Source organism: Thermobia domestica, chromosome 7 (assembly GCF_964235325.1).
Source record: "Thermobia domestica chromosome 7, izTheDome1.hap1.1, whole genome shotgun sequence".
NCBI lineage: Eukaryota > Metazoa > Arthropoda > Insecta > Zygentoma > Lepismatidae > Thermobia > Thermobia domestica.
Genome location: NC_137460.1, coordinates 13,881,299 through 14,003,194, shown reverse-complemented (window position 1 = coordinate 14,003,194; position 121,896 = coordinate 13,881,299). Strand labels below are relative to the sequence as shown.

Genomic DNA, 121,896 nt, shown 5'->3' with positions numbered 1-121,896 from the left:
AATATAAAGGCTAATGTAGCATATACCTGCATAAAGAATATAAAGGCTAATGTAGCATATACCTGTATAAAGAATATAAAGGCTAATGTAACATATACCTACATAAAGAATATAAAGGCTAATGTAGCATATACCTGCATAAAGAATATAAAGGCTAATGTAGCATATACCTGCATAAAGAATATAAAGGCTAATGTAACATATACCTACATAAAGAATATAACGGCTAATGTAGCATATACCTGCATAAAGAATATAAAGGCTAATGTACCATATACCTGCATAAAGAATATAAAGGCTAATGTAGCATATACCTCCATAAAGAATATAAAGGCTAATGTAACATATACCTGCACAAAGAATATAAAGGCTAATGTAGCATATACCTGCATAAAGAATATAAAGGCTAATGTAGCATATACCTGCATAAAGAATATAAAGGCTAATGTAACATATACCTACATAAAGAATATAAAGGCTAATGTAGCATATACCTGCATAAAGAATATAAAGGCTAATGTAGCATATACCTGCATAAAGAATATAAAGGCTAATGTAACATATACCTGCATAAAGAATATAAAGGCTAATGTAGCATATACGTGCATAAAGAATATAAAGGCTAATGTAGCATATACCTGCATAAAGAATTAGTACATAGGAGCGGGTGCTTATAAGTTCTTAGCTTTACTAAGAAAAATAAGACAAAATTAAATATCTTTTGATGGATTTATTCAACATATTCTCCCTTCAATTTGATGCATTTTTTGCTTCGGGCCTGCAATTTATTTAGAAATGGTGGCGAATTTTTGTCTCTTCAAGTGTTTCTTTAAATTTGGGAATAGGTGGTAGTCTGATGGGGCCAGGTCAGGTGAATATGGTGGGTGGTGCAAGTTTTCAAACCCTAAGCTGGCCAATTTTTGCATCGCAGCATTGCTCTTGTGAGAAGATGCGTTGTCTTGAAGGTAGACAACTTTTCGGGACAACTTTCCACGGCGTTTTTGCTTCAGCTCTCTGAGTAAAGCCTTTCCAGTAATGATGCATAGTAATCTCCGGTTATGGTGTTACCTTGTTCTAGATAATCAACAAAAAACACTGGCAAGAACCTTTGAACTTGATTTTTGCACACGAAGCTTTTTTGGCCTCGGTGAACCACTGTGACGCCACTCTTTTGATTGTTCCTTTGTCTCTGGATCATATAAATAGATCCATGTTTCATCCTCCGTGATCAAACGTTTCAAAAATTAGTCCCTTCCTGCTCAAAACGGCTCAAAACCTCTTTGGAAGCAAGCACTCTTGCATGCTTTTGATCGGCTTGCAAACATTTCGGCACCCATTTGGCAGAAAGTTTGTTCATGTGCAAATGATCGCGAATAATGACACCAACACGTTTACGGGATATACTTTTAGCAGAAATTCGTTTGTCTGTGAGAATCATTTCATGAACCTGTTCAATGATTTCTGCCACAATCACTATGGCTGGTCTCCAAGGGCGGGGGTCACCTTCAGTGCCAAGATGGCCTGTCTTAAATTTCACAACCCAGTTTTTCACTGTGGCATAACAAGGTGCATGGCCCCAACAATGTTTGTTGCATCTCAACATGGATTTCCCCTGGAGGAAGAGGAACTTCATCACCGCTCGACTCTCAACATTGTTGAACTTGTTGGGCTGCCCTGCCATCTCAACACTCACCTAAAATATAACTTTCCTTAGTACCAATGTTTTAATATTTCGTGACAAACATATAGACACATTTAGCTTTCAAATAAAAACAAACATTATAAATATCGGAAGGGGGCAAAGCTAAGGACTTCCCAGCATTCCCTCGTATGTAAGCTGAAACGATAACAGTTTATTTCTTTACCGAAGTGACTTTCCTCAAGAACCGCCTCTGTTTCAGATTCGCAGTAGTATTGTCGGTAAGACATCTACTTATCAATCAGAGGCCCGAGCTCGAAGAAATTTACTTCTTATTTCATCCTCGTACTAATAAGGCTCAGAGGTCAATCGAGCCTTTGTAAAATGGATGTTTGGAGAAACAAGGTGAAAAAGTGACCAAAGCATGACCCTGAATCAAGGCAATAATTTCCTTCTCCAGGGCAGATAATTCCCTCTCAGGTTTGGGCATCGTAATGAACAGAATAATAGTGTACCAATGAAAAACCAAACATCTACCAGTTGAGAGAAGATAGGGATGTAAAGCACAATATTTAAAAAAATAGTTTAATATGTAGCAAACCCAAACAAAGAATAAATAAACTTACATCTTGGAACTACTTTTCTACATAGTCATCAGGTTTATCAGCGTGGTACCAGTTTTAAGGTGCCTTGTTCGTAGAAGTCCGTTTGGTTTCGTTGGAACGAATCTGCGGACTGTTGATTTCACTCCCGCATCTGTCACAAACTGTTGGAAGGTCAGGAATTTCTTCATGGGACCAAAGAAATGAAATCCCGACGGTGCCAGTTCCGGCTTGTACGCAGGATGCTCGAGCACCTCCCGCCCAGATTCGTTGAGTTTCTCACGGACAGGAGCAGTAACGTGTGAACGGGCATTGCCATGAAGGAGTTTGGCACCGTCAGCATTAATGTTGCGGCGTTTGTCACGAAGGGCACGATGCGACTTAACCAAAATTTTTAATGCATGCTGCAGCATTTACAGTTGTCCCGTGTTGAGCAAAGTCCACCATTAACACACCAAACATGTCCCAGAACACTGTCACAAGCACCTTTCTCGCAGATTGAGTCACCTTATTTATTTATTTATTTATTTATTCGTACTGAGAAACCAGCATAGAGGCCTGCTTGGTTTCGGGTGTGTAGAGGTACGCCCACGACTCATCATCTGTGACGGGGTTCTTTCAAAAAGTCATGCCCTTCTGTGGCGTAACGAGTTAGACGATTCAAGTTTGTCATCATTCGCTGGCCTTTGTGGTTGCCTGTCAGTTTCTTAGGCACCCAGCAGGCACTAACTTTACGGAGTTGTAATGTGTCATGACCAGTGTCGTACACTACATAGCAAACGTTGAACTTCTGCGATAAGGTTCGCAGGTGCACACGCAGGTTGTTCGAAATTGCTACCTTGATGGCGCGGATATTCTGCAGTGTTGAAGCTATTACCGGCCGCCCGGAGAGTGGCACATCTCTAAGATTCTTACGTCCTTCTTTAAAGAATGCAAACCATCTGGAGACATTGCTATGGTCCATACAATCATCTCCATACACACCACGCATGTCCCTGTGAATTTCACTCGGGGTATGCCCTTTGGCCCACAAAAATTTAACTACACCTCGCTGCTCTTCACACGTGGATGACAGTAACATGGGCGCCATGTTTTTTTCGTAGTTCAGGCTTCTCTCGCAAGAGCTGCACAGACAATAAAATACCCTCTATAGCGCTAACTTCAAACTCTCTCGCCGTGCAGTTTCACCATTCCAGCTACAATACCTGAGGAGAAAAGAAATATTGTACGTTACTTGTCCTCGTACATACATTGTGGGGTGGTTTTGTCCCCCAAGTAAAACTTCAAGTGACGCTGCTGTCCTGATAATATCATCTGCCGAACATCACTATCTATAGATGGAGCATTACCTCCACACAGGGCCGCACATAGTGTTCATGGTGTCTCAGACAAACTCCATGGGTCCCACTGGTGCCAAGTCCGTTTTTATGATTATGCTAAATAATAATCCAAAGGCAACTTAAATTATCTAAAATGGTTTTTCTTTTCACTAAATGTTGATTAAAACCTCGCTAAATCCGTACTTTTAAAAGTATCGTCTTCACCATAGGTTTCTGCCAGTATTGGCAGGTCACTTTCCGCAACTGAGAAGCTTCCATGCTCCACGGTCTTCTGCCGACCTCTTCATCTTCACAAACGACTTTTCTGTTTTAATATCGTCCATTAATTGTAGTTTCCTTCTCTCCTCCCTCTCGTTCTGCCACCATACCCCCTAGCACGTCCCTCATAATACGACAGTCCCTTCTTGCCCGATGTTCCAATCAGTTCTTAATAACGTCTAAAATTGTTCTTTCCTTTCCCAGCAATTCTAAGATCCTATCATTCATTTTCAATACGACCCAGCTAATTTTCTGCATTCTTCTCCATATGTCGAAACCTTACAGTCACTTCTCATCTTTTTTGCATAATGTCCTTGTTTGTGTCCCATATAAAACAATACTCTACACCAAGCATGCATATATATATTCTATATATATATATATATATATATATATATATATATATATATATATATATATATATATATATATATATATATATATATATATATATATACAGATTTTAATCTTTCCACGGAAATATCTCAAAAACGGTTGAACATAAATGAACCAAAGAAAAGCTCCAAATAGGAAATGCAAAGGGGCACACCGAATGGTGTGGTCGCGGTGCCTCCCAGGGCCATTCTTCAAGCGGGCCCAGGGCCCAACCTTAAAATTTTAAATGGAAAAATGTGGAGAGTGATACATCGTTCGATAGCTCTTTAAAAAATAAAAAAAAAGCGTTATGGCAAAAGATTCTTCATTTCATCATATTCAAGATGGCCGCCAAAACATGGTGTCTGTATCAGATACAAACACAGTCCAGTACCACAAATATGAAAATGGTTGGAGATAAATGAACAGTGAAAAAGTGAAACATTAAAATGTCATGGGGAGCGTCGAATAATGTTTTCATTGTACCTCCAGGGCCGAGTTTCATAGGGGCCAAGGGGCCAACATAAGAAATTTTACACGGAAATATGGGTCAAGTGACACTTCGTTTTATAGATCTTCAAACACTAAACAGCGTTGTGGCAAAAGATTTTTTATATGGGTCACCATTTTCAAAGTTGCCGCCAAGACATGGTTCCTATATCAGATAAAACGGTAACACTAATATGAGGAAAGTTTGACATAAATGAACAGAATAAAACTCGTATGGAAAATCACAGAGGGTATTTATTTATCATTCCCAAGATCGAGAATAATGCAACGATGAAAAAGATTATTAAAGTATAATTGGCATAATGCAAAATAGGAAATGTAATTCTTACAAAATTATCTTTCCGATCTCCTTCCGTAAGTGCATGAAGCAGGAATGAATGGTAAAATCTTAAACGAGAACCCCACTTTTACTTGCAATAGGTATGGTTTGCCTGAAACACTTGTGTATAAGTGACTGCTACTGTAATGAATAAAAATAAGGTAAATAAGGTGATGTTCAAGATTAACATCCATTTATATTGCAAAGTGTGATTGGATGGAGAAAAAAAAGCAACTGAAATGAGAAGCAAAGATTTTAATAACACATTTTTGGTAGGGATGCGCTCGAGTCGAGTCGAGTCGAGATTTAAGCCTGTCTCGACTCGTCTCGAGAAAATGTTGTCTCGACTCGTGTCTCGATTCGAAAATATGTTGCTGTCTCGACTCGACAGTCTCTGTCTCGACTCGACTCGAATTCGAGTCGAGACGTCTCGAAATTCGAGTCGAGACAAAATATACGAGTTAAAATATACACACACATCAGCCAGACCGTTATTACTACAGACTTAATTGTTAGTATGTCCACCTTTTGACACGAATAACAACGACAACGCGTCTTGGTATGGTCGCAGTGTTCCTCGGTGGGTCGCTGGAAAGAGTTGGCACCACATATGCACACACAGGTCATCTAATTCCCGTAAATTCCGGGGAGGGGGTGATGCGCCCTCAGGTCACGTTCAATCACATTGTTCGGAAGGCTCGCGGGAGCAGAGTTGTATTCTGACGCCGCTTTCGACGGGCTGTTAACAAGAGATAACGATCGTCTCTGGTTTTGGTTGTTAGTGGACGGCCCTGTCCTTGTCTTCTTCGAACACTTTCAGTTGTTTGAAATCGATTCCACAATCGGCAAATCACACTTTGTGCCACTCCTATGGCATGTGCCACCTTCCGCCATGATTGACCAACTTCCAACCTGCCGACAGCTTGCCATGCCAACGATTCTGGCAAATCACGTTGTTGCGCAATTTCACTACGTAGATTTGTGACGCACTAAACACAATGAGAACAAAGGTATCCTGGAGCTGGAATGTGTTGGCAGCGCCACACTACAAAATGATATCTGGTAGCGCCACGTCACTGATCACGTGCACAGATGTTCCAAATGGTTCGTTCGCACGTTGGGCCTTCATGATTTTAATCTGAACTGGACAAGATACAGTGTTCTCACATTATTCGGAAGAAATTTTACGTGTTTTCATCTGATTCCATAATTGTTTGATCAGTATATATATATATATATATATATATATATATATATATATATATATATATATATATATATATATATATATAGATAGATAGATAGATAGATAGATAGATAGATAGATAGATATAGATATTAGCTAAATATACCCATTCTTCGCATGGAAGTCAAGGCCTGTGGAAGTATTCCCCTCATTTCCGCGACCACGAAAACTATGGATCTAAGACTAAATCGATCATTTTGGATTACTTTTAGATGTCTCGGTATCCTCCCCCCCTTCCCGCTGACTCTTGGCCCGCATACAATGGTAGCTGAATTTGCAAGTGATCGCTAATGGAAGTGTCACCATTCATCTCAGCGACTTCAAAATTATGGATTTGACACTAATATCGGTCATTTTGTATTACTTTTACAAGTTTCGGTATCCCCCCACCCCCCGACTTCCGGCCCACATACATTGTAGCTGAATTTGCAAATCATCGCTAATGGAAGTGCCACTATTGATCTCAACGACCGCGAAAACTATGGATTTGACACTAATATCGGTAATTGTGGATTGCTTTTATATGTCTCGATATCTCAACTCCCGGTGCTGCATAGCATGAATTTGGAAGTTAATGCGATCGGAGTTTCACCATTGATTTCAGTGACCGCGAAAACTATTAATTCAACACTAATATCGGTTATTTTCTACTACTTTTACATGCCCCAGTAAACGACCCCTGAGACCCCCCTGGTTCGAATTTTGACAAAATCGTTTAACTCTGGTCTCGAGCCTGGACCAAGGTATTCGTGACTAAAATTAGGTAACTCTCGGTCAATTTGTCTGGATCCCAAGCCGGTTCCGGTAAACGCCCCCCTGAGACTCCATTGGTTCGAAATTTGAAAACAACTTTTCGTCTTGATTGGGGCCTAGGCCAAGGTACCCCTGACCAAAATTTGGTAACTCTTGGTCCACTCGTCTGGTCCCCGGGCCGCACACAGACAGACAAACACACAAACAAACTCTTTTATTTTATTTATATTAGACAGCTGAATATACCCATTCTTCGCATGGGAGCAGTATTTGGAAGACAACGCCTGTTGAAGTATTACCATTCATTTCTGCGACCGCAAAAACTATGAATCTGACACTAATATCGAACATTTTGGATTACTTTTACATGTCTCGGAATCCAACCAGGGGGTCTCAGGGGGCGTTTACAGGGACATGTAAAAGTGGTAGGAAATGGCCGATATTACTGTCGAATTCATAGTTTTCATGGTCGCTGAAATCAATGGTGAAACCCTCATCGCATTAACTTCCAAATTCACCCTATTCGGGCCGGGGGTCACCGGGAGGCGGATACCGTCCCCCAGAGACCCCGTTAACTCTCGGCCCGCATACAATTGTAGCTGAATTTGCAAGTCCTTGCTAATGAAAGTGTCATCAGGACCCCTTTTTCAAAAAAAAAAAAATGCTGGGGAAACACTTGTAGAAACTTCAGGTTTCGTGCCGGACGATTACCGAGATCTGGTAAACAAAACAAAAAAAAACTAGTGATCAAATTAAAAAAAAATAGTTCTCCTCAGGTTAGTATTCACTGAGAATGTTGTTATAAAATTTAAATTTGATGGGTAAATCAGTAGACTGAATACATCCACATCGTATCCACTGAGTTGCGAAATTGTGTGCCTCCAGACATGGGCGGCCGAAAAAAATTTTCTAGGGGGGCATCTTCAATGTTTGCTATATTCTGGCATTTAATGTGCATGGTTTGTTATATTACGTATATATTTTCGTGAGCCAGGGAGGTTCATTCTTATCAAACACGGAGATTATGAAGGAGCAGATCTACTGTACAAAATATAATAAAAACAACTCTTTTGGATTTCTATCATCCCGCAGTCCAACCCCGAGACGGAAACATAAGAGATAGGCTTTTTGTTTTTAAACAAGATAACGTGTCTACCGAATGCTTTACGTTGTGAAGATTATATTAGTGAAAATTAAACGAATATAATTTAACAAGTCAATATACATATCACTAAATGTTGAGCTTGCCGTTGCTATGTGGTTAGCGTATGCGCCTTTCTCGAACGAGGTTTGGTTCATGGTAGGAGCTCATGTGTTTCAAATCCGACGTTAAACTGTACGTTCACGTCTTGTAGAGCTTTGCTCCTGAAAACGACGCTAAACTATAATCTAATTTAATATTACTAAATATTAGAAAATAATGACTACCAAGGTGACGTCAATTTGGCAGTCATCAAATCCATTCTATACTTTCACTTAATCCAGTGGATATTAATATAACAATTACAAGACACACGCGCATATAAATACTCAGAAACAAGCACATACACACGTACACATACACAAATATGAACACTTCAAATCTATTTACATGTGGTGGACTGCGCTGCATCAAGCATTGTTATTTTCGTCATCATCTTCTCATGTATCTGCATTATTTGATTCATCCACAGATTTGTTATTTTTGTACGCATCATTCATTTTTGCATTTTCGGGAGCGTTCAGGGTTCTTTCTTCATTTAAAGAGTCGGTTCTCTGTATTGGAAAGAGAATCAGGGGAGGAAGGGGGAATTTATACTTTATGAATGGATAACATTTTAAGAAATATATACAAAAGATGCCGCGCTTCCGACGCAGCACTGGAGCATTTCTTTTAACGGTCATACCCCCTCCCCTCTCAAGTTGTAAAGTGAGAAGGGACAGAAACATCCCAGACACTCAGGGTTCAGTTGACAATAATAAAACAATGGGTAAGTAAACATCTTGTACAGAGTCACGTTTTGGTTATTTTTGAACATTTCTGTGAATTCAACAATACAACAGCGGAAATAAATAACTACTCCAACCATCGCTTCAACTAAGGGATAATTCCCAACGGTCAGTAGGCCGTTCTAAATTTTCGTTCTTTTCCTGTTTTCCAGAGGAAAGAATGAGATTTTGCCAAGATGCTAAACTCGTAGGGTATGATGCTTTACTTTTTCAAAAATTTCATTACTTCTAGTGAAATGAAATCTTTAGTTTTACGTTTCACGGTTATGCCGGTTAGGCTAAAGGAGACGGTGATGATGAGAAATGAATGAAATGGTGGAATCAAAACAGTGGGAGGGAACGGGAGAACCCCGAGAAAACCCACGAGCATGGTGTTTGTCCACCACAAAGTCCACACGGCGCGATCTGGGATCGAACCAGGGACCCCAAGCACCGGAGGTGAACGCCCTACCACTGAGTCACCGCGCCCCCACAGTACTTGTTGTGTACCCCAATAAATGTAATAAAGAACTAATGGTCATTTTTTAAAATAAAAATATTCAATTAGAACTGGACAATTTACATAAAATTTGGAATCGACAAATGAAAACGGCACGTTTCTAGCACTTGTCGTTTCGAGATCTCATTGTTGAAAGGGTTGGAGACAAACATATAAACTTTTCTATGAGGAGAAACATTTACGCGTAAATCTAGTATTTTAATATGTAGATAATAATTGGAATAGTTTTATTTTCGAGTGCTATTGTTTAATATTCGCAATATTGAAATTTTTGAACTTACATTTTTCGCGTGTTTGAAAAAAAAGATATATCATTACTAGTAAAATTAACCTAATACAAACATATTTATTTTTTTCAACTTTTCCGGAAAATCGAAAAAAACTTGTTTTTAAAAAAAAACAGGTTGAAAATTTCCGGAAATTTGACAACACTAGTTCAGACACATTGTACTTTGCCCAGCATTAAACTCTGATCTTGTTCCGACGCAGTTCGACGCCTGTTCTGTTTTACCAGTCTGCCCAGCCTACGACGTTCGACATCTGTAGTGAGGTGGGGGCACCCAACCCCTCGACATTAGGACGTCTTTTCCCCTTGGTTTCGCTATTTGCTGAAGACAATCACCACAGCACTCCTCGAACACCTGACAAGTCCTGCAGTTTCCGAAATTCTCGTGCCGAGTGTTTCTGAGTGAGCACTTTCTTCAAAATAATATTAAAAATTATAGAAAAATTTTCGAGACATTCGAGTCGAGTCGAGATTTTTACCAGCTGTCTCGACTCGACTCGAGTCTCGACTCGAAAATTCGAGTCGAGAAATACGTTTGTCTCGACTCGTCTCGAATTTTACAAAGTGTGTCTCGACTCGAGTCGAGTCGAGATTCGAGACATGTCTCGACTCGTGCGCATCCCTAATTTTTGGAACTTGCAAACATTTTGTCTGTCCCTTCGCCCCTGAGAATTTATCACTTTGGGAGGCATCTGCATCAGTATGTATCATTTCGTTATTGAGGATCAGAACTGAAGTTACCACTGAAAGTTATTCGGAATTTAACTGTGAACAACGTTTTAGTGAAGTTCGTATTCTATCACATGCAAGAAGACTCAGAAGGAAAAAAAATCGAACCTAATATCGTGCAGACGACTGTTGAACAAAACCAACGTTTGTACACATTGTTCAAAATTGGATTGTTGGACAAATTTGTTTCGGATTTTAGTTGATTCATTTTTGCATCAAATCATTGCCTGCAATCAAAATAGAAGGTACCATTTAACAAGAATTTTACACACTTTATTCCATTACAGAGACATCTATCTCTTTTAAAAACACATTTAAGATAACTTTGTTTTGTAGATACAATTTACAAAGACTAAGGTTCTTATTTGCAATTTCACCCTTTCTTCCCGCTTCATCCACTTACGGAGGGAGGTTGGAGCGAACATTTTCTAGAAATTAGATTTTCTCCTTTGCATTATGGCACTTTCACTCTAATCATCGTTTCCTCTATTGCAACCCCAATTCTCGAGTCGTGGAATGATAGATACCCTCTGTGATTTCCTATTCGATTTTCTCTTCTGGTCATCAATCTTTAACCTTTTTCATATTAATGGTACTGGGCGTTTTATCTGATACAGGTATCATGTCTTGGTGGTCATTTTGAAAACGGTGAGCCATATGAAAAATCTTTTGCAACAGTGATCCTTAGGTTTTAAAGATATGTCGAACGAGGTATCACTCACCTTACGTTTCAATTTAAAATTTTGAAGTTTCGTCCTGAGCCTCCATGAACTGTGGCCCTGGGAGCCACCGCGACAATACCAATCGATGTGTCCCATGACATTTCCTATTTGAGCTTTTGTTTGGTTCATTTATGTTCAACCGTTTTCATATTAGCGTACTGGACGTTTTGTCTGATACAGGCAATATATTTTGGCCAATACGGTGACAGATATGAAAAATCTTTTGCCACAACACCTTTTAGTTTTTAAAGATCTATTGAACGATGTATGACTCGCCCCGTCTTCCCATTTAAAATTTTAAAGTTGGGCCCCGGGCCTCCATGAAGGGCGGCCCTGGGTGGCTGATAGATTGAAGAATATGTAAGCTTTCTTCCCATCAAATGCTCGAAAGCGTAACAACAGAATTTTATGTATGGCATCTTATCACTTATGTTTGACAAATCTGGTCATGAGTTTGACTTCTCAAATTTTCCATGTCATACTCAGGAAGTTGAAATACCTTTATGTGTCAAACTTATCTCAGAGTCTGCAGGAAAAGTGTGCGGACGAGAAAACAGAGATGGCTACATTAAAGCAACTTTCCTCTCAAGACTCACAATGCCAAAATTTGATTTTAAAAAATCTCAATTTAAGACAATGTGCTTGATTAAATAACATAATTTAGCATACTCTAATTGGTAGGATAGCTGGGTAGAGCGTGGGTGGAACTCTAATTGATGGGCCATATCATGAAAAAAAAAATCGTTGAGAAATGTGCGAAGTGCTGCAAAATCATTATGAAAATAAAATGTATAAAATCCCTCACGTTAACGAATTATTAACAAACATGACCTCACACAATTAAAATAAAGTACTTAGACACTATAGAAATAAGAAAAAGTAATCTATATATTTCTTGCGTAAAGGTAGATTTTGGTGCTTTTTTTATATTTTTTTCAAACTTTAGGCCGTTTGGGCGAACTGGAGATCCAAAGTGCGATTTTTCTCGTTACGTTACCATTGATTAACACGCGAACACGCAACTTTTGAGCTCTATTAGAACTCGATGCTCAAAAATCTGATTTTTTCGCGTACATATACATAACGGCGGATCCAAGGGTGGGCTATAGCCCCCCTTCTTGACCCTCAATTATACACTGGATAAAACGGACTTCAATCATGTTTTACAGAGGATAAAGCTTCAAACTATGGTTTAGCCCCTCCCTTGTGTGTGTGTGTGAGCGAAAGGAACTTCAATATATATATAGGCCGGGACCCAACACACTTTTTCAGCCCTGCCCTATATATATGGGTATCCCTTTTTTATGGTGCTCGTAAATCTGCTTTGCCTGTGCAAGAAGAGGGGAGGGAGTACCCTTGCCTGCAGTATAAGTCGTTCAAATATTTTTCATGTGTATAATCTCTATGCACAGTTTCCGGTGTAGCCATACATTTTATATTTGTGCAGTATCATGAAATAATTGCAAAAAATGTTTGAATTAAGAGACAGCGAATTCCAGTCTAGATTACCAGGAATTCTAGTACCGTTAGTGAAAGAAATTCCCATTTTATGCCTTCGAGAATAGTGTGAAACTTTCGACAGAGAAAGAATATCATTAATCTGAAGTTATTCTAGCCTCAGCATATTTAATAAGTCCAAAGCTCATTGGTATCATTTAAGAAGATTTATCCATCAGCCCATCCTTGAATTCGTCAATGTTTGGGACTTTATGCCCGGCCCAAGTATTTCACAATTCAACATACCTTTAAAAGAGAAACATCATGACTTACATTTACGGAGTTATAACCTGCATGTTATAGTTTGCACTCAAACAAAACCATTTTTTCTTGTTGAAGATGTTGGAGCTACACACACATCCACAGATGGAACGACAAACGCAGATCGCAGCCTCCTCTATATACGTTCACAAGCCGATATTCGCTGGGATCTATGATGTTTATGCGGCCTGAATTGTGATTCATCTTTGTACAGTATTGTTTCTCAAGTCTTGATGTCCATTATGCATGGTGTCCATGAAAGAGGTGGGGTGAAAGATGTCTTGGTGTCCACCTCTTTCACCCCAGTCTGTGATTGGAAAGAAGGGGATACATAATGATGACTTTCTTGCAGAGTCATGCTCCATTCATAAACCAATTTGTATGAAAGTACAAGTAGAATTGTTTAGAGGTCCTGAGTGATCTGGATTGCACTCATGTCTCTATGCCACGGGCCATTAATGTTAAATAACAGTCAACAACGTGCATTGAGCTCTCTTGCACTAATAATCTCGCTACTATTCCTCTCTCTTGCAACATGTAACTGCTGCCACATCCCGGATACCATTTTTTGATACACATTAAACTACCTTGTCACTTTAGCTTATGACTGTCCTGATTCCATTTGACAGATTACCCATCAACATCAAGACGCCGGCTATGAACCATCATGGAATTTCACGACAGATATTCACCGAAGGCAGCAGTCAAATGACACAACAGCCGCAATTTGTGGATTTTTCATTCATGGCGTTGCTGGCGCACAAGTTTCTTCATGGGTAGTAGCGTTATTTCAGATTTTGTTTTGTGCGAAGGAGGAGGCAGGGTTGCCACACTTTGTACAATTGAACCAAATTCAGCCCTTTTTGTCATTCATCAGCCCGTTGGTACCACGCTGACATTTGCAGCCCCTTTTGTGAAAAATTTGGTACAATTCTACCCAATTAGCACCATTTAACAAATACTTGTCACATTTGCATAGTGTCAGTAAGACGTTTTCAATATCTCTTTCTTGTGATGTCTTTCAGGGAAGGTTCTAGACCCTGGACAAATTTTACATTTTTTTTACGAATGTCAGTTTACTTACCTTATATTCTTCTTACAGTCTATTATCCTCCTTCGGTCGTGAAATAAGCGAGAATAGGGTGTAATAATTTATATTTTAACATGTTATTATAACGTATTGTTTACACACGAACTCAGAGAGAATTGGTTTGTTCTTCCTTATATATGTATATTTATTAATCATGATAGTTTTCGTTTATTGATCATTTCGAAATAGAGGTGCGTTTGATTTCCTTACACAGAAGATAATTGTTTTCCCTTTTAATTTGCGGCTTTTGTCATACTTCCTACGTGTGAGAAAAGTTTCACCTACTTCCACGGTTGTTCGGCATTCTCCTATTTGGATGTTTTTAGAATGTAATTTTTAAAAAAGAGCACTTTCTCGATTTGGTTCTTGGAAGAGGGTGAGGAAGTGTTCTAGAATTTTACCTCTTTTAGTTTCGTGTTATAAAGCCATGTATTGCACTGGTATAAAATAATGAATTCAACCCTGTTTGTTTTAATTGTACTATTGCTTAGAATGCTTATATACTTATTTCAAAGTTATTGGCAATTGCCCCTCTTAAACCTCCTTAATGAGTCGCCTACTTGTAATGCCACGTACTATCATCACTCGAGGTGTTTATATAGGCTTGGTGTTTCTTATGGCATTTATTCCGAAGTTGGGCGTCCGATACTTTTGGAGCAAAATCTTCATAAAAGCTACTAAAATTCATAATTTTTCAATTCCCACGTTCTTAACTGACTTTAGATTTCCTTTCTTACATCGTGAGGTAGGGGAGAGGTTAGTTTAGGTTAGGTTTGCATATACAACAGAGGCGAACAGGTGCCCTTGGACGTCGGAACAAAATTTATTATTTAATTCACACAATATTGCTGAGCGAGCGTTAGCGAGTGAAGGCGGGTTAGAGCCCAGCAGGGCACGTTGCTTTCAGTCCTCATTAAACTCTAATTAATAGTTTTTTTTAACACTTACCTTAGTACTTCGGTTCGTACTGAAAACAATAACTTCCACCACCTTTCTTCGCTGTCACCTCCTTTCCACACTTCCCACGATTTGTTCTTAGGTTCATTAATTCATGCTCTTACATAGTTTTAGAAGATTTTGCTCGTTATGAACGTATTGCTTCACGAAATTTAACACAGTCAGTTGACATCCTGTGCATCGTTTCGGTATATTTGCCGCCATGTTAATAATATAAATGCTCGTTAGTTTCTCACAATGCTACTATTCTGTTACCTTTGGCCATGTAGTTCCCTTCGCTTGCCAAATAGTTCCATGTTTGTAACCGTTTATATATAACAAAGATATTTTTCGAGATGCTTTTGCAATATCAAGCACACAAACGATCAAATTATCGATGTCTTCCCTGTAAATTAAAAAAAAATCCTGGAATCGGACGCCCAAGTTTGGAACTTAACCCTTACTTATTGTGTATCTCCAAAATCACAAATGAGTTCATTATATCCCATTCATATTCTTTGTATTCAAGACTTCAATTTTGGAAAAGTATGTAGTTGAATTTTGAATATTGACTTTTGTAAAAACTTCTCAAGTATTGCTCGTTCATTACTGTTGCTTGTGTATTACAAAACACATTTATGGATACAGTATAAAGTAGAGGGAAAGATGTCAGGACTTAAGTCAATGTAATATTTTACCACAAATGTCATATATTTTTAAAAATATTTTCAGAAACAATTAAAGAAAATACAATTTATACACTTTTATTAAAATTAGTACACAAGTTTCACGTGACGCTTTGTTCTTTTACAAAAATAAAAAGTAATACTAATTCTTAGTGTCAGTTAATGCGATATTTTCTTTTTAAAAGTATGGTAATACAATTTATACACTAATTAAAATAAGTACAAAAGTTTCATGTGACGCTATGTTCTTTTACAAAAATAAAAAGTAATACTAATTCTTAGTGTCAGTTAATGCGATATTTTCTGTTTAAAAGTATGGTATCAGCAAGTTAGTAAATTGTTCAAATATTTTCAGGAGTAGTATCCTATCCCTTAATGTACGAGGGTCATTTAACAATGTAACTACCGCTAGTACTTTCGTACTAGATCTAGTACCTTTTATATTTTAGTGCTCTAGTACGTTCAGCAACAAATCTAGTACTTTTTCTCCTCTTCTTTTCTCATAAATACATTTGGGAGAGCAAAACGAATATCATGAAAATTTATCGATTTTGTGCTGTTATTTATAGTTCATTCTATTGAGGAAAATAGAAAGTACAAAATTGTCAAAGAACGAAAGGTTAAGACTAATAAATGATCATGGTAAACAATATTACATATTTCGTGATCCCTTTCAACAGTAAGTGATTAAGGAATTAAAACTAGATTTTCTCAATAAGCCCATGTTATGATATTTCTTGTTTTTCCCCGACATCCTCTATATTTATCATACTTGTGTTCCTTTAGTGGTTTTACAGTTAGTTTTAATAGAACAGTTAAGCTGGGGCTTCCCAGGATTTCCTGTTTGGGACGGTAAAGTCAAAATTGGGAAGGTGTAAGTGGTTTGCACAATTTGTATCGAATTTTGACAGCGAAAATTTAAAGTTGGTGTTCTTTGAAGAATGTTGGGGTCTCTGATCCATCCACAGGAAACTGGGAACTGCCAGAAACCTACTAATAACATATTAATATTGTAAAATGTCATAAATAGGATGAAACGGAAGCAGATAAAATTTTAGTACTTTTTTCCTGCATAGGTTAATACGAAATATTTTTGCTTAGTGATCACACTGCATTTAATTCGAAGTGGCAACATAGTTCTGAAATGAAATTTGATTAATCACTCATCTCAAGAAGTTTACAGTCCTTCGATGTAGACTCCGCCAGCCTGTTGAACCCTTCGCCAGATGTCTGGTAACCGTTGAATACCTGTCAAAGCCTCCTTATGTGAGATGGTGTTGACAGTGCGTCCTAAGGCACGAACAATGCTTAGAATGTCTCTGAAACGTTTGTCCCTGAGAAGTTCTTCCATTTCTGAGAAAAGATTAATATCGCAGGGGCTCATGTCTGGGAAGTATGGCGGGTGCTCCAGTACCTCCCAATCTCCATCATCGTAACAAAGTCTGTACTGAGTTGGCTGTATGGCATCTACCATTGTCGTGTAGGCAATGCTGGTCGCAAATGGTGACTGAGATATGAAGCATAGTATGCAGAATCGACGGTAACGCCCGGTAGAACTTGATGTGACAGGATAATGACTTTATGGTTGTATGACATTATCATAATCACCTTCACGTTTTCTGGCTCCTGCCTAAGCTTTTTCGGTCGTGGAGATTCTGGGTGACGCCATTCACTCGACTGACATTTCAGTTCAGTCTCGTAGGATCTTCCCTATGTTTCGTCACTTGCAATAATGCGGTACAAGATTCTTCCTCATTGTAATGTTAAAGGTGTAGGCGCGCACATTGCCACCTATGCCACTTTTGAACCTTGATCAGAGCATGGGAAACCCATCTGGCTGCAATTTTCCGCATGCCAAGATCTTGTGTTACCATGCAAAACACTGATCAGGAAGAAATGTTCAGGTCCTGTGCCAATTCACTACAAATCCAGCCGATCACCGTCAAGCAGTGTCCGTAGTCTTGCAAGATGAATTTCGTCCGTAACCGTTCACATATGCTCTCAACCGTGCATTTTGTCTGCTGACTGTCTTCACGCCTGAAATGCTGCAACCCATCTTGCCATTGTCCGATACGGTAGAGTACCTTCACCACAGGCCTTTACTAATCCTTTGTGAATCGTTCGCATTTCGCCCTCGTATTACTTGGAATTAATTAACCACACGCTGTTCTGCACGCGTGAACATCGCTTTAGGGTGGTATTTCACCCAACAATCACTTTAAACGAGCAGTTCGAGTTAAAAACAAGTTTGGTGCAATAGAAAGAGTAACAAAAAATAAGAGACCCGTATTTTTTATATCTTGATAGGCCGTCTCGTTCAGCTTCTACAGACATTTGTTTTTGATGAATCGTAAATGCTGACGTCACGGATGGGATAAGCGAGAAACTCAATGTGAGTCAGCAACCACTCTCTTGTACGCAGCTAATAAACCTTTAATAGTGCATTGGATTTTATAGATTGTGTTTTGGATTTGTTAGCAGTCTTGCTTTGTGTTGAATTCTTGAGGGACGTTTTTGTTAGTTGTTTTTCCTACAGCATTAGTTTAAAAAAGAGTATAGAGAGAGAGAGAGAGAGAGAGAGAGAGAGCAGTAATTACGTTTGTTGTGCGAAACAGTGTTTCTTCCAGACCTGTTCTTATGGTGGCACTGTCTCCCGGAACTCTGAGAGATTCCCACGGAGGAGACCAAAATAATACGTTTATAATATAATAAATATAATATAAGAAGTCAAGTTTACTGAAAGAAAAGTAAATGCCAGTGGCGGACCTAGGCTGTGGCCGGGGGCCCCCCGCTTTTTGAGTGACAAAATTGATTTAAGCTATTATTTAGATATTTTTGAAAGTATAGTAAACATGATATACCGGTACCTATCATAGTCTGGGTTCTGACTCCCCTCCTTGAAATTTTACCGTGTAGATCCACTTCTGGCTAATGCCAGGAGAATTATTTAACGCAAACTGAGAAAAAATGCTGTTCTAAGTATATTATTGAAAGGTTTAAAATCCGAGCCATTGAACAAGCACCGATCTATGTCCAGTTACCAAGGTACGAATTTCGTACAAGACGCAATTGACGGTTATAGTCAAGACGAGGCATTAGAGGGTAATACAGACGATGTCACTCATGATTCTGAAGATACTGCTTTAGAAATAAGTTATACAATGTGTATTAGGGAGTGAAATATCCGGCTTGTAGAAGGAATCTGTGATGATGACTGTTCCTCAAGACATTGATTCATCGTTTAATTTCTCTGTATCAGTTCACAATGATGATGAAACGAATAATGAGAGTTGTTTCGCGGACTGCTATGCAAATAAAAGAAATTTAACCGGTGAAGTTTTTTTTTCGTATTCTGGCAAACTTTACAGATGTTATTTCATTTTTTCCTCATATGTTGCGCTCCCGTATATACCTTGGAGCACAAAATTATAGAGTCAGCGTTAAAAATTGCAACAAAACGTGAAAATGAACATACTTATGTTTGGGAATCGGAAGAATGATTAAAGAAAATGTACTTAGGTGTTGCAGCAATCTCGTCCGCCATCTATCTACATATTGGTTTCGATTTTTTCTTTTTGAAACGCTGAACTCATGCTTTATAGGATACGTTTTATAATATTATAAAAACGTTTGTACAGCCCACCATCAGATATCATTTTCTACATGCAGATGATATTTGTAAGTCTTTGCAATTAGTTCTGGAAAAGGAAACTGTACTTAGAACGTGTCACCGGACCTCTCATAAACGAAAAGCTTGGCACTGTGCAGTATGTAAGCCTGTTCTCGCTCCTTGAACACCTATGATGTCATCAGAAGATCTTTCTTCCTCTGTTACTCGCTAACGACTGAACGTACCGCGATCAAACGAACACCATTCCTTTTAGAATTTTCAACTCTACAAATGGAAATAAATTGTAAAAAATGCATTTCTACGTCGAACTGCTCCTTTAACAGTGTCTACTAGCCCCACACACCGTAATATGGGACCGCAGCAGCGTTGAACTAACTCGTACACATCCACGGAACATACTACGTCAGTCATTTCTCTCCTGCCCACACGACACTCCAATCGTAGCTAGTGTTAGCAGTTCGAGTTAAATGATCCTGGTATGTATAAAGAGGGAGAGGTTCTAATATGGAGACTTAGAATGCTGTTAGATATATCTTTTGTTTAGAATTCATAAGATAGCACAAAACATATCATATAATAAAGAACAATTGCAGTTACTATTTTATAGGTTAACCCTGGAAACAAACACATTGAAAGAAGCACTTTCAACTTCTAATAGAGTAGCCCCTGTTATTTGGTTTCTGCTTCCCTTCTTCCTTGTCAGTGATGAACTCTGTTACGCTTACTAAAATTTGTATGGATGATGGCTTTGTGATGGACAAACACCGTCTGCATAGGTTTACTCGGGATTCTCTCGTTTCCTCGCTCTTTATTCATCCCACCATTTCACCGTCAGCATTAGCCAACACAGCAAAAACGTGGGACGTAAGACTCAAATATTTCAGTTCTTTTTTAATTCAATTATGGCGTTTCAATAAAAAAAACAATTACAAAAAGATGGCAATACCGTAAATTTTCATAAGGTATCCCGGACTTTTAGCCTGACAATTTCGGTTCTGCAGCATCCAAACCATTCAAATCAATTATCAGGGTGTCTATCGGTTACGAAAGTCATGAAAAAGTCACGAAATCAGAAAACGGTCATGAAAGTCAAGAAAAAGTCACGAAATTTAGCTTTTGCGTCACGATTTTTTTTTTTTTTTTTTTTTTTATCTGTTCAAATATAAGCACAGACTTGAAAATTTTGTTCTATAAAACGTCAAAATAGAGCACCAAAAATGTTTATGATCAGCTTTACACGCTACCAAGTCACAAGCAAAGCATGCTTCGATCGCATGCGTGAAAATTCGGAATATTTCGCAACCAAATTCACTCTTAAGAATGGTACAAAATGTTTTGTTTTAGTAAACAAAAGGTACGAAATTTCATTTTGGGACTTTAGTAGACACCCTGATTATGTCAGACAGTTTTCCACACCATCTCCAAATGAGTAACACAGTATATATAATGTACAACATGTAACTGCTTTTAGGAAATTTCTTAGTTTTAATTACTTTTAACGCAATCTGTTAGTTGCCTTAATGAGAAAAATAATTTTGTTTGGTACCCTATTTAAGCTCATTTTTTGTGTTTCGAAGCTGTGTAGTTTCGTGAACCTAGATCTAAATAAACATACCTCAATAACCAAACGAGGGACCACCATATTTTGGCAATATTAATTTTTATGTATGTAATTTGGCCTCCTAAACATTGTTATAACGGATCCGCGGTAGCATGTTGCAGTTATTTGTTTCTGTCCTAAATTTATGGCAAAATATTTGCGGTATAATGTGATAGAAGATCATCAACTGGTTTTAACTTTAAAGTGATATTTTTGTAGAACACAGTCGAGGATTTGTAAATTTCTATTACTTACTTGCTAATAATTGGTTGACTTGTTGTGTGATTTTTTTCTATCATAGTTGATTTTATGTATTTTTGTAATATAATTTGTCTGTGGATCGAAAGCCGAATGCGTACTGTAAGCATAAAATATATAACACAATAATCATGCCTGTTGTCCCGCATTGTTGCGAAGCAGGCCCGTATCCATGAAGGGGTCTAGGGGGCCGCCCCCCTAAATTTTTGCTGTCCCCCCCAAAATGTTCACGGTAGGCTTGCAAATGAACTATAATATGGTGATGAACTATCATGTGGTTGGATCCGGCTCCCCCTAACTTCAGCCGCCCCCTCTACGGCTGGCTACGGGGCTGGTGAGAACCATGGTCGCTTATTTTGAGGGAAGAATGTAGACTGAAAGGGGTAAAAGGATCAGACAAGATCCTGAGCAGGGTAAAAGTGGATCTGAAAAGATAGGGAACGGTAGGTAGCGGCATGAGATCATGCTGTCCCCCTGCCTATCTCTGCCCATTGTAATTTTTTTAGGAACTGGGAGGACGCCGTACATATTTTTTGGAGGTGGGGTACTGCGTCCACTGGCGTTCCTCCGCTTTTAAGCGTGATTCTGAGACAAATAGTCAGACCCAAGAGGAACGGGAATGACGAATGGCGGAAACTTCATAACGAGCAACTACATAATTTATACGGTTTACCAAATATTGTTAGGGTCAACAAATCTAGGAGGCTCAGGTGGACAGGTTATCTAGTCAGAATGGAAGGAAGTATGAACAATTTCAAAGTTTTAAGAGTAAGTTTAATCGGAAAATGACCATTAGGATGGGCTAGGCGCAGATGAGAGGATAATATTAAAAGTATCTAGCAGAAATAGGAAAACAAAGTAGTGACTGGATCTAGTTGGCTAAGGACAGAAGTCAATGGAGAGCTTTTGTGAAAGTGGTATTAAACCTCCGGTTACCATAGGCCATAGAATTAGTTATAGTGCTTCCAAAATGTCTTGAGCCGTGGCAAAAATGTGAACTAAAGCTCACTCCCTCTACACACCCATGCGTTGAGCCAATAAGGGTTCAGCTGTTGCTAAGCGAGAGAACTTTGGCGAAAGGGAGTGAAATTCCTTCAGCCGATAGCAGCGCCTGGAACGGAAGACTACGTGTCAAGTCAATGTGGTATATCTCTAGTTAACATGTATTGTTTCACTGTTTAAATAATAAGAGTTTGGATCCTAATTTGACTAATGTGGTTACATCGTCCGTACTAAATTGTTGTAATCAAGGATTGATAAATTCCTACTAGTAATGTAAGGACCTGTACTAAGGTCTAACTAATGTAAAATTACAGTACAACAACCTGCATTTTGTTAAGTTGTGACAATTACACATTCCTACCAGCGGATGACTCAAGAGACATAACAAATTTCTTCGGGGAACACGTCGAAGGAATGCGTTTAAGGGGGCCCCGACCAGCGAGTTATTTTGAACAATTACAATTGAAACTTGAAGCATGATAAAGAGATTTAGGAATTAGGTTTCTGTGCTTTCTACGACCATGTTAGCTTACCACATATGGGCAATGACGTCCCTTGGCTATCCGGATGCTATCCGAGGAAAGACAAGGAAAACTTTTGGGGAAGAAAGGAACTGGCCTGGGGCATATATGTTAGATACCATATCCAGGGCCAGATTTAGGGGGCACCGGTGCACGTACACCCCGCCGCCTTATAAATCTACACTATCTAAAATGAGAATCTATCACTGAAAACAACAACACTTTCCAAACCTTTCTACCATTATGTTTCCGTTTGGGGTTTAAAAGAAAGCAGGGCTTAGGAAAAGCATTATTTTATGTCAATTTTCTGAAAGTTGAAGGAAAAGGATTCACCAAGCAAAACAATATAACATTTCTCAAGTAGGAAAAAAAAACGAAGCCAGGAGGAGAAAAGAATATTTCTTTCCTCCATACCAATTGCGACTCTCTTTAAAACACTCCCCTGCGTTGTACGCATTAGCGTTGTTAGGGGTAAAGAATATTGTCACATTTTACTTTAAAGAGTTCAGTTGAGCTGGTATTGAGTTTAACATCCTTTTCAGTCAGCGAGGATACATAAGACGGGACCTACGCTACGGAATCCGAACCACATGCGCTTCCGCCGGGAATTGAACTCGGGTCTCCCACACCAAAGGCGCGTAAGCTAACCGCTTAGCCACGAAACAGAGCTTTTTTCACTTTAAAGAGTTTCAGTGTGATTGGTTACTTTTGTAGTTAGTCGTATTGGTGCACCCCCGTCAGAAAATCCTGTATCCGGCCCTGACCATACCGACATTTCCCTAGTATGAATGAGAAAACCCCAAGAAAACCTCATTCAGGATGGCTGGCCTTAAAAGCTTTTACACTTTTTTTGACAGTGTCCTCACCGGGAATCGAACCCCGAACCGCTCGCAAGAAAACGACAGCATTAGCAACTACGCTGCGAGGGGCCACTTGAAGCATGATAGAAACATCATATATTTGGAATTAGTAGTGGGAGTCAAAACTATTTGGTACTAATCTCAAGTTTCATAATGTACGGGAACCATTTCGTTGGGGTTCTCCGGTGCTTTCCATCCTTGCACTGACGGTTGTTACTGTCTTGGAGGACTCTAAATATACTTGGAATGAAACTACTGTACTGTGAAAATACTATTAATTAATGCCGAGCATGAAAGGAAATATCCCTTTGGGGTGAATGTCAGGCTTTGTGAGGTTTATATTCCCCCAGTTTGTACATATTTATACTTATGGCCGGTACAATTGCCACAATGTCCCATGATGCGGGAATGCGGTATTCTTGTAAACACACATTTTCTGCTTCTTTAGTAGTGTTTCTGGCACAAAAGATGCACTAAGGTTGTCATTTATGTTGATTTGGAATTCCTTTGTTGGTACTGTTAACCAAGAATTCGATTCCAGCATAAAACTGAAGACGCCATTGTATGTAGAATAATGTTCTAGTTTTTTTTTTTTTTTTTTTTTGGTATTTTGTTGTTGTTAGTACACAAATGTTAAGGACAGCGTGACCTGGTACCAACTCCAAGTTCCGCCTGCATCACCTAGGGTAAAAGGTGATTATAGGAAGTGGCATGTAAGAATGACAGAAAAATACCAGTATCAATGTCCGATCCGTAGTTATCGGGATTGCCAAGATTAATATTGACACTCACGACGCTCTTTAAGTTCAAATCCCTTCCTCGCCGCCATCAGGGCGAAAGGGTGGTATAGAAAAAGTATCCCATCTTAAAATAATTGAAAGCCCCACCTGTTAGTGTAAAACACATAGTTTTCGTAGCCACTGAAGTGAATGGTGACACAACCCCATGTCATTTAAGTCAACTTCAGCACCCATCAATATCAGAGTGAGAAAAGGTGAAATGCAGGATGTTAAAATGGTTCGACGTTATCCAATGGTTTCTATAAATCTATTCTCCAATCGATATTCCAGCGTGTAATTGTGTTCCTTTTTTCCTTATTTTTAATATAAAATATAATTTTCTTCCAGATGTAATACGAATTGCAACATAGAAGAACTGGTGTCTCTGGAAATTTCATACTGAAAGTAAGACCAACGTTTGGGACTTTTCAACATATGCAGTCCTGGCAACTCATTTCGTACCTGGATTTCATTTTGTTTAATCTGTTGCTTCGACCCAGACCAAATGTTGAGGCAACTAGGCCAGGTAAGTAGATTATTATTATTATTATTATTATTATTATTATTATTATTATTATTATTATTATTATTATTATTATTATTATTATTATTATTATTATTATTATTACTTTGAGTTTAGTGTCTCACGTTTTGTTCTCCGAAGATATGGTGAGGTTAATAATGGACACCATAGTGACATTGACAAGCTTGGAAGGGAACGAAAGAACCAAGTGAAAACGACAAACACGGTGTTTTACTTAGCACCGGTGTGAGCTGAGATCATAACTAGATCAAGAATGTTGTTATTGTATGCAGAGGTAGCTTCATTTATATTCAACTCAATTTCAATGTGCCACGTACCTAGGAAATACCGTGTTTCTGCCACCAGTTGTGTTCGATCCCCTACTATCTCTACTGACTATTGCCCGGCATTTCAGTTTTCATTTTTAGGAGGCTGTGTTGCAACTGGACCATGGGCATTACACCCCACTACTCTTTACAGGCTTTCCACAGGCCGGTGACGGGGCCGACTCGACGATGAGACAGGCGCCACTTGAGAAGTCCGAAAGCACAATGGTATCTAGGACTAGCATCTGGAATTCTTGACAGTGGCCCCGCGTAACGTAGTCGCTAACGCTCTCGCCCTTGGGGGCACTCGGTCGAAAAAGTGTGAAACGCTTTTTCAGGCCAGCCACCCTGAATGAGGTTTTCCTGGGTTTTCCTCATTCACACCAGGCAAATTCCGGGGTGGTACCTCGCTTATAGGTCCCAGGCCACTGCCTTCCTTCCCCAATCTTTTCTTCCTTCCCTTTCCCCGGATAGTATGCTCTCCGAAGGACATAATCCCTCACACGTGACGGGCTAAATGGCCTTGCATGCCGAAAGCCCAGAAATCTAAATCCCAAATCCTAAATCCTGGAATTTTAGACAGGAATATCAAAGGAGGGAATTACCGCAATTTCAGTTTCTTGTTCCATACCACAATTTAATTCCAGCTATGTTTTCGATGTGTGACTGCATATCTTGTCTTGGTGCAATTCAACCTAGCTCATGACTTGTCCAAAGAATGATGGAATTTCATGCTGCTACACTCATGTCCAAAATAATTATCGCATATCTATAACTGTCTTCTTGTAAGAATATAATAAGAGAATTCTTTTGCAGGGTACTTTTAATACTGATACTATGTGTATAGTGTGGAAATGTATATTTCTGGTAAATTTCATAGGAAAAGAATTATAAATACGAAAATTAGAATAAGTAATACAAAATGTTGCTAAATGAAGAAGAAAGTTTTATTTTCGTTTTGTTGTTATTATTTACTGCTCTTTTCACATGAAACTTTCCACATACATGTCTTTGCCGATTATGCACATACTAACATTATAAGAAATACCGGACGAATTCGTTATCAAATTATATTCCTACAACCACATGTTTATAGACATGCGACAGTAATTTTGGACATGAGTGTACATTTCAGTCAGCATATATTGTAAGTCTGCTAGTACGCAGCATAGCTTTTGACGTTTCGCTCCATCTTTTAGAGACGTAGTTCATCCCTGTATGAGAAACCGCCGACATTCATGAACCCCTTCGGAAAACTGGGAAGAGCGTCCTTCGGTTCTTGGTGTCAAAAGATCTACATGTAATGGAACGAAATTTACCACATTCTGTGAGGTAAATTTACGCCTCATCAGGGGTAACAACAAACTTTCACCGATCAACTACGAGACTCCTGCAGTTCCTTTTTTAGCTCAAGCACATGACACCGTTTTAGGGTGTACAAAACTGCTCTTGCAAATGACATAAATTCTTATGAAGGGCACGGTTGAGTTTTTCCTGCGATGTACATAATTTGTTTCCCTGTGGTGGGCCCAGGACTTTGTGGTGCATATTTCCATAAGGGTCGGTGGTGTGATATTATTGCTATAAATGTACCGGTACATGCCCAACAGAAGATAAGGATGACGATATAAAAGGTGTATTTTACAAAGTGAAACGGATATTTGACCTAATCCCGCGATGGCATATGAAAATTATATTAGGGGGTTTCAATGCGAAGGTAGGACGACGGGATATTTTCAAACTGATTATAGGGAATGAAAGTCTGCATAAATAAAGTAATGATAACGGTGCGCAACATCTAGAAACCTTATCATGAAAAGTACAAAATTCCCACATCGTGACGTTCATAAATATACTTGGAACTCACAAAACGGAAAAACACATAATCAAATTGATCACTTTTTAGTAGATAGAAGAAGGCAATCTAGCATAATTGATGTCCGGTCGTTTAGAGGGGCTGATTGTGACACTGATCACTACCCAGTAGCACCGATAATAAGAGAGAAATTATCGTTGAATAAAGGAAATATTTAATGCCTGATAACGGAGAGATTTAATTTAAAGAAGTTAGAAGAGAGCCAGGTAAGAAAGGAATACCAGATTAAAGTTTGGAATAGATTCTCCTCTTTAGAAGATTCGGAATGCATTAGTGTTGAGGATACTTGGATTGAAATTAGAGATAGGATTAAAATTTTAGCAAAAGAAAATTTGGGATACGCGGAAATACGTAGGAACAAACCATGGTTCTACCAGGAACGCATTAAACTAACAGAGAAGAGAAAATAAGTAAAATTACGTTAGCTAAAAAATCCGAATGAAATAACTACACAAAATATATTAGATATCAGGCGGGAAACTTCCAAAACATTTATTACAAGAAACGCGATTTTTCGAAAGCTAAAATTAAGGAACTTGATGATAATAGTAAAAATAAAACATTCGGGACAAGTATAAGGGGATCAACGAATTTAACAAAGGCTATCTTCCCGTGCTCATATATTACAGAAAGCTGACGGAACAGTTCTCACTGATACGGATAGCATTGTAAATAGTTGGAAAGGGTTTTTTTGGCAGGGAAAGTTTGTTAACGCGCAACCAAACACTAATGTGTGCGTAGAAAGGGAGATACACACCGCAAAACGATACATTCCAGAACCTAACCGAATAGAAGTAGAAATCGCTGTAACGAAATTAAATAAACATAAATCTCCGGGTGTAAACGAAATTACAGCTTAGTTAATTTTACCTGGAGGGGAAGAATTGTGAAACAAAATACACAAACTCATTCTCTTTATCTAGAACAAGGAAGATTTGTCACAAGAGTGGAAAGAATCAATCATTGTTCCAATTGACAAGAAAGGCGACAAAACTGACTGTAATAGTTATCGAGGCATTTCTCTTCTCTCACATCCTATAAAATCCCTTCAAACATTCTGTTAGCAAAATTGAACCCATACGCAGATGAAATTATTTGAGATTATCAGTGCGGATTTAGACGAAATCGATGAACTATCGACCAAATATTTACCATTTGCCAAATACTCGAAAAGAAGCGAGAAAAAAATGCCCCGGTACAACAACTATTTATTGAGATTAGAAAGGCTTGTGACTCGGTTAGAAGAGAAACATTATACAACATTCTTACAGAATTTGGAATACCGAAAACGCTAATTAGATTAATGAAGGTATGCTTAAATGAATCCCAAAGTAAAGTCCGGGTAAGAAATTGTTTGTCCAGGAGCTTTCACGTCGAGAATTGTCTGAAACAAGGGGATGCATTGTCGCCATTATTATTCAACTTTGTCCTGGAATATGCTACAAAGAAAATCAAAGATAACAACCAGGGCCTAGAGTTGAACGGTGGTCACCAGATTATGGCATATGCTGATGATGTAAATTTAATAGGAGAAGATAGAAGAACAACAGAAAGAAATGCAGACTTCTTATTAAACGCTTGCAGGGACATGGGTTTAGAAGTAAATGCAGAGAAAACTAAATACATGGAAGTGTGTCGGGACCCTAATACGGCAAATTATGGATGCGTAAAAATATTAAATAATACTTTTGATAAAATAAATATTTTCAATATTAACGGACAAAACTTATATTCAGGAAGAAATTAAATGTCGACTAAAGGCAGGGAATAACCGTTATTATTCAGTTAAAAATCTTTATCGTCGCGAATTCTGTTGAGAAATTTGAAGCTTAAAATAAGTAAAACGATAATCATGCTTGTTTCTGTATAGTTGCGAAACATGGTCGCTTACACTGAGGGAAGAACATAGACTGAAAGTATTTGAGATCAAGATCCTGAGACGAATATTCGGACCCAAGAGGAATGGGAATGGGGAATGGTGAAAACTTCATAACGAGGAACTACATAATTTATCCGATTTACCTAACATTATTAGGGTCATCAAGTCTAGAAGGCTCACGTGTGCATGTCATGTAGATAGGATGGAAGAAAGTAGGAACATTTTCAAAGTCTTGACTGGAAGACCAATCGGAAAACGACCATTAGGAATACCTAGGCGCAAATGGAACGGCAATCTTAAGATGGATTTCGCAGAAATAGGAATACAAAGTAGAAACTTAATCCAATTGGCTAAGGATAGAAATCAGTGGAGAGCGTTTGGGAACACGGCATTGAACCTTCAGGTTCCATTGGCCATAGAGTTAGTTAGTTATTTAATATAGTTAGTCCGCATTTTTATATATCATCTTGATCCAGGGATTTCAAAACCCCGAGATTGCTCTCGTATACGCATTGATAATAATGTAAGACTATACTTTTCTACTACTTACGAGGAAGGTCCATAAACCGTGAGAGTTGAATTTTGATGAAAATTTGTGACAATATTCAGTTCGAGTTGCTAAGTAACGTAGTAATAGTCACTCGATGCGCAAATGCTTCGTTGAGCTGCTACACCGACGCCATCTTGAAATCCTATAGGCAATGTCCAAGAATACTATTTTAGCACAAAAATGAAAAAGCTTTTGATATATCTGACTTCAGTATTGTAAACCAAGGTAAATCATCTATATGTGAGAGTACTTCCAGTGCATGACCGCCATCTTGAAAGGCGCCATATTGAATCGCCGTCAAACATGATAAATAGCAAGGGGGTCATGTGGGGTATCAAGTAGCACTGGAATTTACTCCTGAATTCATTTCCGTAACCAAAATTTAGATATCTGTTTTCATTTCAGAGTTAAGCGCCCTCTTACCCACAGGAACATATAAAAACTGTGCGAGTTAAACTTTTGTCATGAAACACGGTCGTGCGAGCACTTGCATGATTTTAACTAATGCAGTAGTTAATGCAGTACAATGGCAACTATACCAATCAGATCTTGAGACTAGTAAGAGAAATCGTTAATTAAATTGAAATTTCTGTAGTGAAAAATGGAATATCAGCATGCTACAAGATATACCTATTTCAAAGTGCGATGGAATAGACTGTTGGTCGATGAAGCACATGCCTAATAGTACTGACAAGCAGAGAATACCAAAGGGATTGTTCGGATATATATTAGAAAAATTATATAAACTGGTACATATTAGTTGAACGTTCAAAATTGTTCGGATTCCACTATAATCAGTAGGTCCACGTCTCCTTTAGTGTAGCAGGCGTGTGGGACGTTGAATTGTATCAAACGAAAAATCTCTCTTAGGCAATGTTACGTGGTCCATTATAGTGTGTTAAGTTTTATTCTCCAATCTAGAAATCTTACGCAAATACCATCATTGTTGCAGAATATTGCGTTCCTTTCCAATACTCATATTTGACGACCTATAATTTACCGTGCATAATACGAAGTTAAAATACTTTAATGTATTTATTAACAGTTTCTCTAAATACAATCGATTTATTGCTGCCACACCGAACAATGAAGGAGATTTAAATTATCAGTTCACATCCAATTCTTAGAAGATACACCTGGAAACTTAGAATTCACTTTTCTTGTGTCTGTTCTGCTATTAGTGATAAGAGAGTGCATGCACAACTGCTAAAAATATGTGGCAGTAAAGAATATTACAAGATTCAATTCCAAGTTGCAATCAATAAAACAAGCCTCTTTCTTCCTTTTCCCTTCAATATAAAATAATTAAATATCTGCATCTTTCCACCTTTAACGATAAAACACTTGCTTATAATAAGGGCAAGACTAGTTTTCATATCAAAACTGTGATAAATAAATGATTGTAGCAGGTGTTCACTTGTTCGGTGTACAAGTTATATGGTAGAATTTTCATAAAGAAAATGCATTATGTTGTGTACCGTCAATTTTGTGCGCCAGTCCTGAAGGACATGCTTGCATATGCATGGCAGAAATGTGAGTACGTAACAGGAGCAATAGTTGATTCATTTACAAATGTTCTGAAGACTAGTAGAAAATAGTGTCTGTGGTCATAAAGATTGTGACGAAAGTGCATTTTTTAAGTGTTTGCACTGCTCCATGATGCTGTGTGCTAATCACTACGTTTTGGATCTCCATCATCACAATTGAAGAGCAAAAGGTTAGTAGGTTAATATTTGTTTATGTGCAATAATTTATAATATTTTTCTAATATTTTTTTCTATTAATTTCTAATAACTTCAAGACAGATTCTTTAAAACCATATGTGCCGTTCCACCTAACTTATATTACAGCATTTAAATGCTATGCATAATCGCAACACACATAGACTCATATATTTAGTGATTAGGACATAGGTATAATTTGTTACAGTGCTGCTATTCCATTTTTCACTACAGTCATTTCAATTTAATTAACGTTATCTCTTACTAGTCTCAAGATCTGATTGGTATAGTGGCTATTGTAGATCAAATAACTTCTATTGCATTAGTTAAAATCATGCAAGTGTTTGCACGACCTCATTTCATATCACAAATTTTACTTGCTCAGTTTTCGTGTGTTCCTGTGAGCGAGGGAGCTCTTAACTCTGAAGTGAAAACAGATATCTAAACTTTGGTTACGGAAATGAATTCAGGAGTAAATTCCAGTTCTGTTTGATACCCCACGTGACCCCCTTGCCATTTATCATATTTGACGACGATATGGCGCCTTTCAAGATGGCGGTCATGCACTGGAAGTACTCTCACATATAGATGATTTACCTTGGTTTACAATACTGAAGTCAGATAAATCAAAAGCTTTTTCATTTTTGTGCTAAAAGGGTATTCTTGGACATTGCCTACAGGATTTCAAGATGGCGTCGGTGTAGCAGCTCAACGAAGCATTTGCGCATCGAGTGACTATTACTACGTTACTTAGCAACTCGAACTGAATCTTGTCACTAGTTTTCATCAAAATTCAACTCTCACGGTTTATGGACCTTCCTCGTTAGTAGTACTATGTACTGCAGCCATCCAATTCATTGACTGGTACAGTCTGCCTAATTAGTTCTAACTAATTACTTCATTAAATTCTAAAATTCAATCCTGGGTTCGATAACCAGTAGTAGAGCGGTTCTCGGTAGCTCAGTGGTAGAGCTTTCACTTCCGGTGTTGGGGATCCCTGGTTCGATTCCAGCTCGCGCCGTGTGGACTTTGTGGAGGAAACACCGTGCTTGTGGGTTTTCTCGAGGTTCTCCCGTTTCCTCCCACTTCCTACAGATCTCTCATCATTACAGTCTTCTTTAGCCTAACAGGCATAATCGTTTCACGTAAAACTTAAAGATTTCATTTAGAATGGAATAATTATTGTGTCGGAAATAGCTGCACATGATTTTTACATCAGGAGTGTGTATATTTTTTCGTTGTCTACTGATTTTAAATCCAAGTTGTACGGCGTAGAGATGATTCTGAAGCCTCGAAAATATGCTCCATATTTTATTTTTTTTAAAAGACCACAGTTATCATGGAACTTATTTCTTTTAAACTGAATTGGGGATATTCACCCTATATCATTCGAGTTAATTCACCATGTCCTTGAAGTTAGTCCAACAATTTTCTCTTAAGCGAAAAATTTGTATTCGCGTGACCAGCACTAACTCTGGGAATTCGATGCTAATTAACAATACTTGGCACTAATTTCTAGTCCGGAAGATTTTTTTACTCGAAAGACTAATTCAAACATAGAGTCCCGTTTACATGCCGTAACGTAGCCAACGAAGTTTCTTTTCAGACTTTGACATAAAAATATTGGATTGTCTTTTTTTAATTTTCATATGACGCTTTGGCAGTGCATTTCTCCTACCATGCCGCGATAGTGCTACCTTCAAGAGAAACCACTCCGGTTGCGACTTGATGGCTGCGATGCTTCAGCTTTTCTCGGAGTGCTCGAAGCGGCACGAAGTTGACAAGAACCAATAAAAATGTCTTTATCCTTGCAATCTATCTTCGGAACTGATTTTAAAAAAACAAATAGCAGCAAGGCATGGGAACGGTGTGCGTGAATGGTAACGGCCATGATATGAGTGAAGTATAGCAGAGAAACACAGGGGTGCAGCACCCTAAATGTGAATTAGTCTTATAAGAAGGTAGTAGGTTGGACCAGTATGAATTGGTCCAGCTGCCTATGATATGCCTTAAGTTCTTAAGGAGACCAGCATTAATTTTGTGAATCGGACACTAATCCAGCACCTATGACTGTCGCGAAAATGTTCCAATTTGTAGAACATGTTTGTATCAGTGTGAAGTTGGCCCAGCCATAGTTCCTGGGCCCGAACTTCTCAATGAGGCCAGCTTTAATTCTGGGGATAGAGCACTAATTCGACACTAGGTACTAGCACTGTTTTCTTAAATTGGAGACAGTACTGGGCCAATGTGCAGAAATTCCGTATAAACAAATGTAGCGCAGCCCTCGCTAAACGAAGAGGAAAAATTCTGTGGTGGGCGGCTGTACGTGTACGAGCAGACAATGGGCCTTATGCAGAGTCGTTCTGACGCGAGATTAATGCCATACTAAAGAGTTCGACTAACATATTTTTCCTGCAGTAGTCAGGCCTTTAGTATGATGCTAATCATATATCAAAACGACTCTGCATAAGGCTCAAAGTCTCTTGCTGAAAGCGCTTGTTTTCTGGAGTAATGTACTGGAAAGTGTTTATGTTGTTTTCATTATTGTCTTTAGAATTATTAAGTAATTAGGAATGACAGTCACACACGTTGCGAGAGCATGTATATGTGCAACTGTGTGGGTAGTGCTTTCTACTTGTACTATTGTGTATAAACTGTACAATTGTAAGAAGACAAAAGTTAGCCACGTTTTGGCTTTCGTTAAGATTCTATCGCACGCCGAGAACGGATTGGAAAGTACAGGAGACAGGGCAACTAAAAGCTAAAACTTCTAGAGTGTGTTTAATTCATTTCAAAAATAGTAACTATTCGAGAAGTTTGGAAGCTGTATTGTTAAATGCAAATACAACTTGGATCTCCCAATTGCAAAACGTGAACTCCGAACATTCATATACCGTCTTAGTTTTACAAATTAAAGATTTCCACGAAGCATTTTCCGAACTCGTAGATTTCAGTGAAGTTAGTTTCTGCTAAATAACACAGAAAAGGGCTAAACAATGAGCAAAATCCTCAAGGGATTTGAAGAACCCTACTTGGTGTCATGTTTATTTCGTGTATATATATTTTAGCCTCCCAAAACAATGTTTATTTTCTAATGCGTGAAATCATTATGACTCGCATTCAGTCTTCACGTAATTTTAACAGTCAATTTGTAAATTCTTTAGTGTCTTGTCACATCTCAAACATAATGTATATTTCCTCCTTTGTTGGCAATGGGTTGAAAATTTTACATTTATTTGAGAAGACTAATTTATTTCTTGTATAGCCTATTGTATACACAGCCTTTTATCAATCATTTAATTAACAAGAAAAGTTGCGAAAAACAATCAAGCTGTATTTCGCAAAAGCAACGATTATTGCAAACACAGGAAAGCAAGAGCAAAGCTGCTGAAGAATGGGCAAGGAAGAAAGTTAAGTCCTGCGTCATACGCTCAGAAACGTCATCACGAAGAGTGGCGGAAATGTACGAAGTTCAGACTGCATAACCCTGAATATAACGTTTTCACTCAGCTAATTTTGCTGATCCCGATACCAACTTCTCAACGGTACCAACACTATTTCTGGAAATCGGTCACTAATTAGCAGGGCCCGGATCTTGTTGACAAGTCAACTTTTTTCTGTTACGCATAGGACAAGACAAGTTCAAATAAAAACGTTATCCATCAACTCTTGGTTCTAAAAATATATTTTTTTAGGGTCAACTTTTGGTCACTTTTTGCAGTTTTGAAGTTTCAGGTCAATTTTTAATATTTTAAGGTAACTTTTAGGTCACTTATGGTATTTTTATTCTTTTTCTTCTACATAAGGAAATCTTAAAATGAAAACTGTTTACGGATTTAAAAACACGAAGTTAAATTATCTTTTTTTCTGCTTCCTGATTGTTGGGGTGGAAAAGCTGCATTCCTAACAAGTCAATGAACACTAAGCTGTAGCTGGTTGACGAGGGCTGGGGGATCGTAAGTGGCCAAAGCAGATGGTTGTAGGTTGTTTACCACAAAGAATATGACTACGTGAATAACTAAAAATAGATTAGAAAACGTACAAAGATTTTAAACAGGGTTTTTATCTATTATTCTCGTGTATACAATCTACACTTGCGAACTTTTATTCTTTAAGTTCGCTTCCTAGTTTCAACTCGAGAATCAATTGATGCTTTGAGTATGTAGAATGCCGAGACCTAAACCATATACAGCTTCTCATTTAAGACAGATTGTTTCTGAATTTGGTGAGGATGTTTTTAGTACTGACAGGACAATATTGTTTTGCAAGGTATGTGAAGAAAAGTGACAGCAGAGAAAAGATACACTGTGCTAAAGCATATCAGAAGCGAAAAACATTTACGTGCAGTTGAAAACAAACATAAAACCAAGTGTTCGCAGTTGTTACTTGTGGAGAGTGCTTCGAATAGTAAAGGCAAATCCTCAGTTTTCAAAAGAGTTGTGTGAAGTTTTTGTGTCTTCAAATATTCCTCTTTGGAAATTCAACAATGTGAAATTGCGGGATTTCCTGGAACGTCATACAGGTCGTTGCATTCCAGACGAAACGAATCTTAGGGGGAAAATGCATGTCAAAGTGTAACGAGGACACAATAAGAAAAATAAGAGAGGAACTTTGGACTTAGAAAATTTTTGTTTCTATAGGCAGACTAGTGATGTGGAGAAACGCTATAGCCCTATAGTCAATATTATTATTAGGGCAATGAAAGCCGACGAACCTAGCAAAATATTTTTGCTAACTGGTGAAGTGTTGGAATCTGTCAACCATTTTACAATATGTAGACTTTTCGATAAATCGATATCCCTACTTTGGCCTGAAGGTGTCCAACATGACCATGTTCTTTTTGTAACAGATGGTGCTTCGTATATAATTAAGGCTGCTAATTCAATTAAATCGTAAAAATGTTTACAGCTATCTACTGCAATGCCGAATAAGGTATGAACTAAATTTTGAGACGATTACAAAGTTCCTGAGTTAGTTTGTTGTATCACAGCTTATAAAATGTTTATATGTTGCTTAACTGGATATAGGCATATATATCTGTAATTCAAATATGAAATGCTTAGCCATTTACTAAATTGGTCAAAGTTTAGTTTTGATATTATTGCTTTTTTAACCAGACACAAATGATCAATGGACTGCAACTAACCGAAACAAAACTTCTGAAAATGTGTGAGAAATGATTATTGAAATTCAATAGATATTCAAAAAAATGTCAATGTTTTAACGAAATAAACGTTTAAAAAAACTGCAAGTTTTAAGGTCAACTTTTGTGAATTTTAGGGTCATTTTACAGGAATTTTAGTGTCATTTTATAGGTCACTTTTTAGAAAATTTTAGGTCAACAAAATCCGGGCCCTGCTAATTAGTAATAATTCCTGACGCGAAAGTTTTCAGATTCGGAGAAAGTCGTTAGGCTAATTTCACTCAAGTAGAAATGGCTCAAGAAGATGTGAACGGAACAAAATCATAAGTGGGGGATCTCCACCTAAAGCTGAAAGTTAAGATTTTTGCTTCCCTAAATCGGGCCATAAAATAACGAACTTAATCCGCCACGTAACGGTATTCGTAAATCAAAAATACTTTTCCATTGAAATTAATGGAAATACAATTCATCCGTTGTAGCCACAAATGTATATTTTACTTTTATGTTTTTCATTGTCTTTATTTTATTATTATTTTCTGTTCCAAGAATATGGAATGAAAATAAAGTTAAAGAAGTCCTTTTTAAAATCAAATAAGTGACATTAATTTAAACAATACAGTATGACTACTAAAACACAAACAAAGAGAAAACAAAGATAGTGTCTGATGAAGCCAAAATGTTAGTTGGCGAAACTGTAACACGTATGTAGTTTTTTATGTGGATATATTGTTTTGCTCAGCAAATAGTTTGTTTGTGTTTTTTAAAAAAACAAAGTGCCAAATAGGACAGAAAGTAGTTTGAGAATGCAGTACGTTGGCAGATAATGTTAAGGCAAAAGCCTAACTACCGTGTGGAATTCCTACTAACGTGTGGAATTGTGAGAACATGAGTATGTACGCATTCATACCCCGAAATATTGTTTGTAAGTTGAGGACAAAATATGTTCAAACAACTTGATCGTAAACCAATTTGTTCGCGAATCGGGGAGTTTCTGAAACCATGGGTTCAGCAAATATAATAAACCAGCAAAACGAAAGGTATTGGTACAGGCAAATTATTTTCGGAACAGCTATGACTTCTGGCGCGAATCTAGTAAGCGAGGCGGAACATGGGACGGGGAATTCTGTCACGTCAGTTGTGCACAGTGAAAGCACAGTGATCGGTATGTGTGAGCTGTTAGCCACTTGTTTTCGCACTGGTCTAGAAAAATCATGCTGTGCGACTTGATTCAGAGGAGCACGTATGAATGTTCACAGCTATTCCGAAAATCCTTTCTCAATACATTGTCACAGTACCAATTTCCTGAGATCCTTCCAATCCAGCTCGGACCTTCTGCCTAGAGTGCTGCTTAGGACCCCAACCATGGAAAGGACTTAGAATAGGGAATAAAATGGTACACATTCAGAACGCAGCTCAAGGAAAATATTGCAGTCTATGAATTACATTGAAGCCAACCCTTAGTTTGTATAGAAGAAAGTTTGGTACATGGCAATATAACCTTCTGTAATTGTAAAAACTATAATTTGCAACATAGAAGTGTATGTAGTTGGCAGTTGTCTATCTCATTTTTAAATATGTTCATCTTTTTTCTAAAGTCAACATATGTCCCAGAAAAATAAAATTTGTTTCTGTTAAAGTAGGAAAAGAATTTCCAAGTCTATTAGCGACCTAGAGGCCTTAGGCTCTGCTGACTAGATGCCTTGGGGGGTGATGGAGACTATATGGTTATACCTTCAGCTTTGGAGACTCGACCTAAATTCTCGTGGAGATTCTTGTGAATCTGTTTATAAGATTAAGATGTATGTGCATGAGGCCTCCAGAATAGTAACCATGGGGTGCTCAGGGCTTGGTTACAATCCCCAAATCCGTTATTTTAAATCGACCAGTACCTCTTGCATATTTACCATAATTTAATTTGATCTTACATTTGAATGAAAAATTATGTGTTACCGAATATTCTCATGAGCGCAATCTTTACATTAAGACTTGCATATGGACACCCCTGATAGAACAACGTATTCGCCAGCATATCTACTGCTACTTTTTTGTGTCAGCAAATCACTAAGAATCTCATTGAATCATTCACCGGATGAATCACCGAATGAATGAATCAGTCTCAATGAATCACTGGATACGAGTGAAAGCGGTTCTGAGCCTTATGTACTTTTCAAGTCTTCATGTCTGAAATTAACTATCGGGGTACAAATTGTTGCTATTCTATATGACTCATACAGTTTCGTTGTTTGTAAACTCGAAAGCAACATTGGTCATAGAAGTCGAAAAGTGGAATTTTTAAGTTGGTCTGTAATATTTACTTACAAGTTAATATTAATATCTCACCATTCTTCTATTTAATGAAATGGAAAATGTTATTATTAAAACTTTATTCTTCTCCTTAGATGGCATCGTTAGTTACCAACTCCCTGATGGTTTCTGTTGTGATAATGGATGGGACCTGAGAGATTCTTTGTATAAAGGAAAATACAGACACGGATTTTTATCTGGAGGCTTGGGAAAATTAGTCGACGGAAAATATGGTAATAACTTTATTGTTAGTATTATAATCAAGATAGTAATTTGTTATAGTATTCTTAGTATTATAATAAACCTTTACTAAAGGGTAAAAATTGTCATGCTATGCGAGGTAGTGCCTTTGGGCATCTCTGAATCTCCTTACGGGGAGGATACTTACGTAAGGTTCATAACTCGATGCAAATATTTACGATAAAAAAATACCTACTTGGCATAAAAACTCAAGTTATCAGTTATGTACAAATTCTCATTGCTTATCATTAATTAATCTAAAACACACATGTTGCAGTAATTTTACGAGAATAGTGTTGGCAGGGGCGCGTTTCTGCAAAAAAAAATCATTTTACGAACTTGCATTAAATACCCTTTTTACATGGCAACACTGCATCAACTTTGGCACATTTTCGCACCCATGGATAAATGTTGATGCAGACTGCACACATACAAAGGGATTCACCTGCAGGAAATCAGTGTTATGCAACTGAATATTGACTTTCTTCATTTTGTACATTTTTGATTTTACACTTTTGGTACTTTCTTTCGTTACTACGCCAAAAACTTACAAATTACAACACTAGTCATGATGCTGAAAATATCTACATAGAACCAGGGCCGTGCCGTGGAAAATCAGAGCCCAGGGCGAGAGTATACGACGGCGCCCCCATACATATATTCCAAGTAATTTTTCCTATCTTTTTCATTTTCTCTCCCGAATTTTCCGCCCCCCTTACTTAGGCGCCTGAGGCCTTCGCCCCGCTCGCTCCCCACGGCACGGCCCTGCATGGAACACGATTGTAATTGTTTCAAATGTCAGACCTTTATCGTTCTTGATTCAAAAGATATACGCAATCAAACTTTGGGTTGCGCAACATTATGAACACACTGCGTAATGTTTTAGTCATTTTTATAACATTTAGAAATCAACATAAAAATTTTAGTGTCTCAGCTACCATAAATTTCTAAACTACTAGGAACTGAGTTAAGACTGAAGAACGAAAATCTTCTGTAACATCTCCTTGGCAATAATGGAAGTAAAGTAATTACCATCTTAACTGAAGAAAAGCCATTAGAAACAGCAATCTGTAAATCTTTCGAAGGGCCCTTTTAGGTATCTGTTTCGTTGAGCACATTTCCAGATTTTGGGGTCCAAGTAAACTTCGAGGAATGGTTTGGACCCCTAACCCCAGGTTCTTTGCCCGTCAAAAACTCTTAAGCATTATTATTATTATGTAACTACTGACACAGAACAAAGGAGAAAAAAATAATCTATTATGCTTCTTTTTAACACTGATTGATGGTAAAATATGATAAAGATTCAAACCCACATTCAAAGCGTGTTCTATGCCGTAGACGAAATCTAGTTTTCAAGCGAATAACCGTCGTCAAAATACAGTGGCCACAACGATACGAGGACGGAATTCTGTGCCAGTCCCTGTCATGAGTAGCAGGAATAAAGGTTAATTAACCCTTAGATGAACTTTGAGTGTCAAACTGATCCTAAATATATATTAATTATATTTTTTTCTTTCGTGCTATACCAACGATTTATAAGTTGCTCAAGTGATAATAGTTCTGGAAATTAAACTGCAAACATGCATGCAATTAAATCTTGTTTCTCTCTTTCAGAAAGTGGTTGGGTCGGGTGGAGGAAATCCGAAGGTTACCCAGACAACTTTGTGGAAATTGTGTTCGAGTTCGATCAATTGCGCTATTTCAACACAGTCATACTTCACATCAAGAGTTATGGTCAGAAATGCACTGGGGTAAGATTTTCTTAACTTAAAAATTTCTTTGTGGCTTTACTTTAGTTGATTGGTTTACTCATAAAATAGATGCCAGACGTTCTGGGGGATTTCGGAGAGCCATTGAGTAATAACGTGCTTTCTTTGAGTACGTGAGTTGTAGGGTTCGATTTCATGTACATATAAATGCTATCGTATATACTGTAAAGGTCTTTGCTTTGAAGAGATAGGTTGAGTAAATCACAGTCCAGAATCGACTCTCACTACCTGTTTTTATTATAAAAAATCTTATACTAGAATATAACAGTATCTACAGAGATAAACAATATAGCTTTCTCTAATGCGAGATAGAGAAACGGTAGCCCAACACCTTACAGCCTTAGGGCAAGATATTTACAGAGCTCCGTGCAAGCTAAGTAGAGTGATGTTGGAAACCCCAGTGCTCCGAAGCAAGCAGTGAGGGTATTAAGAGGCAGAGAGGCTAGAAGCAGGCTAAGCAACTGAGGTTGGCATAATGACAGAGCTCCGTGCAAGCTAAGCAGAGTGGAGTACGAAACGTCAATGTTTCGAAGCAGGCTAAGCGACTGAGATTAGGATCCCAACAGAGCTCCAGGCAAGCTAAGGTGGGAGGAAGAAAATCCTAGAGTTCTGCAGCAAACTAAAGGCTTTTAGGCTGGATGTCTCCTTAAGCTCCATGCAAGCTAGAGAAGGAGTATCCAATCGCAGATTGGTGCTTGTCAGTAGAATATTCTTATTTATATAGGCGCTCCGAGCGGTAGTGGTGCTGCTGCTCTCGTGTCGGCATATGACTTCTAGGTAGTGCTGGAATGTCCGTCGTCTGCTTCTTGCAGTAATTCAACGTTAGGTGTAGCACTCAACGTAAATATGTGTGATTGATCTTTACAAACAAGAGCACTTGTAATTATAAACACAAGCGCGTGGTACAGTACAATATCTACAAAGTTTGAATATTTATCTATCTATGTATCTATAGATAGATAGAGAGAGAGAGAGAGAGAGAGAGAGAGAGAGAGTATGTAAAAAATAAGCTGTAATTTAAAACGTTTTTAGTCAAGCATTAAATAAAGCTTCTTTCACATCCTAGGTGTATGTGATTGGTACCATTATTTTCCGAAGTATTTCCAAATTTAATAAGATAGTGTTAGCATTTTAAGGTATTATTTATACTATTATATAAAAATGAAAGTAGTTGACTCATTATCACCCAGGCCATACTTGTATAGGTAGAAACGTGACGTTTCGGGACAATACTCATTTTATACCGAAAGTTATGAATAAGGAAGGTCATTTAAAATTTTCCATTCTAAGGGGGATAAAGAAGGATTTGAAATCTCCTTTATCCAGCATTTGAAATCCAACAGTGTATCTCTTGAATCTCTGCCATTAGGTAGATGAATATCAGCAAATGAACTCTTCAATAAAACAATAAAGGGATACACATGTTTCAGCGTTTTTATGTATCCCAATCCAAAGGGAAGGAAGAGGTACCTCATAAAATACTCAAATATCTTTTGTTTAGGCACAACTTTACCCAATATAAGGATCGTTTAAGTTGGAGATCTGAAATTCAGTATGTAGACTTTGAATTAAAGAGTAGTAAATACGTATTTCAGCTTTTCTTGTAATTACACTTCTAAAGGGGAAGGTCGTTTCATTTCTATAATATCCAAATTTTTCTTTGTGTATTGAGAGAATGTCTAATGTGAGGATTCGCCTAAGTTGAAGATGTGAAATTCAATATACAAACTTTTAAACAAAAATAAGGAAGTATGTGTTCCGGCATTTTCGAAAATGTCACTTGTACAGGGGTTAAGGGAGTGAATTTCAATTGTATTGAAATTTCTCTTTATTTATTTACTAAGTGCCGAGTGTTGGGGATGTGAAATTTGGTTTAGAAAATGTTACATAAAAATAAGGGAATACTTGTTTCAGTGGTAAAGATCATGGAAGTTTAAGACTAACAATATCGTATCAGTGTTTTTTCCTGGAGTACTTGCATTTCCTTCCACAAATATACAACTAATTCATCCATCGTCATTCATTTCCGTAATCATATCTCCCTTAGCCTGAAGGACATAATTGTGAGACATAAAGTGAAAGATTCCATTTGTTCATTCTCTGTAAAAAGAGAAAGAAAGAAAAAGAAATATTGTTTATTACACGAATATTCGATTTTACTGATTCTTTCTTTATAATCTTAACATCATTGTCCGCGAAAACGTTGTTAGTTTCTGAAAACCCTCTAAAGTAACATCTCCATGCCCTTGAATGGAGAAACTTCTATCACTCGTCAATTACTTTATCTGAAGACACATTTCAATACTATTTACAGGACAAACTTCTATCGCTTCTCAACGACCTTATTTTAAGAAACATTTCAATACTCTTATCTGGACAAATTTCTAACACTCTTCAACTACATTTTCACAAGAAACGTCTCATTACCCTTGACTGGATAAACTTATATCACTCCTCAAATTTTTACCTTAACACACGTTTCAATACTGTTAGCTTGAGAAACTTCTATCACTCCTCAAATACTTTATCTTGACACACGTTTCAATACTGTTGGCTTCAGAAACTTCAATCACTCCTCAAATACTTTATTTGAAGACACATTTCAATGTTCGGGACTGGACAAACTTCTATCGCACATCAACGACCTTATTTAAAGAAACATCTCAATATCCTTCAGTGTATATACTTTTAACCTCCTCCTCAACATTGTCATAAGAAACGTCTCTCATTACATTTGACTGTGTTAACTCCTTTCACTCCTCAGGTACATTATCTGAAGACACATTTCAATACCCTTGACTAGAGAAACTTCTATCATCCCTCAACTACTTTATTTGAAGACACATTTCATTAATTTTGAAGGGACAAACGTCTATCGCTCCTCAACCTTATTTTAAAAAAACATCTCAAGACCCTTATCTGGACAAGCTTCTAACACTTTCCAACTACATTATCACAAAAATCGTCTCATTACCCTTGAATGGATAAAATTCTATCACTCGTCAATTACTTTATTTGAATACACGTTTCAATACTGTTGGCTGGAGAAACTTCTATCACTCCTTATCTACTTTATTTGAAGATGCATTTCAATTCTGTTGACTGGTCAAACTTCAATTTCTCCTCAACTACTTTATTTTAAGAAACATCTCAATACCGTTGACTGGATGAACTTTCAACAATCCTCAACTACATTATCAGATGAAACATCTCATTACCCTTGACTTGAAAAGCTTCTATCACTCCTCAAGTACATTATCTGAAGATACATTTCAATACTATTGAGCTTACAAACTTCTATCTCTCCTCAACGACCTTATTTTAAGACAGATCTCAATACTTGACTGGTCAAAGTTTTAACACTCCTCACCTATATTATCAGAAGAAACTTCTCAACTCCCTTCACTGGAGAAAATTCTATCACTCCTCGAGTACGTTATTTGAATACACATTTCAGTACTTTTGACTGGACAAACTTCTATCGCTCCTCACCGACCTTATTTTAAGAAACATCTCAATGCCCTTGACTGGACAAACTTTTAACACTCCTCAGCTACATTATCAGAAGAAAAATCTCATTACTTTTAAGTGGGACAAATTCCGTCACTCCTCAAGTACGCACTTTACCTGAAGACATTTCAATATTCTTGAGTGGAGAAACTCCATCACTCTTCAACTACGTTATTTGAAGACACATTTCAAGACTCTTGACTATAAACTTCTATCACTCCTCAAGTACATTATCTGAAAACCCATTTCAATACCCTTGACTGGACAAACTTTTAAGACTGTGGTATTTATGAAAATTTTTTCTTCAAGTAATATTTTTGAAAATTAATTCTTAAAGTGGTATTTATGAAAATTATTTCTTCAAGTGGTATTTATAAAAATTATTTCTTCAAGTGGTATTTATGAAAATTATTTCTTCAACATTTTTTCAGTCGTTATCAATTCTTTACCTGGAGAAGCTGCAGCAACTTCTAGCAAGTTCTTAAACCGAAAGAGTTTGGAAAATTATTTTCTCTTTAATGTTTAAAAATATTTGTCGAGATTCACTGTTTCCCAAACTTTTCCAATGCCCTAGCATCTTTATTCCGACGTATCTGGCGATTTTTTTAAAGTTTTCAACAATCTTGTTGAGATAAATTCCTTCTTAACTCCCTGTAGCCCCTTATCCTGAAAAATCTGGACTGGCTACTTTAATGTTTCATTATTCTTTAAAAAAATGGGTTCTTCTTATACCTTGAGCTCTTTTTAACAGTTGGGGGCCGCGGTGGCTCAGTGGTAGAGCGTTCATCTCTGGTGCTTGGGGTCAAAGGTGCAAACCCTGTTCCCGCTAAGTGAACTTTGTGGTGGACCAACACCGTGTGCGTGGGTTTTCTCGCGGTTCTCCCTTTTCTCCTACTTTCTTCATTCCACCATTTCGTTCATCTCTCATCATCACCGTCTCCTTTAGCCTAACCGGCATAATCGTGGGACGTAAAACTCAAAAAAATTTATTTTCCTTCTTAACAGTGTGGCATCTTTAGTGCAAAAGTCTTGAATAACTTCTTTAATTTTTCAACATTCTTCTCAAAAATTAGCTATTTCTGATCACACACACATTTTTTTCCAGAATGGTCTGGAGGAATTTTTTGGTTTAATTTGTCAATATTGTTGACACCAGAGCTCTTTCATGGCTAAGCCGTTAGTGTACGTGCCTTTTATTTACATATTATACGTATTATATGTTTGCATTACATAATTTTATAAGTTTTGCAAATGTTATGTTTAATTGTACTACTATTTATTCAGTATTTGCAAATTGGTAATAATCCATTATTAAAAATATCAAAGAAAAGTGCTCTAGCTCTAGCTTTATAAATACACTCCAAGGCCTTTCATGTTGACCAATTTTAAGATACAACGTTTTTTGTTTTTTTTTTTTAATTTTCAAGATGCATCTGCTGTACACGGTATATAGTTTCCTCAATACAAGTACGTTTCAAAATAATTATATTTTTGGTATAATATTGAGTTTAAAAATATGTTTTACATCTAAATTTCATTTCAGATCCGACCAAAAGTTGAAATTCAGTTTGCTTTGGAAGAACACGTTATTAAAGGTGCACCATTCATCTACGACTATGGTTCCGAGTTGGAGCCCGGTCACGGAAAAAATATTACTATTAAAACGTACTATAGGAGAGGTCGGTTAGCTAAGATCCATCTGTTCTTTGGGTATGAGTGGATTATGGTCAGTGAAGTTTGGTTTGAGTCAGGTAAGTTTAGTTGTCAACTTATAAATTTAGAAGATAGATTAATGTTACGTCAACTCTAATAGTAGCTTATGTATATATCATGATTCTCAAAAAGAATCTACCAAAATTATTCAAGTATTGGCCAACTTTGACTATCGACAGCAGCTGTTACAGTGGTTATATTCCGTCGTTCATTTCACGTTTGAAATAAAAATAGGCGGAATACAGTTTGTGAAACGGTTCAGAAATCCAGGGCGTACAAATCTGTGGATAATACTGGGAATCGAACTCACGCACTAAAGACAAACACTCTAGTCACTTTCTACAATCCTTTTCAACTCTTACTGGCACTATAAAGGTTATACTGGACTCTAGAAGAGGAAGATCGTGAACACTTAAAAAGGCCTTGTTTTCCAGAGGGTTAATCTTCAATCGGTTTCACCTTATGATTGTCAGGCTAACGCTCCAGAAAGCTCGACTAAACCATAACGGATCTACTCTTAGCTTAATTAAAGCGCGTATGAAATACAAGGTCTACTCATTTTGGCTGAAAAGCTCTTACAAACATTTAACATTCTTTTACTGAACCGCCAAGTGAACTTTGTGGTGGACAAACACCGTGTGCGTGGGTTTCTCCCGTTTCCTCCCACTTTCTTCATTCCACCATTTCATTCATCACTCATCATCACCGTCTCCTTTAGCCTAACCGGCATAACCATGGGACGTAAAACTCAAAGATTTCATTTCATTTTTTCTTTTACTGAACTGAATTCAAGGATATGAAAAAAATATGAGGGTGTTCAAACATCTCTATCACATGATTGTAAATCGATATTACAAATATTACTGAGACAATTGCTAGTGAACTGAATTAAACCGTACTTAAAATAAAGGAAAGATATACAGAATAATTTTTCACGTAAATGCAAGTCGGTATTACAAACAAAAATCTTATTTTCCTGTCAGAGAGTCGAATTACAGGTAATGTGAAAGACAGAGAGGTATTAAGTTTAGTTTTTGACCGGCAGCTGATTGACAGCAGAGTAGCCAACTTAAGCGAGGAGCAGTACACACAGGAAACTAAACAATTGAATCAAAGCTATTTTCGCACATTCAAGCGAGATCAGGCGTAGTGTACAGGTGGTTCCTCCTACGGAGTGCTACAGTTTGTTGCGACTATTCCGGCAAAGGAAAGGACTGTGTGTGAGAGAGAAAAGATTGAAAAGTAGATTGAACCTGTGATAGTGAATCCAGTGCTTTATAATACTACCCATGAAGATTATTTGACAAACAATTTAAAAGATGAATTCTGGACTGAAATACTGTAGCAAGCTAGTTGGATTATGTTCCGGAAATACAGCTCTCCTTTCCAAGTGGACTGATTTGAAACTCTATGCTGCAAGTAAAGTATGTGTGGCTTTAAAATGATATAATATTTTTTCTTTCAAACGGTCAGAGGAGTCGTTCATAGAGAATAGGAAAGGGTAGATTTTCCTTTTGCCAAATAACCATCTGCTAAAATAAATTCAAAGACATATAATAGTTTACTTGATTTAGACTTATAAGGCTTATGTAAAAATATATATTTTTGTCGGAGGTTGGCAATACAAATGACGTTCAGCATACACAAGAAAATGCCCCAGTATTCTGTTTTTCCAACAGAGCTAGAGTTCTTCGAGTTAAGTTGTGTATGTGCATATAGCAGTAAGGTGTAATGGCTGCCGTAATACAAACGTGAGATGACATCTGTAATACGACTTCTGAACGACAGAGGGCAAATTGCAGGTAACATCCATTGAGGATTGAATACTATTCATGGACCGACATTAATGAATGAAGGCAAGTTCAGGCAATGTGCAGAGAGTTTCGGGATGGGTGTCCAAAAGTTATGACCGTAGCGGAAAGACCAGTGTTCAGACAGAGGAACTATGGAACGCGTTAACAAGACAGTGCGTCCCAATCGACAGTTCACAGTAACTCAACACGCAAAAGAAATTTTAAAAGTATCTGTGAAAGTATCAGTACTATCTCAAACTGTGTGAGTGCAAAAAAATACAGATAGATGTTCATAAGAAATAAATAATTAGAGCTATACATGCTTCATTAGCCTGCTGAGGAGAGAAAGGGGATGACCTGTTGTCTCTTATATTGACGGGGGTAAAACTTGGATATCGTACATTATTGGAAACAGCAATCAATGTAATGGTAGCACTCAGGTTCTCCTAGAACTATAAAGGTAACTAAGAAATTCCTATCGCTTTTTCATCCACCATTTCCGAACATCGATCTGTCACCTAAGACGTACCTGAAAGATCAACAATAGTCTCCATCAGCATTAACAAACTTCTGGCAACGGTCTGGAAGGCCATGAATTCCACTGCGGTAGAACTTGGTGGTACGATTGCGAAGAACGTATCAAGTGTATTTTGCACTTCTACTAGGGATTTTAACTGGTGTCCTCTAAGGTGATTGCCCAAGAAACGGTACAGGTGATATTCGGACGATGCAATATCCGGGGAGTATGTCGGATGCAATAGTGTTTCCCATCCAAGGCATAAAATAGTGTCCCATTTCATCCTACGCACGTGGGACTTAGCGTTAATCCTGTAACAAGAGGACAGGACCCCTTTGCGGTTCAGAGGTACTGGCTCCAGAGTTTTGAGTTTTCCTTGAACACGACTCAACTGCTGGTAATACACAGTTGCATTGATGGTGTGATCAACAGGTAGGAGTTCCCGATGTACGATGCCGCTAGCAATTCACCACACACACATGAGGACCTTCTAGTGCATTGCTTATTTCTGCTGTTTTGAAACCGGATCGTGAGATGCTAAACAATGATGACGGTGCCATGGAGCTTCGTACAGGACACACTTCTCATCACATGTCAGTCCCCTGTCCAGAAATGGTTCCTCCCTCAGGCGTGACACAGAAATTAAGAAACACAGGTGTCTGCTCGCGATGCCTTCTGGCACGGGGTCAAAATCAGGTAGGACCCATCGACCCAACCTGTATTGCTTCCCAAGTTGACGGAGAAGCTGTGCCGAATGGAGGTGTTGCACTCACAATAAATTTTAGCCCCAGTTTCTCACATGTCTGGCCGCTGTTCGAATCAATTGCTACTTGAAGATGTTCATTTTCCACATGATTTGGTCTTCCAGCAGATGGTGCGTCCTCCAGTGTTTTATCACTGTCCTTAAAGTTGTTAAACTACCGCTGCACTGTCCGCGTAGTCACAACACCCTCACCTAAGGCCTGGCATATCTTAAGCTCCGCAGTAGTGGCGTTTGATCTCAGATTGAACTTGTACAGCATACATGCCCTTATTACGCTCTGTGGAGGTCCCATGTTGCATCTGTCCTTACTCCAGTTCACGGTGTAATTGAACTGCTACAGCCAGACAATATGTTGTATATACCCACACCAAAAACTGATGTTCGCCTTATCTTCATTCGAATTTAACTCACGGTGTGAGGGCCAATTGAATACAGACCTCTACAAAAAGAGACAGATTTTTTCGTTACCTTTATATCATGTTCAAACAAATATCATCATAAAAATCGTAGTAACTATGTTTTGGGACCTCTGAATAATATGCGACGTGCAATCAAAGAATCGGCAGAGAAATGATACGCTTTGAAACATTTCTAAGACATGATAATGCTCGTCCACATACAGCAGCTCGTACTGTTGAGACCATTGATAGATTTCGATGTGAACTATTCAATCATATACTTTATAGCCCCGACTTTGCCCTTTAGTCATATTTTTCTTCTTCAACGTGTGAAAAAGTCGCTTTGTATCGAAGCGTTTCTAAGACAGAGAAGTGCTCAAGAATTTAGTTCTGAATGAACTGCACTCTCACGTTGCATATTTTCACACAGAAAACATATGGAAACTTATATCACATTGCCAGATATGTCTAGAAGTTCATTGTGATTACATCGAAAAATAGCTAAGGAAAATCACAAATTTCTTTTGCGATTATTTTCTTGGTTTCAAAAAGTATTGTCGTTATTTTTGTGTCGTGTCTAGTACTTGTTTATTGACATTATTAAGTCATTATAAAACCTAGAAAGAAATGTGAATCGATGTCAACAGTGAAGTATTCTGGGTGATCTAATATTAAATAATATATTCTGTAGCAAATTCAATTGGAGGAACAAGTATGTAAACGACAAGAATATTTGTCTTCCATCATTCCTTTTAAAAATCATACCATATTTTAATAACTCCCTCGTGACTACATGCATATTGGTGGCAATAGCCAAAGGGGCATGGACTTTCGAGTTCGGATCGCATAATATCATCCACTGTGGGTGGGAGTCTCACTGAAGAGTAAAGGCGTTTATATAAAGTCTGGTTAACGAAACAAAAAAAAAGTAATTCTTCGAAAATTGTTTTGTGTCCGTGCCCCTTCCGTACTGAAATACGTAAGATATAGATAATTTTAATTACAAAGATTAGCGTATGCGCCTTTGGTATGTAAGAGTGAGCTTCAATTCCCGGTGGAAGCTTGCGTGGTTCAGATCCCATATTAAGCTGTCGCCCCAGTCTAATGTAACCTCACTGGTGAACGGAACGCTAAAATCAGATATAACTAACTACTCGTATAACACACAGGGTTATAAACGTGGGGCATTCAACACGTTATTTCATTTCCTTTTTAAATTCATATATCATCATCTTAATCATATTAACACCATTTTTGTCCTAGCGATTTGCCCTACCGCCACCTTGGTAAGGTGATGCACATACATATATACAATATTTAAGTACCTTTTGTTAATGTATACTATAAATCTTATCAGTCAGTATCAAGATTATGATAAATTAGATTCTTTCTCTTTTCACCATCGGCTAAGTATTTCTGAGATTCAATCAAAAACAGATTTGCACAAACTTCCAGTGATTGTTTCTCCTATATAACAAATATACTGTTCCTTATGGACTTTCATTAATAGTGTGACTTTACAAGCGAAATACGAATTCTCTTTGTCTATTGACTGCGTCGAATGTACGCAGGCCTGTCTCTGTCCCTATCAACTTTGCTTCCTTTGGTCTCGGATTGGCTGTCCCACTTTGCCGTCAATTAGCGGCCAGTCTTACCATGGCTGTTCATCAATATGACAAAGAGTTCATACCCACAGATCAATAGCTAAATTAAGTTGTACGAGGACACAGGATGTATTCCAAAATACCTATATATCAATATTACGAAGATCCCATGACCAAAAATCAATGAGCTGAATTAAAGTATATGTGAGAGACATGAACGCATATGAAAGAAGAGATTATTAACGTATGTTTAACAAACAATGCTGTAAATCTTCAAATAGGTAACATCGCCGTGGTCAAATGTTCATCTGGCGGCTTCAAACGATGCGGCACATTATTAAAGTAATGCATATATGTTTCTTTGTTACGTAAGACAGATATTTCACCAAATCCATCTAGTTGAGCATGGTCTTCCGGATGACCTGCTGGAAATGAAAGCGATACTGCATTTTCCCTTTCTTGTACTGAAAACGATTACTAACTTAATCAACACGTGTTTGACTTCTGTAGCTCCATATTTAATATGTTGGATTACATTGACATGATTACTTCAGTGTTCTCTTTAATTTTAGTAATATTATTGCGTCCATTTTTAATAAAGGCTAAAATTTTAGAGATGGAAGCAACTCGTCCTGTCAACACCACATTCGTACTGTTCATGACTTGTTTGGAGTATTATTTATGAACGCTATTAGGGAAAATTTCTGCTTGGATACAGAGGACTATGGTTAGGGACGATTTGAACGTGGCAACTGTATAAAGGGTGCAGCGTAAAACATAGGCACCGACTTGAAGAAAATATTATTGGGGTAAACAAGGAATAAATATATCATTATATTCAGCCGTTTTCTATCAACTGCTTGATGAAGGCCACTTCTCCCCACCCTCTCAGATCTCTTTCCGCTGCATCCGCTCCGCTGGGAAATTCACGACCTAAATCAGATTTGCCTCAAGGCATTAAAACAAATTGAAGTTCAAAATTTGGGAACTTCAGTGCAATTTGCGCACTACATTGATCTTCACTCTTCATATCAGTGCTGCCAGAGTGTTGGTTGAAGCTTCAGTGCTCTATTAAAAACAGTTTTGAAAATGGTGTTTTCTATCGAATAAGAAGGTTGTTTCTAATATTGAATTAAAGGCAGGACGAAGTTTACGACAGAAATTCTTGCTCCTCTTTGTTAATTTTTTCCTCGACCGGATTATATTGAGGGGCAAGGACTCCATCTTTAAATATTGAAGGGGCCAAAAGTGTCCTGCCCTTCAAAGTCGGCGCCTATGGCGGAAAGAACTTCCCACTTGCAAAACTACTAAATTCAGAACCAAAGAAGATACGGCAACTAGGGAGAAGGTTGTTCTAAATCAGTAGCGTAGCCAGAATGTGTGTTTGGGGGTGGGCAAAGTGCTGTTATAGGTACATATAGAGTGATTACAAACAAAAAAATATATAAGCATAAAAATATATAAAAAATACAAACACCAAAGTACCAAAGTACATTGTCGGACAACTTTGCGGCGGCCGGCCCCTCTGGCCCCCCCTTCCCTACGCCACTGTTCTAAATTAACGTGTTTTTAACAATAAATCACTTATGTTCTGGCCTCCATTAGTGATACTAAGGGCACGCAATTGGTGACTCGTTTTCACGGATTTATTTATTTTGGGCGATTCATAGCTTCAGGTGGGAAGCGTCTGCAGTGGTGGAGGGCGTGTTGTGGAACAGGGGTGCAACATACGTATTATTTTTAGTGTACACCAGAGGATGGTCGAGAGAACATCATACAATTTTTGTTGAATAGTATTGATGGGTTTCAGGTACGAGCGTAGCGTGCATGTAGCTTGAGTAGTATTTTGTTCGAATGATAACTTTTAACATAGCTTAAAGCAACATTATCCACGTGGTAATGAAAGCTGAACTTAATCCTTATCCTTTATATCCTTTATGTGTCCTTTAGGTACAGGGAAAGAAGAGAATGGGTCTGAAATCATATTAAAAGTGTTACTGGTGATGATAGTAGCTCTCTTGACGACTGTATTTTTTGCTGCCATTTTCCATTACGCTGCTCCAATCTCTTCAGACAAGAATGCTCACAAGGTACGTCAAAATATTTCTGTGTTCTTGTATTTGTAGTACAGAGTTTGGTTATGTTATTTTTCAGCATATAGGTCACCATTTCTAGTATATTGGAAGTATGTTGACGAGAGATGCGTACTGCACCAGAGAGATAAGATTGAGAATTGTCATAGCCAAAGAAGCATTCAACAAGAAAAGATCACTCTTAACTAGCAGCCTTAATATTGGATTAAGAAAAAAGTTGGTTGAATACTATATATGGAGTATTGGACTAAAGAAATATTTAGAGAGCTTCGAAATGAGATGTTGGAAGAAGATAAAATTGACTGAAAGAGTAACAAGCGAAGACGTTTCAAAACGGATAGTACAGAAGAGGACGGTTCTAGCCATCATTCTTCGCAGATAGGCCTATTGGATCGCACACATCTTGCGAAGAAGTTGTCTTCTTCACATCGCCATGAAGTGATGACTTGAAAGAGAAAGCCGAAATTGAGAAACATCGAAGAAGCATTTCCAGGCCGAAACTGAAAATAAAGAAAGAACCCTCATTAGTCCCAGGACCAGCCAAATGCAGAATACTTTAATAATAATAATAATAATAATAATAATAATAATAATAATAATAATAATAATAATAATAATAATAATAATAATATAGCATATATGCATGAAGCGGTGGTTGCCCAACTTAGCGGGCACCCACATGAAAGATATTCAAGACGGAGCAAAGGAAATGAAAGCTAATGACAGCAATAACCTGCGAAAATATGATTAAAGCATCACTCGAAATGATTAAACACATGTTATATGTTTGACATTTTGTGTATCCTACTCCTATTCAAAGTTTCTGCGTTATCATTGAATAAATATGTAAAATATTTGCTTTTGCTTTTACAAAAGTAGCAGGAATGAGTACAAAATGTAGCCAGTCATATTGGTTTCTAGCTCTGTACTTTTTAGAAACCAGGGTATGACATCTTTATTCATATCTGTTGTAGCATTTGATACGTAATTTCCCATTGCCAATCCATTTTGGTGGCTTTAATTTTTCTAAGCCTCACAGTGGGTGCAGCTTCTTGCTAGTTGATGATTCTTGCATTTTGGCTGTTATATATTCGGAATCTTGCTCAGCTGAGGCCTGTCTGTTCAGCGCCCGACGACCACCTGATCTCACTTTCAGCGTAGCTCCAGATGTGTCCTGGTGCTCCTTATATACCAACAGCTTAATCCTTAAATTTCTGGAAATCATCTTCATCATTGACGAGTGGTTGCATTTTATACCTACTACAATATTTTACGGGGTCCTCTAACATGACAATACAGACGCCGATCAGAGAGTCACTAGCTATGGGTATCGTTGTGTCTGGGTTTCTGACGTTCTTGTGCTTATTTGGTGGCGGAATATACTGGAATATACTCCCTATGTCACAGCAAGGATATGTATGTTTGCGTGTTTTTATTTGAAATTTCGGCGCCACCCTAACCTCCATACTCCCTGCCGGTCTAGTCGGAGGCTGTTTATTGATTATCCACATCTGTCCTCCATATCTTGAGACCTTCCTGCTATTTGCCTCGTGTAGATCCTCTCACTTAACCTGATCTAGGTTTCCCTGCAGCATGTAGTGCTGTTTATTTTTGAGGACCTCAGTTTCAATTTTTCATCTGAAATCGTATGGCCACCGAGCAGAAATGATGGAAGGGCGAAATATAAATGTGGAAGGAAGACAAGCAAAGTGATCTCTAGTCTAAAGATCACTTTTCTGCTTGAATTCTACCTAATTTTTGTCAGGAGAGTAGCATACTGCGTTTTATTTATATATTAAATAACTGCGGTATAACTAAAATGCAATTTCATTAGACTTCTATATTCTAAAATATTGAACGAAAATAGTGTCCAAGGGCGAGAGATACATAGATTTCATTGAATTAAACAAAATTATTTGAGTGAGTTTAATTTTGATATATATATATATATATATATATATATATATATATATATATATATATATATATATATATATGACAGACACAAAATTCTCTAATGTTTCGGTAAGGTAAGTATTCCCTCAATTTGATGTTCTCAGTAAGGAATCCTCACGAAGCGAGCTACGTGAGTAGGGGTAGGGGTGTAAGAAACTCGCTGCTCTACTGAAAGCAAAGAGACGTTGGGGTCCCAACAAAGCTCCGCTGCAAGCGTGGCTGGGGTTGTGATTAGGAGTTTCCCTATGCTCCACTGCGAGCACACAGAGAAGTAAAGATTTCCCACAAGACTCCACTGCAAGTCAGGAGGAAAAGGAAACGAATAGTTTTACTGGAAACTATAGGCTTTGGGTTTAGGAGAGGTACTTCTTAAGCTCTACTACAAACCAAGAAAGGGGATTTGACCACTCGAGACTGATCTGTCCATGGAATCCTCTCGGTTTTATAGGTGGTGCAGATGAGGCAGTGGCGCTGTTGTTCCCTCGTTGTCATGTGACCAGTGGTGTCTCCGTCGTCTGTAGCCGTAGAAACCATAGTAAGATGCACATTGGTGTAGTTTGTAAATAGAAGCACATGTTGTTGATGTTGGTGTAAACACAACCATGTGGGATATTACAATGCATACATAAGCATATTTGGTAAATTATTGTTCTACGATAATCACGTTCCTGTTAAGATGAAACTGTTAGTAAAGTATACAATTATGTTCCCCATCATGATCCTACCACCTATGGACGGACAATTTATCCATGCCGACCACATGCCGCGGTGGGATTGCCGGCGCTGGACACCGGCGTCTTTCCGCGCGATTTTCGATCACGGCGAATAGTTGTCATGCCGAGCAGTCGGCAAACAGCCGGAAATGAGCATTAAATGCGCCAGCGCCGCCGTCGGAAGGTTGCTTTCCGAGCAGTCGGCAAAAAGCCGTAAAGGCGCAGTAAATGCTCCGAGGCAGACGTCGAAAAGAGGCAGGCACAAAGAGTCGGCAGAGGGTCGGAAAGAGGCCTTTCCGACTGTTTTGCTTATTCTGACTGTCGGCAACAGTCGGCAAAGAGTCGGCAAATGGCATTTTATTTTACGATTTTCGACCGCTTGCCGCCTCAGCAAAGGGTCGGCAACTTTGAACAAGTAGATCGTCGTTCCGCCGCGGACGGGTGCCGGCTGCCTCCGGCGGCCCGCCACCGTCGATGGCGGCAATCCCTCTTTCCGACCGCAACTTCCTGATGGAGTTGTTTTCTATTACATGTTAAGAAAACAGTATGGTTAACGAAATATGTCCCAAGATTATAACTATTTCCAAAGCTTTTATTTTTGGGTAGATATAATATTGTACTGAAATGATACGTATCTCACTTGCCAGACATTGGACATCAAGCTGATCAAAATGAGATACTTAAGGGTCAATTGTTATGCGTAGTTTTCGAGTAAAACGAATTTTCTAGTGCTAGTAGTACTTTATTTTTGGCTGTCAGTGATAATAATTATTAGATCATGTTTTGTTGGAACCAATTGCTCGTTTGTTTGTATACTAGAACTTTATTTTTGTTGTGCTAGAACTTTATCGTTGGTTGTTAGTAATAATAAATCATAGGTCTTATTCTGTTGAAACAGATTCTTCATTTATTAATATACTAGAACTTAATTATTGTTGTGCTAGAACTTTAGAATTGGTTGTCACTAATAATAATTAAGAGATTTTATTCTGTTAGCGTCGATTCTTTATTTATTGGTATATCAGAACTTAAATTTTGTGGCGCTAGAACTTTATCGTTGGTTTTCAATAATAATAAATAATACATCTTGTTCTGTTGGATCCGATTTCATTTATTAGTATACTAAACTTTATTTTTGTGATGTTAGAACTTTATTGTTGAGTGCTAATGATTAAAATTAAGAGATCTTATTCTGTTGGAACCGATTATTCATTGAATGTATGTAAAATAAATATATAGTGTTACTAGCATGTTGTTTGTATTGTTTGAATGTTTACGGTGACACACATACTCTAAGGCTGAGTTTATGCAACACAACTGTTGAATAATGGAACATTGAGTTGAATGGAGCAATTTATGCACTCTGATAGCGTCCTCCGAATCATGAACGAATCGCGCCAACCTACACTCGGAGCAGGAGTTAATCCGTGTGAATGACAATGGTAGTATATGGGGCTATTTATACACGTGTGGTTTGTCGCGCGAGATTGCCAGTTTAGTCACTGCCATATTGTTATGTGACTTACTATTAAATAAGAACAATTAAATTTTGCGGTCTTGTCACTCGTAACTTGACTGTATATTTTTTGTTATATGTTCAGTTGTAGGTTTCGGACCATTTAGGACGTAAGGTCGCATAAGACAATTGTTTCGTTGGTTATGCATTGTCCGGACTGTTTATATTAGGCTGTGGTGTGAGGTTGAAGTAGACGTTGAGAAAGTAAATATGGAAAGTTTATTCGAGGGAAAAGAAAACTTGTCAGTATCTGTGGGATGCACTCGAAGAGCATTATAAAAATCGGCCGTTGAAGAAATATGGTTGGGTGGAGATATGTAAATCCTTGTAACATGGATGTAAGAAATGTACGCGGCAATCCTGATTGCAATGTTTATCAATACCTTTTTTTATATTTATTTTCTAAGTAATTCGAATACAATCGCAGTAGAAACAGAGAAATACAAAGGGGAAAAGAATACTTGTAGTTTTGCACTGACCTTAAATGCTCGTTCTGCCCAAATTATCTGAACGTAAATTGTATATCATCCCTAATGGCATCAAAGGTAAAACTTTCAAATACTGACAATGTCTTTGAAATTAGACAGACATAAAGGAAGTCACTAATGAAATCTCACACTGTAAAACCTGTCGATCAGTTTGGCCAGATGGGAACATCGAATTATGTTCGAACATAACGAATCTATCATCATGTCAGGTGTTCATTTACATAGCTTCGGAACTACATATGTCTCTATGATGTTGTACCGCATGGTCATTCCCCACTAAGAACATCATTAACACCATATTCCCTTCCCAAATGGACGAGGAGAATCAGAAATGCCATCGCGGACATAATCGAAGAAACATAGAACATTTCGCGAGAATAGGAGAGTATATGTTGTATGCACATGTAAGATATGAGTTCAGGTTGTTTTCTAAACTGTTGAGGTTATTTGGAGGGAGGCACAACATACATTTCCAATATCTAATCATGATAATATTAGATACCATCATGTTCTAAACAACATTTACTATCACTGATTACCTTCTAATCTCATTTCCATGTTATCTTAGTCTATGCTAGATAATTTGTATGTTCTTTCTCATGAAAAGCTAAGAGACAATAAGAGATTGATCAGGCAATGTAGTACATTATATCACTGTAAAAAAACGCTTTGCTATATACCAATGTTAGTAGGCTGTGTTGTTATAATTTTGTTCATTCTAAAATAGAAAAACACAACAAAATGTGAAATGCTGTCGGCTCCTCTGCACTAGATGAAAATTCTAAACGAATAAACCTTTAGTTGCGACTGGTCAAATGGTCGCGACTGTTCAAAACACGAGTATTCCTTGCTTGAAAACAAACTGAAGGAAAAAAATATTTGCGAGCTAGTAGAAAAGTAAATAAAAAAACTACATTTTAGATAGTATAAATACTGTCTCATATAACAATTGAAATCTATAATTGAATACAAGTTTGTGTTGTTGAATGAATACAAGTGTTCTTTACATCTGCTTCAACTTAACAGTGGATTTTGTTTAGTTCTCACTATTTATTCAAGATAACGATGTTTCATTATGGTAATAATAGTTTATTGTTTTGTTCGTAATTGATTGATTGACTGATTAATTAATTAGTTGATTGATTGATACATTATATCATTGATTTATTAATCTATCCTAAAGTGGTTTGTTTATTATTAATTTTTTATTTTATTATATAGTGTTTTGTTTTAAATAAAATAATGTTATGTTTATAATTTAATTTATTGATTTCTTACAGGTTGTTTTCCTTACCACTAATTTATTGATTACTTAAGATTGTTTTCCTTACCACTAATTTATTGATTTCTTACAAATTATTTTCCTTATCACTAATATATTGATTTCTTACAAATTGTTTTCCTTACCACTAATTTATTGATTTATTACAGGCATCACAGGACGCCAATAAGACTGATGATACTCCGAAAGAAAGTGCCAATCATGAAATACCTCTGCAAGGTAAGCCATTATACTTTCTTCAATTACATATTCGATTATATTAAAGGCACAAATGATAACTAGTAAATAGGCTCTAACAGTATTACCAGCGTATAGCCCCCTCCAAAAAAAATATCAAAAGATAAGACATATAATAAACCGACCGGTATCATTCAACGTAACAAGATGATATAGGTAAGTTCTAATTTCTTAGTGAAGGTTTCGAGAAAATACACAAAAGCGATTTGTTTTTCCCACTCAATATATTATCAGTAACATGCTGGTTTATTCGATTGAACTTGTACTTAAATGTACTCTCATAAAGCACTAGCAAGTAGATGGTACACAGTATATTTAATGAGATATAGCCAAAAAATATGATTATTTTGTTAACTTTAGTTATTACTTGACTCTAATAATGTAGAAAATGAGACGTGCATCAATTTAAAGATAACATTGAACTTAACACAACAAGAAGCAAATTCTTATTCGTAGTATTTGAGAGAGATATATGGCGGTAGAAAGTAAGTTATTCGTCATCCATAATAATTAATAACAAATAACATACGACATGTCGCTACAAAGTGTTATTCATTATTCATAAATAATTGATAACGAATAACATACGATATGTTGCTACCCATAATAATTGATAACGAGTAACGCACGACATGGCGCTACAAAGTATGTTATTTGTTATCCACAATAATAATATGCTGCTAAAAAGTATGTTATTCGTTATCCATAATAATTAATAACGAATAACATTTACTGTCGCCACATCGTTTCTCTCAAACACTACGATTGAAAATTACTTGTTGTTGTGTTAATCTCAATGTTATCTTTCGATTAATGCATTATCATGACTGATCATTAGACATCAGTAAATGTACATAGACATAGAATAAATGATACTAGTTATTAAATGCTATTCGAATAGATTTTATTTATGTATTTGTGTACCGTATATGTAAACAAGTATCCTTTTAGTAAATAAATCGTATCACTTTAATACCTCCCAATTATGGTACTCCATTGTGCTCTACAGGCAGAGTACAGGAGAAACTACATGCTTTATTGGCTTCAATACATACAGTAGACGACGCCACTACTATTTTAGTTCCAATTTCATCTGATAACCAGTTGAAAGAAATCTAAATCTAAGAAGCAACCAGCGGAGCAGGTGCGTCATACTTTGGGAGCTCCCTCTAGTTATAATATTTTATTCCCATAGAACTCATAATTTTAGTTCTGTGGTGAGGAGCGGACCAAAGGCGATGTCCCTTCCATTGCAAGGAGCAAATTTCACAATTTACGGGGTGATCCGAAACTCGCTATGAGTTGTTCAGAATCAGGTTAACTAAGAAGGAAAGAGTAAACAATAAGGAAAGGTACACTCATGTTCAAAATTATTGTCGCATGTCTGTAAATATGTTGTTGCAGAAATATAATTTGATAACGAATTCATCCGGTATTTCGTATAACGTTAGTATGTGTATAATCGGCAAAGACATGTATGTGGCAAATTTTATAACAAACCAGCAGTAATTAAGAACAATAAAACGAAAATAATGTTCTTGTCCATTTAGCAACATTTTATTTTACTCATTATAACTTTCGTATTTATAATTCTTTCCCTATGAAATTTACAAGAAATATACCTTTCCCTATTATACATATAGTATCTGTATTAAAAGTATTCTTGCAAAAACATTATCAGTTATATTCTTACAAGAAGGGAGTTACAGATATGCGACAATAATTTTGGACATGAGTGTATATCTTACTATGTGGATTACACACGATATAGTGCACATAAGAGAAAAGTGATCCAGTAGCATCCAAACTTCATGGTGACCATTCCAGCTATGCTAACAAATTAACTTATACTCTTCTATCAATTTACATCTGAATTGCTCACTCAGATATCCTGTGACGACAAGTAGTCCGTCATTATCAGGTACAAACAGCTTTTTCGTCCATCGCTAAATGTTCACTTTCTGTGTGGTAAGTCTATGAAATCGTTGTCTGAAATTCGTTTCGGGGCCGCTTTTTATCATTTTGCAGTGAATTGTGCGTTGATGTCATCATTAATATCCGTAATTCTAATATATAAGTTGAGTCTTAAACGGTGTTTATATGTCACAACTTGCTACGAGAGAAAATTATATTGATTAAGGTAATGACGGAACATGCTTGATCAGCCTGTAGAGGAAAATTTGAATAAAGGAAACAATGGCCTATTAGTGTGACATTCTAAACTTACTTAACATAAGTTAAATTGCTTTTAAGAAACTGCTTTCGTGCTTGATTGCATAGTATTTGATGTCAGTTTTTAGCATCAATCGTACGTCTTGAAGTTGGGTCCGAGTGACCATTCAGGTTTTGAATCGGAGGCAAGAACCACACGGAAGTTGCAGCTGAAACCACAGAAAGAAGACAAATTGATTGATTGAACAGAAATGAAAAGAAAATAACAAATCTGACACAAAATCACATGATGCTTCAAATAAAATTTACCTAACTTGTAAACTAAAAGAGGAAACCGAATATTATAATAGCGTCCAATGAGTCATTGAGATTTTGCCTACTTTTTCAAGCTAAAAGAAGATGGTTTACGTTGTATGCTATAACTGTATCAAGAATCAATATATTCGTATTCATCATTGAGTAGCAGAAACGTATAATCATGCAGCGCTTATTTACTGGCAATACTACTAAGCTGGGAGATATGTCTCAACACGGTTGAAAGAAATCTACGGACCACCAGCTTGAAAGCACTACACACATAACTTTGAGAATTTTTCACTCACTTAAAAATATTGACAGACAAATGTTTGAATCAGTAGTTTTGAAAAGATCATGACTCAGAAAATTTTGATTTTGGTTTAGTCCAACGTTGTATATATTTATTTTGGGACACCAATTGCGCACAATAAGTTGTTCATTTCGTACAATGACAAGAAAGCTACTTTTACAAATAAAGATCAGGTTTCTTTTTCGATTTTCGCATAACTTTACTCTTCTGACTCATGACCTTTTCACAGCTACTGATTCATTTATAGAAATGACTCAGTAGTGATACCACTCTTAGTGCAAAGGTACTAGCTATTTAAATCCAGTACTGTACATTTCATTCTTTCGTTTGGATATTTAGGTTAGTTAACGAATTATAAATCTTGGCATTACTTGTATATATGTCCTATGTAAACCTGTAACGTGAGAGAGATGACGTCCCTCGGTAAGAACACTATCAGGAGAATATTATAATCAAGAAAGGAAACAGAGGGATCGAATCTGGGACAGATCGACGAGTTACGTGACACCATTTGCAATTATTCACACTGTAAGAACAATTAATATACAGAACTGAAATATTCTCTTACTCTTTATTCTTAATCTGTGCCTCGTCTATTTTAAGTGTCTCATAAATCAATATCATTCATAAACTACAAATCTTTACACATCTCATAATCTTCATCGTATTTCTTACATTTGTAATCTTCCTCATATTCATAAATAGCAATATCAATCTATCATTCCAAATTGTATCTCCATAATCTCTACTCTTGTAATCTATATCTTCAAAATCTCTATCTAATGATCCTACTTATTTGCATAGGTTATCTCTCATTATAATGCAGTAATTTGTATTTTATTTTTGAGCGCATTTTTACCATTTTCATATCCTAAAACACACGCATAACTGAAGGGACATTTTAAGGAATAGGGTGAGACTGAAAAGAGACAAAAATCATTTACTGCAGCAAGAATTGTTAATATCTTTTTTTAAAAAAAATAAAGACACGAGTAATTAATTTAAATCTTTCATTATCACGGTTCTGCTTTACTCTGATCTTATGGCGAACTTGAAAATTCTAGTATTAAGTTGTGCAGAAACCTAAAGCCAGTGATTTTATAATCAGTAAAAAAATACAGACTTTGATATGAATTCACTGTCCCAGAAATAGCACCTATTTTTACCCTTATCAGTGTACTGATATCAAAATGGTAGAAAACTAGAAAACAACTATAACTCCAGTTGCAGTATTGACCACATAAAGCAAAACATAATAAGAGATATTAATATATTTAATTAAATAATAACTTTTATTTATTTATTTATTTATTGGATATCAAGAATATGTCTCGTTTCGACTCGTATGACTTTACTCAACCCAAAAGAACATGATCTATTTTTTTCTGCTTATCAAGATTTGATTTTAATGTCTTTTTTAGTTTTTCAATGGTTTGGTAGTCTATCTTAATTTCTCAACTGGAAACGAGAATAATTTAATACTCAACCATACATTTTAAATATTTTCTGATTTAAAATGGCTTTATAGAGGTCCCTGAAATGTTATCACTTAAAAATGTTCCTCGTGACTACCTACGTAGATGTGCATTTTACTGTATTGACTCACGTACGATTCTCAATCGTATTCCTCGTATGTCTACTTCTCATATAGCCTCAGTACTGTAAAGTATGCTCAACTACAATAGAACGAAAATCTACTTGAAACTATTATTTTTCTATTTTAGAATAATCTTCCTTATTTTAGAACACTTTCCCTAGTCAGTCAATAAGCAAAATTCTTAATCAATTTTATCTAACTTGCCGTCAACATTACTTTCTCTGCTTTTAAAATTCCAGCTAAGATATTACCAACAATTTTCACTATATTTTTGGAAAAGCTGAGTTATAATAAAACAAATATCTTAATATAACTTTTAGAAATGAAATATTATTGTATGTGGTCAAGTTAACAACACAGAGTTTTAAAAATGCAAGTTATATTGAGTATTGTTTTCAAAAAATATAGCTTGTTAATGTATATATATTCCCTGTAAATAGTAATGTTTATAAAATACAAGAATATTTACCAATATTACAGATTCAAAACACTGGTCGTAATTAGTAATATCCGCATGAAGTATATGTCAGCATCCTTAACGGAAATATGTTTATATTCAACAACCGAATCCTTTAGCAAGATTAGAGATTCAGAACACTAGAGGTAAGATGTCATACTGTGTGTTTGACTATGTTTTCTGATGTTTATTCCTTTGCATAAAGGTTTTCAATCTTTTGAAGTTACTGAAAAGTAATTATGATGCATAATGTTGGTACTACCTTGCATTATATAGGTTAGTAGCAATGTGCATCCACTTCCCCTATTTGCATAGAAGTAATCGTAAGTCTCTTAAGTAAACATGCCTGAGGTGTATGCTCTTTTACCCTTGGTGAAATTTAAGATTTGTGTTCACGCTTGGAAGTAGAACATTGCGCATTATCACAATCAATGCGCTGAAGACTTATCATCAATATTCCAATGATAAGTCTAGACTAAGTCTAGCCTAAAAACCCAGAATACCCTCCGTACATTTAGTCTAATCATATTTTCTCACTTCTTTCTGAAACATTAGGATTATTTAAATACAAAGTCAACAATTATCAAAAGTAACTAGTAGAGAGTGGTATATTCTTATCACTTCAGTATCGGTAACTAACAAAAACAGTATCTTTTAAAATATCACACGAATAATATGAACTGATTTTGAAGTTAAATTATAATCAACTGTAGGAACATGTCCCTAGACGTTGGAAGATTTAGATATTTGTGGTAACCGTAGGAGTATATGGATGGATTTCATAAATTAGTAGGAAATGTAAAAAAAATCTTTAAAAATATTTAATAAATTAAAATAGAGTACAATTAGCCATCGTATTAGTAACACTAATGGGTCACTGTAATTGTGCTTCTAATTATCCTCATGAATTATAATTGTACTTGAAGTGTCTATCCTAGTTTCGAACGATTCAGATTCTAACTGCTGTAAAAGATTAAACAAATACCGTAGACTTCATGTTGAATGAAACGAATTTTCTCTATGTTCAGTAAGTCTAAACCAAAGAAGAGAAACAAAATGGAACCAGAGTTTCTTAATTTACTTGTAAGTTACAAATCTTTACTGAATGCGCAAGAAAAATTTGTAAAACAATTTTATTCGACGTAACAGCTCATATTTCTATACAACCAAAGGGATTCTTGTTCTTCACGATGTTCGAATCTAGAGGTACCAGAAGTTCTATGTGATATACAAGTATTGCTTTCAATGCTTTCAGAAAATAACATAATGGACAGGAAAGATAAACATACATGGAGGGTTTCTGGTGAGTAAAACACATTTTACATAATTTTATAAAGTGAAGCTATGTATCATGTAATTTAAAATGTGTGATCATATATTCAAGATTACTATTTAAGTAAAGAAAATCCTACAGGGACTTTTCGGTGAAAAGTAGGAACATTTTATTTTAGTTATTGTGATCTAGCAATCATATTGGTGGCAACGCTAACCAGAATATTTGAACTTCGAACAAATCTTGAGGGTACATGGTTTGTAAATTTTGAATGGCCTTGGCTAAACCAGATATTTGAGACCCTGCTTATGGTCCCAGTGCCGGTAAAAGATCTTCAGATATGTCAACAAAGAGTCAACTCGAATATGTATATCAGAAAGTTTAATTTAATGCGGGACTTTGCTGTAACGCGGATTTTATTTTTACACATATTTTCGAATTAGTAAGAGGATTACTGATTCATATTTCAGAAAATAAACACATGGAAGTTGCAAACGACAGGTGTGAATATATATACTAAAGTTATGTATATATAGTGTCGGTTGATGTTCTCTGAGCTCACATGTGTATCAATTTACTCAAGCAATGTAATAGGCATTCGTAGTGCAAAATGACCATCCATGTACGTTCGATTGTTCCCCGATTACGTCTCACAAATCAAACAAAAGGTCTCTCAAGGTTTTAAACTCTTAAAATACGAAGATCCACAACGTTACGTTGTTAACCCTTCAAGGATACGCCTAGATCTTCAGATTGTTTGAATTGTTGTTCCTCCGCTTATTCAGGAATAGCAAACCCATATGTCGTGGATATGTTGACATACAGCTCCGAAACTTCTAAATAAGAGTTTATGTGCTTCCTGTAAGCAGGAATGACGTAGAACAGACTCCAGCACATGACCAAGACAGCTACATAATTACAATTTTAATAGAATACCTAATATCATTTCTGATCTCAGCAAGTCCAGACCATATAACAGACATATACAGACTTCACCTACACAGATAATGTCAACAACTACACTTCTACAACTACGCAGGATGTTCTTTCGATACCGTAACGGGATTTATTATATATTGGAACAACTCATCAAGAAAGCTCATGATTATTTCATTCATCATTTGGTACTATGGATTGCTTCTATTCTGACAGTCACGACGTCTCCAGTTGAAATTTCCCAATTGCATAGAACCATTTCGAATAACAGCGAGCGGATCTTCCAACAAAAAACTATGGATGCTTACTTTTACTCGTGAAATAATCCATATCTCTTTCGATCCAATATTATTAAACATTTAAAACAAACTACGCATGGTTTATTGCAAGGAAACCTTTGGGTTTTCGTCTAGGACCATTTACTTTTGAAATCAGCTTGTCGAGAGTAGTAGCCAATAAGAAGCGACGATTGTATTTTCGAACCTACAAATGGAGGAAGTAAATGTTTCAGCTCATTCCACAGAAGTATATTCTATAAGTCCATTCTCAATTCCGCCTTTTTTTACACTTCTTCACCGAAACTATTACAAATAACTCTGGACAAAACAGCCTGTAATTTCGGCTATACATTGTTCGGCGTAAGCTCTAAACTGCGATAAACTAAGCCACGTGAAACTAAATCTCGCTGATTTCCTGTTGGCCTACCGATGCTTGTACTCCTCCGCAAACTAGTTCATGTGATTGCATTATTACTTTTACTATGAAGCTTCATATAAAACTGCTATATTATTATAAATGACAAAAATATAATACGGATTATTTAATAATACTGCAATCGAGTGTGGCTAATGAAACAATAGAAATAAACACTAAGCATGCGCAGAAATTATGGCGCCAACTCAACTGTGGAGGTGTGTTCTGCTTTTAAAGTCTGAAAGATGACTGGCATGAATCCCGGTTCCGCAAGTGTTGTGGTGAAACACCAACAAGGCAAACCTTTACTCACTAAGCAACAATTGTTTACGAAGGAAATTCATTTTTTTATCTTTCTAGTTTCTTTTCTTTCTTTTCTGCTGCCGCTGTAAGTATCTGGACAACACAAGACAGTATTGTCAAAATGCACGTGCATAATTTGCTCCTCTCTGTGGGGAGTGGGAGTGATACATCACTAGCCAATCGTATTTGTGACAAGCGTAAGGATACAAATATTTTGTTTATCGGAGTGTAGAGCTTACGCTGAACAATGTTTAGATGCCTTTTCCTTTATCTTCAGTGAAGAACTGACTTTCTTCATTTAATTTAATTTCATGTGGCATTTATGGTATGACAAAATTAATCACAATCCACAATAAGCTTATTTTCAAAAGAAAACATTTCCCTCTCCATTTTCTTAAAATTGACTATTACGATTTTTGAGTCTATGAGATGAACTCCGTCAGAACATGTGATAGAGCTTATACAGACAAAAAGAATTTTTGCAGAAATCATAAGGTAAAGTAAGTCATGTCTATGAAAATAGGAACATATCTACCTCGTTCACTCACTTCTACTGTAACATTAGCAATGGACATTTCTACTCCTTCTTTAATTACGCTATGAAATACTTCTGAGTTAGTTGATTATTGACAGGGCCGGCCTTAAGCCGATTGGACCGATTGCTCCAAATCGGGCCCCGCGCCTAAGGGGGCCCCGCGCTAATGCCGTCTACTCTACTCTCCAGTGCTGTTTTAACAGTATATTAGGTCCCAGAACAAAAAGTGTGATGTGATCCCAATGACTAAATTTTGCTCCAAATACATGCCATTCTGCGGGGCTCCCGGCAGAATGCTTGCGGGCCCCCCGGCCAAGTGACTATGGTACCGTTAAGATGGCTCTGGTACTCAAGGTTTTCAAGTACACACAAGAAGATATAGCAATAAAGGTACATCCATAGACTCCACAAGAGAGGGTATGGTCTCTCCCTAACAAGTAAATGAATAGTTCGTATTATGTTTCCAGGCATAAGCAAACATTTTCTGAATTTAATACTGCAGTATTTACTTTTTTACGTTTACAACTACTGTTGTAAAAATATATATTATGTCCAGGGAGTATTCTGCACACCCCAACATCCCTAACACTCCCCCGAATTTCCTTATACACACCCCTTGGCGTAAAAAGTTTTTTTTTTTTTTGAGTTTGGGTATAAATGAATATCAACATTATGGGTGCACACACTCTTTTAATTTGAACACCCCACTAAGTAAAAGTTTCTGGTGTTCTTACTAATTATGTCATGTGATACTACCGTGAATACCGAGATGGTAGGCCTATCAAATAAATCAACCTCAGTGCGACTTCTTTGCATATCCTTTCTCTAATTATTAATATATTAAAAATACAAAACCAGAGGAATAGTTTGTATTAAGTTTCCAGTGTGAAAAATCCCGTGGATCTTTCTTTTTTTAATCAAGTCAGGAAAACCGAATGTATACTAGTGCTTACTGAATAGGTGGCTGCTTATAAAGGTTTGTCTTCTAACTCGAATAATCCAATGGAAAATATTTCATCCATCTTCCATTAGTTCCTTAAGGTTTGTGATGATCTCATCACCATTTTATTTTGTCTGCAGTCGATAGCGATTTCAAGCTGATTATACCTTTCAGAAGTAGCTACCTACGATGTTGTCACTAGCGTACACTAGGTTTTCCTGACTTGAATTCTTTTCAAAAAGATACAGCTGTTAAGAAATCTTTGAATCAACGAATTCATATCAATGTGCATTTCATTATGTCTTACAAATATAAAGTTATGGAAGCATAGACTTCACCATTGTATTTCTCGTAAAATTCTAGCCCAATTTGATATATTATATGACCCCATTCCTATTTATAAGTGTCGAAAGAAATACAAGATGGCCGACTTCAAAATGACAGCCATGATAAGCATACCCTCAAATAAATGTCTACTTCCTCCCAGTGTCGGTTAATGTGTTTTTGCTTTTCATCCCTTTACCCGTTTTACAAATAAAACAAAATTTTCAAACTTGAAACACATTATTATGGCTTATTCTGATCAATCAGGATTTTGGCCACTACGGCCGTCTTTATGTACGGAAGCACTTCAAATTTTGCTTACGCTCATTTTCCATACTTCTCTGCCAAGTTTGGTCAAGAAACTAGATTTCGACATCGATAGGTTAACTTGTAAGAGAAGAAAACTATGAAATACTGGTATCGAACCTTCTTCATAAATTGCGACCTTCAGGGAAAGTACGTATTTTAAATTCATTCACTGTCTGCATTTCCATTTGAGTTACTTCTCTTAAAAAATTAGCTGCTTTAAGCAGTGAACAGGGTGAGCGTTTTCACCAGAACATTTTGCACATGGATAATTATTATAAAGGAAAATGGGACCCGTCTATGTTGAGAGATTACTGTTAGTTGCTCCTGAAAGAGAACTCTACAACATAGAAACGAGAAAATGGTCTTTACTTCGAAACTATCTTTACCGTTAATTATTTTTCGTAATCAAGCTTATAAGTAAACATGCAAGGTGTTCCGAGGATAAACGGATAAACTTATCATATGGATCAGAATATCAATACAAGAAAAATGTTTTTCTGTGACTGGTCGGAAAACACACAGTGCAACTATGGACTATTATTTTAACCTTAAATTGCCAAATAACTTTCGAAAGCCAATTTGTGTAAGCCCAAATTGACAATGAAATTAGATATGGTATTTATAGTTATTGTGACGCATTTAAGAGGTCATTCTCTTATATTTTAAACAATATGGGATTGTTGGTAGCTTTTGCTAAATTTTTAAAATACGTCTTAAAGTATTGTTGTATGCATGGCCTCCCGTAGGGTGGGGCAAGGGGATCAGTTACATCACCTATATTTTCGTAAAGTCGAATGAGATGAACTCCGTCAGAACATGTGATAGAGCTTATACAGACAAAAAGAATTTTTGCAGAAATCATAAGGTAAAGTAAGTCATGTCTATGAAAATAGGAACATATCTACCTCGTTCACTCACTTCTACTGTAACATTAGCAATGGACATTTCTACTCCTTCTTTAATTACGCTATGAAATACTTCTGAGTTAGTTGATTATTGACAGGGCCGGCCTTAAGCCGATTGGACCGATTGCTTCAAATCGGGCCCCGCGCCTAAGGGGGCCCCGCGCTAATGCCGTCTACTCTACTCTCCAGTGCTGTTTTAACAGTATATTAGGTCCCAGAACAAAAAGTGTGATGTGATCCCAATGACTAAATTTTGCTCCAAATACATGCCATTCTGCGGGGCTCCCGGCAGAATGCTTGCGGGCCCCCCGGCCAAGTGACTATGGTACCGTTAAGATGGCTCTGGTACTCAAGGTTTTCAAGTACACACAAGAAGATATAGCAATAAAGGTACATCCATAGACTCCACAAGAGAGGGTATGGTCTCTCCCTAACAAGTAAATGAATAGTTCGTATTATGATTCCAGGCATAAGCAAACATTTTCTGAATTTAATACTGCAGTATTTACTTTTTTACGTTTACAACTACTGTTGTAAAAATATATATTATGTCCAGGGAGTATTCTGCACACCCCAACATCCCTAACACTCCCCCGAATTTCCTTATACACACCCCTTGGCGTAAAAAGTTTTTTTTTTTTTTTTTGAGTTTGGGTATAAATGAATATCAACATTATGGGTGCACACACTCTTTTAATTTGAACACCCCACTAAGTAAAAGTTTCTGGTGTTCTTACTAATTATGTCATGTGATACTACCGTGAATACCGAGATGGTAGGCCTATCAAATAAATCAACCTCAGTGCGACTTCTTTGCATATCCTTTCTCTAATTATTAATATATTAAAAATACAAAACCAGAGGAATAGTTTGTATTAAGTTTCCAGTGTGAAAAATCCCGTGGATCTTTCTTTTTTTAATCAAGTCAGGAAAACCGAATGTATACTAGTGCTTACTGAATAGGTGGCTGCTTATAAAGGTTTGTCTTCTAACTCGAATAATCCAATGGAAAATATTTCATCCATCTTCCATTAGTTCCTTAAGGTTTGTGATGATCTCATCACCATTTTATTTTGTCTGCAGTCGATAGCGATTTCAAGCTGATTATACCTTTCAGAAGTAGCTACCTACGATGTTGTCACTAGCGTACACTAGGTTTTCCTGACTTGAATTCTTTTCAAAAAGATACAGCTGTTAAGAAATCTTTGAATCAACGAATTCATATCAATGTGCATTTCATTATGTCTTACAAATATAAAGTTATGGAAGCATAGACTTCACCATTGTATTTCTCGTAAAATTCTAGCCCAATTTGATATATTATATGACCCCATTCCTATTTATAAGTGTCGAAAGAAATACAAGATGGCCGACTTCAAAATGACAGCCATGATAAGCATACCCTCAAATAAATGTCTACTTCCTCCCAGTGTCGGTTAATGTGTTTTTGCTTTTCATCCCTTTACCCGTTTTACAAATAAAACAAAATTTTCAAACTTGAAACACATTATTATGGCTTATTCTGATCAATCAGGATTTTGGCCACTACGGCCGTCTTTATGTACGGAAGCACTTCAAATTTTGCTTACGCTCATTTTCCATACTTCTCTGCCAAGTTTGGTCAAGAAACTAGATTTCGACATCGATAGGTTAACTTGTAAGAGAAGAAAACTATGAAATACTGGTATCGAACCTTCTTCATAAATTGCGACCTTCAGGGAAAGTACGTATTTTAAATTCATTCACTGTCTGCATTTCCATTTGAGTTACTTCTCTTAAAAAATTAGCTGCTTTAAGCAGTGAACAGGGTGAGCGTTTTCACCAGAACATTTTGCACATGGATAATTATTATAAAGGAAAATGGGACCCGTCTATGTTGAGAGATTACTGTTAGTTGCTCCTGAAAGAGAACTCTACAACATAGAAACGAGAAAATGGTCTTTACTTCGAAACTATCTTTACCGTTAATTATTTTTCGTAATCAAGCTTATAAGTAAACATGCAAGGTGTTCCGAGGATAAACGGATAAACTTATCATATGGATCAGAATATCAATACAAGAAAAATGTTTTTCTGTGACTGGTCGGAAAACACACAGTGCAACTATGGACTATTATTTTAACCTTAAATTGCCAAATAACTTTCGAAAGCCAATTTGTGTAAGCCCAAATTGACAATGAAATTAGATATGGTATTTATAGTTATTGTGACGCATTTAAGAGGTCATTCTCTTATATTTTAAACAATATGGGATTGTTGGTAGCTTTTGCTAAATTTTTAAAATACGTCTTAAAGTATTGTTGTATGCATGGCCTCCCGTAGGGTGGGGCAAGGGGATCAGTTACATCACCTATATTTTCGTAAAGTGTTCATTTCTTGAAAATATATGTCAAAACTTGTTAGATTGGCTTACTGATACACTGTTTTATTCAATATATTAATATGAAATTCTACAATATTATAGATATTTACTATATTTAGTATATGCACAAAAACAAAAGCATTCAACAATTTTCTCTTTGGACAAAGTAGCCTGAGGGCTAGATGTTCTGCCCTCATTTCGCGGGGACGAACCAACACTTCTTGTCATGTCTTTTCTGAACTAAACTAAATTAATTGCTTAAATAAACCATTTCACAGTCATTAAAACAAGTAGTATTATGACTATGTTCTTTTCAGATATATTGCTAGTTGTAGATTTACACACACACACACACACACACACACACACACACACACACACACACACACATACATACATACATGCATACATACACACACACACATATATATATATATATATATATATATATATATATATATATATATATATATATATATATTCTTAAATATGTCTAGTCTATTAACTTTCACGCACTATTTAAGAGCACATTTTGATTGCCATCCATTGTGACTGGCAATCAAATCTCTATTAAACTTTTGAAATGAAATTAGAATGAAATGTTGTTTTTATTTGACGTCCCATGATTTGTTCTTAGGTGATATATGATTATGAAATCAAATTTTGTGTGCTTTCTTACCGGGAATCGGGCTCGAGATTATGTATACCACAGGCGCACGCGCTAACCACTAGACCAGCAGAAAGAGTGCATATATATATATATATATATATATATATATATATATATTGATTCTGCAGATCTCGGTGCAAGTTAGTCGTAAACCTGGGGCCCCGCAAAATGTTCCCAATCGGGCCCCGCACCACTTAAGGCCGGCCCTGATTATTGAACACACTTTCTTTCGCTCATCCGCTCATTTTAAGTAATCACAATTTGCGATTGAATTTCGGTATGTTACTCGTGCGCTTAAAACAATGATCCCCATATTTGTATGCGATCTGTTGGTTCAGAAGAAACCAAGGATGTTATAAAATAGAGGCTGCCCATACAACAAAATCGTGAAGCCATATCCACTTTGCCCGCTACGCGCCACTAAAATTGCGATGTTTCGAGCCAACCATCATGGCGGAAGCGAGAGTAGCCAATCAGACATGTCAACTCAGACGTTGCTTGGTTGTTTTTTTTAGGTTCATTGAGTTCACATTATGAAGATACGCATGAGCAGATCCTCTATTTTATAACATTTTTGGAAGAAACTGCCTGCGCCATTCAGTAGGAAAATAGCGTACAAAAAGACATAATTTATGATTTTCAAGTGTCAACCGTCTCACGTAATCTAAAGGGCAATAATCGTGGGACGTTAAACCAAAATATTTTATTTAATTCCATTTTTCAAGTGTCTACAATGTTGCCAATAAATCGAAGAATTAAAAAATAACTAAAGTTAAGGATTCTTTGAAAAGTAAACTACAGTATTTGTTTATAATCAATGATTTTAATATAGATCAAACATTTAAGGGTGTTATAATATTGCAATTTGCCAGATTATACAACAAATATTTTCGTAAATGCGAAAGTAATAACATAGATGCATTGGATTTACGAAATGTGACTAGCGTTCCTTTCCGTAGCAGTACAATACAATCAGTTCCTATGAACATTTATGTACTCATCCAAGTTTGACAGTTCTTTTAAATACTTTATATGAGAACATACTTGTTCAGTTGTAGAGTGCTTACCTTTGCTGCGTAGGGTTCCTGGTTCTATCCTCAATCAAGTAAGTTTGTGATGAAAAACATCGTGTTCGTGGATTTTCTCCGTATTCTTCCGTTTCCTCCCACATTATCATTCACTTGCCTTAATTACCCCTTCCCTTAGCCCAACGGCCATAAACGTGAGACGTTAAACTGCTATGGAACTGCTACTTCAATCTCATTTTTTGAAAGGCTTTAATATTAGTTACACCTATAAGCATACGAAGACTATTGTGATAGTGATTTTATTGACGTTTTCATGAATATTCTTTATAGACGTTCTTTATAGAATATTTGTAATGATAGAACATACCAAATGGCTTTTAGTGTAGTTTATACGCTTCAACACATTTGAGATTGCGTTAAAAACCCATATCTAATATGTGTATCGTAACTATCAGAGAGTTCCAGTTTCTGTGTATTAATGCCTTTTAGTTGAATATGTTCTGTTTTCCATTGACACAGGAATTCGTGAAATGAAATGAAATCTTTGAGTTTTACGTCCCACGGTTATGCCAGTTAGGATAAAGGAGACGGTGGTGATGAGTAATGAATGAAATGGTGGAATGAAGAAAGTGGGAGGAAACGGGAGAACCCCAAGAAAACCCACGCACACGGTGTTTGTCCACCACAGAGTTTACTTGGCGGGGGCTGGGATCGAACCCGGGACCCCAAGCACCAGAGGTGAACGCTCTACCACTGAACCACCGCTCCCCTTCGTGAAATCATTCCGTAATTCAAACGTCAATGAATGCGTTGGTTATTTTTCCGCATGTGATGTAAACAAGCTTCATGCTTTGAAATTGAGCCTGTAGCTACTTAATTTTCTATAGTACGATGTCACCGAATGTTACAGTTGTTTTGTTTAGATACTCAAGAAGAGTAAGGATGACCAAGAATATATGTACAACAGGTTGCAAACTGTAGGAGTAACTTGAGAAACGGGTTGAAATTCTTTACAAAACTATGAAATATAATTTTATCTGACAAAACCATCGCGTCAGCCTACATTCATTTGGACTTGAAGTTAGGAAAATTCTCTATAGTAATAATTTAAATATAATCTGCCATCTTGTAAAATACCTGTCCTACATGGATCAAGGCTGTAGCAATGAGTCTCCAGGAGAACTGTAACTTATATGACATAGTAGTGAAGCCATTACTTTGACAATGTTTGATGTGAACATTTGATAATTTGCACACCATTAAGTTCTCTACAATTTTCTAATACTGTTGCAAGACCAAACCTAAAGAAACATTGATTAGGGCAAAATCCAAACCTTAATTTGCATCAAGGAAGTTGGGTATACTAACAACCAGACCAATTCAAAAAAAAATAAAATAAAATAAAATAAAATAAAATAAAATAAAATAAAATAAAATAAAATAAAATAAAACTTGTAAAAGCGTTTCAACGTTGACCAACCACAAGCAGAGACGATGATAAATAGTGAGAAGCAGTCTTCTGAACTCGATTTAATATCCCATCCATTTCTATGTTAGCCCTTTATTCAGACCGGAAGTGGTAGAAGTTGTTTATTATTGGTTTCAATGTAGATCGCCATAGAACAAATGCGTAGTAGGAAGCGACAAGAGGTTTTAGAAACCTATTAATAGTTTAAAAAATATATCAAAATAGCTCAAGTGGTAAAACGTTGACTTCGTTTTCGGGAGGTCGTGGGTTCGATTCCCGCTGCCAACCATCCTGTCTGGAGTTTCCCAGAGTTTTCCTCAGTCTTACCAGGCAAATGCCGGGATGGTACCTAGTAAACAGGCCCTGGCCGATACCTTCCCAAATCCTTTCCATTGTTGTTGTTATTGTTACATATCCAGTATAAAATGGCCTCTGAGCTGTATCTGGTGATTGTTAAATAAAATAAATAAATGTATCACCGAATATATCTACTAAACTGGAAGTGGTAAAAATTTACTACTATTTCTGCTTTCAAGATTGATCCCCATTCAGGAAAACTAGTAAACGATCACAACTAATTACTTTTTACATGGATTCAGCATCCGAGAACAGTTTCTATCATTGACTTTATTTTTCTATTGCAACCAAAAGTTATAGATTTACTTAGTTCCAGTTTCATAGGTATTAGATTTGTAAAAATACAAATAATTGCTATCATTTCACACTGTGAACCGAAACTCACTTGTAACTCTGCACATCGGTTTCAAAGTGAAATTTACTGACATTGTTATCTACAATAATATTGTGTTAGAATTGATACGTTAAAAATCTAGTACGTACAATTTGTGGATTCGAATAATATTTAAAATTAAAATTGAGGTATCTAAGTTTACTTATTCTCTTTACAGGACGCCATTGTATCAAGAAATACAGATCAACGTATCACACCTGCAAATTATGTGGAGATAGAAGCAAAGGAAAATCTCGCAGAAAGAACACAACCTACTATTGTTCAAGTTGTGATGTACCTTTGTGTGTTCCCCATTGCTTCGAGACGTATCATGCAAGACAGGGCAAGGAGCTACCGTACATGTACCTCCCTGATCCTAAACCCGTTTAAAATATAGGATTTACTACAACCGAAGTAATGCTGACTAATGTACACTAATTGTTTACAGAACTTATACAGTTAAGTAAGTATACTGGTAATCATATGTTGGTCAATTTATCAATAAGAACCAGTGTAAATCTGATAAGGTATGAGCTTAGACTGTTGAAGAAACAGTGGTATGAGAGATTTATAATGTGGGAACTTCGCGCATGCACGTCATAACTTCAGCAAGTGTCTGTTCTTAGAATGGTTTCTAATCCATTATAAAGACTAAAACCCAGTATTATTTCAGTGTCTTGAATTCATAGGGCTTTGAATCCATTGTACCTAGGGTATGTTTTGTCTGGATCAACTCCTTTCATTCCCCTTAACTTAATAATTCCGAGTATTTATGTAAGGCTCCAATTTAATTCTTACAATTAAGGATTTGTTCCCCTAGATTGAATCTTTTGGTTTTGCAGATTGAAATAATTCTCAGTTCCCATGTGAGTCTCAAATCTGATTCTTTTTTAATATAAATAGTCGTATCTTATTTGGAGGTGGTTCAGGTGAATTATTTTCGTATTCTGTCATAAAGTCCATCCGATCCATCAACTGAGTGCTACTATTTGTCTGCTTTTTCATTCCGTTAATCGAATTCATTGAATGAATCTACCGTAATGCTTAATGTTTTAGAACGAGTCTTTCGGGAATCACTATTTTAGTTACAGGCTTGTACAACAATTTTGCTAGCACCAACACGAAGAGAAACAAAAATAATTTAGATATTTCTTGTCTACTAACTGAGAGGATCATAGTGTCACAGTGTTAGCAGTTATAGTCAAAAACGTCGCTTTCTGATTTCCAACATATATATATGAAAACCTTATTTTAACAGGAATTCAAAAAAATTCTACTCTCTAGTGGACCAGGGTTATCCAATTTAATTTTCTTTCAGATGAAACAAAATTTCAGATTTATTTTCTCTCCCTCAAAATCGAAAATGAACCATGACTTCTGAAAAACCTATCCGTACCTCCAGTCTTATTTTGTAATGGCTGACGACTGAGCAAACCAAGGGTGTGACGGTCTAAAGTTGTTCTAAGACGAATTTGTCGCGCAAAAGGTAACAATTGAAACAAGAAATTTAGAAAATATAAGCAAAGTTTTAATCTGAAGGTAGTTTAGTTATTTCAAGGGTTACAAGCATGAATTAGCTATTTTTCACATACGCTCTCTTATACTGTTTTACCAGGTATCTAGGCTCGTTGATTACGCTCCAGTTTCTCCATTATAACTACCATAAGTATATTCGAATATATTATAATGATGTTAGTGGTTGTTATGAATTGACGCTATAAGAAAATTATAGTTATGAATACCTGAACAAGAAGATAGTATTCAAACCTATGTGCAACAGTTCTACTAACTTCCCAATTAGATTCATGGTTATCATACTCGTTCGTGGTATGAGCATTCAAAATGCAATGTATATAAAGAGCACAAGTTTCCCAAAAAATCCAAGTGAGAGTTTGTTTCTCACTTTTGTAGTTTTACCCGTCCTTTATGACCTTAAAGTTGTAAAAAAAAATATGTTACGAAAGACTACAAATAATTGACTATGTTTACGACGATACTTTAAGTTCAAAAGTTTCAGAAATTATGACTTCGGTAACTAATATTGTTATACCATTAACAACAATATTAGAATCATACGTAAGTACAGGGATGCCCTGGAGATCATTTGGACGTAGTTCTGAAGCCTTTAAGTAAATATGACCAGTGAATAAAGCGGACAGTTATTGACTGATAATGTAACTTGCTTTCCTCGTTCCTATGATATGCTAAAATATAACAACATGTTGAAAATACTGTTTTCGCTTTTAACTATGGCATTGTAAGATCAAAATTGTGATATATACGTATATATATATGTATATATATATTGAATATGTATATGCATGTGTGTGTATGGATTTGTTTCCATATTGTTAATATTTAAGAATGAAAGATACCATACTATAACATGCACTACCATCCAAATTCTGGTTTTATGTATGTAACAAGTACCTTGAAAGATGTGCCAATATTCATAATGAAAGATGGATACTTATAAATAAGTCAAATGTAGGTAAATGTAAGATATTTCTATATACTCTAGAACCATTGTGAAATATTAATATTTATAGATATATTTTGTGATGATACGTGGGCGCATACTCACTCGTTTACTATTTAACGTAAAAATGCCATATAATTAATACTTACTACTTCGTGACATGATATGATAAACGATCTGTTTTAGTATGAACGTTTTATGCATGTGTACACTAGACAGTACAACAAAACTGATAAAAATTAAAATATAGGCGTACACGGGTCCAAACAAATTTCTGATTGTATGCTTCCAGAATAAACTGAGAGACCACTTGCTTGAATACCTCCTTGGAAGAATTTGACTTCTAGAGAACCTTGAAAATCAGAGTCTTAAAGGATATCGTGGAAATGCTCATTGGTGATGATAGGGAGAAAAGAACATCGAGTGTCATTTCGCAAACAAATGTTAACCTACATATCTCTATCAACCTCATACCGGGTACAATTTCTGGTAGGTACAAGCCGAATTGTTCTAAGTAACAGAAACCTACATTTCTGTAAATGGGAATAAAATTCGAATTAGAACATAGATAACACTGATGGAGTGAACGTTGGTTTGGCACATGCATCACTCGAAGGCACTTCAGTGCTGGGTACTAGAGAACCCTTCTCTACATATTACAGCATCAAATCCTTACCACTTTGATTCTTGCTATTTCTAGGTGTCGTTACAGCGCATATAAAAGTGTGGACGTGAAGTATCAGATACCTTTATGTGGTTGTTTTAACTAAAGAATCGATTGTTGTCGTTAAAATTCTAGTTTCATTATAAGCGGAATTAGTTAAATCTCTTTCCGTCTCCAACCAGTGAAGTTTCTAATCCTCTAAAGAATAGCAGATCAAATGTACACCCAATTCTTATAACCCCAAGATTCTCCAAACAAGCAAATCTTCCTATGAATACAAAGCTAAAATCTAGCAAATGAAATATACATAAAAATTACAATAACCTGCAATTTTCCAAATAATTTTAAATCCACCAACAACTACAAAGTTGAAGCAATCATCCAATTCAAATATTCACTCAGTTTTAACAGTGCATTTTTCTCTAAAGAATCCTGCTTTGACAAATCTAAAGCTGCACATTTTCCAGTTCAAATATATATTCAATTATGACAGTTCTCCACTGTCTAAAAATTCCACTTCTTCCTCGATTGCAAAATAAAAAGTCATACAATTTGAATATGAAGATAATTAGATATTCCCTGAAAAAACCCATTTTTGACGCATCCTATATCTTGGTTCGAATATGCACCCAAGTCTAACAGCTTCCAAGTTTCTACATAGTATTCCTTCGACAAATCCAAAGCTAGAAATCTCTTAGTTCAAATATGCACGTTACTCAAACAACTCCAGATTCTATTAAGAGGTTTCATCCCGGCGAAATTAAAACATTGCTAATTTTACAGTAATTATGTGATATCTTCAAATAGATAAAAGATAATCGAAATGTGGAACAAGAGCGCCCTAGACAATATCATTTTACACAATATATCGTTATCACGGCCCACTTAACTGCTTTCGATTTCTGGCCATTTTGAAAATCGGCATTTATTTTCGCGTTTCTAAACGGCTGGAAACGGAAAGCCACTAGGTCACTTGTGATAACGATACCTCACACAAAATAATATTGTCTAGGGCGCTCTTGTTCCGCATTTCAATTATCTTTTATCTATTTGACGATATCACATAATTACTGTAAAATTAGCGGTATTTTAATTTCGCCGGGATGAGGAGTCTTAAGACTCTCTCTATGAGGACTGCGAGGTGATAAATCTCTTTGTTCAGTTATCACTCAATTTTAATATTTCTTGGGTTCAGCTCAAACATCCAGTATCTTAGTGAACCGTATGTTAGAAATTCAGCATTCGTTTCGATCAATCCTCCGTTCTGTAAATAATTCAATCCTTCAATAATGACAAAATCTGAAATTGTTATGTTCAAATATGGAATGAATTCTAACTAACTAACTCTATGGCCTATGGAACCCGGAGATTCAATGCCGCGTTCACTAAAGCTCTCCACTGACTTCTATCCTTAGCTAACTGCATCCAGTTTCTACTTTGTATTCCAATCTCTGCGAGATCCATCTTAATATTGTCCTCCCATCTGCGCCTAGGTCTTCCTAATGGTCGTTTTCCGATTGGTCTTCCAGTCAAGACTTTGAAAGCGTTTCTACTTTCTTCCATTCCAGCTACATGACCCGCCCACCTAAGTCTCCTAGACTTGACGACCCTAACAATGTTGGGTAAACCGTATAAATTATGTAGTTCCTCGTTATGAAGTTTCCACCATTCCCCATTCCCGTTCCTCTTTGACCCGAATATTCGTCTCAGGATCTTGTTCTCAAATACTTTCAGTCTATGTTCTTCCCTCAGATTAAGTGACCATGTTTCGCAGCCATACAAAACAACAATGGAATGAATTCTAACATAATTATAATACGAACCTTTTGTCTTAATGTGTGTAAATTACTCGACTATGTGCACCAACTATCCACTGTTCCTACAATAAACAACAATGTTAAAATAAGATTGTAACTGTCACTCTGTACCACTTGTGTATATTATGTTCAGAGCGGCACAAAATTAGAGAACTTTTGATTTTACTGTATATTTGACGGAAGCATTATCACATTTGGCTGATAAATATATAGATTTTCGTCGTGGTTCTTGAGGAATTCACGTCAGTAAAACCTTAAATTTTACCAGTACTGAAGGGAAGAAAGTTGTATACACGTTATTACCACGTTGGAAAGCTTTCTTCAAGTTGCAGTAATACATTTTAAATTTCACTGATGTAACTGCGCTGAAGACCGATAGACTCTATTAATGCATTGTAAGCCATAAATACAATTGTCCACATAGAGTAATTGTTTACAGAATATACGAAGTAGTAAGTAACTTACTAAAATATATTTTTATTCACACTTATTTATGAGTATCTATCTGATTATACTTCACAAAATATCGTCATGTAATTTAGTCAACAAGACGACAACAAAATATTTTATTATCAGAATATTTTTTAATGAACATTGTACCTTATCCAGACCAGCAGAACAAAGAACTTTATCTTATTTTAAGATTTTGCTATCAAATATAGAGAACACTGTACTAATACCAGGAATTTTTAATATAAATATTTTCTTAGTAACTAAAATTATTATTACATTTTAAAAATAGGACTATAAGAAAGTATTTTTTTAAAATAATATAACATCGAAATGTTTTCCCAATTAGTAAATCAGGCACAAAAATATAAGACTCAGGGTAAACTTCTGTGTATTAGATATCAGACTGTAAACACTAGTAAAATTCATAATATTATAATTGTATCATATTTAGAAACAAATACTCGTACTAATTTTCTTAGTTATTTATTCGTGTTTTTCTTTAGTATACAGAGAAATGTTTTGTTGTTTATGGTATTGGTTTAATACTACAGGTTATTAATAATCTAACATTTTTGTGTAAAATAACATATAAACTAGCGTAAATAATATCAGTGGTTCAATGTTAAGAATTTCTACACCCCCCACTGGGCTCTGTATCTGTTCCTCAGTTTCCTTTGTTGTGCCCATGGCTAAGTCTCTCCTTTAGGGGCCAACAATACAAAAAAAAAGACAATTAAAACAAATAAGCCTGTCCAAGGATGCACCTGAAGAGGAAGCCAGAACACTGACATGCAAGCTTAGTCGCAAATATACAAACAGGTTAATGCACGTGTGCACGTAATACATACGTCATATAAAACAAAAGATATTTACGCATGTATCTGATTAACTAAAATGAATAAATTAAAGTACTATAATATGTAACACAAATATGTTAAACCCTATAGTTCCGATAGTGTCTCTGGTAATTTGGCGTAGGCATCTGAGGTTGTAGCCCCTCATGGTTTCCAAGGAGTTTTCATAGCATAAGTTGGACTTTTTAGGATGGTCAGTACATCTCCTGACACCAAAATAACTGTGAGAGTTTGTCTTCATGCTCCGATGCCGACACTAGTTACGTCAGTAGATTCTTTGTTCCTTGGGAGTCCCCTGCAAAAATGCATTTCGGTAGTTAGCACTTTCACTACAATTCTTCGAAATACTTTTCTATTAAAGATTGGAAATTAAAGCGAAACGATTCACTCTCAGACCAAAACTGCGGATCGGTTTAAAATCACAAGGTAACGGATTTAAAACAGGGCAATTGCCCAGTCGATCACAAGTAACAATGAAGGTGCTACTCCATAGAATATTTTCCTATAATATATTTTCAAAAGTCAACAATTATTAAACAATTAACCTGAAATGTTTATACTATTTTTAAACCCTAGGCATCATGACATGAATTATTGTTATCCAATATAACACTGTTATAGGAGTATAATATGCGTGTTTCGTTTATATGTAATCCAGTCATTACACCACTTTCTGCAATATTAATTCTGAAGTCAGCTTGATAAAGAAGCTGGTGGAAAACATGGCCTGCAAATCATGATGTGGGACTCATCATTCCACGCGGTATATCAACATTTATTAGTAGACATCGTTTGGTATAATTGCACTGTTAAAAATAGTAATTGATGATAGCTTTAATAAGAAAGTCAGTTACATAGAATCTGTATCCGTTAAGGAAGTCTCACAATGTATTTTTATCCCAGTAAAATACTTTGTAATGGCATATACATTTTAAAGTTATAAAATATACATTTTCTAGGGAAATATAAAGTATATAAGAATAACTTGTAAATTAAACCAACACCATTAATTAGACTTTATTTTAAAAAATAAAAATTTGTATATCTTAGTTCAAGAAGTTTAAGAAGAGTTGTTATATTCAATTATGTAAGTCAATTATGTGATTGAGAAGACAGTAGACGTCGATTATAAAGCATTATATAATGTAATCGTTGTAATTTTATGTCGAATTTAGTGTAACAATTATGGGCTTTCTATGTTAAAATGTCAAGAGAAAACGTACTGTACAAATAGCAAAGTAATTTTAGATAGAGCTATAAGGATATATTTATTGTATATTGGGACTGATTTGAAGAACAGCAATTTGAAACTGTGGACTGGAAAACAAACTGGAAACTTTTATTTTTGTACAGTGTACAATGTTATATATACATATATGGTGTATAAATGTGTCCAGCAATGTTTGCTGTTGAAATATCTCACTGTTTCGTTGTTAATTGTTGTATATATATTTTTTGTACTGTACATTGTCCGACCTTTAAAAGTGGTATGTAAAAAGTGATAAGCATACTTGTTTTGTGGTATGCTACAGAAGCCCATACAACATCAGAAAATATTTTTAACGATATGTTTCCTTAGCTTAGCTAGAGATCACCTTTTTATTTTAAATTTAATTTAAAATGACTTGTTTGTTGTGTCGTATTTGGAGAAAGGTCTACCAACTTATTGACTAACCTGGATTGATCTTCGGTAAGAGCTAGATATAGTCTACAGAGTGTAGGTTTGGTCAACATGTCAACCACTACCTGTTATCTAACGTTATTCTAGGGCACAGCAGTGTTCTGAGGTACTGGCGATCTCTGGCTTGCTCTTGTTACGCCTATGCGGATCACATCATCCCGCGTATATACCGAGACCAAGAAAGTGGGAACCCTACATACTCAACACCTGCCTCGAATGAGGAATGAATATTCTCAATGGCTAATGATGTATTACTTACTCTCTGATGAGAAAAGTCTCGGGCTATTACGAACACGTTACTTTGTAGTAAACAACTTCTTGTTCGCGTAATTATCCGCGTTCTTCCATTTCTTCTTCCATGTTGACTTTAGCTTATAAGATATAGTCGTGAGTTAACTAAGGTGATATCTTAAAATTTGAAACTAATCATTTGTATAACTTGAGTCCTAAGACAAAAATTATTTTGCTTCAAATAATGTAAATGTCTTGTCTTCTCCACTAGGTTTCACGAATCCAAATTTTCTAAATTATATTAGCAATAATTTAAGATATTCCTTAACTTTAATTGTAGCTATAACAGATTTTTTACTTTCTTATTCTTACGTTTCTCAACTCACTTTCTAGAATCCACGATGAATACCCAAACAAACATAGGTTGCCGAAAACATGAAAAAATGAACTTTAAACGTCCATAGCTAGAAAAATATGGGACCAACCGTAGTCGGGTCAAGACTTCACTTAGGAACTAATATGTGCGCTATCCAAAAATACATGATTCAGAATCTTAAGATACTCACGCAACAATTTATATAGAGGCAGCTTGGCTACGGAGATATAATTTGAACTACTCACCAACTACCTTTATAAAACTTCTTGAATAAGTACCGCAAAACATGGGTATTTGAATAGGGCACATACTACTTCTTAAGTGAAGTCTTGACTCGACCACGGTAGGTCCCATAGTATTGGAGCTACAGACCTTTTAAGTTCATTTTTCATGTTTTCAGCAGCCTATAACTCCGAAAGAAAGCATTTATGCATCTAGATTGGTCAATACTTTTCCTCTTATTTTGGTGTCAGGTATTACTTCCCAATTGTTGTCGGTGTTGTTATGAAATAGACTGTATATGAAAAAATACACTAATTCAAACCAGGTACAAAAGTATAAAATTGGTAGCAAGAATCACGCAAAATATTTTTACTACAGCTTCCGACAGTAAACAGAACAACAAAACCTTTTGGATGACCGGAGCGTTAAAGAAAAGTACGTACAAACACTTCATACGAATAAGATACCGAGTGTTCTGATTTCAAAGTGGCCTTTGAATTCTGGGGCCAAATTTGTTTGAATTCTTCCTTCGGATTCCGAAAGCGATGCTTCATTTAATTTCATTTGCATTTTCTTCGTAATTGCGATAATGATACTTGTTAAAGTCAGAGGCGGCTCTGGAGGATAGTCATATACAAACATTACCATATTACTGCGATAAACAAAGACAAGAAAACTCAAAATGCATACTAATACTGGTAAACCGCTTGTAACGATAAAACGTGTACTTCTTTCTTTATTTTGAAGCGAAGTTCAATTTTATCGATGGGACTTCCCTCAAGAACCACCACTGGCTATAGCTGTCTTCTTACAAACTATAAAGCTACTTCACAGCCCATGAGAAACCAAAATCAGACTGGTATAATGGACGTCGAACGTTTTAACTTATATATCTCAAGGAAAAGTGTTAATATTTTCGTTTCAATTGGCCAAGATATTAGCTAACATCACTCAGAGGATACTGTTAAAGTTATACAATATTTTTTCTATCTTTTTTGTGTTTAGTTTACTGAGACTGAACCAAGATGGGCACCAAACTGTGTACTCTAATTACCAATGAAAATAAGTACCGTATAATCTTTCTTTGTAACATGATAAGGTTTATTTTAGAATACTGTAGGTAAGTGAATTATAATGTTGTAGGTAAATTTAAATCTATAAGTAAGAAGATGTATTATTTTGCTCGTTTTGTTACTTACTTTACTACAGTTAATATAAAATCGAGTTTGATATTTCGAAGTAGATAATTTGTTAGATATTGAAGTACCAAAACAAATTTGAAGAATGATTCTTGAAAGGTTTCCCTAACTTACATCATGATCATCATAGGCATTCTGCCGTTATTGGCAGGTCATTTACGGCAACTGAGAAGCTTCCATGCTCCACGGTCTTCCGGTAACCTCTTCGTCTTCAGGAACGATTTCTCTATTTTGATATCGTCCATTAATTGTAATCTCCTTCGTCCCTTGCCTCTTTTTCCTTCCACCATACCCTCTAGCACGTTCCTCATGTTACAGTTTCCTCTTATCTAATGTCCCAACCAATTTCTCTTCCTCTTCCTAATAATATCTAAAATCGTTCCTTTCTCCCCCACAATTTCTAACACTCTCTGGTTCGTTTTAAGCTCGACCCAGCTAATTCGCTCCATTCTTCTCCACACCGCGTTTCGATAGCTTCCACTTGTTTCTCATCATTTTTCCGTAATTACTAACGTACCGTAGTAATTTAATTTTACTATGAATTTTTTTTCCCTTTTGACATCATAAGGGTTTCTAATGCATTATATTGCAGAAATATTGTATCATACTGATTTGTTCAAAGTTAATATATATCTACCAAATTCATAATTACTTGGCTCGTGTAAGTGTAAAGCAAAACTCACAATCTATTTGACGTCACTCGCTAATATCTAGTTTCTAAAAAGGTATTTTACTTTCATGAAAAATTAGTTTTTTTTATCTACTATGTATAAGATGACAAGGTGTCTTAAATCGGAAAAAATGAAATGAAATCTTTGACTTTTACGTCCCACGATTATGCCGGTTAGGCTAAAGGGGGAGGTGATTATGAGTAATGAATGAAATGGTGGAATGAAGAAAGTGGGAGGAAACGGGAGAACCCCGAGGAAACCCACGCACACGGTTTTTGTCCACCTGTCCTAAATCGAGTGATTATTTGGAATTTAATATCACTTTAAGTAGCGAGCAGTGTGAGGTGGACTATTTAATTGAGTCCCAAAATAATATTTTAGGTTTATATTCCAGTCAGACCCCGTCACAAGGGAATATTAATTAGTATATGCAAAGGAATTGTCGAAACGATTCTTTCATGTAATTATTTACTTGTTCACTTATTACAAGGTTCCAATTACAATAGGCATTACAAATCATAATCGAATGTAAAAGCCATTTTAATGTACTAATTGCGTAATACAGAATAAACAAATAGAGATACAGAAAAAAGTTATTATTCAAATCTGTATAATTTCGTACAAAGCATACATATTTAAAGATTTTCGAATATGTAAATGTTCAAGTCTCTAAATATTTAAATATTATCATCATATGAACAAAATATTGAATTTTAAATTTAAACGTTATTAACTCATATATGCACAAAATTGAAAAATATTTTCAATTTGAAATGCATATGTATATTCATAATATTATTTTAATTCTTACCTACAACAGTTAAGAATTAGTGAAAAAGTTTATATTTATTTAGAATGTAGTTCATTAATAGTTATTGTGAGAGTGAATATAGACTTTGATGAATCCAAACATCAGCTAATATTTAAGTACCTAAACTGTTTCTTAAATTTCTAAGAAATATTTATAATTCCACGAAGGAGTCAATATACTCGTAGCAAATATTTAAGGTAACTTTATTATAATAACAAAAATACCGTTTAATATGATTATAAGCTTAGTAAGCTTATGATTATAAGCTAATTCTATAAGCAGATCTAATGTAGTTAAAGATCTAGATGTTACATTTCATCCGAAATTAACGTCCATTAAACACATCGAAAATGTTACTTTGATGTTTTTGAATTATTATGATTCATAATTAGAACTGGTAAGGAATTTGAAGAACTGGTACTATAGAAAAACTCTTGAAAATGTATTACTCATATGTACGCTCCAAGTTGGAATATGCTATTGAAATTTGAATAATATTTCAATTAGTAACATTTTGACATTTGAAATTCTCTGTGATTTTCCTTTCAATAAATAGTATTTTATACTCTCTCTAAGTAGTACATACAATACCTCCATTGCTCGCTTTGACTATGCACTTTGGTATATGCAATATCTTTATTTCCAACACGTCCTACGAATTGCATATAATCACTAAATTTCCTTCTTTGTCGGTAAAGGGTACGGACTTTAAGGTAAAAACTGTAAGATGTTTGTAATGGGTTTCACGCAAGTAAAAATTAACATTTTATGCTAACTCTAGAATCATCTTTCGATATGTCAGTGTAAATATGGTAATATAAATTTTACAAAAGAAATGTTGTTAATATGTAATTTGTACTCGATGAGCATAAAAGGTCATGATCGTAATTTATATGATAATATATCATACTTGATAATTTTGTATATAACTAATATACATACATGTTGACATATCTATATGCACGTAACGGTGTAACTATAATTATCCGCCCATATAAAAAATGATGTATTTGGAATATTATGATGCTTGAAGATAATTGTTCGTTGATGTCTGTATTTTATATTAATTGTGAAATTGGTGTAAATGTAAATGTTTGACAAAAATAAGCTATTTTGTTTGTAGTCTTAATGCCTTATGTTTAAATAAAAATAAAGTTAAAAGTGTTAAAGTTATGTCTACATATACGAAAACAGTTTGTCAAAGCCTGAATTGCTACAGTACTTTACACAGTAATAATATATTTTAATTAAATTACAACAGATCATTGATAAGTTGAATGCCATTAAATCAATGTGAAATATAAATGTTTAGTAACATGAGGAGTACATAGCGGAGACTGTCCTAGTGTTATGAATATTATTTTTCTCGAAATAACAACCAGGTAAATTAGACGTTGTCTAAGCTTTTCACAGCTGACGTTATTGGAATAAATCGAGAAGAAAGCAACCCATCAGAATCAGCATAAAAATTCCAAGCACCGATCAATAAATACAATACTGATTGCCAATTGGATGATTGTATACATCAATCACAATATTATCTTTTCAATACTTGTACATATATTAGGTATTTCTTCCATTTGTGGAATAAAATTCTTAACTGTTCTGCACCTTTCTATATTCTATTCCATTGACGTGCTGTCTTCTGACTGGTAACAAAACTGATACTAGCTGATTGGACAAGTTCTGTTTCTACTTCTTGCACCTGATTTGTTGACTTCTTTTTAGTGCTTTTCTATTTTCTATTTATGAGATTTGCTATGTCAGATTCGCTCAGTACAGTACCCTGATTAATTATTTAGAAAATAGGAATATAATATAAGACTTTCTGAAATTGGGATGTACCAATCGTGATTTAATTCGATTGGTACAGAATAGGGACCAGTAGTGCTCCTTTGTTTCTGCGGGCCTCGTTTCTTAAGTTCGTGGAGTTCATTAAGTCATAAAGTTGTTTAACAATTTTAAGATATGTTTAATTTATTGCTTTCCAGCAGGAATGCCATGACAGCACATTTACCAACAAATTAGCTAAAAACTTTGCTACGACTAGATAGTTTTGTCAAAATACAGAGTTTGTTTTCTTTAACAGAACAGTGACACAACTGAAAATCATCAAGATTCCAAAATAGAAAATTAAAGATTGGTATAGTTGTATGTTAACATGACCGAAGAAATGATACAATTATACGAGCGGTGTGCAATAAGTTATCTATCTGCACAGGAAGGAATCCAGATAGGCTCATCTGGTTAGCACGGTTTTTCGATCTAGTCTCCACGGAGATCTATGCACCGAAGCGGGCAGCAAAGAAATCACACAGAAAAAAATAGCCTTCGTCACAGCCAAACTACTGAGAAACACCTTGTTGGACCTTGTTGTTCGACGATAAACGGTGTCACCGCAGGTATTTCTTCAGGTCTCGGAAAAGGAAATAATCACTAAGGATCGTGTCCAGACTGTAGGGAGACTTGGAAACCACAGTCAAGACCGTTCAAGACTTGAAACCCACGATAAGCAGTGGCAGCATGAACCTTCCGGGCCGCCACACCATCATTCGCTATGCGACGTAGCAAAAACACTCTGCTCATGACAATTGTGTTGCTCCGACTGACCTCAAATTTCGCACCGGTGTTCCCCACAGTCGTCTTGGAGTGCGTATCAAGCTTTCATACGCTCCGCCCCTCCCTTCCTCTCTAGGTAGATAACTTATTGGAAGCTTCACGTACCTAAAGGAGATTGTACCTACACTTGTAATATTTTATCAAAAATACTCTCCTAACATTTAGGACTATCTTTGCCATCATACATCAATGTAATTTTTAAATTGCATCAGTTTTCTGTTTAAAAAAGAACTTAAAAGTTGATATATGAACTACAGTCCGCCGACAATTCTTCTGGAGATAATGACTCTTATATATGTTTGAAAATGTATTGAATTGACCTGGTGGCTCAATTGAGGTTGTGAGGGGACATGGTTGAATCTGATTTTTAACCATACAATTGTAAATTCATCAATATCATTTATCATTACTCATTTACCTTCCATTAATCTGTTTTAATTGTTTATTATCTTTTTTTACAAGTACTATTAATACCATTTCATAAGATTTGTTAGGTTATATATTATTTGTAAGTTGTATTTTATTGAATAAATGTACCTGTATACTCGAAATATTTCTATTTATTTACTATATATTATCACAAAAATGTGTATAAACGAAGATGGCAAAGCATGATATGTTGTTTATTTGGTCATTTTCTGATTTTTAGTTGTTACTTTGTCACAATAATATGCACATATGGTGGAAAAATTTGATAATGGCATAACCAACAATCTCTATTTAGCATTATATATATATATATATATATATATATATATATATATATATATATATATATATATATATATATATATATATATATATATATACCGATCAGCATTAGATAGATCTGCCTAATACCATGTAGCACCACCTTTCACTCTGATAACGGCCGCTAACGCCGCGGCATGGACTCCACGAAGCGCTTGAAGTGTTGTTGTGGCACTCGAATCCATATCTGCTGCAAAGTCTCCCACAGAGCCCGCAGGTTGGTCGGAAGAGAGTCCACAGCTCGAAGGCGTCGTTCCATGACGTCCCAGATCTGTTCACTGGAATCGAAGTTTGATGGCTGTTATGGCCAGAGAAGTGTTGCCAGATCAGAGAACTGCTCATCAAAAAAGTCTGCTGCCATCCTAGAGCCGTGGGCCAGCGCATTGTCCTGCTGAAAGATGAGGTCACCATCCGAGTGTTGCAACCGAGCAAATGACATGACATGGTCATTCAAAAGATCACGGTAGCATGCACCGGTGAGGGACCGTGTCACACGTGTTAAAGAACCAATTTCAGTCCACGTAAACATTCACAAGATGACAATACCACACTAGTTCCACCGGCCTGCACAGTTCCCTCCTGATACTATGGAAGCATTGCCTCCTGGGATTGGCGACAAACCTGTACCCTCCATCAGCATGTACCAATGCGAAACGTAACTCGTCTGTTAAGTTAGCCTTTCTCCACATCTCCTCGGTCCAGTGGCGGTGTTCCTTTGCTCATTCTAGACATTGTTTCGTGTGTTGTGCGTTCAGAAGGGTTACTCGAGTGATCTGATGGTTTTTGTACCCCATGGCAAGTAGATCTTAGTGGATTGCATGACTGCTAACGGCGTTGTTGTCCTGCACTGAACCTCTCTGCAATTTGAAGCACTTTAGCCTGTCTATCGGCCGTTATGATGCGGGCCAGTCGACGCCTACCTCTGTCGTTGACATTCCTCTAACCTCGGCAGTTTTCCCCTGCGGGTGCGGTTTTACCTGAAGCCAGGTACTTACGATACACCCTTGATTGAAAATCCGAGCATCGCAGCCATTTTCGGAAACGAGTAATCCAGTCGTCTGGCTCCTACGATTTGAAAACGGCTAAATGCACTCAAGTCCTTCGTTTTGCCCATCATACACTGCATTGACAGGATACCCAGAGAGGAAACGTACGGCAGCAGTACACGCGCTATGCGTTTCATTGACATGCACTGATGGAGCCTCTGCAGGGCGGTTCCTGCAACTGTCCTGCTGTCCCTAATTCAACTGGTGATCAGTATATTTATATATATATACAGGGTTTGTCCGGAAAGTAATAGGACAGTCGATTTAAAAAAAAATTATTGAGCCAATCGATACAAGTCTTTAAAAACTTTCAAAATAGGCTCCTTCTGCGTCGATGAAGCGCTGCCAGAGCGATTTCCAAGCATTGAAGGCGTCACGGAAGTCATTCTTCGGAATAGCCTTGAGAGCCGCGGTGCAAGCTGCTTGGATCCCCTCTGTCGTCTCACAATGCTTGCCTTTCATCGGGCGGTTCAGGCGAGGAAACAAAAAGAAGTCCGGGGGCCACATCTGGACTGTAGGGCGGCTGCGGAAGCGTTGGGATGCTGGCCTTGGACAGGTAGCTGTTCACAAGAAAGGCGGTGTGAGCCGGGGCGTTGTTGTGGTGCACCTTCCAGTCGGCTCGGATGTCTGGTCGGACCCGATTGACCCTTCGTTTGAGTCTCTTGAGCACTTCCACGTAAAACGTGGCGTTGACGGTTTGTCCAGGAGGAACAAATTCGTGGTGGACGATGCCTTTAATGTCATAAAAGACAATGAGCATCGTTTTCACTTTTGATTTGCTCATTCTTCCCTTTTTTGGGCGAGGAGACGCCGGCATGTGCCACTCGGAAGATTGCCTCTTTGTCTCGGGATCATACTCAAAGATCCATGATTCGTAACCTGTGATTACGTTATTCAAAAATTGGGGGTCACTTTCACACATGTTTAAATTTTCTGGGCACAATTCCACTCGCCGCAATTTCTGGTCGTCAGTGAGCACTTTTGGGACAATCTTCGTGCACACCTTGCGCATGTTCAAATACTCCGTCACAATTTCATGAACCACAGTTTTTGGTAAATTGAACATCTGGGCAATTAAACGAATACTTAGTCGACGGTCTGAGTTCAAAACTTCGCGCACACGAGTCACATTGTCGGTGTTTGTCGAAGTCGAAGGTCTTCCAGCACGGTCTTGATCGGCGACCTCTTCCCGGCCCTCCGAAAAGGCCTTGTGCCACCGAAACACACCACTTCTTGCTAAAGCATCATCTGGGTAAGCCTACTTGATCATATCAAACGTCTCTGTCGCAGATTTACCGAGTTTCACACAGAATTTAATCGCGTACCTCTGCTCTAACGAACGCTGCAATTTCGGCTTGCCCACTCACAGAAACACGTCGCGCGAAAAAGCCTGTCCTGACTCTCCGTGTGCTCGGAGACAACTGACCAGCCGCTCGTTCGTTAGCTAGGAACGCCCTCTACCGGATCAAGTCGGTGCGCGCACGCTGTGAAGTACAGTCATGGCGGAATAAAATCAGTCCTATTACTTCCCGGACAAACCATGTATATATATATATATATATATATATATATATATATATATATATATATATATATATATATATATTCGAGGTGTGTTTAAAGAAACTGGACTTTTGAAAAAGCGAGGCGCAAATCGGTAGAAAGAGCGAGCTACTGCTACTGGTCGCACCTGTCGGTAGGTTTAGATAACAAACGGCCATTTACTTTGTTTCGATACGACCGTTATTCGCAGATCTGCTTCTGCTTAAAAGGTTTTGTTGGTTGTGTTTTTCGATTGGAAAGGCATTATCTGTCATGGTTTTGTATTACTTGATTGCATGGTAATGAAACAATTTTACTAGTATATTTTATCGCGGTTGAGGGAAGTTGCGCACAGGAAGAGGTCTGAATTTTGAAATAACCGAACTGGGTGGTACTGTGCCCATGTGCCTATTCACGCTTCGTTCTTCATCTTCAGTTATCTTGGAAAACATCATACTCTCGTGTTGCCCCATCCATCCCATTCTCTAGACCTGACCCCAGTATAAAGTTTCCTATTTCCCAAACTTAAAATCACTTTGAAAGTACTTTTCTTCCAAACCATAGAGGAGATTACGATAATTCGAGAAGAAACCTGCGCACCATCTCAGGAAGTGCGTTCTATATCGATATTCTTAAAATGGAAGAATCGTTAGAAACAGTGTATTACCAGTAGAAGGGACTAATTTGAGGGAGACAGTGCTTAAAATGCTGTGTAATGAGCAATACAGATATTATAGTAAAAGTTCGGGCTTTTTTAAAACACACCTCGCATATTTCTCGGTAGTCTGGAAGTATTGCAAATTTAATTCAGAACAATAAAATTTCCTTGCCTGTATAAATGTACATATCATGTTCTGTCATCCTGGTCTATATATATTCGTAGTATAGAAAACTAATGTGGTTTGGGTGCCACGTTAAGCTGTAGGTATACATCTTATGTAGCCTCGGTGCTTTGAAAGGGACGTTAAACTCCAAAACAACCAAACCAGCTTAATAAAATTCTGCATACGCCACTAATCCAATCATTCTTGTGGAAGATTTGTCTTCGAACATTGTGAGTCTGTCTGGAATAATCAGAGGAGAGATTAAGGAGGGCCACTTGAGCTCGTAATTCTTTCGAGACATTTCTTTCAGCCTTTAAAGGAGGGGTGGCGAAAAGGGCCAAAATCGGCCCCCGCGGGGGGTCGTTTTTAAAGTAGCTGTACGGACTGAATTTGACCTATATGAGCAATCTATAAGATATAAAACGTCAAAAATAATAAGCATTTTCATACAGTACAGAGTGGTTTATAGGAAAATATTCGTGGAAGGAGGCTTGTTGCAAGAAAATCCTTGAAAAGGGGTTGTTTTTCGACATTTACTAAGTAATTACGTATATAGCGCAACGGAGTACGAAAATGATTTTTAAGTATGTTGTGTAGGAGTGGATAAGCGTTAACATTTGTAAAAATGGCCACAGTACTCCACAGCGCTCATAGTGAAAATGAAACCCATCCCCTTGGGAAGAACAACGATGTCTCTATTATCACAGCGCATATGTGACAACAAGCAGTAGGTTTAAGACGTTGGCTTAATGAGGATGATGTCATTATCGTAGATAGAGGATTCAGAGACAGTGTGAATCTTTTGGAAGACTTGAATCTAATAGTAAAGATGCCACATTTCCTACAGAAAAAAAGTCAACATACTACACAAGAGGCTAATGAGTCGAGATTAGTTACATCAGTGAGATGGGTAGTAGAAGCCTCAAATGGTTTGCTAAAAACTTTTCAAGCACTAGCCCACGTCATGCCCAATTCTCAAGTGCCATACATAGGAGACTATTCCAAAATTGTAAGTAGCATCTGCAATGCATTTATGCCTCCTCGAATAATGGAAGATGATGAAAGTGCAAAAATAATTGGAGAAAGAATGTTAGCATTGCACTTCCATCCCAATGAGTTGCAACACCGCGTGACTGCAGAAAAGTGGTTAAGAAAAAGGGTTATTTGGCAAGAAATGACTGCTGACACTTTGACCTACTTCCCTCGTTTAACACTTGAAGAACTTAAACAACTGACCTTGGGCATATATCAGCTGAAACAGGTGATCTCTTATACAGCTGAACATACAGATGAACTAAACCTTTACAAGTTGTTCTCACACAGAGAATGTTCAGATGTAATAAGAGTTTTAATTCAGAGCCGACACACATCGTCCAATATACACACTCTATGGATACAGCATACTATAGCTAAAGTTGGATCTTGGTATTGCCAGTGTAAAGTTGGAGCACGTGTTGGTGGATGCTGTGCTCACATTGATTCTGTGTTGTGGTTTCTTGGTTACTATCGACACCTTCATCACCAAAACGAAAGACACTCCGCACATTATCAAGATTTTATACAAGATGCTGCAGTTGGCTGGTCTGATGACGAAGATGCTGATGATGACAAAGTAGGAGACTCAGATTAACAGGAAAGTGAAAATAGAACCGTGTGTCTTTCTACATGTTGTGTTACGGCACTGAGTGGTCTGTGAAGAACAAACTAATAAAATGACTATTGTGATATTATCATTCTGTAGTAGGCCTATATTACGAAGTTCTAATAGGGAATACCACAAATAGTGTTTTGACAACATAAAAAAAGGAAACGTTTCGTCTTTTTAATTTTCATTTTGTTTCGTTTTCATCAGTAATGTTAGTTTCTTGTCCATGTTACCTACAATATAATACGATTGTGCATCTTTTGTTAACAAATGATGCTGTGTAAAACCTTAATTGCAAAATATATTTGGTTAACATTCTGTTTCTCATACATATCTGCTCTAGTACTATCATTATAGCATAAATGAATTGAAAAATCAAGGGGGCCGATTTTGGCCCTTTTCGCCACCCCTCCTTTTCGTTTTATCATCTTATATGGCTAAAAGAAATTTTTAAAAAACGTTACTGTTGATAAGATAAGAATTGTGTTGATTCGAAATCTTTAATTACTTTTTTTTTTATCTATATACGGTATAGCCTGTAGAAATGAAAGTGTCTGTGCTTGTGACTTCGCATCGATTGAACCACCCAACCGATCTCGATCAAATCTTTAAGATAGATGAATTTCGGTCCTGGAAATGATTTTATTATTTCATTTTGACAGTACGACGTAAGGGAGGGGAAAGAGGAGGAGATATATAAAAATAAATAAAACTTAATGAATCTTTAATCACGAGACCCATCTCGATAAAATTTGCAACATAGATGACATTCAGCGATGGAAGTGTTTTCATCATTTCACTTTGATAGTACAACGTACGTGACGAGAAGATATTAATAAATGGCCAAAATTGACTAGTTTCGAATCCATAGTTTTCGATTAGATGAACAGCGACACTTCTGACGCCGTTCAAATTGAAATTCAACCTACAATACTAATATTTAATTTTTACTTTCATTTTTACCAAACACGTGACATAAGAAGTTGTGCGTTTAAAGTTGCTTTTATTTCAACCCACAGAAGTGGGTAATCAACTTTAGTTAATGCATAAGTAATAAAAAATTAATGCAATCCCAGATTGAATCTATTCACATAATCGACATCTATGTATATGTTCGACGTATAAAATCTTTATCATATTCTATTATTTTTTTATTTCCGGAGTAGGATAGTGAAAGTATGGGAAATTGCATCGTACAATGACTCTTTTCGCCATTCAGTCTTTCGATATTTGCAAGAACAAAATGGTGGAGAACAAAACGAATAGAATTTGTTTGATGTAACGTTATCTTCCCATGAAACGTTTCCACTTCTCACACTGGCTGTCTCTCTATTAAAATCAGATCTCGTTGATTTAACAACTTAGGTTTCGAAATTTTATGATCATACAGAAGAAATGGAAAGAGATAGCAATACATGTGTATACAGGGTGTTTGAAACCAACACCGACAACGTTTGAGAAGTTATTCCTGACACCAAGATAAGACGAAAAGTGTAGACAAACCTTGGCGCGCAAATGCTTTCTTTCGGATTTATAGGCTGCATAAAACTTTAAAAAAATATGAACTTTGAAGTTCCATAGCTCCAAAACTATTGGACCTACCACAGTTGGATCAAGGTACCACTTAGGAAATAGAGGTTTTCTGAATCCTAAGGTAGTCACGCAACGATTGTTATAGAGGGAGTTTGGCTACGGGCATATAATTTGAAGTACGCACCAATTACCTCTATAAAAATTGTTACGCAAGTACTGCACGATTCTGAAACTTGGATATTTGGATAGGGCACACATTAGTTGCTAAATAAATTCATGACCTGAATAGGTCCCATAGTTTTGGACCTATGAACCTTTAGAGTTCAGTTTTTCATGTTTTCGGCAGCCTATAGCTCCGAAAGGAAGCATTTGTACACCCTGATTGATCTATACTATTCGTCTTATCTTGGTGTCAAGAACCAACTTCCAAACGTTGACGGTGTTGTTTTGAAACAAACATAAGTATATACAATGCGTGGAATTAGAATCCCTGTAGTGTTGCGAGGTAAAATATTACTTACTTATTGAACTTGCAAAACGTATGAAAAGTCTCAGAAAACGACTACTTCCGCCCCTCTGCATAGCGATAGGTATCAAAGTGAAAGCAATGTAAAAAACAGAAAAATATGGATATTGAATCAGATATCCACTATTCAGAATTCCACTGTTCTTCCCCGATTTGTCTTCGATCTGTCCCTCACTAGATAATAGGGATGGTCACAAAGTTCTGGTTCCGGCGGGACCGGTTCCTCGCGGTTCTTGGAGATCCGGTTTTCAGACCTGGATCCGAGAATCTGTTTACGGAACCGGATTTTAAGAACTGGTTCCAGACCTAGACCTGAAAACCAGGTTCAGAACTGGATCTTAGGAACCGATTCCAGGAATGGATCTGAAAACCCGGTTCCGTAACCGGACCTTAGGAACCGGCTCCAGCCCTGGATCCAAAAGCCTCCGAAAGACTCGTAAATTTCGCCTTCAAAACGAAGCAAAGAGAACCACGCGCTTGTGCCCTCCCCGCCCAGACCCGCTTGTACCCCCCAGAAAAAAAATTTGGACCACTAGTGGGTATTTAACCAAATGAGTTTTTCAGTTTGCCTGTTTAGCCAATGAGTTCGACAGTTGTCCAGTCTGTCTAGCCAAATGAGACAAGTGGCCGCCGCTTGGCCGCCTGCCTGTCGCTTGCACTATTTCATCTAGCACACTGTTCACAGCCTGCCAGTAGCTTAGGGTTAGCGTAGGGATGATCACAAAATTCTAGTTCCGCTAGGAACTTGTTCTTGGAAATCAAGTTTCAGTTTGATTCGAAAAACCCGGTTCCGGAACCGAATCTTCTAGAACCGGATCCGGCCATCAATACTAGATAAGAGGGCAGAACAAGGAATGAGATCAACATATAATCCTTAAGCGGAGGAACAGACACTACGAGGAAGATGCATGTGGTTTGTCACTGTGTATCAATATAGTTATTTGTTTAATAATTATCAGTTAATGAAAGTTAACTGTTTGATTAAAATCGGGAAATTCCCGGTTTTTTTTAGTTCAACCAGATTCAATGAACAGTGACTGATATATTTTCCGTTGGGTACCCTTGAATTCTTCCAGCTTAAGTACACTCATTTGAAATTCTTAACTGTACTTCCAACAATTTTGTCTGGTAGGAATAGCTTTTAAAGAATTTTATCTCTATATGCCAGGATGAATAAAACATATTCTATAGGGCAGGGTTTCTCAACCTGGGGGTCGCGAAGATAAGCGGAAGATACAAATATAATTAGGATCTGATACCGGAAAATATTTTTAAATATTATTTTGAATTTTATTCTGATAGACATATTTTTATTTTTATACATACTGTAAAGAACAACAAAAATTAGATCTACTAAACATTTTCAACAGATGTAGAGTTGTTTAAAAATCAATTTAAATGAAAGAGGTGTGATATGAAACTAATGAGAACTGCATATCGAAATACCAGAAAAATACAAATGCAACAAAATTTCCACACTGAAATGCAATTAAAATTGAAAGCTAATGAGATACCTGAGTATGGTGTGATTTCACTAGTCCGGCAATGTCCGGTTCAATCTTCGTGACGCACATTATCAAGTCATTTAAAATATTCAACAACATTTTCTTAACAACTGTCCAAGTTTTCTTAACCAAAATTAGAAATCACTTTATTTTTTTTTTTATCATATGACCCGAAATTAAGGAAGTTAAGAAGTTTTAAAATTTTCAAACGGCCTCCATTTTGAAACAGTCAGACGGATCGGACTCGATATTTGTAATATGAATGAACTGACTAAATTTGGTTTTAACTCATTCGCTTTTAGGGAAGTTACTGTATCCACTATATACAAGAAATGGATTCTACTGTTACAGAAATAGATGGATATCGTGAGATAGGAATATTAAAAATAACACACAAGCTTATTACAAGCCTGAAGTTATAGGGAAGTCACTGGCAGCAGGATGTGATAAAACGGGGGTAGTGATAATAATTAGATTGTGAACTATTGCTAAATATAGGGTATATAACTTTGATACCGTAATAATTACAAGTTTACAAGCATGGGTCTTGATAGTGCATAAAATTAGCATAATACACCAATACGTATTTATAGCAAATGCATCAATAAACCACTGTAACTATTCATAAGAAAATAAAACTATTTTTGAAAGCCTATTTGTTCAACTTGCGTTCATATTTGTACGAGTATAAATCTAAAAAGGAAAGAAACAAACAAAACTCGAAATACGAATAAAATTAAATCCGGGCACTATTTTGCACATACATAAAGATTGCACGGTTAAATTGGGATTCGTGTAAAATTGATTCAAATGGAAGGTTCTCCTTACTCCAATATGTATTGTATTAATATTAGCGCCATATACGTAATTTGCATTTTTATGGGCCTTCGTATATCAAGAATTCACTCATACACTGCTATAACGCTCAAACACAAAATGCTTTTAGTTTCTTTCGATGCAAATGGACATGGATGTGGGCATATGCAAAACAAATTGGATCAAATACTCCTTCTCTAACACGTTACCCATCCCGGCGGCCATCTTAGATCCGCCATATTGGATTCAAGTTTCGGTTTTTCAAATGGGAATAGGTGCAAGTGATACATCGAATTCATTTTATGGTGTGTAGAGAATTTTACCGAACCTGTACCGTTTGGAAGGTAAAAATAAAATGAAATTTTTGAGTTTTACGTCCCACGATTATGCCGGTGAGGCTAAAGGAGACGGTGATGATGAGAGATGAGTGAAATGGTGGAATGAAGAAAGTGGGAGGAAACGGGAGAACCCCGAGAAAACCCACGCACACGGTGTTTGTCCACCACAAAGTTTACTTGGCGGGGGCTGGGATCGAACTTGGGACCCCAAGCACCAAAGGTGAACGCTCTACCACTGAGCCACCGCGGCCCCCGTTTGGAAGGTAGTGCATGTTAAATTCCTCCAGACACTTCGCTAATACACATTGCAGAGTGATATCAGTTACGCTTACATTTTTGATGTTGACAAATCAAAATAATATCTAACTGGAAAAATATTGCAGGTATAAACAAACTCTTTACATGATCTTATCATATTTCTATAAGTGATTCTTATTACTTCCATTTTATATTATAAGATTTTATATTATAAGTATTACGGTCAAAATGCATAACGTAAATCCAGATACAACCAGATTTGGGTGAAGACTTACCATTTCCGTATTGACGTATGTGTGTCTATATGTATGTACGTTCAGAGACTATTTCTTTAACGATAAATCACCTAAAATGTTACATATACACACGGGGCCGTGCACAATTTTGTATTTGGTTCAATATTCGTGAAGTGGCTGACATTTAACATGCAATTCCTTACAAATGGTACAAACTACGACAGAACGCACTACACCAATGAATTTCCGAGAAAATTGTACATGAATTTGATGTATCACATGCACCTCTTCCTATTTGAAAAACCGAAAGTTGAATCCAATATGGCGGCCGGGGTGGGTAACATGTGTCAGAGAAGCAGTACTTGATCCAATTTGTTTTGCGTATGGCCACATTCACATCCAGTTCATCTAAAGAAAGTAAAAGCAATTTTTTTGACCGAGCGTTATAGTAGTGGATGATTGAATTTCGAATACATAAATATGCAAATATCCATACCCAATGTGCAAATTATTGGTATGGGCCGTTAAAAATAATTTAATACACATTAAGCCGCGGAGATCTTTGCATTTAAATCAATTTTACATGATTCCCGAGGGGCACTTCGCGAACGTATCTTGTAAGATATCTGTTACTGCAACCGAATACTACTGGGCTTGCTAATGGCGGAAGCGTTATAGCGAGGAACTGCATAATTTATATCAAATACTGTTAGGGTCATCACGTCTAGGAAACTCAGATCAACAAGTGAGGTATTTTCTAGTTAGAACGTAGCAGGTCATGTGTCCCAGTTTCAACTGGAAATCCAATCTTGAAAACAACCATGAGGAAGACCTAGAAGCAGACGATTTTAAGAGGGGATGATAACATTAAGATGGATCTCTGAGAAATAGGAACACAAAGTAGAAACTGGATCCAGCTGGCTAAGGACATAAGTCAATGGAGAGGTTTTGTGAACCTCCGGGTTCCATAGGCCATAGAAAATGAAATGAAATCTCTGAAGTTTTAAGTCCCACGGTTATGTCGGTTAGGATAAAAGAGACGGTGATGATGATGAGTAATGAATAAAATGGTGGAATGAAGAAAGTGGGAGAACCCCAAAAAAACCACGCACACGATGTTTGTCCACAACAAAGTTAACTTAGCGAGGGCTGAGATCGAACCCGGGACCCCAAGCAATAGAGGTGAACGCTCTACCACTGAGCCCCATAGGCCATAGAGTTAGGTAGTTTAACATCTCACAATTTTCTACTAAGGCGAAAGAAGACAATGATGATTAGATTAATTGATAATAGAAGAGTAACGGAATTGAGAGGAAACCGGAAAACTCTCAGAAAATCACGCTCATTGTGTTTGTTCAACACAAAGCACACTTCGCGGATCTGAGATCGCACCAGGGATCTTATGCACTAGAGTTGAGAGCTCTACTAGAAGCAGAAGAGCGTCATTTATATATGTGTTTGTTTTGGAGGAGCAGAACTTAATTATTGACTAGCAAGTGGAACAAGTATCCGGAAACAAATGCAAAATTAATTCGAATTCAAACCAGAATGGAGATAATAAATAAAACAATGGCTTAAAGAGAATATACCATTGTCTTTTTCTTTTCAAATTTTTTTAACTCAATGTTAAAATGGCTGTTGAAAATAACCAAGCAATGGATCAAAGAAACAGCGAGATTATCCTGCAGCTTAAAAGTGTGGAAACAAATTATGCAGACCTGGAAGGAAGTATGTGAAGGTGGGCAGGAGGGGGAAGTGGAGAGAGGGGTTAGAGAGGAAAGTGTGGTCGTTAGCTTAATCCCTACCTTTAAACATTAAGGATCTAATCTCTCGCTCTCAGTTACACAGAATATAGGTCTAGAGCACTCTTGATGATATTATGCAAGCTGATACGAAACAAATCCCTTTGTAAAACTTTTAGCACGGGCTAGTGAATGAAAAAAAAACTTAAGAACCAAGATATATTTGAATGGGTATAAATGTTTTAAGTGTAACTCAGGATGCAATTCTGGACATAAATTGAAGAAATTTATAACAGTGGTGTATTTCTATTTCCACTTTGAAGTACGTTTAACAGAATATTATAAAACATTCAATAAATTGTATAAAAGCTGTAACCAAACCACAATCTCACGTTACCCTTGTAACTTGCCTTAGTTTCCCTTAGATTCTAGAGGAGAACAAGAAAATGCAGCGTAAATGGAAATTATACGAGTAACATACTAGATATTTTGGGGAATACACTGAGAAAAATCCGTTATCTGGACAGCGACAAATTGTACAATTATACGAATTCGTTATGTTATATGGTAACCAAAACAGTTCTGTTGCTTTTTTACCAATCACCTTCGAACAACGATATGTAAACTAAGATGTATCTGGAAAATCAAAAAATGGTCCCCATTAGCATGGACGGCGTTCTGCCAACGTTCTATAAGGGCATCGATTCCATCACAGTAGAACTTGGTGGGCCGTAAAGCGAAGAACGTATCAAGTGCATTTTGCTCCTCTACTAGGGATTTGAACTGGCGTCCTCTAAAGTGATAGTCCAAGGAATGGAGCAGGTAATAATCGGAGGTTACAATGTCCGAGTAGTATGGCGGATGCAGTAGTGTTTTCCATCCAAGGCGTAAAATGGTGCCCTGGGTTATCCTAGCCACGTGGGGCTTAGTGTTGTCTTGTAAGAGGAGGACCTTCTTCGGGTGCAGTGCTGGTTTCGGCTGTTTTGGAACAGGTTCATGGGATGCTAACCAATGATGACGGCGGCGCCGTGGAGCTTCGTACAGGACCTAATTTTCATCACATGTCAACACTCTGTCCAGAAATGGCTCCTTCCTCAGACGAGACAGTAAAGAAACACAGGTGTCTGCTCGCGTTCCTTTCTGGCCCGGAGTCAATTCACGTTGTACCCATCGACCCAACTTGTAGTGCTTCCCAAGTTGATGGAGGTGCTGCCAAATGGTTTCTCCACTCACACTGAATTGTAGTCGCAGTTTCTCATATGTCTGTTCACTGTTCACCTCAATTGCTGCCTGAAGATCTTCATTTTGTACATGTGTTAGTGATCCAATACGTGGTACGTCTTCGAGTGTTTTGTAACCGTCCTTAAACGTGTTTAATCACCGCTGCACTGTCCGCGTAGTCACGGTACCCTCACCAAAGGGCTGGCATATCTTCCGCCCCACTTCTGGGGCGTTTCAACGCAGTTTGAACTCGTACAGCATACTTGCCCTTACGACGCTCTGTGGACGTCCTTACACAGATTCAAGGTGTAATTGAACTGCCACAACCATATATTATATTGGGTATACCCACACCAACAACTGACCTTCGCCTTATCTTCATTCGCTTTCAACTCACGGTGTCAAAGCCATAGGAACACAGACTTCCACAAAAAGCGACACAACTTTCTTGGTTATTTTTATACTACGGAAATCTGTACGGAGCATACCACCGATAGGAAAGCAATAGAAGAAAACAATGAGAAAAGGCCACGAAAAGGAAACGCCTGCTAGCTAACTCACTCTATGGCCTATAGAGCACGGTTCTTAAGGTTGCGTTTACAAATTCTACCCATTGACTTCTATCTTTAGCCAACTGGATCCAGTTTCTATTTTGTATTCCTATTTCTGTGAGATCCACCTTAATATCGTCCTTCTATCTGCGCCTAGATCTTCCTAATGGTCGTTTTCCGATTGGTTTTCCAGTTAAAACTTTGAAACCGTTTCCACGTTGTTCTATTCTGGCTACATGACTTGTCCACTCAGCCTCCTAGATTTGATGACCCTAATAATGTTTGGTAAACGATATACAGAGTGGTTAATTTTAATTTTTCCACGGAAATATCTCAAAAATGGTTGAAAATAAATAAACCAAATAATGGTTTATTTATTTGACGGCCTAGGGCCCAACTTCAAAAGCTTAAATAGAAATAAGGGGCGAGTGATATCTCGCTCGATAGATCTTTAAATACGGAAGGTTAGTGTGCCAAAAGATTTTTTCATATCAGTCACCGTTTTCAAAATGGATGCCAAGACATGTTGCCTGTATCAGATAAAATGTCCAGTACCAGTAATATGAAAACGGTTGGAGACAAATGAACAGAACAAAAAGTGAAAGAGGATAATGACCTGGAGTACGTCGAATGATGTTGTTGTCGGTGTCCCCTACGGCCACCTTTCATGGGGACCCAGGGCCCATCATCAAAATTTTAAATGGAAAATTGGGTCGAGTGATACCTCGTTCGATAGATCTTCAAACACTAAACAGCGTTGTGACAAAAGGTTTTCCATATGGGTCATTGTTTTCAAAATGGCTGCCAAGACATGGTGCCTGTATCAGATAAAACGTCCAATACCACTAATATGAAAACGGTTGGAGATAAATAAACAGGATAAAACTCGTATAGGAAATCACAGAGGGTTTTTATCATTCCACGCCTCGAGAATAATCCAACGGAGAAAAAAATATTAAAATATAAGTGACATAATTCAAAGGAGGAAAACTAATTCTTACAAAATTATCTTTCTGACGTTCATCCGTAAGTGGGTGAAGCCGGAATGAATGGTGAAATCGCCAAATAGAACCCCACTTTTACTTGCTATATGCGTGGTTTTGTGAAACAATGTTGTGTACAAGTGAGTACTGTAATTAATAAAAAAAAACAAGGTGAAATTCGGTTTGAAGAATAACACCCGTTTGTATTGCAAAGTGTGATTTGACGGGAGAAAAGAAGCAACTGAAATACAAAGCAAAGGTCTTAATAATACATTATGTTAATTACTATGCTGGTTATGCTAATTATTAGTTTTCATATTAGTGGTACTGGACATTTTATCTGATACAGGTACCATGTCTTGGCAGCCATTTTGAAAACGGTGATCTATATGAAAAATATTTTGTCACAATGCTCACTTGAATGTATACCTTCAAGGTATACCTGATAATCACTTAAAGATATTAGTGTATCTTAATTTAAATGATATGAGTTGCTTTCCAATATTACATTATGCTCACCCTAAACAAGAAACCAGGGAAGCTAATTCTGTTAAATTTGGCAGCGCGTATCAATTTAATAAAGACTCTAATAATTGTATCCCTTAAGTGTTGGATAAAGTGTTAAGGCAACCTGCAGTAATAATATTCTGTACAAGAACTACATAAATTAAATTTCCTCCATAAAATCAGAGTTCAAAATAACGAAAACAAAAATAGTGACGTAAGGGGATCAGATGGAAGTGAAAAAGGAGTTCCCTCCCCCTTCCCCCACGTGACGACTCAAAGAGTGTCGCTTTAAGTTAAGCTTTTGAAGCGTAAAATTTCGCTATTGATCAAGTACGCCGAGCTTTCAACCTTCCAGGTTCTCATACATGTTACTGTGTATGAATGTCTATATATATGTGTGTGTGTTTGTAAGTTGATGCTGAAATTTTGCGAAACCACCTTTCACAGTTCCTAAATCTGCTCACCCGGGTGGATTTTATGCAAGATTTATGATACATTTTCGTTGTCGACGAACGGGGATTTTGAGGGAAGGGGGAGGTCCTGGAACTAGAAAGAGAGAGAGAGAGAAAGAAAGGAGAAGCATTCCTTTACTCTACTACTACATGGAAACCTACCAGTGAGGGGGCCTGAACCCCTTTCTGTCATAAATCTATGCAATTATTCGCAGGAAACGTGTGTAAAGCTAGGTTGCTTGCTTTTCTAGCTATGAAACAAACAAGCCAGTAGACAGTTGTGTTCTATCGATATATATCACCTGTGGAAAGGTACACAAAACAAAAAGAAAAATAAACAAACAAAACTAAAATAATAATAATAATAATAACAAGAATAACATGGTGGCAAGAAGATTTATTATTACATAACCTGACCCATATATTTGTGTTTAGCTCAAAAGAGTTAAAGTACACAATAGTACGTATGTACATGTAATTACATCGCTACCATTGACAATCATTTTAGTTAAGCCACAAAATAAATAAATTTGTGCATACGTTTTTTCTTTATTTCTTTCTCTCTTTCTCTCTCTTTTCTTTCTCTCTTATTAAATAGAGAAGCAGAAACAGGTGAACGTTTCAAAACACATTCTGTTGTTAAGTGGTAGTGAAACAATATTACGCGCTTAATCTTTCTCTCTTTCTCTTTTCTCTTTTTCTCCTGATTTTATTTTTCTTCTTTTCCTATCTTTTCTTTCTTCTTTTCTTCTTCGTGTATTTCTTTTCTCTTTCTTCTTTTCTTTAATTTTTTTGCTATTCTTTCTAAATGTCTATCTTTCTTTAATTATTCTTTCATTTTCTTTTTTTCGTATATCTCTTTTTTTCTCTTCTTTCGCTCTTGTCTCTTCTTTTATCACTCGTTTTGTCTTTTTTCTCTCTTTCTATTTTCTTCCTTCTCTTATTATTATTTTTTTTACTTTGTGTCTGTTTCAGTCTTGCTATTTTTCGCATTTTATTTATCTCTTTTTTGTTTTCTTTTCTTCTTTCTTTCATTTCTTTCTTTTGCCTTTCTTTATTTCTCTTATCCTTATTTTTGTTTCTAACTTCATCTTTACCTCATTTCCTTTACGCTTTTGTTTCTCTTCTTTTTTATTTTCCTCTTTTCTTTCATTTCTTTCATTTACCTTTGTATCTCTTTATCCATCTTTTTGTTTTTAATTTCATCTTTATGGCAATTCCTTTCTGCCTCTATCTCTCTTCCTTTTCAAGTTTCTCTTTCTGTTTTACTTTTCCTCTTTCCCTCTCTCCTTTTTTATTGTTTCCTCTTTCTCCTAATCTCTTTTTCTTTTTGTTTGTTTCATTATATCGTTCTTCCTCATATTAATTAAAATGTACCCTAACGATTTAACTTTTTATGTTTCTTATAACAATTTATAAGTGTGGATTTTTCTGACACAGTTCCCAGAAAGTTTTGACACAATTATACGCCCATGAAAATAGAGATTGTACTGAATCCGAGAGACAATGTATCAAGACTTGCTCTAGACAAGACCGAGATCGAGACGAATGCTTGGAATTTGAAACGACACCAAGTTGTCTCGAAAGTCTCGAAATTATATGTAAGATATTGGAAAGATTGCTCTTGGTTGGACGCAGTCGTAAGTGTATACACGGAAAAAAGAAATCAGATTGATTCAAATGAAATTTCTGACAACTTGCTGTATTGGAAGTCTTTCAATAGGCACACAATTTTGTGTCGGAATTTCAACCTATTTTCCTCTTTCTAGTCACTTTAAATATGTACTCACAGAGCATAGTACCAGCCAGGCCAGTATCTAGGGGGTGTCTAGGGGGGCCGGGCCCTCCCTAAATTTTTGCTGATCCCCTCTAAAATTTTCACGGTAGGCTTGCAAATGAAATATAATATGGTGATGAACCATAATATTGTTGGATCGGGCCCCTCCTAACTTCATCCGCCTTCCCCCCTAAATTTTTGAGCTGGCTACCGGCCTGGTACCAGAATATTCTGAAACACACTAAATCTCAATTCCCATTATATTTTCCAACACATTTCACATTTCAAACGAGAGAACCACCAGGTGTGATCAAAGAATACGTTAAAGTATTTTATCAGAAACAAAATAATAATCTTACATGGAGTTTGATTTAATCTCCTTGAAAGTACTGTCCTTGGCTAGCAAGGCACTTATCCCAAAATGTAATCAGTGACTGGAAGCATTCCTAGAGGGCTTATTTTGGAAGGGCGTTCAGCTGCACTGTCTTGGCACTCTCAATATTAAGAATGGTACCAAAACATTTTCTTTTAAGCACGCTGGAAAGGACCGGAATTTACATGGTAGTAAATCTTGAGAATAAGGGGGTTGTGGACATAGAGTAACATTTTTTCCGGCTAAAAAACTCGGGGATCAAAAGCAAGGTGTGGCTCAGCGCGTTTACCTGATGAAGAAGGAACCCATTTGCCCATTTAATCGGTGGTTAAAATGTTTTACACGAGCCCGTACGAGATGTTTAGTTATTCTTAAAGCTCTCGAATAGTCCTTTGCCTGTTTAAATAAATCATTTGTGCCATTTTTTGCACATTTTCATCTGTTTCTGACGTCGAAGAACGTCTCGATCGTTGCTCGTTTTCAGCCCACTCTTTGCCTCTTTTCAATCGCTCATGCCACTCATTAACAATCTTCAATGCCATCGCCTCATCGCCATACCCTGATTTTGACGTTTCGTGAGCTTCTTTGGCATATTTTTTTGCAGCTCAGAACAAAACTTAATGTTGGCGGGTGAAAGACACTCCTTACACGTATTCAATCTTCTGCCTTTGGAAGCCAACTAACGTGTCAGAACTCGCCCTACTCGAGTCTGACTGTACCAAAGGTTTAGGCTACCGGGCTTACTACTTAAAGTGGATACAACATAGATAGATGGTACCGTGCAACAACATTTACTATACTTTTTGATAACATCTTGTGATGTGAGGAATTAGATATGCTAAATAATATACATACATACATACATACACAACCCCAAAAGAAGAAAGAACAGAAGAACAATCATTATAAGCCTGCCAGACTTTCCGTAAAAAAAAAAAAAAAAAAAAAAAAAAAAAAAAAAAAAAAAAAAACCGCGACAGTCCCAATTTTGGACCCGAGTGCCCCGCGACCCGGAAATTTAGTCGGGACAGGCGAATGTCCCGTATTTTAATACCGTCCCAGGTCTCTTCTCAATATTAGCTTAACGAAAAGTGAAAAATTAAAGATTTTGACAATAGCTTGGACCTTGTTAGTAGTAAATGAACAATAAGCTCAGTGTTGCCAGACCAGTCAGTTGGAAAAGCAGGAGATTCGAAGATGAAAAAACAGGACAAAGCAGTAGACACATACAGTGTTGGCGTTTGAATGTAAATCCGGGGAGGAGGCAATAAAATTTGCCATTATTAGGGGGGCAGTAGTCGAAACGAGCAGAGCAGAATTTATTTGCGATGAACTACGTTGAACAAATGAAAGGGAAAAGTCCCGATTTATATTATTATTTGATACGTACGTATGTGAAGTAAAACGTAGTGAAAGAGCAAAGTGGAGTGGGAAAATGTTTTTCATGCACGTAGCGATAATGTAGCTATATGGTACAGTCACACATGATCGTGGCGTAAGACGATTTCTTGCTGACGATCGTGGAGAAATGATCTAAGCCACTCTTCCAACCCAAGTCTCAATCTAAACAACACTTACTTGTAAAACGCTAACCATAATGCATATAGAAGATGACGTACAGTTGTATTTTTTGGATTCATATTATATACAGTAAAGCTCTATAGCTATATGCTCTACAGAGCTTTGTGTATTATAACAGTGAAATTTTCATCTTTTTATGTGAGGAAACATTGAAAATTCAATATTAATAATAATATATTTCTTTAACTTCTCGAAATAAGGAAAAAGCAGGAGATTGTTCACTTTTCATTTTCTTTCGCAGTAGATCAGTAGAAAGTAGAAAAAGCAGGATATCTCCTGCAAAATCAGTAGATCTGGCAACACTGAATAAGCTGTGACATGTTACAACTTGAATCAAATTATCACACCACCCTCTCTGATTTCATAGTGAGCTAGCCAATAAACTCGCAGTGCAGAGTTATAGTTGTCAATCAGCAGTCAACGGAATCTGAAATCTTTGATGAAGTGCACCAGCTGAGATATTATTGAAAATAGCGTACGATACAGGTGAAGTGTTCCAATTTTGTACCAACCAGAATGCCTAAACTGAAGTGAACGTTTTCTTCCAATTTGAAGCTGAAGTACCCTTTTCTGAAAGCAAGGAAATTGAACTATCAAGTTGAACTGACAAAATTTGCTATGCTACTTTTTCTCCATTGCACACAGTGGAAGATAACAGAAATTAAAAAGTCTGTTTTGTGGTTTGGTTTGGGAATCAGAAATGTCTAAATGCGGTCCTGACAATCAAACACAGAAGGGGCCGCGGTGGCTCAGTGGTAGAGCGCTCACCTCTGGTGCTTGGGATCCCGGGTTCGATCCCAGCCCCCGCCAAGTGAACTTCGTGGTGGACAAACACCATGTGCGTAGGTTTTCACGGGGTAGTTCTTCATTCCACTGTTTCATTCATTACCGGTACTCATCATCACCGTTTCCTTTAGACTGACTGGCATAACCGTGGGACGTAAAACTCAGAAATTTCATTTCATTTCATTTTAATAAAACACAATACAAGGAGAAAAACCTGGTTAGTTTTCATTAGATTAAACTAACAAACGTAATTTTAGAAAATACAATCACGTAAATAATTAAACAAATTCGTATTAATAAACGCACGAAAAATTTAGAAGGCAGATTGTATCACTGATTCAAATAATACCAAATTATTTGCATATTGTTTTCCCGTAAAGCATTTTTTTTTTTATAATATGTCACCTTGAGTTGTTAAGCTGATTCTTTTCTAGTTGCATTGTAAATACTTTATCTTCAATCCGTACAATTAATTGCAGGGAATGAAGAGGGAAAAGAGCTTCAGCTGAGGGAACTTTCATTTATCATGCTGTTCTTCTTAACAATAGCTACAGTTCATAGAATTGTGTTAGAAAGTTGCGGCGGGGGAGGGGGGTAGATTGAAGGTGTCCCGTATTCTCATGAAAAAAAAATATGGCAGGCTTAAATGATTAGTACCTGTTAAAAATGTGCTAATACACAATCGTCAAATCATCACAAAGAAAGATAAAAGGTTTAATTTCGAGAACATTCTGTTATAATCACAGAGCATTGCAATTATAGCATGCAAAAGCTTTTATTTAACGTCAGATCACTTTTTTTTTTTTTTTTTTTTTTTTTTTTACAAGATGAGACTATTCTAGAATTCTAGATGATGTTTCTTACAAATGCTTAAGTTTCAAATTCATAAATTATAGGCAACCATGAAAGCTGAAAGGGCAGTTACGCCTCAAATAATTGATTTCCATATTGCGTGCGGCCTACACGCGAGGGTCGTGTTTACCTTTCGAATAATAATACCTTTCTTCGTTATAAGTAACTGAAAATAACACAGAAGAGATTTTCCAGCGAAAAGTTAAAAATATTGTTTGTAAGAAGTTAAAAAAGAACACTGGCGTAATTATTATTAGGACCACTGATTGGATTTACAAGATTGTAATGCTAATACCGTAACTCCACTTGATAACTCTTTAAACTAAAGTGAATTTTTCACTTCTTTACTTCGTAATAGATAAGAAGAGTCATTAACTCGGTTGAGATCGTTAGTGAAAAGTGGCATATCTTGCACGGGGCCGAGGGCCTAGGACACCCACAGTTTTTTTTTTTTTTTCGAAAAATCTTTTCAAATGAAATCTTAAAGTTTTACGTCCCACATTTATGCCGGCTAAGCTAAAGAAGACGGTGGTGATGAGAAATGAGTTAAATGGTGGAATGAAGAAAGTGGGAGGAAACGGGAGAACCCGATAAAAATCCACGTACACGGTGTTTGTCTACCACAAAGTTTGCTTGACACGAGCTGGGATCGAACCAAGGAATTCATGCACAAGAGGTGACCGCTCTACCACTGAGCCACCGCGGAGCTAGTTTCTTTATTAGAGTTTATGAACTCTTGTTTATTGAAGCTATTTCTTGACTTGGGATACCGAACTTGAGGATTAGTGAGGGGGGCATGTTACTCGGTGATAGAGCGCTTGCCTGTGGTGCGTGCAGACCCTGGTTCAATCCCGGCCAACAAAGTGTGGTGGACAGCTTAATTTCAGTGGAGTTTTTCGGTGTGTTCCCGTTTCCTTCCACTTTCTCATTACACCAATTCCTCCACTTACTTTAATCATCGTCTCCCTTAGCCTATCAGGCATAATCGTGGTGCGTTAAACTCGAAGATTTCATTTTCATTTTTGATCATTAGTGTACCCGACTATGTTTTTGGTTATACCAAAAAATTTTCCATTATGGCTTCCACGTTATATGGTTATGATAGTTTATGTTAGTGGCACTGCCACATAAGGAGAATGTATCGTGACCCCGAAGTTTCAAGAGCTTCTCATAGATATATATTAATATAATTAAAATCCTGGACTTATTTCAGCTTTAGTCACTTGTAACCAAACACGATACTCAACTTTTTTTTTGTCTTTCTATCAGATTAAATTACTTAACATTTGCCAAATTATGTTTAGAATGAAATTCAAGCTATATATTTCGAGGTAAGAACCCACGTTGTACTAACCTAGTCAAGAAACTTATATTTCCGAGCGAATCGACGCGGACGGCACAGTACTGCTTGTCTGATTTTGCACATTTCCCGGATTACGTGCCGTTCGTGTAGTCCCTGACGAATTTCTGTTCGTTAGTGTACCACATCTGCCGTGTCGCGACAAAACGCTGTAACTTTGGCGAAGAAGTTTTGTGAAAATGAGCCTTAAAGTTTTCATCCGAAAATGTGATCTGTATCGTGTAGAAATAGTGTATCTTGACTTTGGAAACACGTGGTTACATGTAATGTTACGTAAATGCATGTTGTGTGATTAAATTTGGTGAAAATTGATTGGTTGACCATTATTGCCTAGTTACACTGGTTCTACACGATACAGATCACATTTTCGGATGAAAACTTTAAGGCTCATTTTCGCAAAACTTCTTCGCCAAAGTTACAGCGTTTTGTCACGACACGGCAGACATGTACGAAGAGCTTTAACGCAACATAGGGTAGTGTTACGAGTGGGAACAGCTTAACATTTGTGGATATTGAAATGGTGGCGAAATTCACAGTGAGCTGCCTTGATAGACTTGTTATTCTTGACGAAACTGTCCACGGTTCCATAGTTTATTCTGTAAATAAAATAAAATAACACTAAGTAAAATTACAGAAACTGCAATAAAACAATAGACAATAAAAGTCTAAGACTTCACTAACCTAATGTCACCTTTCTCAGATTTGTCACTCTTCCTAATGGAGAGTTTTAGCCATTTGAAAAATGTCCCTCCTTTCTCCTCCAACCTATATAGTTTAACTTTAATTATAGCACCTGGTGAAACTGACACTTGCCAGATTAGCATGGCGTCGGACTACCTCTCAACTACAACTTAATGATGGTATTACTTACACCACATCTAATATCCTCAGTTGTCTGAATGGGCCTGTTGTAATCTAGAACATTATGGCACTACACGAGAAAAACATATCTGGAACCTAGAATGTATGTAATCTCCTAAAATGGCGATATAATATAGGGCAATGACGCGTTTAGTAAGTAGAACCCACTAAAAAAACAAGATAGTGCAGCCGACCATCACAGAGAAATCGCCACGTTTCACAGTTGGGTGGAGATACTGTGAAATTTTAGAACACTCAACCAAACCCATGGAAAGATTATATTCCCTTATTATCCCATCATTGAATTCTTTCGTGTCGCTAATTATTTTGGAAATTTGAATTTTCTTGAAGTAGCCTGTGTTAATTTGAAGTTATGGTGATTAACATACTTGCCTTTCTTATTAGTTAATTGATCAGGCACCCAAGGTACATGAGACAGTTTTCACTGTTTAAAGTGAAGTTCAAATTACCATTGAGTTTCTATCCGAGCAAAGTACGTGCACCGGAAATCAAACACGAAACTTCACGTACAAAAAACAACACATTGCAGCCACTAAGATACCATAACGAAGGAACCACGAGGGAAAACAGTATTTGACTTCGACTGCACATGGTTACGAGTTTGATTCTCATCAAGATTCATATAGGTTATTTAAAGTTGAATCATCATTTTTAAAGTTTAGTTAACAAGCTATTAATTTTAAGAAGTCGTGGAGTCTGATCATAAAACCCAAAAACAATTACAATAGGATTTGACATTTTATACACACGCCACACCGATTAACAAGTAGATAATATTGCTCGAATTCAGTTCAAAATTCCCTAGTGGCAGTATTGTCAGCTTACGGCATAAAACCCAGACAGTTTTTTTTTTTTTTTAATTTAGTGGTTTCTCTACCAAATCTGGTGGTTTTGAATTCTTGTTTGATGAATAAGTTTTGAGTTTTTGAGTCTGATCGATTTTGTTCAGCCACAAAGTTGCCATTTAGAAATACTAAGGAGTGAGCATGTTGCTATCAGCTCCGGTAAAAACAAATTCTTTACTAGTGTGTCTCAAAATCAAAGTAGCTTTGCATTCGTTAATGAATTGTATTATCAAGGTCAAACATTATAGGTGCAGCTTTGTGTTTGTTAAAAAATTGTATTCTCAAGGTCAAACATTACAATTGTAGCTTTGCATTTGTTGAAGAATTAGATTCTCAAGGTCAAACGTTATAGTTGCTGCTTTGGATTTATTGAAGGATTGTGTTCTCAAGGTCAAAAGTTATGGCTGCAGCTCTGCATTCGTTTAAGAATTGTATTTCCAAGGTCAAACGTTATGGTTGTTGCTTTGTATTTGTTGAAGAATTGTATTCTCAAGGTCAAAAGTTTTGGCTGCAGCTCTGCATTCGTTCAAGAATTGTATTCTCAAGGTCAAACGTTATGGTTGTTGCTTTGTATTTGTTGAAGAATTGTGTTCTCAAAGTCAAAAGTTTTGGTTGCAGCTCTGCATTCGTTCAAGAATTGTATTCCCAAGGTCAAACGTTATGGTTGTTGCTTTGTATTTGTTGAAGAATTGTATTCTCAAGGTCAAACGTTACATTTGTAGTTTTCCATTTCTTGAAGAGTTGGATTTTCAAGGTCAAACGTTATGGTTCTTGCTTTGTACTTGTTGAAGGATTGTATTCTCAAGGTCAAACGTTATGGTTGCTGCTTTGTAATTGTTGAAGAATTGTGTTCTCAAGGTCAAAAGTTATGGCTGCAGTTCTGTATTCGTTCAAGAATTGTATTCCCAAGGTCAAACGTTATGGCTTTGCTTTGTATTTGTTCAAGAATTGTGTTCTCAAGGTCAAACGTTACATTTGTAGTTTTCCATTTCTTGAAGAGTTGGATTTTCAAGGTCAAACGTTAGGGTTTCAGCTCCGAAATCGTTGAAGAATTGTATGCTCAAGGTCAAACGTTATATTTGCTGCTTTGTATTTGTTGAAGAATTGTGTTCTCAAGGTCAAAAGTTCGGCTGCAACTCTGTATTCGTTCAAGAATTGTATTCCCAAGGTCAAACGATATGGTTGTTGCTTTGTATTTGTTGAAGAATTGTGTTCTCAAGGTCAAAACTTATGGCTGCAGCTCTGCATTCGTTCAAGAATTGTATTCCCAAGGTCAAGCGTTATGGTTGTTGCTTTGTATTTGCTGAAGAATTGTGTTCTCAAGGTCAAAAGTTATGGCTGCAGCTCTGCATTCGTTCAAGAATTGTATTCTCAAGGTCAAACGATATGGTTGTAGCTTTGTATTTGTTCAATTATTAGATTCTCAAGGTCAAACGTTATAGTTGCTGCTTTTGATTTGTTGAAGGATTGTGTTCTAAAGGTCAAAATTATGATTGTAGCTTTGCATTTGTTGAAGAATTGTATTCTGAAGGTCAAACGTTACAGTTGTAGTTTTCCATTTGTTGAGGAGTTGGATTTTCAAGGTAAATTATTACGGTCTCAGCTCCGAAATCGTTGAAGAATTGTATTCTCAAGGTCAAAAGTTAGGCTGCAGCTCTGCATTCGTTCAAGAATTGTATTCCCAAGGTCAAATGTTATGGTTGTTGCTTTGCATTTGTTGAAGAATTGTATTCTCAAGGTAAAATGTTACAATTGTAGCTTTGCATTTGTTGAAGAATTAGATTCTCAAGGTCAAACGTCACAGTTGCTGCTTTGTATTTGTTGAAGGATTGTTTTCTCAAGGTGAAAGTTATGATTGTAGCTTTGTATTTGTTGAAAAATTGTATTCTGAAGGTCAAAAGTTATGGCTGCAGCTCTGCATTCGTTCAAAAATTGTATTCCCAAGGTCAAACGTTATGGTTGTTGCTTTGCATTTGTTAAAGAATTGTGTTCTCAAGATCAAAATTTACGGTTGTAGTTTCGCATTTGTTGAAGAATTGTATTCCCAAGGTCAGACGTTAGGATTGTAGCTCTGCATTCGTTGAAGAATTTGATTCTCAAGGTCAAACGTTATAGCTATAGCTCTGCATTCGTTCAAGAATTGTATTCTCGGGGTCAGAAGTTATAGTCTGGTGTATAATAAGGAAGTCGAGAGTGGGTTGTGAATTACTTTTAGTGTCAATCCAGAGAATTTTTACAGTTATCTTATTGCAGATATATTCAAGCCTTAGGGGTCGCGGTGGCTCAATGGGATAGCGTTCACTTCTAGTGCATGTGGTTCTTGGTTCGACACCAGGTCGCGCCAAGTGAACTTTATGATGAAGAAACACTGTTTGCATAGATTTTCTCGGAGTTTTGCCGTTTCCTTCCACTTTCTTCATTTCACCATTTCATTCATTTCTTATCATCACCATCTCCTTTACCCTAGGCAGCATAACTCTAAGACGTTAAACGTAAAGAAAAGGATAAAGAAAGATAACCAATCATCCTGACTGACCACACTTCTTCTCTTTTACGTTTATAAAGCAACCGTGAAAGAATGGTGATATTCAAATGCTTACGAGAGATAATGCTTGACCTATTTTTCGACTTATATTTGTAATTTACTGTATGGCACATACAATTATTGTATATTTACACTATTGCCAAATATGTAATGGATGTCTGAATAAATCAGAGTGCATTCGATGTGAGAACGATCCCGGGCCAAGTACGTTTGTGGTGGATAACATTGTGTTCCTAGGTTGTTTTTTTTTTTGGGCAGAGCGCTTACCTGTATTGCATAGGGTCCTTAGTTCGTTCCCCGCCGAAGTAAGTTTGTGGTGGACAACATCGTGTTCGTGGATTTTCTCGGTACTACTCCCGTTTCCTCCCGCATTCTAATTTCACCAACTCTTCCAACATCGTTCATTTGCCTAAATCATCTTCTTCCTTGGTAATCAAACATCATGATCTTGCTGTTGGAGGGGGTATGGTGGGTCTGTGATGTCCTTAGTTTGATACCAACCCAAGTAAGTTTTGCGGTTGACAATATCGTGTTCGTAGGTTTTCTCGGGGTACTCCCACTTTCTCATTCCACCAACTTTTCCATCATCATTCACTTGCTTTAATCATCGTCTCCCTTAGCCTAACAGGCATATTCGTTTCATTTCATTTTCATTTTAAGATGCGAGGAAATTGCCGTTTCTGCTTTCTACTTTTCCGTGTAGTGAGAATTCTAAAGACATATACCCTTATCTAATAGTATTCTTTTGATATTGAGTCTTTGGTTTCGTGGAAGAGCATATTAATGTGCTGGCCACACCGGACGTGGGTTACTCTCTCGGTAGGAGTTCAAAAGATACAAAATCCACGTTAAAGCTATTAATACTTGTTTCATATAGCCTCCATGATAAAAGGGAAGGCTGACTTCAACCAACCAGTTCAAATTAGTTGAAAATATTAAATACCGGTATTATAAATGCAAGTAAAGAAAATATAAATGATATAAAGCTCACTAAATTAATTACTTTTCCACATGCATGTGTTCATGTGTTCTGGTAACTTCTTCTTGAAATCTTTCACTTGCTTTTTATCAAAAATTTCTACGTGATTCCCTTTTTTATACCATCTTAATTTTCCTGTTATTGCTTTTTTCCCTCCTTCTTTGTACCTGATATTCTATTCAAATTTTCCCCCTTAAGGTCTTTCCCTTCTTTTTTATCTTCTTATTCTCCTTAAGTGAGCGCCCTCTATCTATAGCCACCTGCTGGAACAATTTCCTTAATGGTTTGGTCCTATCTCCCATGACGATTCCCTAATGATAATATAAACCGCCTCGTTTACCTTTCACTATGTCTTCTCCAAGCAAAGCTTTTAATCATTTAGAAACTTCTAGCGTGTTTTTCTTTTCTATTCTTTTCTTTAAACTTGCAAAGGAGAGAGTGTATGGACAACTTACAAATTTAAGATTTTTCTTTTTCTTTAGTCTTCCAGAACTATTTTTCTTCCGAGTTTATTTAATCTTGTGCAGAGGGAAAGAGAGTATGATTTATAGACATCTTAAAAGACTAGTGGTGTGAAGGTAGACTGGGTATTTTAGGAACGAAAATTTCTAATTGTTTCTGATTGTTACAGCTTTTCTAATATACAATATAAACGTCTCACTTATACTAAATGCTGATACAGTAGAGCCGCGAAAACTTGGTCTAATGTGGACCAAAAGGTAGCCGAGTTTGTGAAAATGCCGGGTTATCGGGAATGGGGTTAAAAAAGAAGGAATAAGTACGTGTTTCCTCAGGGAATAGAGTACTGTAATAGTATGTATTACTTGCTTGAGAATACAACAGAGAATAAACTGCCTAATTACCCTTAAACAAAGGAAGAATATGTACTTTATGAAGGCATAGAGCCTTTATTATACATGAACATGAAAATTAATGATCACACACTATATGGTAATTTATCTAACGAGACAGACCTCAGAAAAATACTTGAACAGCTCTGCCCGCGGGGATTCTATCTCTTGCCAGAGTGTGGCTCAGTTATCGGGATTACCGAGTTATCGAGTACCCAGTTTTAGAGACTCTTCTACATTAGTGATCTCAAACGGGTCGGGTCGGGTCGGGTCGGGTTGTCGGTTCGGGTCAGCTCGGGTCGGGTTGTTGGGTCGGGTCAATCGGGTCAGCTCTGGTCGGGTTGTCGGCTCAGGTCAATCGGGTCGGGTCGGGTCGGTCTTCAACCCGACCCGACCCGACCCCTTGAGAGCACTATTCTAAATACTGAATTCAACAGCTCTGAATGTCACTTCATTCATTTTACCTATATCTTGGAAAATTGTTTATTAAGGAACTTTATATACCAAAAATTCCTTTATATATTTCCTCTGGGTTTCCATATTGTTCGAGAAGAGCACAATTTCAATATTTAATTAAGGGACAAGTATAAATTTTGGCCATTGTGTAAAGGGGTCAAAGGTTGTTCATCAAGTTCGCTAATGGAGTTTCTATTAAACGGAAGTAAAAATGAAATGAAATTTTTAAGTTTTACGTCCCACATTTATGGCGATTAGGCTAAAGAAGACGATGTTGATGAGAAATGAATGAAATGGTGGAATGAAGAAAGTGAGAGGAAACGAGAGAACCCCGAGAAAATCCACGAGCATTTGTTTGTCCGCCACAAAGTCCACACGGCGCGAGCTGGGATCGAACCAGGGACTCAAAGCACGGAGGTGAACGCTCTACCACTGAGCCACCGCGCCCCCCAAACCGGAACTGGTTTATCTTTGATCGCTATTGCGTAAAAACTGTAATAGTGAGAACCAACTTTCTCCAATCAATTAAACGTATCAAGAATATATTCGGTCTCCACTCTAATATCTCTATCAGAACAGGAACTTGTATAAATCTACTGTCCCTTAGTTTAATTGACAAAATGTGACTTCTTACAAAACAAAAAGCCTTCGTTTGATGTATCTGCGATACTGGTAATTGTTATTATTTGTATTATTACTATTACTAGTATTATTATTATTATTTATTAATTTATTTTAGAAAGAACTACAACTCGGTTAGGAAAGAAGCATTTTACAACATCCGCACAGAATTTGGAATACCGAAGAAGGTAATTAGACTAATTAAAGTATGATTAAATGAACCCCAAAATAAAGTCCGGGTAGGAAAACTTTTGTCCACGAGCTTTCACGTTGACAATAGCCTGAAACAAGGAGATGCGTTGTCGCCATTATTATTCAACATTTTCCTAGAATACACAATAAGGAAAATCACAGATAGCAACTACACGGAGAAAAATGCATAATCGAGTCGGCATGTAAACGCTGTTTTTACCAGGTTACGCACGTCACCACATTAAGTAATGTTGTTTCATCCGTAGTACGATCTACACCACCGTCCAGCGAAAATTTTGTATTGTGGGACCACCATTTCAAATCTAGAATTAACGTCATACCCATTCCGACGGTGGTAACTTATGTATATGATGTTGTCGAAAATTAAGATGACCAAATTTTTATTTTCATTATTGACGCTAGTGACTTTTACTTCAATATTAGAATTTAGTTTCCGCATAATTATACAGAGACTGAAAAAGGCAGAAAGAAACTCACAACTACGGCATGTAGACAGACGATTGCCCAGCAACACAAAATCTGTACATATGTAACATATAACTTAAATTAGCCATATTGTTATTATACACGGGGTGGCGCACGAAAAACTGGTTCGGCATGCAACCAATATAT

The 121,896-nt window shown here is 36.8% G+C and overlaps 3 protein-coding genes across 3 annotated transcripts; 1 reads left to right on the top strand and 2 right to left on the bottom strand.

The window, feature by feature from the left end:
- Window positions 1-1,237: 1,237 nt before the first annotated feature.
- LOC145689104 (protein GVQW3-like) lies at window positions 1,238-1,681 on the bottom strand. The gene has a single exon (XM_081763230.1). It carries the CDS (start codon window positions 1,679-1,681, stop codon window positions 1,238-1,240), a length of 444 nt encoding a protein of 147 aa, XP_081619356.1.
- Window positions 1,682-2,839: 1,158 nt separating this feature from the next.
- LOC145689103 (protein GVQW3-like) lies at window positions 2,840-3,331 on the bottom strand. Its single transcript, XM_081763229.1, has one exon. The coding sequence runs from the start codon at window positions 3,329-3,331 to the stop codon at window positions 2,840-2,842; it is 492 nt and encodes a 163-aa protein (XP_081619355.1).
- Window positions 3,332-24,742: 21,411 nt separating this feature from the next.
- LOC145688829 (epithelial discoidin domain-containing receptor 1-like) lies at window positions 24,743-77,035 on the top strand. Its single transcript, XM_081762996.1, has 7 exons — window positions 24,743-24,914; window positions 38,806-38,943; window positions 40,565-40,701; window positions 45,773-45,980; window positions 52,968-53,107; window positions 59,215-59,284; window positions 76,790-77,035. Exons 1-7 carry the CDS (start codon window positions 24,824-24,826, stop codon window positions 76,999-77,001), a joined length of 996 nt encoding a protein of 331 aa, XP_081619122.1. The 5' UTR covers window positions 24,743-24,823; the 3' UTR covers window positions 77,002-77,035.
- Window positions 77,036-121,896: the final 44,861 nt, after the last annotated feature.

Bases quoted from the DNA above. Each gene is read 5' to 3' on its own strand.
- LOC145689104 (XM_081763230.1), bottom strand. From the start codon at position 1,681: ATGGCAGGGCAGCCCAACAAGTTCAACAATGTTGAGAGTCGAGCGGTG.
- LOC145689103 (XM_081763229.1), bottom strand. From the start codon at position 3,331: ATGGCGCCCATGTTACTGTCATCCACGTGTGAAGAGCAGCGAGGTGTA.
- LOC145688829 (XM_081762996.1), top strand. From the start codon at position 24,824: ATGCAGTCCTGGCAACTCATTTCGTACCTGGATTTCATTTTGTTTAAT. The intron at 40,702-45,772 runs GTAAGATTTTCT...ATTTCATTTCAG, and splicing joins ATGGTCAGAAATGCACTGGG to ATCCGACCAAAAGTTGAAAT. The intron at 59,285-76,789 runs GTAAGCCATTAT...TTCTCTTTACAG, and splicing joins TCATGAAATACCTCTGCAAG to GACGCCATTGTATCAAGAAA.